The 144179-nt window shown below is 45.5% G+C and overlaps 1 protein-coding gene across 2 annotated transcripts; it reads right to left on the bottom strand.

Annotated features, from left to right (window-relative positions):
* Nucleotides 1–78628: 78628 nt before the first annotated feature.
* CERT1 (ceramide transporter 1) lies at nt 78629–143168 on the bottom strand. Of its 2 annotated transcripts, none has more exons than XM_077287405.1 (17): nt 142735–143168; nt 132108–132242; nt 115238–115354; nt 94784–94891; nt 94462–94600; nt 93795–93875; nt 93351–93508; nt 90881–90973; nt 90148–90231; nt 89382–89474; nt 86548–86643; nt 86340–86472; nt 86156–86226; nt 83344–83472; nt 82809–82935; nt 82470–82607; nt 78629–81153 (listed from the first exon to the last, which is right to left on the bottom strand). In XM_077287405.1, the coding sequence occupies exons 1-16, from the start codon at nt 142948–142950 to the stop codon at nt 82480–82482; spliced, it is 1908 nt and encodes a 635-aa protein (XP_077143520.1). In that variant the 5' UTR covers nt 142951–143168; the 3' UTR covers nt 78629–81153; nt 82470–82479. The 2 variants fall into 2 exon arrangements, with proteins under 2 accessions (XP_077143520.1, XP_077143528.1); XM_077287413.1 differs by having other exon boundaries at nt 93795–93872; nt 142735–143055.
* Nucleotides 143169–144179: the final 1011 nt, after the last annotated feature.

The raw sequence follows: 144179 nt of genomic DNA, 5'->3' as shown, positions 1-144179 counted from the left end.
TTTTGTTTTGTTTTTTTCCCTCAGATGGGAAGTTCCACAGTCAGGTAACCAAACCTATAAGGAACTCAACTCCCAAAACAGCGTGCCACATACTCAGTGCAACCGCTATTCCCATCATCATTGGAAAACACAAGAAACATTTTTTATTACCCACCAAAAAAACACCTCAAAATACTATTTTTAGAGATGATGTCCTTCACCCAAGTCTCAAAAAGCTGGAAGGGTCTTCAGGAGAGGGGGTAGTCGATCTAGGCTATCAGACGGTCACCTTTGTAGCTGTAGTGTCATCTTTCCTATGGTTACATTCAGGGGTGGACAGAGGCAGACATGTTATTGGTGGAATTGTGCAACTGTACATTGGCCAAGAAGTAAGGGGACCCATTTCCACCTTCAAAGCATATGAAATTGTGCTTTATGATGAGTTATTGGTCTGATCATTAGCATAAAGACAGAATATAACATTTCTCCACAACAAAACCATTAATATGAGGCATTCAGGTAGGACAAGCTTAACATTTCTATTACCTGTATGCCCATATTAATAGGTTATATATGTCTCGGGGGGTGAATGATTCCCAATGAGGCATAAACACACATATATTCATTCTTAGCTATCTAATAGGATGATGACAGCTGTCCACACCTGCATCCCACCACAAGAAACACTCCAGAGTAATCACGGGAGAATGCTAAAATCTTCAGTGATATAGTGAGGGGTTGCGCACCCTCTTCTTCTTTGAGGCTATTTACTCATCTAAGAGTGCTACTCTAACTGATGGGGTGCAGCTGTGGGACCCTATTTTCAGAGATGATGTCCTCCACCCAAGTCTCAAAAAGCTGGAAGGGTCTTCAGGAGAGGTGGGTAGTCGAGCTAGGCTATCAGACGGTCACCTTTGTAGCTGTAGTGTCATCTTTCCTATGGTTACATTCAGGGGCGGACAGAGGCAGACATGTTATTGGTGGAATTGTGCAACTGCACATTGGCCAAGAAGTAAGGGGACCCATTTCCACCTTCAAAGCATATGAAATTGTGCTTTATGATAAGTTATTGGTCTGGTCTTTAGCATAAAAACAGAATATAACATTTCTCCACAACGAAACCATTAATATGAGGCATACAGGTAGGACAAGCTTAACATTTCTATTACCTGTATGCCGATATTAATAGGTTATATATGTCTCGGGGGGTGACAGATTCCCAATGAGGCATAAACACACATATATTAATTGTTAGCTATCTAATAGGATGACGACGGCTGTCCAGACCTGCATCCCACCACAAGAAACACTCCAGAGTAATCACGGGAGAATGCTAAAATCCTCAGTGACATAGTGAGGGGTTGCGCACCCTCTTCTTCACTGAGGCTATTTACTCATCTACGAGTGCTACTCAAACTGATGGGGAGCAGCTGTGGGACCCTATTTTCAGAGATGATGTCCTCCCCCCAAGTCTCAAAAAGCTGGAAGGGTCTTCAGGAGAGGTGGGTAGTCGAGCTAGGCTAACAGACGGTCACCTTTGCAGCTGTAGTGTCATCTTTCCTATGGTTACATTCAGGGGTGGACAGAGGCAGACATGTTATTGGTGGAATTGTGCAACTGCACATTGGCCAAGAAGTAAGGGGACCCATTTCCACCTTCAAAGCATATGAAATTGTGCTTTATGATGAGTTATTGGTCTGATCATTAGCATAAAGACAGAATATAACATTTCTCCACAACAAAACCATTAATATGAGGCATTCAGGTAGGACAAGCTTAACATTTCTATTACCTGTATGCCCATATTAATAGGTTATATATGTCTCGGTGGGTGACAGATTCCCAATGAGGCATAAACACACATAAATTAATTCTTAGCTATGTAGTAGGATGACGACAGCTGTCCAGACCTGCATCCCACCACAAGAAACAGTCCGGAGTAATCACGGGAGAATGCTAAAATCCTCAGTGACATAGTGAGGGGTTGCGCACCCTCTTCTTCTCTGAGGCTATTTACTCATCTAAGAGTGCTACTCAAACTGATGGGGTGCAGCTGTGGGACCCTATTTTCTGAGATGATGTCCTCCACCCAAGTCTCAAAAAGCTGGAAGGTTCTTCAGGAGAGGTGGGTAGTCGAGCTAGGCTATCAGACGGTCACCTTTGTAGCTGTAGTGTCATCTTTCCTATGGTTACATTCAGGGGTGGACAGAGGCAGACATGTTATTGGTGGAATTGTGCAACTGCACATTGGCCAAGAAGTAAGGGGACCCATTTCCACCTTCAAAGCATATGAAATTGTGCTTTATGATGAGTTATTGGTCTGATCATTAGCATAAAGACAGAATATAACATTTCTCCACAACAAAACCATTAATATGAGGCATTCAGGTAGGACAAGCTTAACATTTCTATTACCTGTATGCCCATATTAATAGGTTATATATGTCTCGGGGGGTGAATGATTCCCAATGAGGCATAAACACACATATATTCATTCTTAGCTATCTAATAGGATGATGACAGCTGTCCACACCTGCATCCCACCACAAGAAACACTCCAGAGTAATCACGGGAGAATGCTAAAATCTTCAGTGATATAGTGAGGGGTTGCGCACCCTCTTCTTCTCTGAGGCTATTTACTCATCTAAGAGTGCTACTCTAACTGATGGGGTGCAGCTGTGGGACCCTATTTTCAGAGATGATGTCCTCCACCCAAGTCTCAAAAAGCTGGAAGGGTCTTCAGGAGAGGTGGGTAGTCGAGCTAGGCTAACAGACGGTCACCTTTGCAGCTGTAGTGTCATCTTTCCTATGGTTACATTCAGGGGTGGACAGAGGCAGACATGTTATTGGTGGAATTGTGCAACTGCACATTGGCCAAGAAGTAAGGGGACCCATTTCCACCTTCAAAGCATATGAAATTGTGCTTTATGATGAGTTATTGGTCTGATCATTAGCATAAAGACAGAATATAACATTTCTCCACAACAAAACCATTAATATGAGGCATTCAGGTAGGACAAGCTTAACATTTCTATTACCTGTATGCCCATATTAATAGGTTATATATGTCTCGGTGGGTGACAGATTCCCAATGAGGCATAAACACACATAAATTAATTCTAAGCTATGTAGTAGGATGACGACAGCTGTCCAGACCTGCATCCCACCACAAGAAACAGTCCGGAGTAATCACGGGAGAATGCTAAAATCCTCAGTGACATAGTGAGGGGTTGCGCACCCTCTTCTTCTCTGAGGCTATTTACTCATCTAAGAGTGCTACTCAAACTGATGGGGTGCAGCTGTGGGACCCTATTTTCTGAGATGATGTCCTCCACCCAAGTCTCAAAAAGCTGGAAGGGTCTTCAGGAGAGGTGGGTAGTCGAGCTAGGCTATCAGACGGTCACCTTTGTAGCTGTAGTGTCATCTTTCCTATGGTTACATTCAGGGGCGGACAGAGGCAGACATGTTATTATGTTATTGGTGGAATTGTGCAACTGCACATTGGCCAAGAAGTAAGGGCACCCATTTCCACCTTCAAAGCATATGAAATTGTGCTTTATGGTAAGTTATTGGTCTGGTCTTTAGCATAAAGACAGAATATAACATTTCTCCACAACGAAACCATTAATATGAGGCATACAGGTAGGACAAGCTTAACATTTCTATTACCTGTATGCCGATATTAATAGGTTATATATGTCTCGGGGGGGTGACAGATTCCCAATGAGGCATAAACACACATATATTAATTGTTAGCTATCTAATAGGATGACAACAGCTGTCCAGACCTGCATCCCACCACAAGAAACACTCCAGAGTAATCACGGGAGAATGCTAAAATCCTCAGTGACATAGTGAGGGGTTGCGCACCCTCTTCTTCACTGAGGCTATTTACTCATCTAAGAGAGCTACTCAAACTGATGGGGTGCAGCTGTGGGACCCTATTTTCAGAGATGATGTCCTCCCCCCAAGTCTCAAAAAGCTGGCTGGAAGGGTCTTCAGGAGAGGTGGGTAGTCGAGCTAGGCTATTAGACGGTCACCTTTGTAGCTGTAGTGTCATCTTTCCTATGGTTACATTCAGGGGTGGACAGAGGCAGACATGTTATTGGTGGAATTGTGCAACTGCACATTGGCCAAGAAGTAAGGGGACCCATTTCCACCTTCAAAGCATATGAAATTGTGCTTTATGATGAGTTATTGCTCTGATCATTAGCATAAACACAGAATATAACATTTCTCCACAACAAAACCATTAATATGAGGCATTCAGGTAGGACAAGCTTAACATTTCTAATACCTGTATGCCCATATTAATAGGTTATATGTGTGTCGGGGGGTGACAGATTCCCAAAGAGGCATAAACACACATACATTAATTCTTAGCTATCTAATAGGATGACGACAGCTGTCCAGACCTGCATCCCACCACAAGAAACAGTCCGGAGTAATCACGGGAGAATGCTAAAATCCTCAGTGACATAGTGAGGGGTTGCGCACCCTCTTCTTCTCTGAGGCTATTTACTCATCTAAGAGTGCTACTCAAACTGATGGGGTGCAGCTGTGGGACCCTATTTTCAGAGATGATGTCCTCCACCCAAGTCTCAAAAAGCTGGAAGGGTCTTCAGGAGAGGTGGGTAGTCGAGCTAGGCTATCAGACGGTCACCTTTGTAGCTGTAGTGTCATCTTTCCTATGGTTACATTCAACGGTGGACAGAGGCAGACATGTTATTGGTGGAATTGTGCAACTGCACATTGGCCAAGAAGTAAGGGGACCCATTTCTATCTTCAAAGCATTTATGATGAGTTATTGGTCTGATCATTAGCATAAAGACAGAATATAACATTTCTCCACAACAAAACCATTAATATGAGGCATACAGGTAGGACAAGTTTAACATTTCTATTACCTGTATGCCAATATTAATAGGTTATATATGTCTCAAGGGGTGACAGATTCCCAATGAGGCATAAACACACATATATTAATTTTTATCTATCTAATAGGATGACGACAGCTGTCCAGACCTGCATACCACCTGTTATGGTTCTCAATGGCAAGAGAACATAGCCCAGCAAACATGAGTACTAGCTCTTGGAAGGATGGAAACTAAACTGACCATGAACTAAACCTGCCGCACAACTAACAGTAGCCGGGTAGCGTTGCCTACGTTTTTATCCCTAGACGCCCAGCGCCGGCCGGAGGACTAACTAATCCTGGCAGAGGAAAATATAGTCCTGGCTCACCTCTAGAGAAATTTCCCCGATAGGCAGACAGAGGCCCCCACATATATTGGCGGTGATTTTAGATGAAATGACAAACGTAGTATGAAAATAGGTTTAGCAAAATTGAGGTCCGCTTACTAGATAGCAGGAAGACAGAAAGGGCACTTTCATGGTCAGCTGAAAACCCTATCAAAATACCATCCTGAAATTACTTTAGGACTCTAGTATTAACTCATAACATCAGAGTGGCAATTTCAGATCACAAGAGCTTTCCAGACACAGAAACGAAACTACAGCTGTGAACTGGAACAAAATGCAAAAACAAACGAGGACTAAAGTCCAACTTAGCTGGGAGTTGTCTAGAAGCAGGAACATGCACAGAAAGGCTTCTGATTACAATGTTGACCGGCATGGAAGTGACAGAGGAGCAAGGTTAAATAGCGACTCCCACATCCTGATGGAAACAGGTGAACAGAGGGGATGATGCACACCAGTTCAATTCCACCAGTGGCCACCGGGGGAGCCCAAAATCCAATTTCACAACACCACCACAATAAACACTCCGGAGTAATCACGGGAGATTGCTAAAATCCTCAGTGACATAGTGAGGGGTTGTGCACCCTCTTCTTCTCTGAGGCTATTTACTCATCTAGGAGTGCTACTCAAACTGATGGGGTGCAGCTGTGGGCCCCTATTTTCAGAGATGATGTTTTGTTTTGTTTTTTTCCCTCAGATGGGAAGTTCCACAGTCAGGTAACCAAAACTATAAGGAACTCAACTCCCAAAACAGCGTGCCACATACTCAGTGCAACCGCTATTCCCATCATCATTGGAAAACACAAGAAACATTTTTTATTACCCACCAAAAAAACACTTCAAGATACTATTTTTAGAGATGATGTCCTCCACCCAAGTCTCAAAAAGCTGGAAGGGTCTTCAGGAGAGGTGGGTAGTCGATCTAGGCTATCAGACGGTCACCTTTGTAGCTGTAGTGTCATTTTTCCTATGGTTACATTCAGGGGTGGACAGTGGCAGACATGTTATTGGTGGAATTGTGCAACTGCACATTGGCCAAGAAGTAAGGGGACCCATTTCCACCTTCAAAGCATATGAAATTGTGCTTTATGATGAGTTATTGGTCTGATCATTAGCATAAAGACAGAATATAACATTTCTCCACAACAAAACCATTAATATGAGGCATTCAGGTAGGAGAAGCTTAACATTTCTATTACCTGTATGCCCATATTAATAGGTTATATATGTCTCGGGGGATGACCGATTCCCAATGAGGCATAAACACACATATATTAATTGTTAGCTATCTAATAGGATGACGACAGCTGTCCAGACCTGCACCCCACCACAAGAAACACTCCAGAGTAATCACGGGAGAATGCTAAAATCCTCAGTGACATAGTGAGGGGTTGCGCACCCTCTTCTTCACTGAGGCTATTTACTCATCTAAGAGTGCTACTCAAACTGATGGGGTGCAGCTGTGGGACCCTATTTTCAGAGATGATGTCCTCCCCCCAAGTTTCAAAAAGCTGGAAGGGTCTTCAGGAGAGGTGGGTAGTCGAGCTATGCTAACAGACGGTCACCTTTGCAGCTGTAGTGTCATCTTTCCTATGGTTACATTCAGGGGTGGACAGAGGCAGACATGTTATTGGTGGAATTGTGCAACTGCACATTGGCCAAGAAGTAAGGGGACCCATTTCCACCTTCAAAGCATATGAAATTGTGCTTTATGATGAGTTATTGGTCTGATCATTAGCATAAAGACAGAATATAACATTTCTCCACAACAAAACCATTAATATGAGGCATTCAGGTAGGACAAGCTTATTACCTGTTACCTGTATGCCCATATTAATAGGTTATATATGTCTCGGGGGGTGACAGATTCCCAATGAGGCATAAACACACATAAATTAATTCTTAGCTATGTAATAGGATGACGACAGTTGTCCAGACCTGCATCCCACCACAAGAAACAGTCCGGAGTAATCACGGGAGAATGCTAAAATCCTCAGTGACATAGTGAGGGGTTGCGCACCCTCTTCTTCTCTGAGGCTATTTACTCATCTAAGAGTGCTACTCAAACTGATGGGGTGCAGCTATAGGACCCTATTTTCAGAGATGATGTCCTCCACCCAAGTCTCAAAAAGCTGGAAGGGTCTTCAGGAGAGGTGGGTAGTCGAGCTAGGCTATCAGACGGTCACCTTTGTAGCTGTAGTGTCATCTTTCCTATGGTTACATTTAGGGGTGGACAGAGGCAGACATGTTATTGGTGGAATTGTGCAACTGCACTTTGGCCAAGAAGTAAGGGGACCCATTTCCATCTTCAAAGCATTTATGATTAGTTATTGGTCTGATCATTAGCATAAAGACAGAATATAACATTTGTTTACAACAAAACCATTAATATGAGGCATACAAGTAGGACAAGTTTAACCATTCTATTACCTGTATGCCAATATTAATAGGTTATATATGTCTCGAGGGGTGACAGATTCCCAATGAGGCATAAACACACATATGTTAATTTTTATCTATCTAATAGGATGACGACAGCTGTCCAGACCTGCATCCCACCACAATAAGCACTCAGGAGTAATCTCCGGAGAAGGCTAAAATCCTCAGTGACATAGTGAGGGGTTGCGCACCATCTTCTTCACTGAGGATATTTACTCATCTAAGAGTGCTACTCAAACTGATGGGGTGCAGCTGTGGATCCCTATTTTCAGAAATGATGTCCTCCACCCAAGTCTCAAAAAGCAGGAAGGGTCTACAGGAGAGGTGGGTAGTAGAGCTAGGCTATCAGTCGGTCACCTTTGCAGCTGTAGTGTCATCTTTCCTATGGTTACATTCAGGGGTGGACAGAGGCAGATATGCTATTGGTGGAATTGTGCAACTGCACATCGGCCAAGAAGTAAGGGGACCCATTTCCACCTTCAAAGCATATGAAATTGTGCTTTATGATGAGTTATTGCTCTGATCATTAGCATAAAGACAGAATATAACATTTCTCCACAACAAAACCATTAATATGAGGCATTCAGGTAGGACAAGCTTAACATTTCTATTACCTGTATGCCCATATTAATAGGTTATATATGTCTCGGGGGGTGACAGATTCCCAATGAAGCATAAACACACATATATTAATTCTTTGCTATCTAATAGGATGACGACAGCTGTCCAGACCTGCATCCCACCACAAGAAACAGTCCGGAGTAATCACGGGAGAATGCTAAAATCCTCAGTGACATAGTGAGGAGTTGCGCACCCTCTTCTTCTCTGAGGCTATTTACTCATCTAAGAGTGCTACTCAAACTGATGGGGTGCAGCTGTGGGATCCTATTTTCAGAGATGATGTCCTCCACCCAAGTCTCAAAAGCTGGAAGGGTCTTCAGGAGAGGTGGGTAGTCGAGCTAGGCTATCAGACGGTCACCTTTGTAGCTGTAGTGTCATCTTTCCTATGGTTACATTCAGGGGTGGACAGAGGCAGACATGTTATTGATGGAATTGTGCAACTGCACATTGATCAAGAAGTAAGGGGATCCATTTCCACCTTCAAAGCATATGAAATTGTGCTTTATGATAAGTTATTGGTCTGATCATTAGCATAAAGACAGAATATAACATTTCTCTACAACAAAACCATTAATATGAGGCATACAGGTAGGACAAGCTTAACATTTCTATTACCTGTATGCCGATATTAATAGGTTATATATGTCTCGGGGGGTGACAGATTCCCAATGAGGCATAAACACACATATATTAATTCTTATCTATCTAATAGGATGACGACAGCTGTCCAGACCTGCATCCCACCACAAGAAACACTCCAGAGTAATCACGGGAGAATGCTAAAATCCTCAGTGACATAGTGAGGGGTTGCGCACCCTCTTCTTCACTGAGGCTATTTACTCATCTAAGAGTGCTACTCAAACTGATGGGGTGCAGCTGTGGGACCCTATTTTCAGAGATGATGTCCTCCACCCAAGTCTCAAAAAGCTGAAAGGGTCTTCAGGAGAGGTGGGTAGTCGAGCTAGGCTATCAGACGGTCACCTTTGCAGCTGTAGTGTCATCTTTCCTATGGTTACATTCAGGGGTGGACAGAGGCAGACATGTTATTGGTGGAATTGTGCAACTGCACATTGGCCAAGAAGTAAGGGGACCCATTTCCACCTTCAAAGCATATGAAATTGTGCTCTATGATGAGTTATTGGTCTGATCATTAGCATAAAGACAGAATATAACATTTCTCCACAACAAAACCATTAATATGAGGCATTCAGGTAGGACAAGCTTAACATTTCTATTACCTGTATGCCCATATTAATAGGTTATATATGTCTCGGGGGGGTGACAGATTCCCAATGAGGCATAAACACACATATTTTAATTCTTAGCTATCTACTAGGATGACGACAGCTGTCCAGACCTGCATCCCACCACAAGAAACAGTCCGGAGTAATCACGGGACAATGCTAAAATCCTCAGTGACATAGTGAGGGGTTGCGCACCCTCTTCTTCTCTGAGGCTATTTACTCATCTAAGAGTGCTACTCAAACTGATGGGGTGCAGCTGTGGGCCCCTATTTTCAGAGATGATGTTTTGTTGTGTTTTTTCCCTCAGATGGGGAGTTCCACAGTCAGGCAACCAAAACTATGAGGAACTCAACTCCCAAAACAGCGTGCCACATACTCAGTGCAACCGCTATTCCCATCATCATTGGAAAACACAAGAAAAATTTTTTATTACCCACCAAAAAACACCTCAAGATACTATTTTTAGAGATGATGTCCTCCACCCAAGTCTCAAAAAGCTGGAAGGGTCTTCAGGAGAGGTGGGTAGTGGAGCTAGGCTATCAGACGGTCACCTTTGTAGCTGTAGTGTCATCTTTCCTATGGTTACATTCAGGGGTGGACAGAGGCAGACATGTTATTGGTGGAATTGTGCAACTGCACATTGGCCAAGAAGTAAGGGGACCGATTTCCCCAATCAAAGCATATGAAATTGTGCTTTATGATAAGTTATTGGTCTGATCATTAGCATAAAGACAGAATATAACATTTCTCCACAACAAAACCATTAATATGAGGCATTCAGGTAGGACAAGCTTAACATTTCTAATACCTGTATGCCAATATTAATAGGTTATATATGTCTCGGGGGGTGACAGATTCCCAAAGAGGCATAAACACACGTAAATTAATTCTTAGCTATCTAATAGGATGACGACAGCTGTCCAGACCTGCATCCCACCACAAGAAACAGTCCGGAGTAATCACGGGAGAATGCTAAAATCCTCAGTGACATAGTGAGGGGTTGCGCACCCTCTTCTTCTCTGAGGCTATTTACTCATCTAAGAGTGCTACTCAAACTGATGGGGTGCAGCTGTGGGACCCTATATTCAGAGATGATGTCCTCCACCCAAGTCTCAAAAAGCTGGAAGGGTCTTCAGGAGAGGTGGGTAGTCGAGCTTGGCTATCAGACGGTCACCTTTGTAGCTGTAGTGTCATCTTTCCTATGGTTACATTCAGGGGTGGACAGAGGCAGACATGTTATTGGTGCAATTGTGCAAATGTGGTAGTCATGGATGTGGATAAATATAAAAATATGTGCTTGGCCCTGCTTAATGATCAGACCACATATACTCGAGTAATGCAGAATCCAACGGTATGTTTTGTTAGGAATCTGGAAGGGATATTGGCAAGGGCCAAAATGTACAATCTTATTAGTCAGGAGGAATACTTTTTCCTCCTCCCTCGGCACCCGGTCATGGCTACCTTCTACGCTCTGCCAAAAATTCACAAGGGCACAGTACCTCTGAAGGGGAGACCTATTGTCTCTGGGATAGGGAGCATTTGTCAAAATGTGGGAACCTACATTGATCAGATACTGAGACCCTTTGTCACCTCCCTCCCGTCATACATTAGAGATACTATGGACCTACTTCGGAGATTGGAAGGTATTTCCCTGGAATCAGGGACCTTTTTGGCGAGTATCGATGTAGAGTCATTATATTCCTCAATCCCGCACTCCTGTGGTATGCAAGGAGTGAGGCACTTTCTGGGAATGAGAGGTACACAGTTTGCCCCCCATAATGACTTTGTGTTAAATCTTCTTGATTTTGTTCTCAACAACAACTATTTCTGCTTTGACGGCAGGATCCTCCACCAGCTCAGGGGCACCGCTATGGGGAGTCCCTGTGCGCCAAGTTACGCAAATCTGTTCCTGGGCTGGTGGGAGGACAGTATGGTCTTCTCAGAGACCAATGAGGAATTCACCGTCTATATTGACCTATGGGTTTTTTATATAGACGACGTTTTTGTGTTGTGGAAGGGCACCAGAGAGACCTTTCAGAGGTTCATGTTGTCTCTAAATACTAACAACGTGAGCCTGAGGTTTACCTCAGAAATGGAAGAGAGGAGTTTACCATTCTTGGATATTACAATCTCAAAGTCGATTGGTAGTGACTTCCTTGAGACAACCATTTTTAGGAAACCTACCTCCACGAATTCCATGCTGAGATGGGATAGCCATCATCCCTACCCACTCAAAAAAGGTATCCCAAAAGGGCAGTATCTACGCCTGAGACGAAATTGTTCTAACGATACTGACTTCAAACTAAAAGCCAAAGATCTAAGGCATAGATTTCTTGCGAGGGGGTACCCTGACCGGGTGCTGAGGAAGGCATACCATTTTGCGAGGGGGAAGGTCAGAAATACCTTACTGACACCACGAGAAAGAGAGGGGGATGATTCAAGAACTATCAGAATGATCTGTGCTTTTGATAATGGAGCCCCGTCTGTTAGGGCTATACTCAAAAAATACTGGAGCATTCTGGCTATGGATGATGATCTCAGAGAGGCTGTAGGAGAACGGCCACAGATCACATACAGAAAATGCAAAACGCTAGGTGACCGACTAGTACATAGTCATCTGAGTACACCTGTAAGAGACACCTAGCTACCCAAAAGGCCAAAAGGATGCTATAGATGTAGTACCTGTGTGGCATGTGAATTTATACAGGTGGGCAAAGAATTCTGTAATACTCACACGCAGCGTACATACACTATAAGGGAATTTATTAATTGTAAATCAAAAGGAGTTATCTACAGAGCCAGTTGTATCTGTGGTATTACGTATATCGGCAAGACTATCAGAGAACTCAGGAGACGGGTGGGAGAACACCTGGGGGATATCAGAAATCAGAGAGATACCCCCATTGCCAGACATGTTAATGTCAATCATGGTGGCAATGTTAAAGTCATGAGTTTCATGGGAATTGACAAGGTTACTCCACCAGATAGGGGAGGAGATTTTGACAGGATCCTTTTGCAGAGAGAGACCAGATGGATCTTCTTGTTGGATACATGTCATCCCCATGGACTCAATGATCAACTGAGTTTTAGCTGCTTCCTATAAGCCTGTTTCCATGTTGAAAATAGGGGTTTCCTTTCTCCTCTTTCTTTCCCATATTTCATGGCTTTACTAGCCTTGGTTTGTTATTTTGTCTTGCCGCTGAGAATCAGCCAAATTAAACAAAACTTTATTGCTATTTTGGGTACGGGGTCAATATCCTGTCCCGTTACTCTCCTCTTCACTATATTTTCGGTTTCAGTAGGGCTAATATCACTGATGTATTTTCCGAAAATGAGGAGTGTGTTTTTATGTATGGACAAGGAGACTTGACCAGTCTTATATATATAGGGTCCCCTTTTCTATCTATCTGCTGTGATTTTGTCAGTTTCCACCATCATATGTCCCCCCCCCCTCTCAAATCCAGTCTCTAAATGTCTCTAACTCAGGATGATTTTGAATACACTGTCTATATGTGGTGTGGACATTTCCAGCCATAGGGGTATCATCTGTGGATCTTTGAGTTTATGTGGCATGGACACTTCCAGCCACAAGCAAGTTTTTCCCCTCCCCTTTCTATGTTGGGGATAATATTCGGTGAATGGGATCAGGGGCAGTAGTATATTCATCCCCTTTTGTTTGATTACGAGGTACGCTCTGTGCATGAGACGCTACTTATGTGCGCATCACTATAGCAGCACTTTGAACTGGCTAAGCGCGTCATCAGTGAGCGCGCCGCACTGAGGGTACCGACGCTCTGTTTGCGTTCCATTAGTGGAGCGCACTATAGTAATAACGGCGAACCGGAAGTGACGTTTTCAAGATGGCGCCGTTACTTCCGGTTTCGTAATCGCGGTTTGTCTGAAGGCTGGACATCCTTCGGCGTGCGTTCCAGTGGAGGAACGCAATATGGGACCTGCCTGAGGACTTTGGTATTGGCAGGTGAGCCGGGGCCGGCGGTGATTACATCACACGCCGGGAGGCGGGACCGGGTACTTATGTAGGTGGTGGGGACCCTATACGAATGACTCACATATTGTGACACATGCTCACAGAGGATCGCTTATCTCTGGAAGCACTTAGCCACTGCTGGTGCCCAACTTTTATGGACATTTGAGCCTATATCTGGGCCTGTTGGCCACTGAAAACTCCCCTGATGAATCTCCGGGATTGGAGAGGAAACGCGTAGGGAGGCGTTTTTGAGATATTTTGAAGCTGGGGGTGTCCATAGCTAGGCTTACTTGGGCCTGTCCTTGTAAGGACAGGAGCTATTGCTGGGGCACGACAGGGGTTTAGGAAAAAGGTCCCCACATCCCCTACCTCAGTCTGCTATCGTGGACCCTCCCTGGACCCTGCATAACTATTGTGGGGATCCTCCTGTCTGCAATTGGTGAGACCATACCAGTTTTTTATTAGAGCACAGTTTTCGTCATGAGCACTTATTTTGTTATGTGTATTTAGTTTGTCCATTTTAATCATATAAGTAAAGGTTATGTTTTAATATTGGGTTAAACTCTTCTGGCTGCCGTAAAATAAAATAAACTGCACATTGGCCAAGAAGTAAGGGGACCCATTTCCACCTTCAAAGCATATGAAATTGTGCTTTATGATGAGTTATTGGTCTGATCATTAGCATAAAGACAGAATATAACATTTCTCCACAACAAAACCATTAATATGAGGCATACAGGTAGGACAAGCTTAACATTTCTATTACCTGTATGCCCATATTAATAGGTTATATATGTCTCGGGGGGTGACCGATTCCCAATGAGGCATAAACACACATATATTAATTCTTAGCTATCTAATAGGATGACGACAGCTGTCCAGACCTGCATCCCACCACAAGAAACAGTCCGGAGTAATCACGGGAGAATGCTAAAATCCTCAGTGACATAGTGAGGGGATGCGCACCCTCTTCTTCTCTGAGGCTATTTACTCATCTAAGAGTGCTACTCAAACTGATAGGGGGCAGCTGTGAGACCCTATATTCAGAGATGATGTCCTCCACCCAAGTCTCAAAAAGCTGGAAGGGTCTTCAGGAGAGGTGGGTAGTCGAGCTTGGCTATCAGACGGTCACCTTTGTAGCTGTAGTGTCATCTTTCCTATGGTTACATTCAGGGGTGGACAGAGGCAGACATGTTATTGGTGGAATTGTGCAACTGCACATTGGCCAAGAAGTAAGGGGACCCATTTCCACCTTCAAAGCATATGAAATTGTGCATTATGATAAGTTCTTGGTCTGATCATTAGCATAAAGACAGAATATAACATTTCTCCACAACAAAACCATTAATATGAGGCATTCAGGTAGGACAAGCTTAACATTTCTATTACCTGTATGCCCATATTAAAAGGTTATATATGTCTCGGGGGGTGACAGATTCCCATTGAGGCATAAACACACATATTTTAATTCTTAGCTATCTAATATGATGATGACAGCTGTCCAGACCTGCATCCCACCACAAGAAATAGTCCGGAGTAATCACGGGACAATGCTAAAATCCTCAGTGACATAGTGAGGGGTTGCGCACCCTCTTCTTCTCTGAGGCTATTTACTCATCTAAGAGTGCTACTCAAACTGATGGGGTGCAGCTGTGGGACCCTATTTTCTGAGATGATGTCCTCCACCCAAGTCTCAAAAAGCTGGAAGGGTCTTCAGGAGAGGTGGGTAGTCGAGCTAGCCTATCAGACGGTCACCTTTGTAGCTGTAGTGTCATCTTTCCTATGGTTACATTCAGGGGCGGACAGAGCCAGACATGTTATCGGTGGAATTGTGCAACTGCACATTGGCCAAGAAGTAAGGGGACCCATTTCCACCTTCAAAGCATATGAAATTGTGCTTTATGATAAGTTCTTGGTCTGGTCTTTAGCATAAAGACAGAATATAACATTTCTCCACAACGAAACCATTAATATGAGGCATACAGGTAGGACAAGCTTAACATTTCTATTACCTGTATGCCGATTTTAATAGGTTATATATGTCTCGGGGGGTGACAGATTCCCAATGAGGCATAAACACACATATATTAATTGTTAGCTATCTAATAGGATGACGACAGCTGTCCAGACCTGCATCCCACCACAAGAAACACTCCAGAGTAATCACGGGAGAATGCTAAAATCCTCAGTGACATAGTGAGGGGTTGCGCACCCTCTTCTTCACTGAGGCTATTTACTCATCTACGAGTGCTACTCAAACTGATGGGGTGCAGCTTTGGGACCCTATTTTCAGAGATGATGTCCTCCCCCCAAGTCTCAAAAAGCTGGAAGGGTCTTCAGGAGAGGTGGGTAGTCGAGCTAGGCTAACAGACGGTCACCTTTGCAGCTGTAGTGTCATCTTTCCTATGGTTACATTCAGGGGTGGACAGAGGCAGACATGTTATTGGTGGAATTGTGCAACTGCACATTGGCCAAGAAGTAAGGGGACCCATTTCCACCTTCAAAGCATATGAAATTGTGCTTTATGATGAGTTATTGGTCTGATCATTAGCATAAAGACAGAATATAACATTTCTCCACAACAAAACCATTAATATGAGGCATTCAGGTAGGACAAGCTTAACATTTCTATTACCTGTATGCCCATATTAATAGGTTATATATGTCTCTGGGGGTGACAGATTCCCAATGAGGCATAAACACACATATTTTAATTCTTAGCTATCTACTAGGATGACGACAGCTGTCCAGACCTGCATCCCACCACAAGAAACAGTCCGGAGTAATCACGGGACAATGCTAAAATCCTCAGTGACATAGTGAGGGGTTGCGCACCCTCTTCTTCTCTGAGGCTATTTACTCATCTAAGAGTGCTACTCAAACTGATGGGGTGCAGCTGTGGGACCCTATTTTCTGAGATGATGTCCTCCACCCAAGTCTCAAAAAGCTGAAAGGGTCTTCAGGAGAGGTGGGTAGTCGAGCTAGGCTATCAGACGGTCACCTCTGCAGCTGTAGTGTCATCCATTCTATAGTTCCATTCAAGGGTGGACAGGGGCGTACATGTTATTGGTGCAACTTGTGTAACTGCACATTGGCCAAGAGGTAAGCTGGCCCATTTCCACCTTCAAAGCAGAAGAAATTGTGCGCTATGATGAGTTATTGGGCTGCAAAGGGTCCATATATTGTTCATGCACAGTGTCCCTCTTCTGCCTGTGTCTTCCAGTGGCTCCAATATATAATTAATTTCCTGCAATGAGAATCACATCACATTACTAATTTCCATGCAATCAAGCTCAATACAATCAATCCTATCACTACCACTAAGGGATTTTCAAAGTTGAGTGTAAATTGTTTAACCCAACTCTGATAGACCACATCCAGAAAAAGAGATTCCATCCTTCCTTGGATATATCTCTAGCCTTTTGCTGCAGCTCCTTTACTTTATCCATGTTTCTCTATTGAATCATGTGCATCTTCAATCTAGGAGCAGCATTTCTCTCCTATAACAGCACAAGTGCCCTTTCAATTGCTAACAGGCTGTCAAGAGCCATTCTCTTCTGAAGGGCTACCATCCTCATTCAGTGACATCACAAGTAGTAGCTTATGGGGGCAAAACTAACAACCAAAACATTCCGTGAAATGACAAATAAGAGCTAACACAAGTATTAGCTTATGGGGGCAAATCTAACAACCAAAACATTTTGTGAAATGACAAATAAGAGCTAATATGGGCAGAGCCAACAATCATAACATTCCATGACATCATATGACGCATCTTATGGGGGTGGAATCAACAATCCCATCACATTCCGTGACATCACAAGTAGCAGCTAATGGGTGCGATCCAACAACCTCTCTTCCATTGAAGTGCATTGCCCAATAATATATTAAAGATCAAACAATATGAATCCTACCAATGTGGGGAATATTTGAATAGTTTTACTACATATGGAGCTAATATGTATATACATTGATGTTGTACAAGGATTTCCCATTATTGGTTGGATTTATATTTTTGATCTGGACTGTATATTACTATATGTCTCAACAGCATCCGACAATTACATAGTTATCGAAGATGTTTTTCTATATGCCTGAATAAAGGAATTTCTAACTCCAGGATCGGTGAGTGCTGCCGCATTTGTTCTGTGACTTGTATGTGATTCAACTCTCTATATCATGCGAGCACCTCTGATTAGCCATCGGGTAACCAGCTGAAAATTAGAGTACACATTTAGTTCTCCCTGGACACTTGGGCTGTGCTGTTCTACAATTTGTCTATTACGGTTCAATTACATAGTTATCTACAGGTTGCATGTGTTCCCTTTACAGAATATAACTTTAATCTCCCAGATTTGGATGATTCTATAGCAATACATGGCCTAAAAATCGAGAAGTCGTCATGTTCCAGTTATGGCTGAGGGGTTTCTCTCAATTATAACTAATCTATGGACCTGATGAGCATGAAAGTCACAATCCAATAAAATGTGATGGATAATCAATAAATCATTGTCATTTCTGTACTTGAAGATAAATCCCGTCACATCCTATATATCTGTTTACTATTAGAAGAAATGCTGTAAAATTTGGACATGTCCTAATATGAGGGGTTCACTATTTATTTTGGTCCTGTTTATATTATATAGAATAAAGACTCCTTAATGAATAAAAAATAAATGAGAAAAAGATGATAGAAGAGAATGAAGGACACAGCAGGAGAGGACATAGAGCCGACTTACCTCTCTCTCCACCGTCTGCAACTGTCAAATGGAATGTTGGCTCTGCAGCTCCTTACACAATGTGTGTGATGTCATAATGCAAGGGGGCGGAGCCAGAAGCGACAACATTCCGTGACATCATCAGCAGGAGCAGCAGTTGTTATTTAAAGAGACCAGAGCAGGCCATACAACCAATTCATTACCCTACAAATGAAAAGTTGAAGGTAAATTGTTTAACCCAACTCTGATAGGCCCCATCCAGAAAAAGAGATTCCATCCCTCCTTGGATATATCTCTAGCTTTTTGCTGCAGCTCCTTTACTTTATCCATGTTTCTTTATTGAATCATGTGCATCTTCAATCTCGGAGCAGCACTCCTCACCTATAACAGCACAAGTGCCCCTTCATTTGCTAACAGGCAGTCAAGAGCCATTCTCTTCTGAAGGGCTACCATCCTCATTCAGTGACATCACAAGTAGAAGCTAATTGGGGTGAAACCAACAACCAAAACATTTGGTGACATCACAAGTAGTAGCTTATGGAGCAAACTAACAACCAAAACATTCTGTGAAATGACAAATAAGAGCTAATAAGGGCAGAGCCAACAATCATAACATTTCGTGACATCATATGAGGCATCTTATGGGGATGGAATCAACAATCCCATCACTCTAAGACATTATAAGGAACAGCTAAACAACCACCACATTCCGTGACATCACAAGTAGCAGCTAATGGGTGCGATCCAACAACCTCACTTCCATTGAAGTGCATTGCCCAATAATACGCTAGAGATCAAACAATAGGAATCCTACCAATGTGGGGAATATTTGAATAGTTTTACTACATATGGAGCTAATATGTATATACATCGGTGTTGTACAAGGATTTCCCAATATTGGTTGGATTTATATTTTTGATCAGGACTGTATATTACTATATGTCTCAACAGCATCCGACAATTACATAGTTATCTTCATGTTGCATGTGTTCCCTTTACAGGATATAACTTTAATACATGGCCTAAAAATCGAGAAGTCGTCATGTTCCAGTTATGGCAGAGGGGATTCTCTCAATTATAACTAATCTATGGACCTGATGAGTAAGAAAGTCAGAATCCAATAAAATGTGATGGTGGATAATCAGTAAATCATTGTCATTTCTGTACTTGAAGATAAATCCCGTCACATCCTATATATCTCTTTACTATTGGAAGACATGCTGTAAAATTTGGGCATCTCCTAATATGAGGGGTTCACTATTTGTTTTGGGCCTGCTTATATTATATAGAATAAAGACTCCTTAATGAATAAAAAATAAATGTGAAATAGATGATAGAAGAGAATGAAGGACACAACAAGAGACGACATAGAGCTGACTTACTTCTCTCTCCACCGTCTGCAACTGTCAAATGGAATCTTGGCTCTGCAGTTCCTTACACAATGTGTGTGATGTCATAATGCAAGGGGGCGGAGCCAGAAACGACAACATTCCGTGACATCATCAGCAGGAGCAGCAGTTGTTATTTAAAGAGACCAGAGCAGGCCATGCAACCAATTCATTACCATATAAATGAAATGGACTCTAGTTATCCACCTTGACCTCTTAAAACTTTTATCAAATGCCACAATGTCATTATTACCATACAATGTAATTAAGGAGTAGTTTCAACTAATTTGAACAGTGCTAAATCAACAGTAATAACCCATATATCCCAGTATTACAAAAGATTATATTATATGGACGGTTGGATGTGGAGGTGGACATGCTACTGTAGATTAAATGGCCAGTAAATAGGAGAGGACACTATAGACAATGTTACTATATTCCTAGGGTTGGGCCATTAATTTTCCCAAGGGGCCACATGAAGGAACGTCACATATTAAATACAATTATTATTTTATATTAATAATAATCGTATAACTTAATATTTAGCAGAATTAAGTATGTTGACAACCCCTACAAATCATATGAGCCCATATACAGCTCCCATCTATATCTCTATATACTGTAAGAGCTCACACCTAGCTTCCTATATACAGTATGAGTCCTCACATAACCCCTCTACCTACATTGTAAGAACCCACATAGCCTCTCTATATATAGTAAGAGCCCCTACATAGCCTCTCTATTTAATAGGAGCCCTCACATAGACTTGTGTATTTAGTATGAGACCACACATAGCCCCCTATATACAGTATGAGCCAGAGGCATATCTAGAAGTGATGAGCAAGCATGCTTGCCACTGATCGAAACTCTATCAAGCATCACAGTGCTTGGTTACACTCGTTACTCGATCGAGTATTGCGGGTGCGATTTTTTGCCAAATAAATTGGTCTCGTTTGTATCTGGGGACGCGCCCATTTCCAACGGAGCAACCACTAAAGGAACTTCAGGAATCTCAGCTTCAAGAAGTTGTCCCTCTCTTGGATTTACAGGAGAGAGATCAGGCAACTCTTCTTCATAAACCGCAACGGCCGGAGGGAACATTTCAGGAGCACTTTTCCCTTCTTCAATTTGGTCAGGTTCTTTTGACAAACAAGGACTTAGCATATTGCAGTGAACTACTCGAATGGGACCATTTTCTTCCCCTTCAGGTTGAATTTCAAAGAAGGACCCATCCTGACTGATCCTCCTGGGTTTTTTCCCACCAATACTCCAGTTTGTCCCTAGGACGCTTATCTCGGACCAACACTCGTTCCCCGGTTGTCCTTCACAGAGGAGCTGTCTCTGAATGCTCAAGTTCCCGAAACTTGGTCTGTACCAGGCGATTTAGTGTTTGCAGATGGTGACGATGTTCTCAGACCCAGGTGGACACCCCCGTCCATGGGTAGTCCTCCTCTGGATCCAACTCCAACTCGGTGATCTCCCTTCCTTGCCGGATAAACAGCAGGGTATATGGGGTGTAACTAGTGGTGCGATGTACTCATTTGTTATACACCAACACTAACTCAGCTACAAATTCAGGTCATCGGGCTTTTCAGTTTTCCTAATTGTCCTCAACATCTGGATTAGACTCCAATTGAACCGTTCACAGGCTCCATTTCCCTGAGGGTGATAAGGCGTCATCTGAGATTTTTCGATCTGATACTGGTGATGCAGTTCCTCCGTTACTCGCCCCATAAAACAGGCACCTTGATCAGAGTGGATTTTCTTCGGGCAGCATCAATAGTAAAAAGTTGGTCACACTTGTCAAGCACTATGCTTGAGAAGTGTGACCAAACTGTCAATTACTTTTCCAAGCAATGCTTCAAATCGCTTAGAAAAACGCAAGCATTCTGCAAGCTAAAAACCCTATTTGAAAGGGCTATTTGACCAAGAAGAAGAGTGATGGGGTGCTACGCCAGATGACCTGGCCTCCACAGTCACCAGACCTGAACCCAATCGAGATGGTTTGGGGTGAGCTGGACCGCAGAGTGAAGGCAAAAGGGCTAACAAGCTAAGCATCTCTGAGAACACCTTCAAAATTGTTGGAAGACCATTTCCGGTGACTACCTCTTGAAGCTCATCAAGAGAATGCCAAGAGTGTGCAAAGCAGTCATTTTTTATAATTAGGAACTGCCACAGATATCACCTAACCTGGTGTCTCCTCCTATCTCTTTCCTCAGGGAACATGCACTTCACTCTTCAGTTCCTACTAATATAATTCTCTGCTTTCTCTTATCTTGGACCAAGAAATGGCAGTGTTTGCTTGCAGACACTCGGGCATTAACTTGTGTAAGTCTTCTCACTTGTCCATCTCCTTACAATGGCACAAAAACAGTACTCTTCTTAGTATTCCAAAATCGTAATAACGCCTACCACTGTCTGCCTTACATCTTGCAACACCCCCTGTGTGCCCTTTTATATGGCAAAATTGCTCCCTAGAAAATATTAGTGTCCTAGAAAGTTATAATGCTGCGTGTGCCCCTTTGATGGTAACAATACCTATGAATGCTACCTTACTGTAATAATGCCTTTTGAAGTGCTCACCTAATATTTAATATTGTACCTTAAGTGTGCACCTTAAAAGCAATAATGCCCCCCCCCAGAGTATTCCATTAGTAATTCATAATGCCTCCCTAGTTACACCCATATTGTAATAATGCAATGGAACCTCTTCACATACAGCAATAATGACCCCTTAGACACCCCCCATATGCAGTAAAAATGGCCTAAGATCCCCATACATATAGTAATAATGGCTCCTGGGTTTCTCGGCAAAAATAGTCTGTTGGCACAGACAGCATCCCGCCGTGAGCAGGACGACACAGTGATGTAATTGCGTTACCTGTGCTGGGACTTTGAGTGCATGTCATTCTGCTACCTGCGGCTTACAGAAAGGAAAGCGATATATCATGAATACCATGGCTCCCTGCTCTAAAGCAGAGTTTGAGGGCCCTTTCACATTGCGTTCATCCCCATGTTCAGTGGTCCCATGGGGGTTTACGTCCAACGAAGCAGGATTTGGGCTGAAACTGCAGGTCTTTATGAATTGGGGCCTATATCTTCAGTAGCAAATTAATTGAATCACAATGGCTTTTACTTTAAGCAAATGCCCCTCAGCAACAAAGCCTAACCCTGCAGTTAACAAACCCCTAGCCAGTCTGGCTATTTGATACATTTTAGAACTAATGAACTAATGAAAGCCCTTGATTACAAGTGTCTTATCAATTACATTATCTTTCTGCCGTGTTGTGTATATATGTATGTGATTCTTCAGAATTTGTATTAGTCTGTGTCTGATGAAGAGACCTGAGCAGTCTCGAAAGCTTGCAATTTGTTACCATCTTTTCAGTTAGCCATCAAAAGGTATCAACCACTGAGGACTCTCAATTCTAAATATTTTTCTAGCCACTGGCTAACACGGTACCAAGATATATATCTTTCCTATACAAAAGAGGATTCACATGTAAAGAAGCCTCTAACCGGGAACTGTCTACTGGATCTGGGATGTGCAAATGAATCGTCCTTTATCACATGAATATTAAAGACAACCGAGACATGGGAAGGTACCGTGTCGCTTCACAACCAATCACTAAGCATCTTTCATTTAACCAGAGCTGATTAAAAGATGAAAGCTGAGCTGTGATTGGTTGCTATGAGCAACAGTTTTCCTTGTAGACAGTTGTGGTAACGGAGGCCTATTATTCTTATCATTTCTATGGTGTTATCGTCCTTCTGTAAAGCAGGAAATAACACAATTTATTACCGTGCCGACACAGACCACCCTCTGCCACAGACTGCAGGGGGAGCCCAGAATCAGGAACTCTCTTTGGCATGAAGCATCCTCATTAACTTAACCCCTTAACGACCGCCGATACGCCTTTTAACGGCGGCCACTAAGGGTACTTAATCCACAGCGCCGTTAATTAACGGCGCTGTGGAAAAAGTGAATAGCGCCCCCCAGAGTCGGATTTTCTCTGGGGTCTCGGTTGCCGAGGGTAGCCGAGACCCCAGAGAACATGATTCGGGGGGTTTTTACCGACCCCCGAGTTGCGATCGCCGGTAATTAACCGTTTACCGGCGGTCGCAACAAAAAAAAAAAAAACGCGATTTGCCGTTTAATTTCTCTGTCCTCCGATGTGATCGCACATCGGAGGACAGAGAAATGTGGTCCCCGATGGCCCCCAATAGCCCCCCAATACTTACCTACCTCCCCCGGTGCTCCTCGTGTCTCCCCATGGGCGCCGCCATCTTTTTTCCGGGAAAAAATGGCGGGCGCACGCGCAGTGCGCCCGCCGCCCGGCACCCGGATGTTCTTTGGGGTCTCGGCTGCCGGGGGTAGCCGAGACCCCAAAGAACATGATCGGGGTCGGTTTGCACCGACCCCTGCTTTGCGATCGCCGGTAATTAACAGTTTACCAGCGACCGCAAAAAAAAAAAAAAAAAAAAAGCGATCAGTTATTTCTCTGTCCTCTGATGTGATCGCACATCAGAGGACAGAGAAATAGGGGGATTCGGGGACCCTATCATACTCACCCGGGGTCCCTGGGTCCTCTTCTGTCTTCTCCTGCCAGCCGGCTTTTTCATCATGGCGGGCGCATGCGCAGTGCGCCCGCCATCTGCTGCCATCTGCCGGCCGGCAGGAGAAGACAAGTTGGGGCTAAAATTAGAGTTAGGGTTAGGGTTAGGGTTAGGGTTAGAGTTAGGGTTAGGGTTAGGGTTAGAGTTAGGGTTAGGGTTAGGGTTAGGGTTAGGGTTAGAGTTAGGGTTAGGGTTAGAGTTAGGGTTAGGGTTAGGGTTAGGGTTAGAGTTAGGGTTAGAGTTAGGGTTAGGGTTAGAGTTAGGGTTAGGGTTAGGGTTAGAGTTAGGGTTAGGGTTAGAGTTAGGGTTAGAGTTAGGGTTAGGGTTGGGGCTAAATTTAGGGTTAGGGTTAGGGCTAGGGTTAGGGTTAGGCTACTTTCACACTAGCGTTTTTTGGCTTCCGTCGCAATGCGTCGTTGGAGAAAGAACGCATCCTGCAAAAGTGCTTGCAGGATGCGTTTTTTCTCCATTGGCTTGCATTAGCGACGCATTGCGACGGATTGCCACATGTCGCATCCGTCGTGCGACGGATGCGTCGTGCTTCGGCGGACCGTCGACACAAAAAAAACTACATGTAACTTTTTTGTGCGACGTGTCCGCCATTTCCGACCGCGCATGCGTGGCCGGAACTCCGCCCCCGCCTCCCCGCACCTCACAATGGGGCAGCGGATGCGTTGAAAAAACAGCATCCGCTGCACCCGTTGTGCGGCGCTTACAACGGTAGCGTCGGTACGTCGGCCCGACACACTGCGATGGGCCGAGTACGACGCTAGTGTGAAAGTAGCCTTAGGCTTCTTTCACACTTGCGTCGGTACGCGGCGGTCGCAATGCGTCGGCCCGATGTACCGACGCACGTTGTGAAAATTGTGCACAACGTGGGCAGCGGATGCAGTTTTTCAACGCATCCGCTGCCCAGTCTATGTCCTGGGGAGGAGGGGGCAGAGTTACGGCCACGCATCCGCGGAAATGGCGGACGCGACGTACAAAAAAAAGGTTACATTGAACTTTTTTTGTGACGACGGGGGCTAAAGTTATGGTTAGGGTTGGGGCTAAAGTTAGGGTTGGGGCTAAAGTTAGGGTTAGAGTTGGGATTAGGGTTAGGGTTGGGATTAGGGTTAGGGGTGTGTTGGATTTAGGGTTTTGATTAGGGTTATGGTTAGGGTTGAGATTAGGGCTGTTTTGGGGTTAGGGTTGTGATTATCGTTAGGGTTGTGATTAGGATTATGGATCGGGTTGAGATTAGGGTTAGGGCTGTGTTGGGGTTAGGGTTGGAGTTAGAATTGGGGGGTTTCCACTGTTTAGGTACATCAGGGGGTCTCCAAACACGACAGCCAATTTTGCGCTAAAAAAGTCAAATGGTACTCCCTCCCTTCTGAGCTCTGCCGTGCGCCCAAACAGTGGTTTACCCCCACATATGGGGCATCAGCGTACTCGGGATAAATTGGACAACAACTTTTGGGGTCCAATTTCTCCTGTTACCCTTGTGAAAATAAAAACTTGGGGGCTAAAAAATCTTTTTTGTTGGAAAAAAATATATTTTTTTATTTTCACTACTCTGCATTATAAATTTCTGTGAAGCACTTGAGCTTTCAAAGTTCTCACCACATATCTAGATAAGTTCCTTAGGGGGTCTAGTTTCCAAAATTTGGTCACTTGTGGGGGTTTCTACTGTTTAGGTACATTAGGGGTCTGCAAACGCAACATAACACCCGCAGACAATTCTATCAAAGTCTGCATTCCAAAATGGCACTCCTTCCCTTCCGAGCTCTGCCGTGCGCCCAAACAGTGGTTTACCCCCACATATGGGGTACCAGCATACTCAGGACAAATTGGACAACAACTTTTGGGGTCCAATTTCTCTTGTTACCCTTGTGAAAATAAAAACTTGGGGGCTAAAAAATCTTTATTGTTAAAAAATATATATTTTTTATTTTCACGACTCTGCATTATAAACTTCTGTGATGCACTTGGGCATTCAAAGTTCTCACTACACATCTAGATAAGTTCCATGGGGGGTCTAGTTTCCAAAATGGGGTCACTTTTGGGGGGTTTCTGCTGTTTAGGCACATCAGGGGCTCTCCAAACGCGACATGGCGTCCGATCTCAATTCCAGTCAATTTTGCATTGAAAAGTCAAATGGCGCTCCTTTGCTTCCGAGCTCAGCCATGCGCCCAAACAGTGGTTTACCCCCACATATGGGGTGTCGGCGTACTCAAGACAAATTGTACAACAGCTTCTGGGGTCCATTTTCTCCTGTTACCCTTGGTAAAATAAAAATTTGGAGGCAAAAAGATCATTTTTGTAGAAAAAATGCGATTTTTTTATTTTCACGGCTCTACGTTATAAACTTCTGTGAAGCACCTGGGGGTTTAAAGTGCTCACCACACATCTAGATAAGTTCCTTAAGGGGTCTAGTTTCCAAAATGGTGTCATATGTGGGGGGGTCTCTACTGTTTAGGCACATCAGCGGCTCTCCAAACGTGACATGGCGTCCGATCTCAATTCCAGCCAATTCTACATTGAAAAAGTAAAACGACACTCCTTCTCTTCCAAGCTCTGCGGTGCGCCCAAACAGTGGTTTACCCCCATATATGGGGTATCGACGTACTCAGGAGAAATTGCACAACAACTTTTGTGGTCTAATTTCTCCTGTTACCCTTGTGAAAATAAAAATTTGGGGGCATAAAGATCATTTTTGTAGAAAAAATTAGATTTTTTATTTTCACGGCTCTACGTTATAAACTTCTGTGAAGCACTTGGGGGTTCAAAGTGCTCACCACACATCTAGATAAGTTCCTTAAGGGGTCTAGTTTCCAAAATGGTATCACTTGTGGGGGGTTTCCACTGTTTAGGCACATCAGGGACTCTTCAAACGCGACATGGCATCCGATCTCAATTCCAGCCAATTCTGCATTGAAAAAGTCAAACGGTGCTCCTTCACTTCCAAGCTCTGCGGTGCGCCCAAACAGTGGTTTACCTCCACATATGGGGTATCGACGTACTCAGGAGAAATTGCACAACAACTTTTGTGGTCTAATTTCTCCTGTTACCCTTGTGAAAATAAGAATTTGTGGGCGAAAAAATCATTTTTGTGAAAACAAATGCGATTTTTTATTTTCACGGCTCTACGTTATAAACTTCTGTGAAGCACTTGGGGGTTCAAAGTGCTCACCACACATCTAGATAAGTTCCTTGGGGGGTCTAGTTTCCAAAATGGTGTCACTTGTGGGGGGTTTCCACTGTTTAGGCACATTAGGGGCTCTCCAAACGCGACATGGCGTCCGATCTCAATTCCAGCCAATTCTGCATTGAAACAGTCAAACGGTGCTCCTTCACTTCCAAGCTCTGCGGTGCGCCCAAACAGTGGTTTACCTCCACATATGGGGTATCGGTGTACTCAGGAAAAATTGCACAACAAAATTTGTGGTTAAATTTCTGTTTTTACACTTGTGAAAATTAAAAAAAATGGTTCTGAAGTAAAATGTTTGCAAAAAAAAGTAAAATGTTCATTTTTTTCTTCCACATTGTTTTAGTTCCTGTGAAGTACGTAAAGGGTTAATAAACTTCTTGAATGTGGTTTTGAGCAGCTTGAGGGGTGCAGTTTTTAGAATGGTGTCACACTTGGTTATTTTCTATCATATAGACCCCTCAAAATCACTTCAAAGGTGATGTGGTCCCTAAAAAAAACATGGTGTTGTAAAAATGAGAAATTGCTGGTCAACTTTTAACCCTTATAACTCCCTAACAAAAAAAAAAATTGTTTCCAAAATTGTGCTGATGTAAAGTAGACATGTGAGAAATGTTATTTATTAACTATTTTTTGTGACATATCTCTCTGATTTAAGGGCATAAAAATACAAAGTTTGAAAATTGCAAAATTTTAAAAATTTTCGCCATATTTCCATTTTTTTCATAAATAATCGCAAGTAATATCGAAGAAATGTTACCACTAACTTGAAGTACAACATGTCACGAAAAAACAATCTCAGAATCAGCGGGATCCGATAAAGCTTTCCAGAGTTATAACCTCATAAAGTGACACTGGTCAGAATTGTAAAAATTGGCTCGGTCATTAAGTACCAAATTGGCTCTGTCACTAAGGGGTTAAAAAGTAAAACACAGATTAAAAAAATAAACACAAAATGGATTTCTCCAACCCAGGTATCATTTTAATCGGTGCAACAGTGCCAACCTGACAATGTTGGCTCTGATGGGATGATTTGGGATATTAGGGGTAGTAGTCCGGAGGCTCTGACGGGATGATGTGGGATATTAGGGATAGTAGTCCGGTGGCTCTGGCTGAAGGGATGAGGTGGGATATTAGGGGTAGTAGTCCGGTGGCTCTGGCTGAAGGGATTATGTGGGATATTAGGGGTAGTAGTCCGGTGGCTCTGGCTGAAGGGATGATGTGGGATATTAGGGGTAGTAGTCCGGTGGCTCTGGCTGAAGGGATGATGTGGGATATTAGGGCTCCTTTTCACGTGCGACTCTCGCATGTTAAAACCAAGCTCTGGGGCCAGCACTTGGAGCGGAGCGTGCAGCTCCATGTGTTGCTATGCAGCCGCACGCTTCGCTCTGGAGTGCCGGCGCCAGAGCTTGGTTTTAACATGCGAGACACGGACGTATTTCTCGCAAGTGAAAAGGAGCCCTTGGAGTGAGTTTTGCTATGCAGCGTGAGCAGGGCTATACACTCAGCTTTATATATATATATATATATATATATATATATATATATATATATACACTCACCGGCCACTTTATTAGGTACACCATGCTAGTAACGGGTTGGACCCCCTTTTGCCTTCAGAACTGCCTCAATTCTTCGTGGCATAGATTCAACAAGGTGCTGGAAGCATTCCTCAGAGATTTTGGTCCATATTGACATGATGGCATCACACAGTTGCCGCAGATTTGTCGGCTGCACATCCCAAAGATGCTCCATACAAGGCAGGATGGATCCATGCTTTCATGTTGTTTACGCCAAATTCTGACCCTACCATCCGAATGTCGCAGCAGAAATCGAGACTCATCAGACCAAGCAACGTTTTTCCAATCTTCTACTGTCCAATTTCGATGAGGTTGTACAAATTGTAGCCTCAGTTTCCTGTTCTTAGCTGAAAGGAGTGGTACCCGGTGTGGTCTTCTGCTGCTGTAGCCCATCTGCCTCAAAGTTCGACGCACTGTGCGTTCAGAGATGCTCTTAGGCCTACCTTGGTTGTAACGGGTGGCGATTTGAGTCACTGTTGCCTTTCTATCAGCTCGAACCAGTCTGCCCATTCTCCTCTGACCTCTGGCATCAACAAGGCATTTCCGCCCACAGAACTGCCGCTCACTGGATTTTTTTTCTTTTTCGGACCATTCTCTGTAAACCCTAGAGATGGTTGTGCGTGAAAATCCCAGTAGATCAGCAGTTTCTGAAATACTCAGACCAGCCCTTCTGGCACCAACAACCATGCCACGTTCAAAGGCACTCAAATCACCTTTCTTCCCCATACTGATGCTCGGTTTGAACTGCAGGAGATTGTCTTGACCATGTCTACATGCCTAAATGCACTGAGTTGCCGCCATGTGATTGGCTGATTAGAAATTAAGTGTTAACAAGAAGTTGGACAGGTGTACCTAATAAAGTGGCCGGTGAGTGTATATATATATATATATATATATATAATCATTATAATTTGTTATAACTAACCACAGTTAGTTACTATGCCCTGGCAATGCCGGGCTCTTCAGCTAGTAGGTATATAAAAGAGCACAACATTGTTCTCATGACGCAACTGGTGTCTTCTGGGGTAGAAATATGGAAGTCCAGTGTACATGTCTTACAGTGGCACTAATGTAAGTTTCCTGATCCTAGTATTATAGGCAGCAGCCGCTATCTTCAGCTATTCGAGCGTCACCATCGTGCATACCTCCCAACCGTCCCGATTTCAGCGTGACAGTCCCGCTTTGGCACCGGGGTCCCGCTGTCCCGCTTCGGGCATTTAAAATCCCGAATTTGCGGCCGCCGGTGAAGCCCCGCCCACTTCCGGGACGTAGAGAGAGCCCGATTAGTACCCGCTGTTCGTTCCGTTCCCTGGGACTGCGTTGTAGCCACGCCCCCTTGAGTTGCCTCACCGCCTGCCTCCGGCTTCCTCCTCAACTATAGACGTGGGCGGACTCTGAGGACAGAGCGGCAGCACCCGGACTGGTTTCTGGCACGGGGGCAGAGTTGTGAGACACTCCGTGTCTGTGTGACCGCGGGAGCAGCGAGCGGATCTCCAGACTGTAAGTGAATGTATGTGTCTCTCCCCCTCTCCATGCAGCGCTGCCCTGCTGCGGTTACAGCAGAGACTCTGACAGCATAGGAGGACTGACAAACTAAACTTTGTCTCCCCATGGTGCGCGCACCCCGCTCCCACTCTCCCCCTGGTACCCATCCATCGGATTCTCCACCAACCTGGTGCAGCACCCCTTACATTCTATGGGGGCTGCCACCTGCCTGCGTTACATTCTATGGGGGCTGCCACCTGCCTGCGTTACATTCTATGGGGGCTGCCACCTGCCTGCGTTACATTCTATGGGGGCTGCCACCTGCCTGCGTTACATTCTATGGGGGCTGTGCAGCATTATATTCTATGGGGCTGTGCTGTATTACATTCTATGGGGACTGAGCTGTAATGCTGGATACAGCAGTCAGCGGCGCAGCTGGATGACACCATTCAGCGCCGTGGGAGTGGAAGCTGCCGGCTGCTGCGAGGGAGCGCGGTGAAAGGTGTTTGTGTGTACTGATGGAGAAGGCAATGATGGGGGTGGGGTAACCATGTGTGGCCATTATACTGCACCCAGCATTGTGTGGGGCCATTATACTGTACCCAGCATTGTGTGGCCATTATACTATACCCAGCATCGTGTGGGGCCATTATACTGTACAAAGCATCATGTGGCGCCATTATACTGTATGGACCATCACGTGGGGCAAGTATACTGTACGCAGCATCATGTGGGGCCATTATACAGTATGGAGCATAATGTGGCCAATGGCCATTGTACAGTATGGAGCGTCGTGTGTGGCCATATTTTTTTGTTCATAATTATTGTTAACGAAACATTGTGATCAGAAGTGCTAAATGGGTGTGGTTGGGGCGTGGCTAGTTGTGAAATGGGTGTGGCCTAAAATTTGCCGCACCGCGCTACGCGCGCCGCTGACTTTGTCCCTCTTTCCCTTCCCCTAAAGTTGGGAGGTATGCCATCGTGTGACTGCAACTTCTGACTGACTGGAAGTCAGGTAACGGTCACAAGGTCTCATTTTAAGGGTTCATACTCACTTGCGCGAAACTTGGATGAGTCTTGCACGGCAATGCCTGGCACTGCACCTGGCACAGAGGAGCGGAGCGTGCGGCTGCACACTGCGATCTGAGTGCCAGCAGCAGCGCCGGGTATTGCTGTGTGAGACTCATCCAAGTTTCGCACAAGTGAGTATGAGCCCTAAGTCTAATGGATCTTTGTTCTGGCCTCATTCTGACTCTCATTGACTTACACGGAGTTGTGACTTCAATACGACCAACAAGCACTGGATCGATTTGGCAGGCCAAAACCTGCAGAAGACGACCGGAGCCGCGCTGATAACAGATGAAGACAAGATGGTAAGTAGGGTTCATTGAGAACTGAAATGCTCAAGTGCTCAGTACTCGAAACGAGCATGTCGGACACTAGTACATGCTCGACTAAGGCTACTTTCACACTAGCGTTAACTGCAATCCGCCACAATGCATCGTTTTGCCGAAAAAACGCATCCTGCAAAAGTGCTTGCAGGATGCGTTTTTTCCCCATAGACTAACATTAAGCGACGTATTGCGACGGATTGACACACGTCGCAACCGTCGTGCGACAGTTGCGCCGTGTTGTGGCGGACCGTCGGGACCAAAAAACGCTACATGTAACGTTTTTTGCTCCCGACAGTCCGCTTTTTCCGACCGCGCATGCGCGGCCGGAACTCCGCCCCCACCTACCCGCACTTCCCCGCACCTCACAATGGGGCAACGGATGCGCTGGAAAAATGCATCTGCTGCCCCCGTTGTGCGGCGGAGACAACGCTAGCGTCGGAAACCTCGCCCCAACGCACCGCGACGGGCGGAGCCCGACGCTAGTGTGAAAGTAGCCTAAAGTAGCGAGTATATTGGATGTGAATGTGAAACTCAGGCATTTCTCTGACAAACTCTCTCTCCCTCTCTCATGCTCTCGGAGGATACCGTGCTTCTGTGCGGTGGGTGGCTCAGATGATTCAAATGAGCTTCTTACGTGGACCCGAGTAATGATGTCCCACGCGATACTTGACACTGTTCGATACTTGATCAAGCACCCCGATGTACTAGAGATGGAGCTTAGAATAGTGGCACCACTTCATCGCTGCAAAAAAAAAAAAAAAAACAACCAGCAGAAGTGGTGCTTTAATTTAAGTAACAGCCTCACTTTTTCTTTGCTGTAGTTTTCATAAAGAGGCCTCTAAAGCAAACATTTGTGTATATGGTTGGGATAGCCATTAAGCATTCACAGGGTTAAACACCGCAGCTGTTTTAATTCTTTCACCCTTGAGCATTTTATCAGTATTTTGCTTTCATAGTTTCAGGACAAAATTAGAAGTGCATAAAAAATATGTAATTTTCCATTAGAAATTTTCTGTATTTAGGGCCTCGTCCAATTTTGGCTTTAAAAAACAATGCAAAATACTGACTAAATCTATTATTTTTCTGTCCATGTGAGGGCCTATTTTTTGTAGGACCAGATGTATTTATTGATTTTATTTTATTTTGGTATAGTTTTTTTTTTCAGTGTGTTTACCAATCGGGTTAATTATTTTTAGATTTTGATAGATCGGAATTTTCAGAACACAACAATGGCACATGTTTTTTTTTTTGTTTTTTTTTTAAATATCTTTACTTTTTTATGTGGCAAAAGGGGGGTGATTTGAACTTTTATGTTTTTTTATTTTTTTCTTAATTTGAGTTTTTTTACTTTTCACATAATTGGTTAGTGCCCTTAGGGGACTTGCAGCTTTGATAGTCTGATGGCTTGTGCTATGTAAAACGACGCCACAGCATCACTGCATATAGTAAAAATCACAATCTCCTTTGAAGCCCGACCAGAGGCAGCGTTTCAAAGGAGCTCCGTAATGATAAGCACGGGGGTCTTCAGCAGATTCCTGGCTGTCATAGCAACCCATTGGCGAGCTGCGATCATGTCAAGGGGCGCAGATGGGCACATGGAAGGAAGCTCCCCCAGGCTGGCATGTGTTCAATATCACTGTCAGAGTTTGACATCGGCATTTAACAGGTTAACAACCGCGGGTAGAGATCTGCCCTATCTTGATTGTTAGAGGAAAGTCCTGGCAGTAACACACAGCCAGGGCCATATTTGCCACTAGGCACTTGAGGGCACGTGCCTAGGGCGGGACAATGTGGGGGGCGGCACCTGAGCAAGGTTGTCTTTTTTTTAAATTTAAGTTGTGGGTCACCTCCCGACTGACCACCCCCCAGCCCCGCCCCCCTGGCCACCTGCCTGCCTGCCTCCCACCCACCTGCCTGCCTCCCACCCTCCTTGAAGACGATACTCACCCTGCTCCAGCGATGCCTGGTCTCAGCGTCTGCAGCTCATCCTGAGTGAGCTGTCACGTGGTACCGCTCATTAAGGTCATGAATATGCGCATATTCATGACCTTAATGAGCGGTATCACATGACCGCTCACGCAGGAAGAAGGTGCTGCGCTGGGAATCGGGACAGAGCAAGAGGGATGTCGGCGCGGCCGCGCGGTGTGGGAGAGGTGAGTATGAGGGACTGGGAGACAGGAGACAGGGGACGGGGGATGAAGGAGGACGGTAAATGGCGCCTTGCAAGATGGGAGTGGGGGGGTTGAGAGATGAGCCATGCATACGGGGGGGGAATATGAGCCATGCATACAGGGGGGAATATGAGCCATGCATACAGGGGGGAATATGAGCCATGCATACAGGGGGGAATATGAGCCATGCATACAGGGGGAATATGAGCCATGCATACAGGGGGGAATATGAGCCATGCATACAGGGGGGAATATGAGCCATGCATACAGGGGGGAATATGAGCCATGCATACAGGGGGGAATATGAGCCATGCATACAGGGGGGAATATGAGCCATGCATACAGGGGGGAATATGAGCCATGCATACAGGGGGGGGGGAATATGAGCCATGCATACAGGAGGGGGAATATGAGCCATGCATATGGGATGGGAGGGAGATGAGCCATGCATACAGGAGGGGGGGTAATTTTACAGTATGGAGCATCATGTGTGGGCATTATACAGTATTGAGCATCATGTGGGATCATTATACAGTATGGAGAACTGTGTGGCCATTATACAGTATGGAGCATCATGTTTAGCCATTATACAGTATTGAGCATCATGTGGGATCATTATACAGTATGGAGAACTGTGTGTGGCCATTATATAGTATTGAGCATCATGTGTGGCCGTTATACAGTATGGAGCATCATGTGTGGCTGTTATACAGTATGGAGCATGTGTGGCTATTATACAGTATTGAGCATCATGTGGGATCATTATACAGTATGAAGAACTTTGTGTGGCCATTATACATTATGGAGCATCATGTGTGGCCGTTATACAGTATGGAGCATCATGTGTTGCCGTTATACAGTATGGAGCACTGTGTGGCCATTATACAGTATGGAGCATCATGTGTGGCCATTATACAGTATGGAGAACTGTGTGTGGCCATTATACAGTATTGAGCATCATGTGTGGCCGTTATACAGTATTGAGCATCATGTGTGGCCATTATACAGTATTGAGCATCATGTGTGGCCATTATACAGTATGGAGCACTGTGTGGCCATTATACAGTATGGAGAATCATGTGTGGTCATTATACAGTATAGAGCATCATGTGGGATCATTATACAGTACGGAGAACTTTGTGTGGCCATTATACATTATGGAGCATCATGTGTGGCTGTTATACAGTATGGAGCACTGTGTGGCCATTATACAGTATGGAGCACTGTGTGGCCATTATACAGTATGGAGAACTGTGTGTGGCCATTATACAGTATTGAGCATCATGTGTGGCCATTATACAGTATTGAGCATCATGTGTGGCCATTATACAGTATGGAGCACTGTGTGGCCATTATACAGTATGGAGCATCATGTGTGGCCATTATACAGTATTGAGCATCATATGGGATCATTATACAGTGTGGAGAACTTTGTGTGGCCATTATACATTATTGAGCATCATGTGTGGCCGTTATACAGTATGGAGCACTGTGTGGCCATTATACAGTATGGAGCATCATGTGCGGTCATTATACGGTATGGAGCATCATGTGCGGTCATTATACGGTATGGAGCATCATGTGCAGTAATTATACGGTATGGAGCATCATGTGTGGCCATTATACAGTATGGAGAACTGTGTGTGGCCATTATACAGTATGGAGCATCATGTGTGGCCATTATACAGTATTGAGCATCATGTGTGGCCATTATACAGTATGGAGCACTGTGTGGCCATTATACAGTATGGAGCAACATGTGTGGCCATTATACAGTATGGAGCATCATGTGTGGCAATTATACAGTATGGAGCACTGTGTGGCCATATTTTTTTTGTTTATAATTGTATATGAAACAACGTGATCAGCAGTGCTAAATGGCTGTGGTTGGGACGTGGATATGAGTGTGACTAGTTGTGAAATGGGTGTGGTCAGAGGCGTGTCCTAAAATTTGCAAACCTTATACCTCCTTCCCTTCATCAAAAGTTGGGGGGTATGGTACCGCATTTGCCAGTTCACGGCAAGTGCCGCAAATCCCAAAGGGAATGAATGAGGCCGAACGCAGTGTTGCTGTAAGTGATCCGTTACGCAGCAGATGCAGTAAAACTGCCCGATCTGCTGCAAAAGGCTACCTTCATATCAGCGATTCTTGCCAAAGTCACTGTCGATAGTGTCATACTCACCAAAGGGGGAGGCAGCACTAAAAGTGCCTAGGGCAGCAGAAACTCTAAATACGGCCCTGTACACAGCCATGATCTGCTGAGTCCACCTGCTTCTGACTTGTGCCATACATGTATGGCAGTTGTCATGAGTGCATTTTTTTTTAACATACGTTGTTTGTTTGTTTGTTTGTTTGTTTTTTTTTATGCTGCAGTTTATGAGTCTTGTTGGTTTGTCATGCTTTTGCTTTAAATAAAGCTGCTTTGTTTTTGAAACTTCCTGGTATTTGGCTTTGACAAAACTTTATTGACATACTTAGGTGCGGATTACAGGCTTTTTCTATATGATTCTGCCTCGGAAACATACTAAAAACACGTGGGGTGTTTACCTGCAGAACTTCCGCAGCTAGTGTAAGTTCTGTGGGGAAAATCAGCACAGAAAACTCAGTGTACCCACAAGAGAAATTGATTTGCTGCGGATTGGAATAATGCACTACAGCTCAGTTTACGCTGCGTGGAAATGAGACTTCTATAAATCCCATCCAATTTGCAGGAACTATAAGGGAATGTGTCCACGTTCAGGAAACGCTGCGTGTTTGACGCAGCGTTGAGCCGCAGCGTCAAAAACGCAGCGTCCAGATGTTACAGAATAGGTTAGGGGATTTAATGAAATCCCGTCTCCACTGTGCATTAAAAAACGCATGCGTTTTTCCCGCAAAAATGCACATGCGGTGCGTTTTTTCAGAACGCAGCATGTTGCTACAATGAGCAAAACATGCAGGAACACCGCAGGTGACCTGCCAGTGACCTCAGGTGCATTTTTGGTCAGGATTTTACCTGCATAAAATCCTGACCAAAGCCTGAAGCAAACCAGAACGTGGACACATACCCTTAGGCTAGGGTCACATTGCGTTAGGGCAATCCGTTTAGCGCTAGCGGATTGCGCTAACGCAATGTCTTTTTCCGGGTCGCGTTAAACATCCCCGCTAGCGCAGATCCCCGATTTGCGAGAGCGGGGAACGGACCTCGGGCGCGCCGCGGACGCTGCAAGCAGCGTCCGAGGCACGCTACAAAGGACCGGCACATTGCTAGCGCGTGCCGAAAATGACACGCGCTAGCAATGCGCTTTAACATTACGGGCAATGGGAGCGCTAACGGATGTGTTGCGTGGCGTTAATTTCCCCGTGCAACGCTGTCCGTTAGCGCTCAGCCATAAACGCAATGTGACCCTAGCCTTAGACGATGCGTTTGACACAGCAAAGATACACATCATCAAAAACACATTGTGGAAACATAGTATGACAGGGTAACTGGCACAGTGTATGAGGGGAGATATGTGTCACTGCGCATGTTGACATCAGTGGTACGAAACCAGGATATTTTTCCCCCAGCACACAAAGTGTTGTGAGGGTTAAAGAAAGCTGCATACATGGGCTGGTTTTATGTAGCACTCAGAGTGGGAGAGTGCTCACGATATCTCTTGCTGCTGAGCCGACATCGGCATGTGTACTAGCAGGACCTGCAGTGACTTCACAATCATGTGATCATCACATGGTCCTGGTTAAATACCTGGACATGTGAGACAGTCTGGGTGGTGTCTTGGGAGAGGAGGTACTCCTACGGAGCTCCAAGGAGGAGCACAGGACATTGCCAGGTGTCTGCAGTTGAAACTTGCTGAGAAAAGGACTGTTATACTTTATTTGTTTTGTTTTCCGTTAAGCCAGGAAGGCTCTGCTTTTGGTTTCTGAACCTTGCCTTGGTGTATGCTGACTTCAATAAACCAGCAGGTGTTTTACCACCAAAGTGTTCCTGTGTCTAGATGAGGAAGCAGCTAAGCGTGGAAACCTCTCACAGTAGCCTAAGGCCGGAGTCACACTAGCGTAGGGGATCTGATGCAATATGCTATTGATAATATCATATAAATTCCCTACACAAATAACACTTTATTAATTAAAAGGACTGAGATAAGATTCACACCAAAAAGTGACAAAATAACAAACAGAAAAAGTGCTCAAAACCAATTAAAACCTCTTGAGGTAGACTAAAAGTCCCTAGGTGTACCACCTACGCTCACACCTACCTGGCTGCGGATGTTGGCACCCTAGGGGAGAAGAGTATTGGCGCCCCTGCTCCACGATTGCTGACCCTAGGGGCCCTGATCTACCCTGCAGCCACTAGGGAAACCCTATACCCAAATTCTGGAGGGGCCCCGACCAGTAGACATAGAAAGACCTATGCTAAGGAGACTCTAGACACCCAACCCTTAAAACTTAAAGCTGAACACATAAGGCAAGCAGTGGTATAGTGGTGAATAATCCCAATGATGGACAGGCCTTTTCCAGACCAACCTATTGTTGTTGATGGGGATCAGAACCACCACACCAATATCTCATATGATACGTTAACCATCACAATACTTTGAGTGTTGATACATAGAAGTGCAACAAAGTCAGATGAAATAAATGAAAAAATGCTCAATAGCATATGAGAAACAAAAAATGTCAATACTTATCTTGTTCTTATTCATTTTCACCCACCACCTGCCATGCAAATTTTAGCGCCTCAATGCGTTTCACCTCACTAGGCTCATCAGGAGGCTACCGATTCCTATTCCCAATCAATGTTGAATACAACTTCATAAATACTTTTCAGATACTTAGGAATATGTCCGTAAAAACTAATTATTTCACTACTCTCACCCATTTTGACATATCATGTGTTTTGTAGTCAATTTAACAATCCAGGGATTCCCGTCAGTTCTTCATTGAGCATAATATGGTAAGTATCAGGAGGAGTAGGATAAACTAGATCCCTCATAGTAATCTATGCCACTCCCCTCTCACAGGGTGATTGCCCAAACAGTGAGAAAGACCAGCCCCTACCCCCCGAAAAAAAAAGGTCTCATTACCTGACAGGGGTTTGGTTGCGGTAGGTTTAAATGGAGCATTGCATCAGTCGCCAGTCAGCTATTACAAGATATCGGGACACATGGTATCCAGTTATCAGGCCTCCTGATGAGCCTAGTGAGGCAAAACACGTTGGGTGAAAATAAATAAGAACAAGATGAGTTTTGACATTTTTTGTTTCTCATATGCTATTGAGCATTTTTTCATTTATTTCATCGGACTTTGTTGCACTTCTATGTATCAACACTCAAAGTATTGTGATGGTTAGCGTATCATATGAGATATTGGTGTGGTGGTTCTGAACCCGACCAACACCAATAGGTTGGTCTGGAAAAGGCCTGTCCATCATTGGGATTATTCACCACTATATCACTGTTTGCCTTATGTGTTCAGCTTTTTGTTTTAAGGGCTGGGTGTCTAGAGTCTCCTTAGCATAGGTCTTTCTATGTCTACTGGTAGGGGCCCCTCCAGAATTTGGGTAGAGGGTTTCCCTAGTGGCTGCAGGGTATATCAGGGCCCCTAGGGTCAGCCATCGTGGAGCAGGGGCACCAATACTCTTCTCCCCTAGGGTGCCAACCTCCGCAGCCAGGTAGGTGTGAGCTTAGGCGGTACACCTAGGGACTCTTAGTCTACCCCAACAGGTTTTAATTGGTTTTCAGCACTTTTTCTGTTTGTTATTTGGCCACTTTTTGGTGTGGATCTTATCTCGGTCCTATTAATTAATAAAGTATTATTTGTATGGGGAATTTATATGATATTATTTTGAAGCCCTTGACATATCTTTGTTTGAAAGCGATATGCTAATGACCCTCGGCTCCAGCTCTACTGCGAGCGTGCTCCGAGTGTCAGTGTTCTGTGTTCAGATCCTCTCTCATCAGAGAATCGCAGCACAGCCGTGGAGGTGACTGAGAAACTAGTTTATCCATCTCCTCTGCTGGCGGCATTAGCGGGAATCGCTCTGCACTGGGGTGACATCCGAGTGTAGTGCAATGTTTCACACGCACCCATAGACTTGTATGGGTGTGTGCAATCCGAACTTTGCATGCAATTGCAGCATGCTGCGTTTTTTCATAGGTCTGAATGCAATCCGATTTTTTATCGGATTGCATTCGTCCGATTTATTCGCTAGTGTGAGCACACCATAAGAGTCAGCAGATTGACAGTAGTGTTACGCCTCTCCACCATTTGTTTAGGGATGGCAGGTAATGGAAAGGTTCTAAGCATTATCTCGAAAGAGACGTTCTCTGCAAACGTTGCATCTTGTTTTACCAGTTGGCAAATATATTTACACTACAGACCTATTTTTTCTAAGCGGCTGTCACCAAAAGAAAAAAAAAATGCATCTGTTTATTATATAACAGGTTTCTTTTCTTGTCAGATACTATAAGATTGGACTGTGTAGCTGGTTACTACACTGCAGCCCGTTCTTGTGCACAGTACTGAGAGGGGCCTCTTCCTACAGTAACGGCTTCCTCATCAGACCGGAGCCAACCAATGACCGCTGCTGACATCACATCTCCCCAGCAAATGGCCTGATGCTGCCATTAACCCTCTGCATGCCAGGGATGGCTATCCTTGCTCGCAAACTATCTTTTCACAGAACTGCAGCAGCTTTAATTTATGGATTTGTAATTCTCAGATGCCGAGAATGTGTGAATTTTTTGGGGGAGTGAACACTGTGCTGGCTTAAAGGATATGGACACTTTTTTTTAACTTCTATGCATTTATATTGGTCTAAAATCATTTTTGCAGTAGAGTTTAAAAAAAAATTGCCCCATCTTGGCTTTTACAGGCTGTTTCCCTGCACATTAACGGCTGCAGAATGAGTTAATTGAGAATCCATCAGTCAACTTATTCAGACATAAAATTTATAAATCTTTTATGTCTTTTTCTGAGCTCCTACAGCTGATTTATTTTCAGCTTTATTATTTATTCATTTATTTTTCAACTTTGATGTGCTCTGTAGTTATAAATCAGCTAATAATTTATTCTGCAGCCAGCAAACAGACCTCACTACAGAAGGCAAACTGTGATACATTTTTAATGAAACACAATTTGAAAAATTAATTTAAGCTCAATATACGGTATATGTATTGATTTTAAAAAAAAAGACCTTTAAAGGTAAAATGTAAAATACTTGATCGAAGTGACCCTCTAAGAATATTAGGAATAATGTATAGATATATACCATGGTTGAAAACAGCGATTTGGCAATAAATCTAACGCCCTTCTGTTCAGAAGGAAGTTCTGCAGCAGCCAATGCCTTCATCACACAGTAAATGACAAACACAAAGTTCCTGTCTTCCATGTATTATTTAATACAATACCCATGATACTGCTGAATATCTTCGAAGAGAAAACTAGGAACTTCTTGAAAGTGGATCAGAAATGGATATAAAGTTCCATTTACTTTTCATCAAAGATGCTCTGTAACTATAAGCTTAATGAGGAGCACTAAGGGTCAAGATGATGGGAGAAGATGCATTGATTTTTTTTTTTTGACATCAGTTTCATGTGTTTTGCTGTCAGATTACCAGACAAATTCACCTGTGACTGCCACTGAACTGCTGCCCAATATTGGAAGCTATAAAGTAAGACCTCACATCCACTCCCTGGAATGTCTTCTCTAGTAGAGCTGGTGTGTATCGATTCAAAGGACCTGGTCCAATGGCCAAGTCAATAATCTGTGGCTGCTGGAGAGGAGTCCTGAGAACATCATCTTACCTGATGGCATCCCTGCCTCCTCAATTGACTAGGTAGGCCAGCTAATGAAAAAAAGAGTTGCGAATGTTGGGAGGTATGAGGTGGTTGTCAGGCTCCTATCCAGCAGTCACAGATTAGCGATATGACCACTGGACCAAGTCTTTCAAATGAATTTGCACCAACTCAATTCACAAGTATTTCATGACACTTTAGTGGAGTATATATTGTTCCATCTGGAACTGCCAAAGTTGGGTACCCTAGAAAACACTTCTCTTATTTGAGTTAGGACTTGAAAGCTCATCTGATATCATTAAGAAAAAAGTCCACAAAACATTGTGTTCTCAGAAGAATCTAGTTTAGAACCCAACTGTTGTGTGTTTGCACATCTGGGAAAAAAAGTGTATCCTCTACTTTTGCGAAAATAGTATTTTGATCATCTAGGCTCAATGATTCTTCTGTCTGACGTGGTCATAGGACATACAGTTGTGCTAAAAAGTTTACATACCCTGGCAAAATTTTTGCTTTCTTGGCCTTTTTTCAGAGAAAATGAATGATAACACCAAAACTTTTTTTCCACTCATGGTTAGTGTTTAGGTGAAACTATTTATTGTCAAACTACTGTGTTTTCTCTTTTTAAATCATAATGACAACCCAAAACATCCAAATGACCCTGATCAAGCGTTCACATACCCCATTTCTTAATACAGTGTATTGCCCCCTCTAACATCAATGATAGCTAGAAGTCTTTTGTGGTAGTTGTGGATGAGGTTCTTTATTTTCTCAGATGGTAAAGCTGCTCACTCTTTTACTTTTCCTGTAAATTCCTGGGCTGTCTAGCATGAACTGTGCGCTAGAGATCTCCCCAGAGTGGCTCAGTGATATTGAGGTCAGGAGACTGAGATGGCCACTCCAGAACCTTCACTTTGTTCTGCTGTAGCCAATGACTGGTTGACTTGGCCTTGTGTTTTGGACTGTTGTCATGTTGGAACGTCCAAGTACATCTCATGCGCAGCTTCTGGGCAGATGGTTGCAAATTTGCCTCCAGTATTTGCTGATAACGTGCTGCATTCATCTTTCCTTCAACTTTGACCAAGTTTCCTGTGCCTTTGTAGCTCACACATCCTCAAAACATCAGCGTGCTTTACAGTAGTAATGGTGTTCCTTTCATCATAGGCCTTGTTAACCTCTCTCCAAATGCAACGCTCATGGTTGTGGCCAAAAGGTTTTCGTCTCATCACTACAAATTATCTTGTTCCAGAAGTTTTGAGGCTTGTTTCTGTGCTGTTTTGCATATTGTAGGTCGAGATACTTTATGCAGTGGCGTAACTACAAAGTGAGGGGCCCTGATGCGAACTTTCAAATGGGGCCCCCCCCGCGCCAAAATATTTCCCACCAAAATTCACATTTTCCCTATTCATTTCACACACTATAGTTTTGTTGCTTTGTTGTATAGTCTGACCTAATACTGCCCTGTAATCGCTGAGAAAAATGATTTTATAACTAACAAGTCCCTATACTAATTATGGTGATGTCTTCAGAAGTGCAGACTCTGGGCGTTCATGTCCTTCCTCGCTCTAATTCCAAGCGCACTCCCGGCGTTTGAAATCTGTGTGCTGGTTCTTCCTGGTATGACGCTGCAGTGCATCATTTCCGGACCTGTGCAGTGTGGGGGTGTATTGGGTGTACTGGTCGGCTCCGGAGCATACGCACTGCACATTCTGACGCTGGCGAGTACACCTAATACTCCCCCACAGTGCACATGCTGGGCTCTGCCCACAGCCATGTACCATTCTTCCCGACTCGGAAATTTACAGCCCGTACACACGCAGCTTCGCTCCGTGAACCCCGTACACACACGGCTCTGCTCCGTACACCTTGTACACACGCGGCTCCGCTCCTTACACCCGCGGATCTGCTCCGTACACCTCATACACACACGGATCCACTCCGTACACCTCTCACACACAGCTCCGCTCCATACACACTCGGCTCCGCTCTGTACGCACGCGGCTCTGCTCCGTACACACGCGGCTCCGCTCCGTAAACTCCATACACACACAGCTCCGCTCCGTCCACCCAGTACACATGTGGCTCCGCACACCTCGTACACAAGCGGCTCCACTCCATACATCTCGTAAACACGCAGCACCACTCCATGCACCCCATACATACACGACTCCGCTCACCTCTTTCACACTCGGCTCAGCTTTGTACACCTCGTACACACCTGACTCCACTCCCTACACCTCGTACACATTGCTCCACTACACACATACACGGCTCCGCTCTGTACACCTTGTACACACACGGCTACATCCACACTATAAACCCCTCCTGACCCCACACAAACTTCCCCTCATTCAGCACCATGACAATCAGCACAGCAGAGTCCTGCATACAATTAATTGAGACATCAGTAGGTTAAGTGTTTTTGAATATCCATATTGAATCAGGAGCCCCATATAATCCTGCATAAAGGTTAATAATGGCCCCATAAGATGCTCCGTAGACACATTTGCCCAATATAGTGCTGCAGAAACGTTGATTATGGCCCCATAAGATGCTCCATAAAGATATTTGCCCCATATAGTGCTGCACAAATGTTGATTATGGCCCCATAAGATGCTCCATAGACACTTGCCCCATATAGTGCTGCAGAAACATTGATTATGGCCCCATAAGATGCTCCATAGAGACATTTGCCCCATATAGTGCTGCACAAACCTTATGGCCCCATAGATGTGGAGCGCCCCCACACCGCCGCAGGGCCTAGGGGTACCCGGAGCCGGGCCTCTGGGTCTCAGTCCTGGGGTTGTCACGGTGGCTGGACCCGGTCCGTGGCCCTGTCCGTCAGTGGGGGACGTCCGGTGCAATAAGTGATGATGATGGTGCAGTAACGGTGGTGTAGCGGTGCAGTTGTGGGGTGCAGGTCGCGGTAAATAACGAGGACACCAGGTTGCAGTCTCTTTACCTCTTTACTGGAGATCTCTCAGTCCGCAGTCCAGAATACGGTTCCCCAGGCTGCGCAAGTCCGGTCGGTCCGATGGCACTTCCAGAGTTCTCCTCACAGGTGGAAATCAGTGCCCTCCTTCTTAGCGCTATGTGTTGTAGTCCTTCCCTGCTGTGCTCACGGAAAGTACCCCACAACTGTCGTGTCTGTTTCTTAAGTTCCCTCACAACTCGATTCACTGATGTTCTTCTCGTATTCCATCCCTCCCTGTTATTCAGGTTGGAACGGCACCCGTTTGTCAGGTAGGCCTGGAGTTCTTCCGGGACCCTAGAGACGCCCCTCTCCCGCAATTGCCCCCCAAGACTTCATAGGTGATATGTGGTAGACAGCCTGCCTTAAACTGACTGTCCTGCCGCTGTTTGGAGTATGGCTTGAAGCTGTATGCTATTCCACTCCCTCGGCGTTCCGGCCACCGGTAATGCGCCTCAGCAGGATGTTGCTCCGGTCCTACAGCATGACCCCTACTGGTATTCTCCTTTTTGCTTGATCTCGTTTCTCACTCAGCACAATCTATCTTGCTTCTAGTCCTTTCTTGGGCACCGCCGCTATGCTGAGCAGGCACGGTCCCGTTACGTTCTTTTCAATGCCAAGCCTCTGTCAGGATCCCACCCCTGACAGAGACCCTACTGTCTCTTCCTCCACAACACCCTCCGCCACAAGGTGTTGCTTCGTTCAATCCAGTCAGCTTTCTCTTCTAACTTCCTGCCTGACCCCCAGTTTACCCACTATGGTGGGGAGTGGCCTAATGAATAGCACCCTTAGCTCCCCCCGGAGGCCCTGCTGTGAAACATATTGGTGTCTGTGATACCTGGTCAGATGAACTCCTTCAGTGCCATCGAACGCACCATGGCTCCCCATAGTGGCGGATCCACAGTACTGCAACGACCAGAACTCTGGGGCGCTGCACTCCCCCCTGGTTAAACACAGTACTCCGGGACTGGGAAGAAAACAACAATACAGGTTAGCAAAAAGACATACAATTTTGTTGAGTGCAAAACAATAAGCATACTTGAACAAGCTTCCCTTTATGGGAGGTGAGGACACTTTAACGTTACAAACATAATTAAATATCATAGCAACAGGCTACAATTAACTCTCATTACCCAACCGGGTATTCTACTAGGTGCAAACATTATTGACCAATAATTTAACTTTGCCTTTAAGGATATACACTCTTAATCCGCTAAAGGCCTTCCTATAATCACATTATAAGGTATTTTAACTTTGCATTCTCCTACTTTGAACCTGCAGGACCGCCTGTCCTAACGGCACCAGACCTACTGCCTCTCCTTTCTATTACAGGACCGCCCCGTTCAGCCAGGGCCTACTGCCTTTCGCTACTATACATGGTATAGACATAACATTCCTTTCAATTAGAGAACATTGAGCCAGCTCTATTTGGCTCCTATTAGGACTCACTTTCTAACCCCTACGGGTTCACTCTCTGTCCTTAGTAACGAACGAACTTTCTATGGGGACTCAGGGTTTACCTTCTATCCTCACCTTCATTACTACTTCCTTTACTTTCAACTAAGCAGAACTCTAAATCTACCCCTACGGGCTTTCTGCATCTTTCCTTTTAAAGAACATTATCTAGGTTTCACACTTTAAACAAATTAAACACACATAACTTTTCTTCATGCAAAACAGTTACATTTCTTTCCAGAGCATCATCATCAGTATTTCTTCACATTTAACTAGTTAAAACACATACAACTTTTCTCGTTCAAACATTATCATTGCATTACTGTTCTAAAACAGTATCTTCTCATAAGTACGCTGTTGGACATCCCCTTTAAAAGAGAATCAAGTCTTTCTGAGGTAGCTCGTCTTCTCAGCCTACCAGTCTTTGCTCGGCAAAGGTTCCAGAACGGTATCTTCGCAAAGAGTCTTTATATAAAACCAGTAGGAAGCGCCTTTAATAAGGTGCAAACTATTTACAAGAAAGTTTGGATCATGCACTGTTCATGATTTCTCAGTTTGTAAAACTTGTGCAAAACTGTAGAAAGACAAACAATAAGGATCCCGGGTCAACTAAGGGATCCATAAAGAGTTAACCCTGGACGGGTTTAGCAGCAAACAGTACTCAAACAGTTAACTAGAAAACTATTTACATTCTTGAAGCATTCAATTTCAGAATCCCCCACGAGGCGCCACCTGGCGGGTGAACCCCTGCAATACAGGCAGTTCAGGCTCCAGGTTCACTCCCGCGGCCAGGTACACCCCATGGGTGCGGGTCTGTTGCACAACCAGATCGTGTGCGGTGATGAGGGTCTGCGTTCCCACTTCTTTCTGCGCTGGTACATCAGGAACATCGGTTACTTGAGAAGGCACCTCCTTGGCCACTACGGTGGTTGCGGTGGTCAGGCGGCAGATCGCAGGTTCTGTGATCAGACGGGTGGGGGCGACCAGGGTGGTTACAGATCGGTCACACGGTGACACCTTGGCTACAGGGGCTGGTTTCTCTTTCTTGTAGACGTTCAGAGCGAACCACCCCTTTTCCCCAAAATGCCGGGTGTAAGTAACGCTGTCCCCCGGGTAGAGGTCCCGATCGGGGTGGCCCTCCCTAAGGTGCGACTCGACATCCCGTCGGTTAACAAAGACCTCCGCATATAGCCCCGGTTCTTTAATGAAGCCCCAGCCTCCTCGGAGTTTAAAGGTGGTGACGATGCCCTGCCTACGCGGGGCCTGGTGAGTGGTGGGGTCCTTACGGGCCCGGTCCTTGACCGCCAAATCCTTTTGATGGTGGGCCTCCCGCCCAGCCTGATGTATTTTCTCCTCCTCTCGCCACCGTTGTTCTAGCTGGATTCGGTACTCCTCCCAACTTAGAGCCTGTACCATCTCCCCCTTCTGGGTCTCCACCCCGGGGAACCCCATAAGATCGGATCCGGGGTTCACCCAGCGGCACACCGTACGCTCCGCGTGGACCTCACACAGCAAGGGAGTAGGGGTGATTGGGGCTCGCATACGGTGTTCCATGCCCGTGGCGTCCTCCCATGGTAGCAGGCGCTGGAGTTTATGGGTTCCCGGGAGAGGTGGTGCCGCTACGGGACCCACTAACACACCCTCGGCTGGCGGGGCAGGATCGGCGGACTCACCAACTGGTACGAGTTCACTTCCCACAACAGGTCCCGCTGGTTCTTCCGGTGAGAACTCCGATGTCCGGGAACCCTCTGCCGGCACTACCGGGTGCGGAGCCTGGACTCCCACATTCAGTTGGAGGAGCTGGTTATATAAGTCCTCCATCTCGGCTCTCAGGAATCTGGTGTTATCCACGGAGGACGGGTGGCTGGGCTCATCCGGGTAGTCGGGGGAGACTTCCACTTCAACCCCACTGTCGGGTCCGGAGTTGCTGGCCATAGCGTCCTCCACGTGGGTCACTTCCTGGTCTTTTTCCCGCTCTCTCCTTCATGAGCGGTTTTGTTTCCTCTGCCTCCGCCCCCCATTAAGGATTAGGAGGCGGATCTCTGCTGCTGACGGACACGTCCTCACCGTGCAGAAATACTTAGACTGGGCGGCCATTGTGGTTCGCGCTCTCCAGCTTGTCTACGCCCACCTCACGCCCCTCTTCTTCTCCTGCGCTCTCCTCAGCGCTGCAATGGCGGCGGATTTTGGCGGCAACTGGCGCAGCACACAGTCTTTGCAATAAAGTACAGTTCAAGCACAACAAATCACAGTTCCAAGGCACACATGACCTGATTCTTCAGGCTTAAGTAGATCCTGTTCGTGACGCCAAGTTGGAGCGCCCCCACACCGCCGCAGGGCCTAGGGGTACCCGGAGCCGGGCCTCTGGGTCTCAGTCCTGGGGTTGTCACGGTGGCTGGACCCGGTCCGTGGCCCTGTCCGTCAGTGGGGGACGTCCGGTGCAATAAGTGATGATGATGGTGCAGTAACGGTGGTGTAGCGGTGCAGTTGTGGGGTGCAGGTCGTGGTAAATAACGAGGACACCAGGTTGCAGTCTCTTTACCTCTTTACTGGAGATCTCTCAGTCCGCAGTCCAGAATACGGTTCCCCAGGCTGCGCAACTCCGGTCGGTCCGATGGCACTTCCAGAGTTCTCCTCACAGGTGGAAATCAGTGCCCTCCTTCTTAGCGCTATGTGTTGTAGTCCTTCCCTGCTGTGCTCACGGAAAGTACCCCACAACTGTCGTGTCTGTTTCTTAAGTTCCCTCACAACTCGATTCACTGATGTTCTTCTCGTATTCCATCCCTCCCTGTTATTCAGGTTGGAACGGCACCCGTTTGTCAGGTAGGCCTGGAGTTCTTCCGGGACCCTAGAGACGCCCCTCTCCCGCAATTGCCCCCCAAGACTTCATAGGTGATATGTGGTAGACAGCCTGCCTTAAACTGACTGTCCTGCCGCTGTTTGGAGTATGGCTTGAAGCTGTATGCTATTCCACTCCCTCGGCGTTCCGGCCACCGGTAATGCGCCTCAGTAGGATGTTGCTCCGGTCCTACAGCATGACCCCTACTGGTATTCTCCTTTTTGCTTGATCTCGTTTCTCACTCAGCACAATCTATCTCGCTTCTAGTCCTTTCTTGGGCACCGCCGCTATGCTGAGCAGGCACGGTCCCGTTACGTTCTTTCCAATGCCAAGCCTCTGTCAGGATCCCACCCCTGACAGAGACCCTACTGTCTCTTCCTCCACAACACCCTCCGCCACAAGGTGTTGCTTCGTTCAATCCAGTCAGCTTTCTCTTCTAACTTCCTGCCTGACCCCCAGTTTACCCACTATGGTGGGGAGTGGCCTAATGAATAGCACCCTTAGCTCCCCCCGGAGGCCCTGCTGTGAAACATATTGGTGTCTGTGATACCTGGTCAGATGAACTCCTTCAGTGCCATCAAACGCACCATGGCTCCCCATAGTGGCAGATCCACAGTACTGCAACGACCAGAACTCTGGGGCGCTGCAGATGTTCCATACAGGCACTTGCCCCATCATAGTGCTGCACAAATGTTATGGCCCCATAGATGCTCTATACAGACACTTGCCCCATTATAGTGCTGCACAAACGTTATGGCCCCATAGATTTGGAGCGCCCCCACAGTCGCAGGGCCGAGGGGTACCCGGTACCGGGCCTCTCTGTCTCGGTTCTGGAATTGTCACGGTGGCTAGACCCGGTCCGTGACCCTGCTAAGGGGCATCCAGTAGAAGTTGAGAGTGATGATGTGTAGTGCAGGGTGCGATGAATAATGAGGACACAGGGTTGCAGTCTCTTTACCTTTTTACTGAAGGTTTCAAGATACTCAATCCAGAGCACTGTTAACAGGGCTGGCTGAGACCGGCCGGTCCAAAGGCACATCCGGAGTTCCCGTAGCAGGTGGGAATCAGTGTCTTACCTTCTAGCGCTTGTGTGTTGTAGTCCTTCCCTGCTGAGCACCACGGGATAGTCCTCCCAACTGATTCTGTCTGTCTCTGATGTTCGTTCTCTCCGTCCCCCAGATGATATAGTCAGGACGCACCCATATGACGGGGTAGGCCTGGAGTTCTTCCGGGACTCTAGAGTCGCCCCTCTCCCACAGCTGCCTCCGTTGTCTGCTTAGGTGTTTAAGTGAGACAGCCAACCTATAATTGGCTGTCCTGCCGTGGTTTGAAGTAATGCTTAAAGTCTCTTACTTTCTCGGCGTTCCGGCCACCGACTTTGCGCTTCAGAAGGATGTTGCCTCGATCTTACAGCACGACTCCTTCTGGTCCTATCACCTCTGCGCTGTATTCCTGTTTCTCGCTCCTTCACAATACCCCTCACTTCTTGTCCTTTCCTAGGAGACTGCCGCTGAAAGCACAGGCACAACTCCGTAGCATTCTTTCTTGTTCACTAGGGCTCTGCCAGGATCCCACCTCTGACAGGTCCTCTCTCGAGCTCTTCCCAGCTCCTTTCTCCCTGACTTCCTGTCCAACCCCCAGTTTTACCCAAGTGTGAAGAGTGGTCTAATAGATAGAACCACCACCCCTGGTGGCCGGAGTGTGAGGTGTAGTGTGTGTCTGCGATACCTGGTCAGGTGAACTCCTTTAGTGCAATCAGACGTACCATCACTCCCCTTAGTGGCGGAGCAACAGTACTGCAACGACCAGGACTCTGGGGCACTGCAGATGCTCCATACAGACACTTGCCCCATTATAGTGCTGCACAAACGTTAGGGCCCCATAGATGCTCCATACAGGCACTTGCCCCATATAATGCTGCACAAATGTTATGGCCCCATAAGATGCTCCACACAGATATTTGCGCCAATTGCTGTTGCTGCGATAAAAAAAAAACACATACTCACCTCTCCGTCACTCAGGCCCCGACACTTTCAATATTCACCTGCTCCTCGTTCCAGCCGCCGCTCCATCTTCCGCCTCCTCCGCACTGACATTCAGGCAGAGGCGCGCACTAACTACGTCACCGCGCCCTCTGACCTCAGCGTCACTGCAGAAGAAAAAAGGCCAAGAAAGCAAAAATTCTGCCGGGGTATGTATTTAATTTACTCTCTCTTATATAGCGCCATTAATTCCACAGCACTTTACAGACATTATCATCACTGTCCCCATTGGGGCTCACAATCTAGATTCCCTATCAGAATGTCTTTGGCATGTGGGAGGAAACCAGAGTACCTGGAGGAAACACGGGGAGAACATACAAACTCCTAGCAGATGTTGTGTTTTCTTTTATCAAAATACTTGCAAATCCTTTAATCTTGTGAACCAATCAACTGGATTATGCAGATAAAAGCAAAAAAAAGTTTGAAGGATGTATCACTGCCTGAAGACCTTAATCATATCCTTAAATTCTAATGGGAAATAAAGTCCAGCAGGGACCTTCATGAGAACCATGAAGACAAGGAGTTCATTTCATGTCTGGTTCCATTTGTCTTTGTCATAATCAGAAAACTTTAGTAAATAAAATGGACTTTGTAACACAAAGTGCTTGTCAATTTTTCATCCCCAACTTTATTTAAAAGGCAGATTATTTTCTTATTTTTCTGTCAAAGTAGATATTTAAGTGCCGTACTTGATTTTTTGGGGGGTGACACACGTGTATATTTTAATAGCACTATTTTGGTATATACAGTGAGGTCTTATATAGACAAGTGTGTGCCTTTCCAAATCAAGTCCTACAAATTCCAAACACAGCTGGACTCCAATGAAGGAGTAGAACCATCTCAAGGAGGATCACAAGGATATGGACAGCATGTGACTTAAATAGGAGTGTCTGAGCAAAGGGTCTGAATACTTATGACCATGGTTTTTGTTTTTAATAAATTTGCAAACATTTCTACATTTGTTTTTTTTTTTCAGTCAAGATGGGATGCAGAGTGTACGTCAACCCCTTAGTGACGGAGCCAAATTTTTGAATCTGACCAGTGTCACTTTATGTGGTAATAAATCTGGAACGCTTCAACATATCCCAGTGATTTTGAGATTGTTTTTTTCGTGACACATTATACTTTATGATAATGGTAAATTTAGGCCGATATGTTTTGTGTTTATTTATAAAAATTATCATAAATTTGAAAAAAATGTTAAAAAATTTTCAAACTTTGAATGATTATCCCTTTAATCCAGATAGTTATATCATAGCAAAACATTAATAAATAACATTTCCCATTTTATTTTGTTAGCATTTTAGGAGGTTTAACAATACACCAAAGAAAAAGCACTAAGCAAAAAAGTAATAAAATATATAAATTTTATTATAACACCAATAAAATCAATCAAGTAAATATCATATATAACCAAGGGGAACCAAAAAATACAGAAAAACCACAAGGTATGGCTGGAAAAAGTGGTAACAGTCAATATGGAGTAACCTTCACAATATCAGCATCATCATAATGACAGCAAAATAATCACATGTTCAAAGGACTTATATATAAAACATTAATAATACACCTGATACCACAGCCGTCAATGACAATGAACCCAAAGCCAGTGCATATATATGATAAAATAATAGTTTATATAAAGATAAAGTGCAAAGTACCAGCTAGGAATAAATATAAGTATCAACAAATGGTAACGTTTTTAAGGGTTCAGAATCATTGTAAGCCGATGCATCAGAGGATATAATAACAGCATTAGAAAAAAGCAAGTAAAGGGAACATATTTACCCAGTATAGACCACCAGCCAGGGACCCACGACACCCGACGCACGTTTCGCTCAGGAAAGCTTCGTCCAGGGGTTTAACAATGTAGCAGTAATTTTTAATTTTTTCAAGGAAATGTACAAAATTTATTTTTTTTAGGGACCTACCCAGGTTTGAAGTGCCTTTAGGGGTCCCATATATTGGGAAACCCCCAAAAGTGACACCATTTTAAAAACAGCACCCCCTGACATATTTAAAACTGCAGTCAGGTAGTTTATTAACCCTTCAGGTGATTTTCAGGAATTAATGCAAAGTGGCATGACAGAAATGAAAACGTCTATTTTTACCACCTAAATGTCGCTAACACCTGAACAGGTTACAACAGCCGTCATGTTATAGTGTAAGATCGCTGATCTGACACTTGACACTTTGCTCTGCACTGTGTCAGATCAGCGATCTGACATGCAGGGCTGCAGGCTTACCTGCGCTTGCTCTGAGCAGGTGCTGGTAAGCCACCTCCCTGCAGGACCCGGATGCAGCCCCGCGGCCATTTTGGATCTGGGGCCTGCAGGGAGGAGACGCTCGGTACGACGCGAGCACATCGCGTTGTACCGAGGGTCTCAGGGAAGCCCGCAGGGAGCCCCCTCCCTGCGCGATGCTTCCCTATGTTCCGGAACACTGCAATCATGTTTGATTGCAGTGTTTCGGGGGTTAATGTGCCAGGGGCGGTCCGTGACCACTCCTGGCACATAGTGCCGGATGTCAGCTGCGATAGTCAGCTGACACCCGGCCGCGATCTCCCCGTGAGTGCGGCCGATCGCTATGACGTACTATCCCGTCGGTGGGCATACGGGCCCACCCCACCTCGACGGGATAGTACATCACATGCCGGAAAGGGGTTAAGGGGTTAATATGAAAAAATGAACTTTTTTGAATTTACCAAATGACTGCAATGAAACAGAGTGTGAAAAATGTAAAGGGGTCTGATTACTTTCTGTACCCACTGTATTTAGAGGGAAATTCATATACCAGCCTTGATCAAAATTCTACAAATTCTACATTTATTTACATATTTAGATAATAAATTTGGCACATCTTAGGGTTGTCCACATGCCAGAACCTGAAATTTATAGCAGTTAATGTAGGTTGCCACTAGAATTTAAGCTAATGTATGGCTTTGTATGCTATTAGGAAGAATGGCATAATATCTGGAAAAAGCAGCAACTTAATTGGAAAACTGATTTGTGCAAAAATGTGTAATTTTTTTTAAACCAGAAAACTATTATTTTATACTATTTGGTATAAATTGCATGTTCATGTTATTCTGAGTTATAACAATAATGGCAATACTGTATGTATAATTTCATTATGTAAGTTCACACAGGGCGTTTTCGCTGCTTTTTTTCTGCAGCAAAACCTGATCTTCTTGGCAGGAAAGAAGCTGCACAGAAAACGTAAATATTGCACGCACCACTTTTCAGTGTTTGGATTTCCACAAAAATTTTAAATAACCAATAAATTTCATTCAACTTCACAATTGTGTTCCACTTGTTGATTCTTCACCAAAAATTTACATTTGGTATCTTTATGGTTAAAGCATGATATGTGGGAAAAGGTTGAAAAGTTTCAGGGGGCCGAATACTTTCGTAAGGCAATGCAAGTTGTTAGGATATTAATTTTCTAATTGCTTATTGGATTATTCACTTTATAAAACTACCAACCTTTAAACATAATATAATTTATCAGATTATGACTGTATTTTTAGAAATTAACTAATAATGCAATATATGTTTAAATGGATGGAAAAACCAAGGTTTTATTGTTTTGTATTGCACAAGTCTGAGCTGTCTGCACAGGGGACACTGTGTGCATGCAGAATATTACGGAAGGATTCTCCCTTTGAAGAAATGTTTATAGGAGACAATTATTCTGTAATGCAGCAGCTGACAAAACATGCCGCCATTTTACCTGCTGGATTAACATGGAAATCAACAATTTTATATATTTCCGTATGAAATTGGACAGTTATGGTAGGGCCATAGACCTTCGTAGGTGCCGAAAATAAGGCAATGTGTATAAGCTCTAAATAGTCTTCCCCACCCACATAGGGGTGTGTGTATATATTTATATATAAATATATACAGTATATATATACTGCTCAAAAAAATAAAGGGAGCACATAAACAACAGAATATAACTCCAAGTAAATCAAACTTCTGTGAAATCAAACTGTCCACTTAGGAAGTAACACTGTTTGACAATCAATTTCACATGCTGTTGTGCAAATGGAATGGACAACAGATAGAAATTATTGGCAATTATCAAGACACACTCAGTAAAGTAGTAGTTCTGCAGGTGGGGACCACATCTCAGTACCAATGCTTTGTCTGTCAGCATAGTGTCCAGAGGCTGGAGGAGCTACCAGGAGACAGGCCAGTACACCAGGAGATGTGGAGGGGGCCGTAGGAGGGCAACATCCCAGCAGTAGGACCGCTACCTCAGCCTTTGTGCAAGAAGGTACACTGCCAGAGCCCTGCAAAATGACCTCCAGCATGTGTCTGCACAAATGGCTAGAAACTAACTCCATGAGGATGGTCTGAGTGCTCGACGTCCACAGATGGGGGTTGTGGTCACAGCCTAACACCGTGCAGGACGCTTGGCATTTGCCACAGAACACCAGGATTGGCAAATTCGCCACTGGCGCCCTGTGCTCTTCACAGATCAAAGCAGGTTCACACTGAGCACATGTGGCAGACGTGACAGAGTCTGGAGACGCCATGGAGAGCGATCTGCTGCCTGCAACATCCTTCAGCATGACTGGCTTGGCAGTGGGTCAGTAATGGTGTGGGGTTGCAATTCTTTGGAAGGCCACACAGCCCTCCTTGTGCTCGCCAGAGGTAGCCTGACTCGGTACCATTAGGTACTGAGATGAGATCCTCAGACCCCTTGTGAGACCATATGCTGGTGCGGTTGGCCCTGGGTTCCTCCTAATGCAGGACAATGCCAGACCTCATGTGGCTGGAGTGTGTCAGCAGTTCCTGCAAGATGAAGGCATTGAATCTATGGACTGGCCCGCCGGTTCCCCAGACCTGAATCAGATTGAACACATCTGGGACATGTCTTGCACCATCTGCCAATGTCACGTTGCACCACAGACTGTCCAGGAGTCGGCAGATGCTTTAGTCCAGGCCTGGGAGATCCCTCAGGAGACCATCCACTGCCTCATCAGGAGCATGCCCAGGCATTGTAGAGAGGTCATGCAGGCATATGGAGATCACACACACTACTGAGCATCATTTTCTTGTCTTGAGGCATTTCCACTGAAGTTGGATCAGCCTGTAACTTCATTTTCCACTTTGATTTTGAGCATCATTCCAACGCCAGACCTCCGTGGGATATTAGTTGTGATTTACGTTGATAATTTTTAGATTTTATTGTTCTCAACACATTCCACTATGTAATGAATAAAGATTTACAACTGGAATATTTCATTCAGTGATATCTAGGATGTGGGATTTTAGTGTTCCCTTTATTTTTTTTTGGGCAGTGTGGCCCCCAAAGGATGGTATAAATATCCAAATGGCCCTAGGCAGAAAAAAAAAGTTCCCTACAGACTGATTTATAAGGATTTATGTTAATTGTATTCCCAAAAATATTACATCCTTTTAAATTCTGAGATGCACAGTGCTAAACATATAGTACACATACTGTACATCTACAACAAATGTTGTACAACAAATCTAGTACAAAGGTAAAAGTTAGATATAGCAAAGGATTACCAGTAAGCGGCTTATACTGAAGATCGTGTTCTCTTGCCATCAGCAATACTTTTCTTAACACCCAGAGGAAAAAAATAGATCATCTACACAACCATATAAAGACTGTATGAAACCGGTACCGGAAAATACAGTAACTGTGTCAGTGTTTTGGATCAGTGTGTCATCCGTGTTTTCCCAGCGTAAGGTGCCAGGGCCATAGTCATGGGCGAGGGGCTGCTGTGTTCCCACACCCTGGCACCCCCCACAAGTGAACAGTGTCACATTTCCCTTGAGCTGTGGGTGTAAGTTATAACACACACAGTTTGGCCAGAAGCCTCTGCTAACTCCACGATCCCAGATCCAGGAACAGCCGCACATTGAAGAGGAGCCACTTGATTCTTTTCAAACAGTTTAACTTTACTGAACAGTCCAAACTCCATTTTAGTCACAGTACAATGTTACATTCACATTTTTTTTTCTGCCTGAGTTATTCCTTTCCCTGGCCCCTGGAATACTCTGTCCGGCTCCATAGGTCTGATGGGTCACAACCCAGCTTTCTGAAATGGTTCTCTATTCGACTTTTCCTCACAGGAAAGTGATACAGGCACGCTCCTCTGTACCTAATATGGGCCGTAGGTCTTAGACGTCCTGGAAATGCTCGTTAAAGTTAGTAACAGCCAACCGCAAGCTGTTCAAAAGTTTGCACTCTCTTGTGCTTTTTAGTCCTCTGGCCTTGGACTTTACTTCTCACTATTTAATCTTCTCATCTAAAGTAGTAAGTGTTCTTTTTTTTTTTTTTACTAAACTTACCCCTAACTACTTCCTGGTTCTATTGTGCCCTCCACTGCACTTTCCATTCCTTGACTATATCTATCGCTTTATCTTATTCCTATACTTATGTCCTAATTTCTTAGCCTAATACTTTCCCTATGTTTAATACATTACCACATTATGAGTTCACTTTACTAGTATTTAAAACATTCTGTGAAATTGTTCTCATTATATCATTCACAATACCAGTATAAATCTGTTCACATTAGTGCCCGTAAAATTTTATGCACTTAACCCCTTCATGACCTTGGGATTTTCCGCTTTTCCGCGTTCCTTTTTCGCTCCCCCCCTTCCCAGAGCCATAACTTTTTTATTTTTCCGTCAATATGGCCATGTGAGGGCTTATTTTTTGCGAAACAAGTTGTACTTTTGAACGACATCATTGGTTTTAGCATGTCGTGTACTAGAAAACGGGAAAAAAATTCCAAATGCGGTGAAATTGCAAAGAAAAGTGCAATCCCACACTTGTTTTTTGTTTGGCTTTTTTGCTAGGTTCACTAAATGCTAAAACTGACCTGCCATTATGATTCTCCAGGTCAGTACGAGTTCATAGGCACCTAACACGACTAGGTTATTTTTTTATCTAACGTCCGAGGTCAGAAAGAGGTTAAAATACATTTTTAATACACAAAATCACCCGTTTTTATTAGAGAGGAAAAAGAGCATGATCGTCCCTGATGGTCTTAAGAAAGAAATTACAAAGCTTTAGGCATCCCTGGTCCAAATTTCTGTTATTGTGAACAGTTAATTTTATTTTCATCTTGCTTATCTCTTAAAGACCTAAAGTTAAAGTTGACACATTTCCTTTGTCTTTTATATTTTAAAAATTACAAAAAGGAAAATGGACAAATGGAATTGGAGCGAGGGAGGACATGAACGCCTAGAGAGTGTCTACACTTCTGAAGACATCACCCTAATTAGCATAGGGACATGTAAGTTATAAAACAGGGATTTTTGTGTACTCACCATAAAATCCTTTTCTCTGAGCCAATCATTGGGGGACACAGGACCATGTGTGTTATGCTGCTGCCACTAGGACATTAAGTAACACAGAAAGAATAGCTCCTCCCCTGCAGTATACACCCTCCTGCTGGCTCCAAGTGAACCAGTTCGGTAACAAAGCAGTAGGAGCTTAACATTTAACCAGGATGAACCATGTCAAAACCAAGACAGACCAGATGCTCTGCATTGCTTGTGTGAACAATGCCACATACAGACTATTATCGCTTATCCTTTTGTGCACTAATGCCAAACAACCAATACTGGATTGAAAGTGGTTGTTTCATCGGTATTTTTTGCACCTGTGTTTTTGCCATCGTTAATCGGGTCCGATGCGCCCTGCTGGTGCATTTGTTTGGAGGCTTCAGCAGGTAACCATCTCTGCTTTTTTCTCTGTGATTTTTTGTCAATTTTCTGGAGGATTTTTAAGTCCTCTTTGTGCGTCTGTGAGCTTTTACTCAATGTTTAGCGTTCGGACCGGCAAAAATGTAAGGACCCTTGACGTGGGTTGCCGGCTTACGTATTGAGGCCCCAATATAAACTAATACCTTACATACATTGGTATGTGTTTTTTTTTGCACTATTATCTTGCAGGGCGCAGTCGGACCAAGATGGCTCTGTAAACTGTAGGCCTCTATTCACACAGCATGCATTTTGTAGCACTGGGCAGCCCGCCTGTATGTGCATTAGTAATAGGCTGTAGACCAGATGCTCTGCATTGCTTGTGTGAACAATGCCACATACAGACTATTATCGCTTATCCTTTTGTGCACTAATGCCAAACAACCAATACTGGATTGAAAGTGGTTGGTTCATCGGTATTTTTTGCACCTGTGTTTTTGCCATCGTTAATCGGGTCCGATGCGCCCTGCTGGTGCATTTGTTTGGAGGCTTCAGCAGGTAACCATCTCTGCTTTTTTCTCTGTGATTTTCTATGTCAAAACCAAGCCAACACAGAAAACCAGCCTCATTGGGGGACACAGGACCATGGGACATCCTAAAGCAGTCCCTGGGTGGAGAACAATCAACTGTAATTGCTACTTGTACCCACAGGTAAAGGCCCCGTCACACATAGCGAGATCGCTAGCGAGATCGCTGCTGAGTCACAAGTTTTGTGACGCAACAGCGACCTCAGTAGCGATCTCGCTATGTGTGACACGTACCAGCGACCCGGCCCCTGCTGCGAGATCGCTGGTCGTGTCGGAATGGCCTGGACCTTTTTTTGGTCGTTGAGGTCCCGCTGACATCGCTGAATCGGTGTGTGTGACACCGATCCAGCGATGTCTTCACTGGTAACCAGGGTAAACATCGGGTTACTAAGCGCAGGGCCGCGCTTAGTAACCCGATGTTTACCCTGGTTACCAGCGTAAATGTAAAAAAAAACAAACAGTACATACTCACCATCTGATGTCCGTCAGGTCCCTTGCCGTCTGCTTCCTGCTCTGACTGAGTGCCGCCGTACAGTGAGAGCAGATCACAGCAGTGACGTCACCGCTGCGCTCTGCTCTCACTGTACGGCGGCACTCAGTCAGAGCAGGAAGCAGACGGCAAGGGACCTGACGGACATCAGATGGTGAGTATGTACTGTTTGTTTTTTTTGGTAACCAGGGTAAATATCGGGTTACTAAGCGCGGCCCTGCACTTAGTAACCCGATGTTTACCCTGGTTACCCGGGTGCTGCAGGGGGACTTCGGCATCGTTGAAGACAGTTTTAACGATGCCGAAGTCGTTCCCCTGATCGTTGGTCACTGGAGAGAGCTGTCTGTGTGACAGCTCCCCAGCGACCACACAGCGACTTACCAACGATCACGGCCAGGTCGTATCGCTGGTCGTGATCGTTGGTAAATCGCTATGTGTGACGGGGCCTTAACAGATGCGGCACAGCTGCCTGCAAAATTCGTCTGCCGATGGTCGCATCTGCCGAGGCCAGAGAATGAATATGGTAATGTTTTGTAAACGTGTGCAAACTGGACCAGGTCACAGCTCTGCAAACTTGTGCTGCCGAAGCTTGGTGCCGGATGGCCCAAGACGCACCCTCTGACCGAGTGGAATGAGCCTTAATCTCTGCTGGGACAGAATGACCTCTGACTCGGTAGGACTCCTGAATAGCTGAACGAATCCATCTTGCTATTGTCGCCTTGGAAGCGGGAAACCCCTTCCTTGGCCCTTCCGGGAGCACAAACAGGGCATCCGACCTGCGGAATGACGCCGTCCGCAAGATGTATCTCTTGAGAGCTCTCACTAAATCCAGTGTGTGGAGGGCCTTCTCGATGCGACGTACTGGTGCCGGACAGAGACGGTAAGACAATCTCCTGATTGAGATGAAAGGATGAGACAACTTTTGGCAAAAAGGATGGGGATGTTCTCAAAACCAACTTATCCTGATGAAAATTCAGGAACGGAACTTGACAAGACAGAGCCGCCAGCTCTGAGACTCGTCTAATGAATGTGACCGCAACCAGGAAGGCAACCTTCCATGAAAGAAAGGACAGGGAAACCCCCTGTAGAGGTTCGAAAGGAGCTTCTTGCAAGACTCAGAGGACCAGATTAACCCCTTAAGCCCCAAGGGTGGTTTGCACGTTAATGACCGGGCCAATTTTTTCAATTCTGACCACTGTCCCTTTATGAGGTTATAACTCTGGAACGCTTCAACGGATCTTGGCGATTCTGATATGGTTTTCTCGTGAGATATTGTAATTCATGACAATGGTAAAATTTATTTGATATAACTTGCGTGTATTTGTGAAAAAAACGGAAATTTGGCGAAAATTTAGAAAATTTCGCAATTTTCCATCTTTGAATTTTTATGCCCTTAAATCACAGAGATATGTCACGTAAAATACTTAATAAGTAACATTTCCCACATGTCTACTTTACATCAGCACAATTTTGGAACCAAAATTTTTTTTTGTTAGAGTTATAAGGGTTAAAAGTTGACCAGAAATTTCTCATTTTTACACCATTTTTTGTAGGGACCACATCTCATTTGAAGTCATTTTGAGGGGTCTATATGAGAAAATACCCAAGTGTGACACCATTCTAAAAACTGCACCCCTCAAGGTGCTCAAAACCACATTCAAGAAGTTTATTAACCCTTCAGGTGCTTCACAGGAATTTTTGGAATATTTAAATAAAAATGAACATTTAACTTTTTCACACAAAATTTATTTCAGCTCCAATTTGTTTTATTTTACCAAGGGTAACAGGAGAAAATGGACCCCAAAAATTGTTGTACAATTTGTCCTGAGTACGCCGATACCCCATATGTGGGGGTAAACCACTGTTTGGGCGCATGGCAGAGCTAGGAAGGAAAGGAGCGCCATTTGACTTTTCAATGCAAAATTGACTGGAATTGAGATGGGACGCCATGTTGCGTTTGGAGAGCCCCTGATGTGCTTAAACATTGAAACCCCCCACAAGTGACACCATTTTGGAAAGTAGACCCCCTAAGGAACTTATCTAGATGTGTGGTGAGCACTTTGACCCACCAAGTGCTTCACAGAAGTTTATAATGCAGAGTCGTAAAAATAAAAAATCATATTTTTTCACAAAAATGATATTTTCGCCCCCAATTTTTTATTTTCCCAAGGGTAAGAGAAGAAATTAGACCACAAAAGTTGTTGTGCAATTTGACCCGAGTACGATGATACCCCATATGTGGGGGTAAACCACTGTTTGGGCGCATAGCAGAGCTCGGAAGGGAATGAGCGCCATTTTACTTTTCAATGTAAAATTGACTGGAATTGAGATGGGACGCCATGTTGCGTTTGGAGAGCCCCTGATGTGCCTAAACATTGAAACCCCCCACAAGTGACACCATTTTGGAAAGTAGACCCCCTAAGGAACTTATCTAGATGTGTTTTGAGAGCTTTGAACCCCCAAGTGTTTCACTACAGTTTATAACGCAGAGCCGTGAAAATAAAAATTCTTTTTTTTTTTTCTTCACAAAAATGATTTTTAGCCCCCAGTTTTGTATTTTCACAAGGGTAACAGGATAAATTGGACCCCAATAGTTGTTGTCCAATTTGTCCTGAGTACGCTGATACCCCATATGTGCCACCATTTGGGCGCATGGCAGAGCTCGGAAGGGAAGGAGTGCCATTTGGAATGCAGACTTAGATGGATTGGTTTGCAGGCGTCACGTTGCATTTGCAGAGCCCCTGATGTACCCAAACAGTACAAACCCCCCACAAGTGACCCCATATTGGAAACTAGACCTCCCAAGGAACTTATCTAGATGTGTTGTGAGAACTTTGAACCCCCAAGTGTTTCACTACAGTTTACAACGCAGAGCCGTGAAAATAAAAAATCCTTTTTTTCCCCCACAAAAATGATTTTTAGCCCCCCAAATTTTTATTTTTCCAAGCATAACAAGAGAACTTGGACCCCAAAAGTTGTTGTCCAATTGGTCCCGAGTACGCTGATACCCCATATGTTGGGGTAAACCCGTTTGGGCGCACGGGAGAGCTCGGAAGGGAAGGAGCATTGTTTTACTTTTTCAACGCAGAATTGGCTGGAATTGAGAACGGACGCCATGTCGCGTTTGGAGAGCCCCTGATGTGCCTGAACAGTGGAAACTCCCCAATTCTACCTGAAACCCTAATCCAAACACACCCCTAACCCTAATCCCAATGGTAACCCTAACCACACCCCTAACCCTGACACACCCCTAACTCTAATCCCAACCCTAATACCAACCGTAAATGTAATCCAAACCCTAACGTTAGCCCCAACCCTAACCCTAACTTAAGCCCCAACCCTAACCCTAACTTTAGCCCCAACCCTAACTTTAGCTCCAACCCTAGCCCCAACCCTAACCCTAGCCCTAACCCTAATGGGAAAATGGAAATAAATAATTTTTTATTTTATTATTTTTCCCTAACTAAGGGGGTGATGAAGGGGGGTTTGATTTACTTTTATAGCGTTTTTATATCGGATTTTTATGATTGGCAGCCGTCACACACTAAAAGACGCTTTTTATAGCAAAAAAGTTTTTGCGTCTCCACATTTTGAGACCTATAATTTTTCCATATTTTGGTCCACAGAGTCATGTGAGGTCTTGTTTTTTGCGGGACGAGTTGACGTTTATATTGGTAACATTTTCGGACATGTGAGAGTTTTTGATCGCTTTTTAATTCGATTTTTGTGAGGCAGAATGACCAAAAACCAGCTATTCATGAATTTCTTTTGGGGGAGGCGTTTATACCGTTCCACGTTTGGTAAAATTGATAAAGCAGTTTTATTCTTCGGGTTAGTACGATTACAGCGATATCTCATTTATATCATTTTTTTATGTTTTGGCGCTTTTATACGATAAAAGCTATTTTATAGAAAAAATAATTATTTTGGCATCGCTTTATTCTGAGGACTATAACTTTTTTATTTTTTTGCTTATGATGCTGTATGGTGGCTCGTTTTTTGTGGGACAAGATGACGTTTTCAGCGGTACCATGGTTATTTATATCTGTCTTTTTGATCGTGTTATTCCACTTTTTGTTCGGTGGTATGATAATAAAGCGTGTTTTTTTGGCTCTTTTTTTCTTACGGTGTTCACTGAAGGGGTTAACTAGTGGGACAGTTTTATAGGTTGGGTCGCTACGGACGCGGCGATACTAAATATGCGTACTTTTATTGTTTTGTTTTTTTTATTTAGATAAATAAATGTATTTATGGGAATAATATATTTTATTTAGGATTTTTTTTTTTTTACATGTGGAATTTTTTTTTTTTTTTTTTTACTTTGTCCCAGGGGAAAACATCACAGACCGCTGATCTGACAGTTTGCACAGCACTCTGTCAGATCAGCGATCTGACTTACATCGCTGCAGGCTTACCAGCGCCTGCTCTGGACCCGGAAGTAGTCCCTGCAGGACCCGGATGCAGCCCCGCGGCCATTTTGGATCCGGGGCCTGCAGGGAGGAGACGCTTGGTACAAGGTGAGTACATCGCCTTGTACCGATCGTCTTAGGGAAGCCCGCAGGGAGCCCCCTCCCTGCGCGATGCTTCCCTATACCGCCGGAACATTGCGATCATGTTTGATCGCAGTGTGCCGGGGGTTAATGTGCCGGGGGCGGTCCGTGACCGCTCCTGGCACATAGTGCCGGATGTCAGCTGACACCTGGCCGCGCTTCCCCCGTGAGCGCGGCCGATCGCATATGACGTACTATCCCGTCACTGGGAATTAAGTCCCAGGTCACCTCGACGGGATAGTACGTCATATGGGATTAAGGTCTCATGGTTCCAACGGCATCTATAGGGCGGCACCATATGGCAGACTCCCTGAATGAACGTCTTCACTTGTAATCTGTTGGCAATCCTGCGTTGGAACAGAACGGACAGAGCTGAAATCTGCCCCTTGAGAGAACTAAGGGCGAGACCTAAGTCCAAACCCATTTGAAAAAATTCGAGGATGGAAGGAATGTAAAATTCAAGAGAACGTCCCCGGTCGTTGCACCAGGAAAAGAAGGTTTTCCAAGTGCGATGATAAATGCGCATAGACGTGGGCTTTCTAGCACTGATCATGGTAGAGATGACTTCCAGAGAGAAATCTGCCTTGGTAAGAACCCAGGACTTATCGGCCATGCCGTCAAACACAGGGCCTCAAAGTTCTGGTGGTAAATGGGGCCCTGTGATAGGAGGTCTGCGCGATTCGATAATCGCCAGGGAACATCGGCGACTAGTTGAACTAGTTCTGCGTACCACGGCCGGCGCGGCCAATCTGGCGCAATCAGGATTACCAGTACTCCCTCCGCTCTGATCTTCTTGATGACTCTCGGCAGTAAGGGTAGCGGGGGAAATATGTACGGAAGCCGAATATGATGCCACGGGAGTACGAGTGCATCTGCCCCGATTGCTGCTGGATCGTGGGACCGAGCTATGAAGTCGGGAACCTTGGAATTTAGCCGTGAGGCCATCAGATCCACGTCCAGGGTTCCCCCACGACAGCAGATCTGGTGGAAGATCTCCGGATGGAGAGACCACTCCCTGGAGTCAAGGCCTTGACGACTGAGGAAATCTGCCTGGTCGAATTGTCCACTGCCGGGATGTGAAAAAGCAGAAATCATTGAGTGGTTTTCTTCGGCCCAACGGGGAATGTAGCCTACCTCGTTCATGGCTGCCATGCTGCGGGTTCCCCCTTGTCGGTTGATGTATGCCACTGCAGTGGCATTGTCGGACTGAATCCTAATGGGACGACCCGCCAGGAAGGGATGGAATTGGAGGAGAGCTAACCTGATTGCCCGAATTTCTAAGATGTTGATCGGAAGGGGTGATTCCTGAAGTGACCAGCGGCCCTGAGCAGTGTGATGTAAGAACACCGCTCCCCAGCCTAGAAGACTGGCATCTGTTGTCACAACTAGCCAATGTACTGGAAGAAAAGACTTCCCTTGATTCAGGGAGGACTTTAATGCCCACCACCTGAGAAACTGTCTGACTCGCTGGGGAAGGAAAAACCGACGGTCGAGGGAGAACGGGTTCCTGTCCCAAACAGCCAGGAGGGCATGCTGTAAGGGATGGAGGTGTAATTGGGTGAATGGAACCGCCTCCAAGGCTGCTACCATCCTGCCGAGGACTCATATTGAAGCGCAGAGAGTGAGTGCGAGGTTGAGAGAGCTTGAGCTTCCCGCTGTAAGGCTGAGATCTTTTCCAGGGGAAGAAGCACCAACCCTTGGGACGAGTCCAGTATCATTCCTAGAAAGGAAATTCGCTGAGCTGGTACTGGGGAAGATTTTTTGAAGTTTATCTTCCAACCCAGGCGAGAAAGAGAATCTATTATGATGTTCACAGCCTCCTTGCAGACGCGGAAAGAGGGGCCTTTGATGAGGATATCGTCTAGATACAGTAGCACCACCACCTCTCGGGTGTGGAGTATGGCCACGACAGCCGCCATGACCTTGGTGAATACCCTGGGGGCGATGGCGAGGCCGAAGGGCAGAGCAGCGAATTAGAAACCTTTAGTGAGAAGGTAAAATAGGAATGTGGTGGTACGCGTCCTGGATCTCTATAGACGCCAGGAACTCGCCTTTTCCCATAGAAGCGATGACAGAACGAAGCGATTCCATCTGGAACCGTCGCACCCTGACGAACTTGTTCAGCAGTTTTAGGTCCAGTACTGTACCGTTCTTCTTTGGAATAATGAAGAGGTTTGAATAAAAACCTTGAAACCTTTCGCTTTGAGGGACCGGAATAATAACCCAGTCTTTTCTCAGAGAGTTAATAGCTTGGAAGAGCTCTGATGCTTTTGCTCTATCTTGTATCCGGAGAACACTAAGTCGCGGACCCACTCGTCGTGAACGACCGAGAGCCACGTGGCACTGAAGGAAAGCAGGCGGCCGCCTACTTTGAGGGTGTCCCCCGGATACCACAGGGAGACATTTTGTGGAAGATCTGCCCGTTCTGGAGCCTCTGGATCCCGACTGCCTAGGCCTGCCTCTCCATCAAAGGGAAGGTTTATAAGAGGCCTGGGAACCTCTGTCTCCACGTTGTGCCCGGCCGGAACCGGGAGATGTGGAAGTAGATGTGGAAGAAATTTACTCTTCCCTCCAGTGGCATCGGAAATTAATTGGTCGAGCTTTTCGCCAAAAAAGGCGACCGCTCTGATATGGTAGAGAAGTCAATGACTTTTTTCTTTTTTTTTAAACAAAATCCGTACGCCAGTGCCTGAGCCATAAGGACCTGCGGATGGTGATGGCATTTGCTGCTGCTTGAAAAGCGCAGTTAGCGGCATCCAGGGACACGGTCACTGCAAAATCTCCAGCTCTGGCTGAGTAGCTAGCTCTGCTATCTCGGGGGGAAGATTGGTATCCAGCACCGCTGAAGCCAAGACCTCAGCCCAGTGGGTCATAGCCTTAGCCACCCACGTAGCGGCAAAAGATGGGAAGAGTGCGGCTGCTGAGGCTTCAAAGGCTGAACGCGTCATATTGTCAATCTGACGATCAGGTTGGGTTTTTAATAGAGGTGCCCTCCGAAGAGGATAAACAGATTTAGTAGCCAGGCGCGCTCGGGGGAGACTGCGACCAATCTTTTCTTGGATCCTGATATTTCGACACCATGGGCTTCTGCCCTGTGAATCGTCTATCTGGACGGATCTTGTGAGATTCAACGAATTCCTTAAATTCAGGATGAGTGGCGAACACTCTGTGAGCTCGCTTGGTCCTCATAAAGCACACGGCATGATCCATTTTAGATAAGTTTCTCTTCAAGCTTCAAAGCCTTATTCACTGACTCAGAGTCGAGAGTCTCTTGATCGTGATGAAATTCCTGATCTAGGGACGTATCAGAATCGTCCTCTGAAACAGGATCTCTACTAGCCCCAATGGAAGGGGAGCGAGAAATGGAGCTCTCAGAACTGGAATCCCGGTGATGGTCTGAGGATATGGCATGAGTCCTGTTCCTGGAAGAGCGAGAGCTCCTTGGCAAGGTACGACCCCTGGAGTACAAGGGGTTCTGATCATCGGAAGCGTCGTCCGAAATAGTGCCCCGGTTAGAGGAAGGGTCTCGGAATGAGTCTAACGCTTTGGCCAGGGATGCCATAGACCAGGTAAGGGAGGTAGCCCACTCAGGGGGACTAGGCTCACTGGGTTCGGTATCAGTAACAGGTGGTTCCTGAGCAGTCACCGATTCACAAGCTGTGCATAATGCAGTATTGTGACCCCGGGGTAATGACACCTCACAAGCGGTACATGCCGCAAAGAACATAGTGTGGGTTTTCCCAGACTTTTGTGAGGCTTTGAGGCATAGCATAGCCTTGAGAGCGCTTACTAACAGGGGAAGGGTTAAGCTATGTTTCTGCAGCTTACCCAGGTCCTGTGTCGAGTCCCCAGGGGAGGTCCACAGTGTATGCTCAGAAATCGCTAGTCCTGAAGACTGTGATTCAAAAGGCTGGAGCAGCGCTACAGCATCAGCCCTGTGGGTGTGCCAAGATAGCCACCGAGATGAGGAAGTGAGAGCGCTTCTCAGGGAACGAGAAGCGCCAGAAAGAGTGGGCGGCTGTAACTGCCGGTGGGCATGGCCAAAACTCCGGCCTGTATGAAGGGGAAAAGCCGGGGGGCTAAATTTTTAAAACCTGCGGTTGCGGCCTGCAGCGCCGCTACCGCTATTCGCGCCATTCTTAAGCCACACTCCATCACTGAATTGCCGCACTGCGGACCACCCACGGGCCCAGCTTTAAGGTGCGGACCTCCCATACCCCGGGGACCAGGACCCACCAGCGCCTCGGGCCCCGCAGTGTACTCGCGGTAGATGCGGCGGGCCGGTGCTCAATCCACCGTCGCCATAGTCAGGGAGGGGGTGGAGAGCTTCTGCCGCCTCGTGTCATCCGCTATATCAGTGGCGATGCAGTGGGGGGGGGGGGGCTGCACAGACGCCATACATATTATGTCCGGCTATGCACCTGGCTCCAGGAGGGGTAGATGGAGGGCTACTCCATGTGGTCGCCTGATATGGAGGGGGGAGATCGGAACATGGAGGAACCGTCGCCCGTAAGGTGAGCTCAGGGCTGGCATCCAATGTTGCAGGAAAGGATACGGGAGGAACGCTCCACATACTTGCATGTTGATGATTCGGGGGAGATCGGAACCTAGAAAGGAACCGTCGCCCCCATTCGCTCCGTTAAGGGAAAAAATAGAATAAAAAGTAAACCCAAGTGCCTCCTACAGACACTAAGCAAGAACTGGAGCCAGCAGGAGGGTGTATACTGCAGGGGAGGAGCTATTCTTTCTGTATTACTTAGTGTCCTCCTAGTGGCACCAGCATAACACCCATGGTCCTGTGTCCCCCAATGAGGCATAGGAGAAATCATTTCTCTCAGTGATTACAGGGCAGTATCAGGTCAGACTATACAACATTGCAACAAAACTATAGTGTGGGAAATGAATAGGGAAAATGTGAATTTGGGTGGAAAATATTTTGGCATGGAGGGGAGGACCCTACTTGAGAGTTCGCACTGGGGCCCATAACGTAGTTACACCACTGCCTATACCTATTGTCCTTCTCTTATACCCTATGCCGTTACTAAGCCACTTACTATATGAACAGTACTATACTATCTCAGGTCTTACTGCACTACTCACATTCTACATTAACACTTTACATTCTTATATGCTGTATGCTGTACATTACCATCGTACAACATGAAAGATGCACAATACTTCATAGTGCATATGAAACCGCGTAACACTGTACACATAGCACAATTTTTGTCTTCAGGGGTAGAAACACAACAGAACATTCTATCATTATTACAGGTACATTAACCTTGTAGGTCTTAAATGCCATGAACATAAAGGGGGTAGTCTGATACCTACAATATATTTTATAAAGATCTACCTTTAAGCCCTACCCACTTTTGTAATTTACTTTAATCATAAAATTCCCTACCATTCTCCTTGAGGGGAGTCTTAAATGTCACAGGAGGATGGTCCTGCAGCTTCTATCATCTCCCCTGAAATAGCACATCATCAGGAGGCACTTACCACAGCTTAGTTTTGCCATCCCTTGATTATGTCCTTTATAAGATAGGGTGATGAAGAAGGGAGCGTACCTTGTGGGATGGCACTTGTGTCACTCACCCTGCTTCCATCACCGCTCCCTGATGACATTATATTTCAGGAAAGAGACGATGGGGTCATAAACAGGACTTGGGGTGGTGGACATTGAAAATGCGGACGTCGGTAAAAGAAGTTTTGGTCACTTCTCCATCACCCCCCCCCCCCCCCCCAGAAGCCAGGCATGATCAGGAGACGGCAGCTACAAAACTGTGGTAAGTGACTGAAGTACGGCCTCCGTTTCAGGGCGAGGAATGACAGAATCTGAGGAGAAGGCACTGCACTGCCATCCTCCTTTGACATCACATTTCAGACTCCTCTGAAATGAAACATAACAGATAGTAAAGAGAAAAATCCCAGATATAGTGACTAGATCTATAGGTAGAATGGTAGGGATCTTTCTAACAAAGCAAATTACAGTGCTCAAATATAGATGTTTACACACCGCAATATGGGTATTGGACAACCCCTTTAATCATCAATAAACATACTCCATAGTAGATGGTACGGGTTTGCTGGAGGCCTACACTGGTGCAATTGCAGCAACTGAAAGGGACCCACTGTTCTTTATTACAGGCTGAAAACATTTTTGTAGTGTACTCTGGCGCCCTCTAGTAGTGGAGTGTGGTATCTGAATGATACAACATCTAGTATAAGTAAAAAGGACTACTGATATAAGGACTAGTGATGAGCGAATATACTCGTTACTCGAGCATGCTCGGGGATCCTCCGAGTATTTTTTAGTGCTCCGAGATTTCGTTTTCTTCGCCGCAGATGAATGATTTACATTGGTTAGCCAACATAAGTACACGTGGGGGTCGCCTGGTTGCTAGCGAATCCCCACTTGTACTTATGCTGGCTAACAAGTGTAAATCATTCAGCTGAGGTGAGGAAAACGAAATCTCCGATAACAATAAAAAATACTCGGAGGACCCCTGAGCATGCTCGAGAAATCTTGAGGAACGAGTATATTCGCTTATCACTAATAAGGACCCATATAGCTCTACAGGAACTGGTGAAAAGAGGAATATTAAATTCATACGTGCAAAAGTTGCATATAATCGCCATGGCCAGACCTAACACCTAGTGAAAAAAAAATTGGCTTTGTAAATTTTCATGGGTAAATGAGAAATTGTTTATAAAATTTTAATCCTTTTAACTTCCTAACAAAAAAGTGTTTAAAAATGATGCTGATGTAAAGTAAACATGTAAGAAATGTTATTAACCATTTTGTGTGGTTATAACTATCTGGTTTAAGGGCATAAAAACACCAAGGTTACTTACTGGTAGCAGTTTTTTCCGGAACCCATGATGGCACACCTGAGAGAGGGGATCCGCCCAGCCAGGACAGGAAACCCTACTGAAAATAAAAGGGCGGTACCTCTCTGTCGCTTCAGTTGGTTTTCAGAGCATGAGAGGCCCCCCTGGTTAGTACACATGGCAATCCAACACCACATCATATTAACTAAAAGCACCCAAAACAATAGTGCACACCGAAAGGGTGATAAAGGGGGGGAATATACGGGTGCCATCATGGGTTCCAGAAAAACCGGCTACCAGTAAGTAACCTTGGTGTTTTCCCTTCCCCCATGACGGCACACCTGAGAGACTTTTGTAGAAAGAAAAAACCTTAGGGAGGGACCACCGCTTGGAGTACCCTTCTACCAAAGGTTAGGTCAGCAGAGGAGGAAAGGTCTATCCGGTAGTGTTTGAAAAAAGTTGAGGGTGAGGACCAGGTAGCGGTCTTGCAAATTTGGTCAATTGATACCTCAGCCTTCTCTGCCCAGGAGGTAGCCACAGCTCTGGTGGAGTGAGCCTTGATGCAGTCAGGAACCGGAGTGCCACTTGCAGAATAGGACAGACTAATGGCCTCCCTGATCCATCTAGCAATGGTACTTTTAGCTACCCCACGCCCCTTTTTACTACCCTGAAAGGCTACAAATAGGGTTTGATCTTTCCTCCACTGAGTAGTCATGGTCATGTATTATAACATGGATCTCCTTACATCCAACATATGGAACTTTTGTTCCCCCGGATTTTTAGGATTATTACAAAATGATGGTAAGGTAACGTAATCTCCTGACTCCTATGAAATTTTTGGACTACTTTGGGGAGATACACTGGATCTGGTCTTAGGATTATCCTGTCATCAAGAACCTGACTGTAAGGAGGGCATATTGATGGAGCTTGTAAATCACCTACCCTACGGGCCGATGTTAGGGCTACTAGTAGGACTGTTTTCAGGGTGAGTAATTTAGGTGATAACTCCTGCAAAGGCTCAAAAGGATCTTTGGTTAAAGCCTCCAAGACTAGATTTAGATCCCAAGGAGAAATTTTGGGGATAATAACCGGTCTAGACCTGCCACAGGATTTTATGAATCGTGAAACCCACCTATTAGATGCTAGGTTGCAATTATATAGGGCCCCTAAGGCTGAAACCTGAACCTTAAGGGTGCTAGTTGCTAATCCTAGTTGCAAGCCTGCTTGTAGAAATTCTAGGATGGGACCCACTGGAGCTACATCCCCTAACGGTTTACCCAAGAAGTCTAGAAACTTCTTCCAGGTCCTACCATAGATTCTAGATGTTATAGGCTTTCTGCTTTTTAACAGGGTGGAGACCAACCCCGGTGAGAATCCTTGGCGACTCAGTAGAATCCTCTCAAATACCAGGCTGCCAGAGGGAAGCCCTTCACCTGAGAGTGGGTCACTGGTCCCTGGGTTAACAGGTCCAGCACATCTGGCAGAATCCATGGGTCTGTTAATGACATCTGCCTTAGAAGGGAGAACCATGGCCTTTTCTTGGCCAGAATGGAGCTATGAGTATTATTTTTGCTCGGTCTTCTCTGATCTTCCGGACTACTGTTGGAATCATCACTATCGGGGAAAATGCGTAAGCCAGAGAGAATTTCCATGGTATTAGTAGGGCATCTACTGCGAAAGGATGTTCCTTTGGGTTCAGTGAGCAAAATCTTTTCACTTTTTTGTTGTGTGAGGTGGCAAACAAGTCTCTCTGGTGTACCCCAGGCCTGTATTATTCGTTGGAACACCTCTGGATTCAGGGACCATTCCTTCTGTCTCAGAATTCTGCGACTCAAAGTCTGCCTGTGAGTTTTCTACACCTCTTATGTGTAGTGCTGTTAGGGAAGACAGGTGTTGTTCTGCCCAATGAAATAGTAAGTTTGACACCTCCATGAGGTTCCAAGACCTCGTCCCCCCCTGGTGATTGATATAGGCCACCACTGCTCGATTGTCAGTCATGATTCGAGCATGGCGGCCCTGGAGCAGGGGAAGAAAATGTTTCAAGGACTTTTCTACTGCCCATAGTTCTTTTACGTTCGAGCCATAGCTCCTTTCTTGGGAGGACCAAGTTCCTTGAACTGAATGGGATCTTAAGTGAGCTCCCCAACCTAAGCCGCTTGCGTCGGTCGTGATGATGTCCTCGACCGGTTTCTGCCACTGGACTCCCATAGTGAGATGTTCCTCTATGGTCCACCAAATTAAGGCATTTCTTACATCCTGATGAAGACATAGATTTCCTTCCCAATGCCCTTTTAACAGTCTTTGAGCTGACAGAACTTCCCACAGCAGTTGTCTCAGGTGGAATTGTGCCCATCCTACGTCCGGAATGCAGGATGTTAATGAGCCTAGTAGGGACATCGCTTTTCTTAGGGTCATCGCTGGTTCATGTATTGCTGCAGTGGTCAAGTTGATTATTTTGGCTACTTTGTTCTCCGGGAGGAGGCAGAGCTGCCGTTTTGAATCTAGTATCAAACCCAGGAAGGACTGCACCTTTACTGGAACTAACTTTGATTTGGGGACATTTATTATCCAACCCAGCTCTATTAGAGTTGATGTCACTACCGTTATCTGATGGGAGCAATCGGCCTCTGTCTTCCCTATCACAAGAAAATCGTCCAAGTATGGGACAATCACGACATTCCGGGAACGGAGGTATGACATTACCTCTGCCATCACCTTGGTGAAGACCCTGGGAGCTGTAAATAGGCCGAATGGAAGGGCTGTATATTGGAAATGTTTCACTTGGTTTTGTATGTAGAGTGCCACTCAAGTATCTCCAGTATTCGCGATGTATTGGAATATGGTAATATGCCTCTTTTAAGTCATGCCATGAAGCAGTGAGGAAACAGAAGTTTTGTGGTTGTATTGATGGACTCCATCTTGAAGGAGTAGTTGTCTATTGAATGCTTGAGTTTTCTTAGGTTGATTATGGTCCTCCAAGAGCCATCGGGTTTTTGTATTAGAAAGAGGGGGGAGTAAAAACCCCCTTCCTACCTCCTGAACCGGGACTTCTTGCAAGACATTTTTTTTAATCAGTCCGAGGACTTCTGTTTCTAGAGCTAATTGTTCCTGCCGGGCTTTTCTCCGGGGAGTTATTACAAAATTGTGCCTGGGTGGACGTATAAATTTTATTTTTAGGCCGTCTTTTATAATATTTAAAACCCAGATGCTCGGGGAGATGTTTATCCAGGCTGGATAGAAGAGGGAGAGTCTTCCTCCAACCTCTGATGTAATGTCATTGGGGGGACTTTCGCTGTTGTAGAGGGCCCTTTGAACATCTAGCCCAATCTCCTTTTATCTTTGAAGTCCCAATTTCTCCTATCTCCTGGAGGTCGGCCTCTGTTAAATGTTCTCCGAAAAAAAGTTTTTTTAGGATCTTTAGGGAAGGTTGGAAAGGCTGTCTTTGTCTCCTGCCTGTTCCAAGATCTCTTCTAACTTTTTCCCAAAGAGGAGTTGACCGTCGCATGGGATGGTGCATAGCTTATGTTTGGATGGCAAATCTCCCAGACAACCTTTAAGCCATAGGGCTCTCCTGGCCGCATTGGACAGGCCCGCTGCTCTAGCTGTTAAACTTGCAGAGTCCACGGAGGAATCTGCCAAAAAAGCTGCTGCCCCTTGAACTAGGGATATGTTTGCAAGAATGTCATTCCTCGGAACTTTATCCCTTAGGTGGTCTTCTATCTGCTGTAACCAGACCATAAAAGCGCGAGCTGTACATGTCCCAGCTATAGCTGGTTTCAAGCCCCCTGCAGCGGCTTCCTAGATGTGTTTTAAAAACCCATCTGCTTTTTTTGTCCAGTGGATCTTTTATGACACCTGAATCTTCTAATGGAAGGGACGATTTTTTCAAAGATTTGGCTACCGCACCGTCAATTTTAGGGATTTTCTCCCAGGATTTGGAGTCTTTCTTCAAAAGGATATCTTCTTTTTGATGAAGAAGGTAATGTACCCATTCTTTCAGTTTTTTTCCATTCTTTTTCGATCAATGCTTTGATTTTTGCATTGACCGGAAATGTTCGTTTTCTTTTTTCCTCTAAACCGCCAAACATGACATCCTCAAGTGACTTAGGTGTCTTTTCCTCTTTAAGACCCATTGCAGTTCTGACCGCTTTGACTAATTTTTCTACATCCTCAGTTGGGAAACATGGATGACCCCCTGTATCACTATCTGAGGAGGAATCTGAGGACTGGATAGAGGCGGAGGAGGTAGAGGGAGACCGGGATGATTTTTGACTCTCCTGTTTCTGAGAGCCCTCCGAATCCGTAGACACCTTACGGCTTTTCCTCCCTGCTTTTTTAAGGGCCAGTTTTAAGGAGTCTTTTATCTCTGCCTGTATTATGGCTTTAAGGCTAGTGGCGAAATTAGGGGTCTCATCCTGTATGGTTTTATAAATGCAGTCAGAGCAGAGGGTCCTTCTGCCACTGAACTGCAAGTGGGGCTTTACAAAGGGCACATTCACTGTTCTTTGTTTTGCCGCTAGATTTCCTCAACCCTTAGTGATCAAACAGAAAAAATGGACCCTGTTACCATAAGGGTGACATTCACGTTGATCACTCACCCCCGCCGACAGTCAAGGGCAGGGGTGTCAAACTGCATTCCTCAAGGGCTGCAAACAGGTCATGTTTTCAGGATTTCCTTGTATTGCACAGGTGATCATTTAATCACCTGCACAGAATGATTCCAGCACCTTGTGCAATGAGAAGGAAATCTTGAAAACACGCATGGTTTGAGGCCCTCGAGGAATGCAGTTTGACACCCCTGGTCAAGGGTATCGGTTTTGGAGGCTGGACAGATGCACATGCAGTGTCCTTTCTGGACGCTGAAGAGTCTTGCCGCACAGGACAGCTGCTGCTACCACTTGAGCGGCTGCTCCTGTGCTGGTCGCTCGGCAAGGCATCTGGCGAGAGCTCCTGACGCTGCTGCTGTGATGGCGGTGGCTGCTACTCCTGTTGTCCCACTTCCATGCTGAAGCTTTTGGACATGAGCGCATCTTCTGTGGTCAAGCACCCTTTTATGGGGGGACCACTGCACTCCCTGCCTCCTCCGGTGCCCAATAGTAGCCCCTCCCCTCCTCTGGAGTCCCTTTCCACCGGCCGGCGTTTCTTCATCTTGGATCCGGCGCCCGCCCCCGACGTCATGCGGGCATGCCCATTCCCAGTGTGCCTTGTGCGTGACGTCAGACGGGCGACCTGGAAGTGGCCGCCGCACCTGGATGCCGGCAGAGGGAGGAGGGCGGCGTGGCAGCCACGGAAGGAGCTGGAATATCTGTCCGTGCTGCAACAACGCCCGCTCAGACGCAGAGACCCGGAGGACCTGCAGACGGTGCTTCCAGACACCGACGCACAGGAGCTGCCTGTTCTTCCACACCGGGACAGGACCTGGGTAAATGGAAACTTCTGCCGTGTTCAGCACGAGGGTCCCTGTCAGGGCAGGAAACCCAACTGAAGCGACAGAGGTACCGCCCTTTTATTTTCAGTAGGGTTTCCTGTCCTGGCTGGGCGGATCCCCTCTCAGGTGTGCCGTCATTGGGGAAGGGAAAAATAAAATTTGACAATTGCAAAATGTTCGATATTTTCACAAATAAACCAAAGTCATATCGACCAAAATTAACCACTATCACAAAATACCATATGTCACAAAAAAAGCCTTAGAATCACTCAAAGTGACACTGGTCAGAAATGAAAAAATTGGCCTGGTCAGGAAGGTGAAAACTGGCTGGAGGCTGGTGGGCAGGTGAAGGGGTTAAGTTAAAGTCCCCATGATGAGAGGGATGTCACAGGCTAAAATGTGTGGAAGCCAGAAGGCAAGGTGATCAAGGAACTGACTGGAGGGGTCCGGAGGGCGATATACAACTGCCACTTGCAGGGAGAAGCAAGGCTGTGGAGTCAGAGTCGTGGAGTCTGAGCCCATTTTGGTGGAGTCAGAGACATGGAAATTGAGGAGTCCGAGGTTTAGCTTACCGACTCCACAGCCCTGGGGACAAGGGCCAGAAAAGTCTGTCTATGTGAACCTCAAAAGAAGGAAATCCAAGTGAGTACTGAGGAGATAACATGAAAAGTACATTTTGTTAAAAGCAGCGGACAAACGTCTCCCACATTGTCTGTTCTCAGGTCTGGAGTTGTGAAAAATGTAGGCCATCTGAGTGCAGTCCGATTACAGCGAACACAGTAAATGGAGAAGATGGAGAAATTACGTTCTCCTATTTCTCCACACCTGTGACACTAGACTCTCATACGAGAGAATCAGATCACAGTAAGAAGACACTTGGCTCAAATGCTGATAGAGTATGATCTGAGTAACATTAGCATAACCGGCCCGATTCTCTCGCATGACCCCAACCTCAGAGAGATGATACCACTTTCTTGACCTTGGATTGAGACACCTTATAATTCTCACTCGCTTACATGAGTCAATCCTAAGAGAACAAATGCATCTCACTTAAGGTACCTTCACACGAAGCGACGCTGCAGCGATAGCGACAACGATGCCGATCGCTGCAGCGTCGCTGTTTGATCGCTGGAGAGCTGTCACACAGACCGCTCTCCAGCGACCAACGATCCCGAGGTCCCCGGGTAACCAGGGTAAACATCGGGTTGCTAAGCGCAGGGCCGCGCTTAGTAACCCGATGTTTACCCTGGTTACCAGCGTAAAATGTAAAAAAAAAAAAACAGTACATACTCACATTCACGTCCCTCGCCGTCCGCTTCCTGTACTGACTGAGCGCCGGCCCTAACAGCACAGCGGTGATGTCACTGTGTTGTGCTTTCACTCTCACTTTGCGGTGCTCAGTCAGTGTGGGAAGCGGACGCCGGGGGACGCATGTATGTACTGTTTGTTTTTTTTACATTTTACGCTGGTAACCAGGGTAAACATCGGGTTACTAAGCGCGGCCCTGCGCTTAGTAACCCGATGTTTACCCTGGTTACCAGTGTAAAACATCGCTGGTATCGTTGCTTTTGGTGTCAAACACAACGATACACGCCAGTCTGACGACCAAATAAAGTTCTTAACTTTGTTCAACGACCAGCGATATCACAGCAGGATCCTGATCGCTGCTGCGTGTCAAACTAAACGATATCGCTAGCCAGGACGCTGCAACGTCACGGATCGCTAGCGATATCGTTACAAAGTCGTTTCGTGTGAAGGTACCTGTATGTTCATGAGATTACACTTTCCTTGTCTAATCTGGTGGTGTGCAAACCTAGGATTCATTTCCCATACAAACACACCATACAGATTTATGTACATTCACTATGTATACAAACAGGATGCCTAGAACTTAGTGTAATACATTTATTTACAGAATAGCAAAAGTACATCACATTTAGTGCAAATGCAACTAATGATATTAAGATTTATATATTATTTTGTAAACGTCCCATAAGCCTTTTTGGAAAATAAAGCTTTCAAATTCAGCTCTTGGACAGGTCTGCGATGTATTATGGCTGAACGCACTGCAGGCTTTCCCATCACTGAAAGTGCCAAAGTCCACGATATTAACCAGATATAACCGAGCATGTTCAACATTCATTAACTAGATTTGGAAGGTTTTTTTTTTTTTTTTTTTACATACCAGGATAAGTGGCCTTTCAAAAAAAAAAAATTTAATACAAAAATCACAAGACTCATTTAAAATATTTGTGTAGACTTCCGGTCATCTGCTCATTACCACGTAGGCACTTCTACTTCTGGATCATTTCTTGAACAGAGCTTTTTAGTGGTAAGGCAATATAGAGAGATATATATATATGTATATTTTGTTATGTGCGTTGTATACAATTAAAAGCAAGTAAACCATCCCGCGAAAAGCTTCAGGGGACAGAGACCCCCAAAGCACAAAAAGTCTACGGGCAGTGGTTTATAAAGTTTTTACACAATACTCCAATTATATACATCTGTTTCCATATACTCATTGTAACCTAGCTTATGAAGAGGTTAATCATTCGATAAGGGACACCAATATATACCGTAAATCTATTTCGACAGATGCACAAGACTGATATGAATCAATGGAGCGGAGGAGTCCGCTGGGATTCCCAACCACACTCACAATAACCGGGATGGTAAACGTATGACGGACGTGACCGTGATTAAAACAAAAGGATTTTACATTGCAGGCTGGAACGATCGCTTGTAATGATTTCCAAATTAACACACTTTTGATTGGAAAACGTTTGGAATCTTTTTGAGACGAGGATCTAGACTGTGCACCCGCTAGGCGGATTTTGAAGACTGTCGGCTGCAAGGCTCAGGAAGCAGCTCACTTTGTGACACGTGGACAAAACTTTTTGGATAACCTTTTCGAATAAGTATGTGTCCCCTCCCCCCGCCACATACCTATATAATCAAGCCCCTTCCCAAATCCCACTAAAACAAGATTGTCACCGAACAGGGATTTACAAACAAACCTAACAATAAGCCATCTTGTGCAAAATTCACAGTTCTCCCCTTTTATCGTACAGCGAACCTAGAAGACGTAGGGTTGTGGATATTGCACTCATACAGAAGGGTAAGAACTGTGCCGATGGATCAATTGACAAAAAATGGTCATAAAAATATAATAAAATTCGCCACATGATTTGAGAAGCAGGAACAGTATTAAAACAATATTGTAATACAGAAAAAAAAAAAAAGGTTAAGGGCATTAAAAGGCTCGCCAGTGATGGTTTGATTGTTGGGATTACGGACCCCCGGCCTAAAGGTTGCAGCATTTAATAATGTACCTATTGCCTATACACGGATGGAGGCAAGCACATTGTGATGAGCCGAGCCATTCACTGGGATCCATTGACTGAAGAACGAGGCACTAATGTTTCCCTCCACCAATATGGCGGCCTCCATTGTGTTTAGATGACGGATACATTCACAGCTGTACTTCCGCTAGAGGTATGAAGTAAGACAGTTCAAGTCACACCAGAGATTGAAGCTGCAGCAAAAACACCATCATAAAAAAAATTAAAAAAAAAGTGACGGTCTGCACACTCTGAACGAGATAAAACGTCTGGAGAGAACCCAATTTCTGCTAAATAGATTCCCATCTGGTCAAGGAGTGATTGTGAAATTTCTGGATCAAGTTACAGAACACACTTACATTTTTGCTCCAAGTTATTAATGCAACTAAAAATACAAATAGAAATATATAGATTTATGAAAAAAAATAAAGCTTTCTTAGAATTTTTTTTTTTTTTTCATGAAACTCCATCAGACTTAAGTCTTCATTGGCGTTCCACAAGGAAAGGCAAAGCCATAGCTTAGAACAGCCCTCAGTTATCACCATCACGGCAGCTAGCCACCGGCTAGCACAGAAAGAAGAAAAAAAACAAAAAAAACAACCCAAAACAAAACCACCCCAAAAGCCTTCCAACCAAAAACTGCCTTAAAAAAAAAAAAAAAACCCTTGAAAACGCCACGTGTTTCTGCGTATATCCCTCACCTTGCCCAGAAACACAAGACCGTTATGGCTTTATTATTTTTACAGGCCTATGGTAGGTAAGCAGTTTCCGGTTGTAGAAAATTAAAGCCTCCATCCTTATAGTTACTCATTTTATGTGATGCTTCAAAGCAAGCAAGCAAAATCAAAAAGGATCGTAAGAAAACGCAATCATGGTATTTAGTAGGTTTAGAATTTTTACAAGAGTCCAGAAAGGTGCAGAAGTCCAATAGTGTTTGATGTTCAGTCTCCTCAGGAAGATACCTCCATGTGTATATTAATTACAAACGCCATCTTGAAGGTGAAAATTCAAGGCTTGATCCATCGTGGAATGTTCATACCGCCTCTTCATTTCACTGCAGGACGAGACCGGTCTGTTAGGAAGGAGAGGACATCAATGAATGGAGTAAGCAGCAGATACTTATCTCTGGAGGAGGATTATATGATGGGATCTAGTAGGGGCAGGACAACGCATCTCGGCCTATGGTGCTCCCTGCCTAAGAGACTGTATAGTATCACTGCGCCAATGCAAGCAGCCACTGAAGAATACCATGGAGTCTTAGTTACAAGTCAGCTGTATCATGTTATCCCGGCTATGTAATGCGACTCGTAACCGATCCCTGCTTTCATGCTACATGTTGTCAATGTGTAGCCCCAAGATGATAAATATTTGCTACAATTATAATCATTTCATTATTCATTTAATTCACTAGGATTAGCCTAATCGTTTATCACCTACCCACAGGACAGTGATAAATGTCAGACCTGTAGGAAGATGGCAAAAACGAGCAGTCACATGCCAGCCCCACGCCATCATCACTCAAGGGTCAAAACAAATTCAGAAGAAAAAAAAACTGTAAAAACATTAAAATCTCAAAAGGGTGTCACAAAAAGCTGGCCAAGTTACTCATAGCGATCAGAGTTAGACTTTAACAACCCCTTCACGACATCCGCCGTACATGTACTGTGCAAGTTGGAAGTGGGTGTATGGAGTGGGCTCACGGGGCGAAAGGAACTGCCGCTAAAACTGTGCTCCACCTGCGATTGTTAACCTGTTACATTTAAGACACCCCGGCATGGGTGTGCGTCATTCTCTGAGCCCATTGGCGCACCTGTGATGTGATCATGGGTTGCTTGCTATGACAGCTGGGGGTCTACTGAAGACCCCCATGCTGGTCACTACAGGAGCTCCATTGAAACTCTGCATGTGGCCAGGATTGAAAGGAGACAGTGATTTCTGTTATATGCAGCAATGTTGTGATCTGACAGTTCAAAAGTACAACTCGTCCCACAATAAAGCAAGCTCTCATATGGATCTATTGACAGAAAAATAAAAAGTTATGGCTCTAGGAAGACAGGGAGGTAAAAACGGAAATTGACCCAGTCATGAAGGAGTAAAGAAAATAAAAATACACACACACACCTTCAAGTAGAGGGGTAACAGTATTATAGTGATCATTCATGCTGGGAAAACAAGCAGGGTAACTAATGGGAACTATCTGACCAAAAGGTTATATTTAATACTACATATAAACTCCATAAATGTTGCCACCATGCTTTGCTTTCATACCTGAAGGCTACCACCATCTATCAACCTACAATAGGTAGCTAAACCCCTATAGAATTTCACTGCTGTTGGCCCTAAAATCCTCAGAACACCAAAGACCAATAATCCAGTAACACGTCTTACCTGGCAATTGCTAGAAAAGTATAGATTTGCCTGAGGTCTTCTCCTGCACATATGTAGTAAACCTTTTAAGAAATTTGGGGTATTCCCGTTTGGCCACTGCCCGTAGTACAGAGGCAGGAGCCCACCCTCCCGGGTTCACTAAAGGAAAGAAAGAACAAATCAAAACCCAGTGCCTGGATAGATTACTTAGCAGTTACCATGTAGACAAACCAAAATTAAAAAAAGAACCAAATAAACGTAAAGATTGTAAGATGCGGGAATAGGACTAATGCCACAGCAGAACGGCCGATGCAGGGGGCTGGCAATGTATAGTCATCAAACTAAGCACGGGAGTCTCACCATTAGCAACGTATGTAATTCTGCACTGAATGTTGTCTCTGCTGATCTCCTTGTTACCCTCTGGTGGACTAACCAGAGTCTGACAGATCAGGGCGATGTTGATTCTGGCACGTACACACCGGTTAAGCTTAAAAAGCAAAAAAAAAACAAAAACATATGCACAAGTTAAAATTCTGAGCATTCAGTAAAGCATTTTTCAGGTGCTCAATACTGTGATAAAGCCAATTTCACCACCTCCTGGGTTCTCCGATGTGACCATGTGGTGCCTTCAGGCCAAAAAGAAATTGCATTTCCCCCTCTGAAGCCCAATACTAGATTACTATATATGCCTGGTATTAGTTGGCCCTGGCTGGTTGGTTATTCCAAACACATCATGACTCTTGTTGTAAAAAAAAAAAAATAAAATAAATAAATAAGTGGTAACCTGCTGAATCCTGGCAGTTTAATAGATGGGGATTTATAATCCACCATCGCTTTCTTACAGATTAAGCTGTAATCCCAGTATAGCCTGCACCCAGAGCCGCCATATACTCACAGGAGCGTTGTCATGGTCCACGGAGAAGTTGCACACGATCCAAGTGTCCGTCTCATTCTCACTGGCAGCTGGTATCACCCGGATGGCGGATAAATACAACACGTCTCGCTGAGAAGCCGGCCATACTCGCTGGGAATCACAACATAGGCCATTTTCATTAACACTCACATATTACAGGTTAAACACCATTAGTCGGCCTTTGGATTGAATCTAACATGTTCTTAAAAGGGACTTTTTTTTTTTTTTTTTAAGTAATTCAAAAATTATGATAGTTACCGTATATACTCGAGTTTAAGCCGAGAATTTCAGCCCATTTTTTTAGGCTGAAAATGCCCCATCTCGGCTTATACTCTAGTCAATCCCCGCGGTCGGCAGGGGAGGGGGAGCGGCAGATGTCTAATAATACTCGCCTGCTCCTGGTGCGGTCCCTGCACGCCCCTGGTTCTCTGGGCGCCGGCAGCTTTTTCCAGCGTTGAGCAGTCACAGGGTGGAGCCGCATATTCATTACTGTAATGAGCGGTACCATGTGACCGCTCAATACAGGAAGAAGCTGCCGGCGCCCGGAGAACCAGGGTCGTGCAGGGACCGCTCCAGGAGCAGGCGAGTATAACGGGGGCATTGCACGATATTCACCTCACCTGGTTCCATCGCCGGGCTCAGTTTTCCCCGTCCTCTGCAGTGACGCTCAGGTCAGAGGGCGCGATGACACGGTGGTGGAACGGGGAAAGGTGACTATAGCAAGTGCCGAAGACTTGAGCGACGAGAGGTAAGTGATTTTTTTGGTTTTTTTTTGTTTCAATCGCAGCAACAGCATATGGGGCAAATGTGTCTATGGAGCAATCATCAACATTTGCGCAGCATTATATAGGGCATATTTTAATATGGAGCATCTTATGGGGCCCATCATGAACTGTATGGAGCATTATATAGGGCTCCTGATTCAATATGGATATTCAAAACACTTAACCTACTGAGGTCTCAAATAAATTTACTTTTATTGGTATCTATTTTTATTTTTGACATTTACCGATAGCTGCTGCATTTTCCACCCTAGGCTTATACTCGAGTCATTAAGTTTTCCCAGTTTTTTGTGGCAAAATTAGGGGACTCGGCTTATACTCGGGTCGGCTTATACTCGAGTATATACGGTATCTATTGGTGCCAGGAACAGCCATTTTAGCCTTGGGAGAAGTAGACAAAAATGTTCCTTAATTGGATTAGTGACAGGATGTCCCAAACCCAATCCTAGAACTACTACTCCATACTGGATACCTGGTTCTAAAAACGCACATTTATATAGTGACATGGAGAGAAGTATAGCAGCTCTTTGCTTCACGTGTTATTCCCACCTTCAGATGGTTCCCATAAAACATCTATAGGCATCCCTACATACAATTACCAATACCAAGCATTGGTAAATGTGGACCGTCCTGCAACTATTACCCCATCAGATTACTCTACAGTCGCCTTTGGAAGTGTCCTCCTGTAGTCTGAACGGTAATGATGAAGTACATGCACTTCTATGGTTCTTTACTCCATAGACTGCCAGTGTATCATGTGCCCTTCTGCAGGTCCGGCTGAACACACGAGGTGAGCAGGGACGTTTATAGACAGGCACTCCCTAACTCAGCCGGCGTCGTCCGCCCTACACACTGCGTCTTACTGTGTGACATGTCTGCACTTCTGTGTGCGCGCACTATGGGGTAACAGAACTGTGGGAATGTGTGCACTTTGGCTACAGCAGATCTGAGTGTGTATTCTACAACTTTAGTGGACGTGTTGTACAATGGCTGTAGCGGGTGTGTTTGTACGTACACTATGGTTGTAGATGTACTGTGCGAGTGTTTGTATAATATAGCTGTCGCAGAGCCGTATGTGTAACCAATGTACCAGGCGTTTAGCCATAAGCCAGACAGGATTACTTTTCTTGTATAGACATTGGTGAGCAAATTCAGTGGCCATTAAGAACCTGAATATACAGATATTTCAGACTATCTTCTTTGATCCTGCTGACTTTTTTGGAGGGGTAGGTGGGGATAGTGTACCTAAATATAATTTTAAACTATTACAACAACTATATTACATACATGTATTAGCGTCGTATCTAATATGGACAAAAATGTTGCTCTGTCCCACTTCGAGTGTGGCAACTCTGTAAGCAGAGGAAAACAGAGGGAGCAGCCTGCAGCACTTAGGAGAAGCAGGGGGGCTGCTGGGAAATGCTTTAGCTTTAAAAGGAAAACATATTTATAGATTTTCTAATGAAAAATAATCCCAACACAAAACAGACTATGTTCACAATCATATAGGGGACTTGGAGGCCCCCCATTCTTAAGTGCCCTATTCCCCCTCACCCAAAGAAAAAACACTCAGCTCTTGCATCGGGTTTCCCGGGGCTCGTGACATTATTATACCTTTACCTAGGGAAGTGAGCACTGTCAATCCAGATACAACAAGGGGCAGTGTGATGCTAGTTCAGGGGTAGAACAGTGCCAAGGGCCATGCTAAGCATTCACCGAACATCATACTTTGCATATTGATTAAACCGTGTTTATTTGGACACGGAAGAGATTAATACACTAAATGTATGATTCTTATAGGGGCCAAGTCCCTGATATGACTATAAACTCAATTTGATTTGCGTTTAGATGGGGTGACCAACTCCCTTTAATCCTCCTTTGCCGCCCATTACGGTTATTAGGCTAGGATATCCCAGACTCCCCAGATCTGCCTTTATCTGTAGCAGTTTTCTGAAGCTGTGGTGAGGATCTGCAGAAAAACAATGTTACAGAAGTGGAATAGATTGACATACCTTGTGCGTCTGGTACACGATTATCGAATTTGGAGATAGTTTTTCAACAACATGAAAATTTTCAATGGTTGCTGTCGGGACATAAACAACAAACACCAAATGAATAAAATGCAAAAAAAAAAAAGAAAAAGAAAGAAACAAACAAACACAATACTAGTATATTTGGCTGTAGAAATGGTCTTACTCTCCCAGTCGTTGCGTACATCAACATTCCAGAAGTACTGGCACACTTCGTGCCCTGTGACTCCTTTCACAGAATGCGTGGCCTTCAGGGGGTCAAGAACGATGCCATTTTCTTCTACTTCCCTTCTATAAACCTGCAAAGATCAGATTCATCAGTCAGTGGCAGGAAAAAGTCGTCCTTTTATTTGGCGACTTAAATGATAAATTACCTTCATTTCTCCTTCTTCTACAACAAGTTGCCAGTTTGCGTCTCCGCCGACATCTTGTAGTGAGTAAGTCATGTGGTTCTGTACCATCTCATCGACCTGCATCAAACAAGTACGTTATTCGGAAGTATAATGATCAGATTGTAGAACAATCCTTTCCCAAGCAACGATTAACATGGCGCATTTAAGGGGGTATTCAGAAAACCCCACTAGACAGACAAACTGTGCTTTACTCACACTACTCAGGTGCAGCCCTGAGTCTCCACCACTGCCCCCGACGTCTGATACTGTCTGCAGCGCTGACGCCACATCGAAAGCACTGCAGCCAATCAATAAAATGGAGTTTACTATCCGTGACATTATCAGACATCGGGAACAGCAGTATAGACTTATTGACCCAGGGAGCATAAAGCAGTTTGTCATTTCTGTTTCTGAAGACAGAAAACGCTTTTTAACCCCTTCACCCCGAAGTCTATTTTCACCTTCCTGACCAGGCCAATTTTTACAATTCTGACCACTGTCACTTTGTGTGGTAATAACTCTGGAACGCTTCAACGGATCCCACTGATTCTGAGCCTGTTTTGTACTCCACGATAGTGGCAAAATTTCTTACATAGGACTTGCATTTATTTGTGAAAAAAATGGGAAATTTGGCCAAAATTTAGCCATTTTCAAACTTAATTTGTATGCCCTTAAATCAGAGAGTATGTCTCACAAAACAGTTAGTAAATAACATTTCCCACATGTCTAATTTACATCAGCACAATTTTTTAAATACTTTTTTTCCAGAAAGTTAATAAGGTGAAAAGTTGACCAGCGATTTCTCATTTTTCCAATAAAATTTACAAAACTTTTTTTTTTTTTTTAGGGACCACATCACATTTGAAGTAACTGAGGGGCCTATATGACAGAAAATATCCCCAAAAAAGTTTAACAACCCTTTAGGTGCTTTACAGGAACTGAATAAATGTGGAAGGAAAAAAACAAACAAACATTTAACTTTTTTCACAAATGTTTTTACTTGTGTGTCGCACATTTTATTTTTTATTGTGTTTAGGTGTGTGTTTGGTATAAAGAAAGATAATATAATAAAAACGTAAAAAGTTGGAAAATGAAAAAAAACTTATTAAAACGGACATCAGTAAAAAAAAAAAAAAAAAAAAAAAAGATTATTGAGCGCCCGCAACTGACGCAGACACTTACTATATTCAGTAAAAAAAAATTAATACTGTAGATGAAGATTACTACAGTATATTTTTACTGTCCCTAATTTAGTCCTGTCAACTAACCTAAATAATTTTTAAAAAACATTTGTGTGAAAAAAGAAAAACAACCACCGGATACTGATCAGTGATGGATACTGATCAGTGATGTTTACTGATCAGTGATGTGTGTCGCTGATCAACGTGCGATGGCTGTAGGCTCATGAATGTGATTGGTTTTTTTTACCCGCTTTGCTATCGGATACTAACCCTGACTAAAAAAAAAATTCAGTGAGAAATACTGTAGTAGAAGCTGATTATTAAGGCATATTTTTACTGTCCCCAATCTAGTCCTAGCAACTAAAAAGAAAACAACCGGATGCCAACCAGTGATGTGTGTCACTGACCTCTGCTCAACGGCTGTAGGACATAGGCACTGATGTGGTGCAAAAAGGTGATTAAGGGGGAAAAAAAAAAAAAAAAAAAAAGAGTCCTGGCCAAAAGCGAGAACAAACGCTGATCAGTGATGTGCGTCTGATCAGTGCTCGGCAGCTGCAGGACGCATGGAGAAAAAAACCTGCCAAACAAAAGTGCTCAAGCACTGACCAGTGTTCAGCGGTAAAAGGGCAGAGTGTGAGGCGTTAGGGAGAGGTGAGGGGGCGGAGAGGAGTGGATTGGAGCGGATCAAGGACTTTTTTGAGGAATTGCAGAAACGCCAGCAGCAATGGTGGCACAGGCTTGAAAAAGTCTGTGGCACCACAGAGCCCAGTACAGCACGACAGAACACCACAATGACCGCTCTGCAACGTCCCCAAGCCAGAATTAGGAAGTGCAGAGTGGTCATTATGGGGTCAGATTGCATCTCTGCATTATGATTAGTGCAATCGATGTCACTGTCCGATCGCACCAATCAGTGCTGGGCTGGTGACGCTGGCATTGCTAGGTTCCAGCCTGAAAAACTGAAATTGCTGTTATTGGCTGTTCAGAATTGAACAGCCAATCACAGCAATGGTAGTTGCTGGGGAGGGGCGACGAAACCCCCCCCATGACGATGAGCCAAGGTGCCCTGCTGTAAGATTCAGCAGGCACCTTAAGGGTATGTGTCCACGGTCAGTAAACGCTGCTTGTTTGACGCTGCGCAGAGCTGCAGCGTCAAACAAGCAGCGTCCAGATGTTCCAGCATAGTGGAGGGGATTTTATGAAATCCCGTGTCCACTATGCGTGGAAACACGCATCCGACTTCCCTGCGACTCCGGACATGCTGCGCTTCTTTTCAGATCGCAGCATGTCCGTGCTACCTGCGGCGACGCTGCGTCGCCGCAAGTAATATCACAGGGCGCTATGCGAGGGTGCAATGATCCCGGATGTGTACAGTTAACACATCCGGCATCATTGCGTCCCAGAAAGGGGGCGGGGCTTAGCGCCGAGCGGCTTCGCTGCTCCGGCGATACCGCCGGCCATCCTGACCGTGGACACGTACCCTAACACGGTGCCACAAAATAGCCATGACGTCCAAATTGGGAAGTCATTCCCTTCCATGATGTACTGGGCATGTCCAAAATTGGGAAGCGGATAATGGCTGGAGTCCATTCAGACATGAGATTTTACAAATCAGACCGTTTTCATTAAACTTACCGCTCGGACAAATCGATGACTTTCCAAACCAATGAAAGCATCACTAGCTGGTAACGATGAAGACAAGTGTGATCTGGTCTTTTCTGACTGACACTACAAGAAAATAACAAAAAAAAGTCAATTAAATACATTTAGTACATCCCCCTGTGTGTAGAAGAGCACTTGTCTTTGGAGTGGGCCCTTCAGCAATGAAGAAGACGTATGTGTGTCCTGTATGTATGCGTTCTAGGATCATACATGAGGGAGCATGCATGACCAACGGCTGCTTAAAGAGGACATGTTACCAGCTCCAGAGTGGCCTTTATTTCCACTACTCCGATGAGTAATTTTTTTTTGTTAAATTCTCCATACTATTCCAGAGATCTGGGTTTTAGTTGTTACTACTTTCTATGGTGTTTACAAGGGGGCATTGCACAGAATAATAAACCTTGCCACTTTGTAAAGACCCTAAAAATAGTATTAAATGAAAAGGCCCCGATATCTGGAACCGTATTGAGGATTTAAAAAAAAAAACAAAAACAAAAAACTGAACACTCAGGGGGAGCAGCGGGAATAACAGAAGAGAAAAGCTGATACTTTTGACCTGGGGAAAGGTGGTCTTCACCATCCAGTCTCCACTCTAGTAGCATCTACTCGTACAGACCTCTCCTGGTGGAAAGGGGCAGATTACTCCCGGTTATGGAGCATAACGTGTCGGGTACAGATATGTAAGGTTTCCCAATCCGCTTCCCATAAAACTGCCGGCGACACATCGCATCACAACTACCTGCTCGATCTTGTCCTGTCGGTCCAAGGCAGCTTCAACGGCATCAAAGAATTCTTCTTCATTAATTAAACTGTTCGGTCCCTCCTGCCATAACGTAAAAGATGATTATTCCCTGAGCAGAGTGAATCCGCTGTCTCCACGTCCCACGGATTGGACAGTACCACGGTGTCACAATAATCAGCTTCATTCCGGGCCAAGCTGCATAGGCCCATAGGGATGGAATTTAAAAAATATTGACTTTTTACTCCTCTAAAGGATGAGCGTCACTTCTTTGCTCACAGTTGAGTCCCTTGCTATCAGACTGGTGGCGATATAGAAATCCGGGCTATAGGATAGCTGCAGCCAATCAGTGGCCTGAGCCTTCTCATTCGAGACAATACCCATTTTGGATGGATTAAAGGGTTGCAGCCGATCAGATTGACGATTGGCTGCAGCCATCAAGGGACACCCCTGCTGGATGTCAATGCCAGCAGTCTGGCGGGAGGCACGGCTGCAAGAGCAGAGGAGTGATGCCTGTCTGGGAGAGGAGTGCAGTTTGGGCTGTGAATCGTCATTCCCAATATATAGGAAAACCAATATAATGCAGTAATGTGTATTCTGCAAGCTGGCGGCAACATGATAAACATGTCAGAAACAGGAAGGATCCCCAACACGTGTGATGTGCTCTGCCCCTGCCATCCATCTACCGTACCAGTATGTCCCAATGAGTTACCCTAGCAGACTGTACACCTACTTCATAGTCTGGTCCACCAAAGTGCGATTTCTTCTTCAGTTCGGTCATGGCATTCTTGTAGGCTTCTTCCACTCTTCTTCTCTTTTCAACCTCCTAAAATAAGTAGAATTAGTGTTATATATTAGAAAAAGAATGGCGGCACAGCTTGGTTTTATGATCAGCCATGGGGCAGTCAGATTCTATGCACAAAATGAAGAAAGGGTGGGGAAAAAAATAGTAAGGCTGGTCACCAGGGTTAGTAGTCCAGTGCGCGACTCGCTGATCCACACGGTAGAAAGTGCTACCCACAGCACAGAGCCGCTCGCTGGACAGACGGTGGGATCTGGATGACCGCCGGCTCCGTTTGCCGTTGCTTACTTGCAGCCGCTGCCATATTTCACACAGTGTCTTTACATTTACCAATTACGTTAATGGGATCTCATCCGCGCACAGACACATTAGTCAGAAGCTTTTTACTGAAGATGTGAACTACCCTGCAGGAAATCCTCACATATTAGCATGGGTTTTGCGGTTCTCAATATCCATATGTTGGCGTCACGGAAATACTAACTACAAGGAGAAATCCATTATAGGAGATTTAGTTTAAAAGGATATTCCAGTCTTAAAAAATTCACATTTAAGGTTCATTTTTAATTCATTTCGGATTTTAATTCACTTCCAACTAGATGTGTGCGGCCAGCACAGCACGAGTGAAATGAGTGAATCCATGCATGTCTAGTCACAGTGGCCGGAGGGACTGCAAACTTTTGGGATCAGCCTGGACAACCCATCTAAGTACAGAAATTGTAAAAGTAATCTCTCTCCACAAAATTACCACTGGAACCAAGTACAGGCGCTTGGTGCCACCAAACCGTTCAGTGCACCTTCCCACCTACTAGTTTTCTCCGCCCCTCTGCCCTGAGTGACAGCTCGGCATTATAGTGGCAGAGATAGATGGAGAATAAAGTAGTGGGTCGGAAGGTGCCCCGATCTGTTCGGCCACGCCAAACGGGCGGTAATGATGGTGCCTGGTCTCCATAGCCATTTTGTGCTGAGATACCTTTAACACATTAAAAGACATGGCAATTTTTCAATTTTGCATTTTCGTTTTCTTCTTGGCTTCTTGCAAGAGCCGTAACTTATATTTCTCCAATGACGTAGTTGAATACGGGCTTGTGTTTTTGTGGAACAAGTAGATTGTAAAAAATGTAAAAAAAGAAATCATTGTACCATATAAAGCAGTGAAACGCGTGGAAAAAAAAAAATCCAACTGTGGGGAAATTGCAGAGAAATAAAATGCAATTCCTCAATTGTTATTTTGGGTTTTGTTCATTGTGCGGGTAAACGACGTGACAACAAGACTCCAGGTCAGTACAATTACAATAATACCATGCTTGCATACCTTTTTGTAAGTGGTGAAAAAAATCCAGAAGTTTATAAAAATAAAATAAAAAACGTGGGTTTTATATTTCCATTGATCAAGCCGTATGAGGATTTTTTTCTTCTTTTTTGCATCTAAAGCCAACTGTTTTATGGATACAGATTTGAGGCACATAAGATGTTTTGATCCCCTTATTGCATTTTTGTAGGGAGGCTGGTGTCACAAAAACGAATATTTTTATTATCTTATTATGTTAATTATTATCTTATTCTATGCTTATTTTTATATTATGATAACCTTGTCCGTAAAAGTTTGGTCTATGTCAAATAGTTTTTTTTTTTAAATGGAGGAATAGGGGGGGGGGGGGGGGGTTCAATTTTTATATCTTGTTCGATCTATGTAACAATACCACAGATTTGCAGTCTGTAATGAAAGTTGAGGCCTGCAGCTGAGCTTCACAGGAGTGCCAAGATGGCGGTGATGGGGGTCTTCAGGAGACCCCAGGCTGCCATGGTACCCCATCTTCATGGGAGTAGATGAGTGTGAGCAATGCTAATGAGGTCATTTAAATGCCACTGTCAGAGACTGACGGCAGCATTTATATGATTAACAAGCAGCAACCAGAGCTCAGCTCCGGCCGCTGCGGTTAGACACACATGTGAGCGATATAACGTAGCCAGCATCAACCGCGTGCTGTACATGGAGCGCAGCTCCTGAGTCGGCTCCACACACAGTCAGACCAGTGCTGATGTACATTTATGGGATTACTCACTAAGGAGTTAAATACATTTTCCCAGAATCAAAACCATCACCTGGCTCCGTGATCTGTCAGTCCCATAGACTGTGCATGGACAGGTAGAATGCATGCTTGTCTGCCAACCTGGATAATGTTCAGGGGCCTCACTTTCACGATAAGTAAGGGTCCTATCATTGGGGCTCTAGCAGTTTACTAACAAGATAAGCGTAAAAATGTTGTATATGGCAAATTTTGATTATGGAAAAACTTTTAAGGATCTATTCATTAAGAGAAAATTTCGGATTTTTCCACCTTTGTTTTTGACAATTGGACCATCATGCCTCAATAGACCACAATGCAAAAATCGCCATTACCTTGTCCAGCCGTTTTTGCCAGCTGTCCTCCCGCTTAACCATAAGGTCAATGCAATGCGATAGAGTGGCCAATATCCCAGCTGTAGTGGCCTTAAAGGTAATTGCTTCGCCTTTAAAATCAATTCCGTTTATGCACTTAGGCGTCACATGTGGGAAGACTGAAATGCAAGGAAATCATGGGGAGACATTGTCAGTTAATACACACCGTCACACAAGGATACAGGGCAGAAGGGCTGGAAAAGCGGCAGCAGATATTGGAATACACTGCCTAAAGAAACCGCACCCTGTTCTGAGGATTGCCAATATTCAATGGGGGCAGTGTGTGTTATAGAGAGGAAAGCAGGAATAAAGGCAGTGAAGATAGGAAGGGGCTCATCATTGGAAGACGCGAGATGGCAGTCAGCACCACCCAGGTTACAGTGGTCATATAAGGAAGTGGCTTACGTTTTTCCCTGTTCCCATTACTGTTGTGAATATACTCTCCAGTGTGGTTTTGTAGGAAGTCTTCTTCGTCATCTTCAACTACTAAAGCAAAAAAACAAAACAAAACAAAAAAACACACGAAAGAATACACATCATGTAAATCTGTACATTCAGATGACAATGTAGAAAAGAGTAGTACAAATACAAACAATGGAAAATGAAAAACCCCAACATCTCCATTTAGACCCATAAATATTTTTGCTGTGTTTTTTTTTTTTTAATAGGATTACGGGCTTGGGTTACGCAGCGACTTTGCTGTCACAAATCGTGTGTCCGAAGACATCGCTAAATCACAGAATAATGCAAAAAAAAAAATGTGTTCACACTGCAACCTGCAAGGTACTGCCGAAAGAAAGTTGTAAAGAATCCAAGCGATTCCAACTTTGAGATTTATTACGGCACCTTGCTGGGCGTGACATGACCCCATTCATGATCTTTGGTTGCAGAACCTTTGTTGCCATATAGCCCCAGCCTTACAGTTTGGGTGTATAGAACATCCCATTGGAAGCATCTGTATAAGCTCTGCTATACTTTGTCCAAAGTAGGATGGATAAAGTACAACGACAAGCAGGGGGTTCTGACTTCTGAGACCCCCAGGGATCCCGAGAACAGGGATAATATACCGTACCTTTATCACGCTCCAGCTCATCTTTACACACCGCATCAGCACAAGCGTCAAAATACTTTTGCAGTGTGTCAACCTGTCTGCACAGAATGTCACGGAAAGTCTCCATCTCAGCAAGTTTCTCCCGTAAACTGTGTCCTTTCTATAAAAAAATAAGGTTGAATATGAATGTAAGATTATGTAAATGGTAGGAGTCAGTAAAAAAACAACACTACTTAAAAAGTTCAGATCACATTACCCATCATTTACCCTAAGAATGTCCAATAAGATATTAGATAATACTACGACTACTACGAACAGCTGATAATGACAATATATAGATTACCTTAAATGAGGACGTGGAAGTAGCAGAATAACCGCTTGCTCCAGAAACCAAGGACACCATGGAGCCATGCCTCCGTAAGCTCGACTCGGATCCATAGCCAGACTCAGACTGAAAGAAAGAAAAAACACAGATGGCTCCAAGTGTGAACTGGACCAGTCCTGCCACCATGCGATCAGACGCCACAAATCAGGAACAGCTTTTCTTCAATCCATTATTGCCGTTAGGATGCAATTGAGGATAAGTTGTGTTCATTTTCGCCTTATGGCCGACGAGAACTATCACAGCTATGCCAGAAAGGGTTAACAGACCACATGGACTTCTAATGGGTCTGTTACTTTCTGAACAGACTTATTGCTATCAAAACTAGAATATGAAGAGACACCCAAGAACACAAGTGTGAACAGAGTTTGATACATACAGTGGACTGGAAAAGAAAAAACCTACAACAATGTGACCTCATAAAAGACTGGTAGTTTATCTTGTACCTCATCAAAGGAGGCAGTTCAACAAAAATAGTGCTGCACCCATCTTTTAGGCATTTTTGACAGATTATGCTATGGAGCCTCCAATGCAGATGTGACTACGACAGAACAGTTATGAAGACATAAGGGTAATTAAGATGAAGGTCTAGTGAAGAAGTCAATGGCACTAAACCGATGCTGAGGAAAGCACGAGCCACCGCCGGCTGGCCCCTTACTCGGCACAGAATATCATGGGACGTGTGGCTGATGTCACTTTTATTATAGGAAGCTGATGTGCTGTGGAGGTCGTCACTGCAGCCACCACATCCAGCATTACAGTACTGGCAGCATGTCAACCACAGAGGTCATCACTGCAGCCACCACATCCAGCATTACAATCCTGGCAGCATGTCAACCACTGCTCACAGAGGTCATCACTGCAGCCACCACATCCAGCATTACAGTACTGGCAGCATGTCAACCACCATTCACAGAGGTCATCACTGCAGCCACCACATCCAGCATTACAATCCTGGCAGCATGTCAACCACTGCTCACAGAGGTCATCACTGCAGCCACCACATCCAGCATTACAATCCTGGCAACATGTCAACCACCACTCACAGAGGTCATCACTGCAGCCACCACATCCAGCATTACGGTCCTGACAGCATGTCAACCACCGCTCAGAGGTCATCACTGCAGCCACCACATCCAGCATTACGGTACTGGCAGCATGTCAACCACCGCTCACAGAGGTCATCGCTGCAGCCACCACGACCAGCATTACGGTACTGGCAGCATGTCAACCACCGCTCACAGAGGTCATCACTGCAGCCACCACATCCAGCATTACAGAACTGGCAGCATGTCAACCACCGCTCACAGAGGTCATCACTGCAGCAACCACATCCAGCATTACGGTACTGGCAGCATGTCAACCACCGCTCACAGAGGTCATCACTGCAGCCACCACATCCAGCATTACAGAACTGGCAGCATGTCAACCACCGCTCACAGAGGTCATCACTGCAGCAACCACATCCAGCATTACGGTACTGGCAGCATGTCAACCACCGCTCACAGAGGTCATCACTGCAGCCACCACATCCAGCATTACGGTACTGGCAGCATGTCAACCACCGCTCACAGAGGTCATCACTGCAGCCACCACAACCAGCATTACGGTACTGGCAGCATGTCAACCACCGCTCACAGAGGTCAGCGCTGCAGCCACCACATCCAGCATTACGGTACTGGCAGCATGTCAACCACCGCTCACAGAGGTCAGCGCTGCAGCCACCACATCCAGCATTACGGTACTGGCAGCATGTCAACCACCGCTCACAGAGGTCAGCGCTGCAGCCACCACATCCAGCATTACGGTACTGGCAGCATGTCAACCACCGCTCACAGAGGTCATCACTGCAGCCACCACAACCAGCATTACGGTAAAGGCAGCATGTCAACCACCGCTCACAGAGGTCAGCGCTGCAGCCACCACATCCAGCATTACGGTACTGGCAGCATGTCAACCACCGCTCACAGGTTATTGCTGCAGCCACCACGACCAGCATTACGGTACAGTCAGCATGTCAATCACCACTCGTGTTGAGAACTAACATTGCATCCTTTACAATCCTGCAAAATTTAACCCAGAGTCACAAAATGTCTCATGGGGTGAAGGCGCTAGGGGCCATCAGTATCTAGTGACCAGTAGTGATGGAGTGGATGCCTGGGTTCCACATTAGACCCACTGCGGAGAGATGTGACACTTGCCGCAATCTTTCTATAACCACTTTTCCTGCATTAGGTACAGTATTGACTTAGTAATACATTGACTACAATTAGCCAGTATGTGCGATTTGTGTCAGTGTCTAATAAAAAGTAACATTGCTAAGAAACAACCAACAAGAAATCACCTCCAGCAAAGAGGACCACCAACCCTCAACCTTCAGTCCATCCAGAAATTGCCATATGTGACACTTAGGCCCCCGGAAGACATAACACAATCGGATACAAGACAGCACAATAGCTGAATGACATTAACGAGTAAAAAGCAAAAATCACATGTACGACAGCACAGAGCCTGGTAAGCCGAGCTCCGTTATTCTCAGGAGAAAAAAACTCGATAGAAAATGCCAACATGCAGAGCAATGCCGGTCTAAGGTGCCTACCACCGTAACCCTGTCAGTGCCAAGAGGCAACTAGAGGGCACAACTATTGCTTGAGCGTCCCCAGCAGTCACCAACGTTCAGAACAGCGGCAGCGTGCAGAAAGTCAGTCCTGCAATTCTGGTTACCGGTCTAAACCCTGCTGCACTGCGTCACCTTCTCCAGCACTTTGGGCGTCCGAGCAGGTTCCATGTTATGGCTTCCTTTTCCCAGTAGTGCTCCCAGATAGAAGAGGAGATGAAGCACGTAAGCCCCACCCAACCCCTGCTGATGCTCGCCAAGGCAGGCGGTCCGGGATCACCAGTATGCAGCCTGAGGACACCAGGGAAGCATGCAGGCAGAAAGGGTTAATCACACTAATGACTGAAGAGGCTCATGGGAAATCCTCTTGAACTGTAACTGCATTTTCTCCGGCTGCATCCTGGGGACGTCAATCCATCGATGATTCTATTTATGGATGCGACTGATGACAAGCCCCATACATCGCCGCAGAATAAGTTAGCGCCGTGTCAGCAATGGGAACAGCATTTCAAATCGTAATCTCTAAGGCGAGCGCAAAGAAAATAAAATACATACACAAAGTAAAACTTCTCCAGAAGACCACTTTTTGGAAAAGACCACCCATTAAGACCCACTAGCAAATGAATTTTGGGTGGAAGTCTCAAAGCTGTTTCACTAGATAAAAGCAGTTTGGATATTCAATAGAAGGGAGCGATTCAGGTGGTCCTGCTCCGGTGCTAGTCCGGACTGGTCCTCCGGGGCAGCCGGCCTTAACTCCTGCACCAGACATCTCCAGAGCTTACCAGACCCCGAGAGGTCATGGCATCATGTGAGGTCTGGTGACAAGGCCTCCTGTTACACTATTGGGTCTAGGAAGCACAAGAGGTGTGGAGGACACCGGGCGGCTACGACGTATCACACTGGACGCCAGACTAGGGCAGTGCGAATAGATCTACTCATCTCTTCATTTAAGGTATATCCCTAGAATATGCAAAAATGCAGCCTCCTCTCCAGTCCCACTGCAAAGCGCCATTAGTTGGGCCATGCCGATAAGCAGGATCGGGCTGCAATGTTACTTTAATACACAGGTTTCCTGAAGTTTTAAAGGGAATCTGTCAGCAGGTTTTTGACATCCCATCTGAAAGCAGCCAGATGTAGGCCAAGAGACCCTTAATCCAATGATGTATCATTTAGTTTACTGGGTGCAGCCGAGACACAATCAAGAGTTTTCAGCTTTAACATGAAGCAGAGCTGAGAAAGCTGCCCCCGCCCACATCTGTATGTAGTTTTAAGCAAATCCACAGAGCACAGTGGTGTTCATTAACATATACAATAAATATAATAAAGATCTATATCAACCATATGTTTTATCATAAAGATCACCAGTGCGCTGTGGAAAATTAGTGGAATACCCACTAGTTACCGAGTACATGCAACCACAACCCACATACGGGTAAAAGCAAGGTGAGACAACAGACAGGAGATATATAAAAAAACGCCTTTATTGATTACAATTGGCAAAAAAACGTATATTAAAATACATATATATATAAAAAAAGTACACAGATGGACCGAAATAATATTTCCTTATACAAAAAATATATAAAAGATATATGGAAAATTATGGCTGACCTCACCCGTAATGCCTGTAAGATAGAAGGTGTGACTCCCACCCACTAAAAAAGCCTTATGCGTATATATAAAACCGATGTAAAAGAAGGGTTAACACAACATAAAAAAAGAGATGTATATAAGCACCACTATTTTAATAGTGCTTCTTAGTGAATAATAAGCCACATGGACCAAAATTGTAAAGTACGAGGCAAAATACCTAAAATCAATATATCGTGCACATACTAGTGTATATTCAATATTACAAACTCACGTGCAATATATAAAAAATATATATTCAAAGTATAAAATCCATGTGCAAAGCAACCAAGAAAAGGTGAAGAAATAAACAAAAAAATATCCTCATGCAAAAAGTGCAACAGTGCAATATTGCCACTGAGTGAGAACAAGTTGCACGGTGTATTGCTCAACTGCTTATATTATGTGATAAAGTGTATTAAGAACTATTATTGACCCAATGTTGGGCCAAAAGCAATACCAAGAGGTCACTATGGATCGCATAAAGCAAAAACCATGCCGCCGCGGTCCATACACTCAGTGATAGCAGGAGGGGGAGCTCACTATACCTCAAATACTGGCTCAAATCAGCGAGGTCAGCCCGGTCCTCATGTGAACGCGCCCCGACGCGCATTTCGGATAGTGATCCTTCTGACGAAGGATCACTATCCGAAACGCGCGTCGGGGCGCGTTCACATGAGGACCGGGCTGACCTCGCTGATTTGAGCCAGTATTTGAGGTATAGTGAGCTCCCCCTCCTGCTATCACTGAGTGTATGGACCGCGGCAGCATGGTTTTTGCTTTATGCGATCCATAGTGACCTCTTGGTATTGCTTTTGGCCCAACATTGGGTCAATAATAGTTCTTAATACACTTTATCACATAATATAAGCAGTTGAGCAATACACCGTGCAACTTGTTCTCACTCAGTGGCAATATTGCACTGTTGCACTTTTTGCATGAGGATATTTTTTTGTTTATTTCTTCACCTTTTCTTGGTTGCTTTGCACATGGATTTTATACTTTGAATATATATTTTTTATATATTGCACGTGAGTTTGTAATATTGAATATACACTAGTATGTGCACGATATATTGATTTTAGGTATTTTGCCTCGTACTTTACAATTTTGGTCCATGTGGCTTATTATTCACTAAGAAGCACTATTAAAATAGTGGTGCTTATATACATCTCTTTTTTTATGTTGTGTTAACCCTTCTTTTACATCGGTTTTATATATACGCATAAGGCTTTTTTAGTGGGTGGGAGTCACACCTTCTATCTTACAGGCATTACGGGTGAGGTCAGCCATAATTTTCCATATATCTTTTATATATTTTTTGTATAAGGAAATATTATTTCGGTCCATCTGTGTACTTTTTTTATATATATATGTATTTTAATATACGTTTTTTTGCCAATTGTAATCAATAAAGGCGTTTTTTTATATATCTCCTGTCTGTTGTCTCACCTTGCTTTTACCCGTATGTGGGTTGTGGTTGCATGTACATCTGTATGTAGACAGTGAGCTGCCTATCACAGGAGGAGGCGTATCAGACTAGCATGCTGCTGTGTCACAAATCAAGGAGCTTGATGAGAGAGGCATTGCCAAAATCTGTGTTTTAACCCCAACCTCATGCGGTCTTCAGATAACTTAGCAAAAACCTGCTGACAGATTCCCTTTAATTCTTAGGCATATACCTTCAATATCAGATTGAAGGGGTCCATCTCACAGCACCCCACTGGCGGCTGCATCCCCTTCATTACTTTGTAACAGATGTAAGGAAGCAAATTGATACTCAGCTATCACCTCACCATGTACAATTCAAAAATCTATTTGTTTTCATGGTTCGGAGAATTTTCTAAAAAAAATGTAACATATTAAAAAAAAATTCAAGCAGGAAACAAACAAAACCCTAAAAAATAAGGATTAAAAAAGACTGACAGCTACAAAAGGCACATGGCAATCCAGGATCTCACATAGTTGCTATATGGGCAAAAGAGCAAAAGCAGCAAAATCTGAGGTGCAAGCAAATTACACCACCATGGTCATCAACCTCTCCCCGTCAGACCCACATTCAGCTCTAAAAAGGTGGTCGGGAGCCTCATTGTAGAGGAACAAATCATACAAGCCATATAACCAACCAATAAAAAAAAGAGAAGACATTGGGCCATAGGGACCAGACTAGTTCTTCAGATGCCACTGTTGTACCAGGGTGAAGCTGCTGGGAGCGGCTCAGTATGCCGACTGTGTAAAACAGCCAGAAGCCGCTGCATGGAGAGCACACGGCGTCAGAGTGTTCTCCACACACAAGTCTGCAACCAGCCACGGATGTGTCACCCATTGATAAAGGGCTGAGAGAAGGGCGGTTAGAGCGATTCCAGCTCGGCTACATTGGCACTGCTCGCCTCCTAATAACCAATGTCTACAGATACCTGCCAGGACGGGGGAGATTACCAGGAATCGGGCTCCCTTTCTAAGGTCCAAATGGAGAAAAATGTATACAATTAGATTAATGCTTACAGGATTATTCCAGCTCCGCTCAGTTCTGTATTAGAAGACTACCTGCCACCGTGATGCCATATGTGCAGATATGTGCCTGGGACAGGTGGACGATATCTGCCAATCACACGCGTCCCAACCGGTATCTACAGACATGATGGCCTCTGTGCCGTTCACCTCCTGATGTGAAAGTGAGCAGAACTGGAATGAAACAATGATGGAAAATGGCCGTTCTTCTCACCTGTCTTCTGTCACTTAAGCGCATATTGGAGGAAAGCAAGGAAGAGGGAGCAATGGGACCTGCACGCAGGCAGAGGCCAGACGAGAGCATGAAAAATCGGCAGTTTCATCAATGGGCTATTTTCATCCATTTTATCATCTGTGTGTCAGATTTCTACGTCTGCGTCACATCCATTATTATACATCAACATGGGCAGCACGGTGGCTCAGTGGTTAGTATTGCAGCGCTGGGGTCCTGGGTTCAAATGTCACTAAGGACAACATCTGCAAGGAGTTTGTATGTTCTCCCCGTGTTTGCGTGGGTTTCCTCCGGGTTCTCCGGTTTCCTCCCACACTCCAAAGACATACTGACAGGGAATTTAGATTGTAAGCCACAATGGGGACAGCGATGATAATATATGTGCAAACTGTAAAGCGCTGCGGAATATGTTAGCGCTATATAAAAATAAAGATTATTATTTATCAACATTAAAAAATAAAGGTACAAGATCAAATACAGTTTCTTAGGTTAATAATGTATCCAGAAAAATCAGATGCTACACAGATGAGTATGGGATCCGATTTGTCATAGACTAGGAAATTCTCGGAATAGATGTGTCTTTCTTTTTCATACGGACGGCTGCCTGCTGTGCCCAGCACTAATGTGCCAGGCTAGGAGATAGCAACAAGACAAGGGTAGGGGACCCCCATAACATCAAATAAAAGGTCATTCTGTTGTAAAATGTATTCTGATACATTTCATTGATCTGACCTCTAATCCCTGTAGTTCTTGTATATTATGGAATGGCTATTTATGCGCTTGTCCACCATAGTTTTATTAAGGGGCTGTATGTCACGCAGAAGTAGCAGAGGACATTATTTCTCCTAGACATCGGCTGTCTAATGTATGCATTTATGGCTGGAGATGCCCCGGCACAGTCGGCGACATACGGCATGCTACTGTAAGCAATATGCTCCGGCATCTGTGCTGTTCTTGGCAGTCGGCGACTAGCGCACACCCAGGAATAACAGATGTGGAGGAGCAGCCTGGTCAGCAAGGGAGCGGGCCCAGACCACACATTCCCATGTCCGTCTACACCCATAGCCGTACCCTGTTCACATGGAATTTGTAAGGACACATGGAAGATCTATTACACTGGTTTCATGTAACACACATATATATATATACAGCCTAGGCAAACACGGGTTAAAATTCCAACCATAGGTGGAGGAAGAGACTGTCATTTTTTGATAGATTATACAATGTATTGTGTATGGGGGCTGCAGAAAATCCAGTGAGAAGTGCTAAAAATGCAAAGAGACCACCAAACGCAAATATCCTAATGAATAGGACCGCAAAATTTTTTTTTCAATAAATGATGAACCACCCCACAAGAACCATGAGGATGCGGCTCCGGTCTATGTTTTGACAGCTGGGATGACCAGTAGAGCAGGCAGGATGGTTTATATGGAGCAGCATGGAGAATCAATTACCGTCACATTATTAATGTATGACTCCCAAGATAAAAAAAATAAAACGAGCCGCAGTGCACACAGTCCAACACTAGATGGCGCTGGTGATAAAGCCAGCAGAGCTACAGTGGAGGTTACTATCGGTCAAAGCCCAAAGGTAACACATCAGACAATACCAGCGCCGCATTAATATAATGAGCGGATAATAGACATACACACACTTCACCTAGAACACAACGGGCCCTTCTTGTTTCCATCTCACCCAAAAAGAAAATGGAAGCGGAGCCTTAAAAGCATTTACTACAAACAAGTAAGAGAAAGGCTTGGGCTTGTTGTGGCCGCCAGGTCATCACAGATCGGAACATTTCCATGATCACTGCACGCAAGCTGCACAAAAAGACATCACATAGCAATGACATGCTACCACGAGAAAAATCACCGACACGTCCAAAGACAGGACTTCGAGCTCAGCAGCGATCAGATCCAATGACGTCCTCCCCCAAAGACGACGCTGCACATTCACATGAGAAGCAGCACTAGGCCCATTATATGGCAGGTAGCCTACATTTTCACCAGTTTTCTAATCTGCTGGCTCTATCTGACCTGGTCTCACCCAGAGGGTGTCATCTAGCTGCTATGGTGGCAAGGGCCGGCCTGATACATAGATTTTCTTTGCATTAGAGGTCATGGTTGCCCCCTCTGGGCCGAGCACCCTGATCCACACATCTTACCTAGACTGGTAGGTAGGTAGGTGTGTGTATAATGTCTTCTATACACTGCACATACAGACAAAAGGGATCCTGCTCTCTGTCTGTAGCAGCATGGAAGACATTATACATCAGTACTGCGCTGTGTAACTGTGAATCCCACTCTGGAGTGAGTCAAATCTGTTGCATGAAGCTGCAGCAGGACCTGCCCTGTCTCCCACTCCACTGACGGAACCTTACTTCTCCCTTCCCCTCTCCATGCAGTTCAATAGGCTGTGTAACTTGACAGATTTAAGACAGTTTTTTAGAGAGTGGATAGTGAGTTTAGGAGGCAGGAGAAGTAGTGGCTCATAAGTGGAGAAAGAAGCGGATTTCTCTGATAAGATGCATTACAAAGTTTCATATATTTCCTTGTACTTTGATTTGGGCAAAGTTTGATAAAATGACAGCGACCATATAAATCAAAGGGGAAAACCTTTAGCAAATATGTGATCAGCACAACACAGACCCCTGCGGGTTACTTATCGCACTTTCTATGTTGGTTTGACAGATTTACCACCAATCATTACTATAAAAGTTAAAAAGACACGTAACGCAAGAGGATGAAGGTCCCAATTAGGATCTTTATTGTTGGGGACTTCAGAGAAATATATGGACACGGCAAGCAGAAATGGAGGGAATCTCGGATGTATCATGGGCACAGCACACTGACAAGGCCAGGCTGTACGTTACGGTTTTCACTTTACTTTGGGTGTTTAGGAGTAAAATAGATTTCATTTTGTTTTGTTTCCTACTCCAGTCCTGTTATCCATCCCGAAATATCTACCATGTATACAAAAAATGACAACATACTACGTAGGATATTAAAATCAGACTGACCGTACAATATTACAAAACAATCTGGAGAAAATGTCTGATGGGCAATGCACCTAGCACAGAGTAATCCTACAGCTACATATACATTAAATGGGACCATACTTGGGACTACAGGACAGGAGAAGGACTTGGCTATTCTGGTTACAAGTAAGCTGAGCAGCAGCCGCAAAAGCAAACAAGATTTTAGGGTGTATAGAAAGAGATAAAATCCAGCGATCCCAGCACAATTTTACACACTTATATAGCGCCACGAATTCCATAGCGCTTTAGAGACATTATAAATCCCTGGTGAGGCCACATCTAGAATATGGGATCCCCTCTGTAAAAAGGATTTTCAGAAGATAAGAGTCAGATCAAAGGCGACAACTGGATTATTACAAGGGATGGAAGGTCTCATGAGGAAAGGTTGGAAAGGTTGAGCTTATGTAGCATAGAAAAAAAGATGCCTTAGAGGGGATCTCATTTACATGTATAAATATATGTGTGGTCAGTACAAAGGACTAGTCCATGCCTAAGGTACCATCACACTCAGCGACGCTGCAGCGATATAGACAACGAGCCGATCGCTGCAGCGTCGCTGTTTAGGTCGCTGGGGAGCTGTCACACAGACCTCTCTCTCCAGCGACCAACGATCAGGGGAACGACTTCGGCATCGTTGAAACTGTCTTCAACGATGCCAAGTCCCCCTGCAGCACCCGGGTAACCAGGGTAAACATCGGGTTACTAAGTGCAGGGCCGCGCTTAGTAACCCGATATTTACCCTGGTCACCATTGTAAAAGTAAAAAAAAAAAACACTACATACTCACCTTCTGATGTCTGTCACGTCCCCCGCCGGCGGCTTGCCTGCACTGAATGTGTCACCGCTGTGCTGCTTTACGGCCGGCACTGGCAGTCAGTGCAGGAAGCCCTTGGCCAGAGCGCGTGCATTTAGCAGCGCTCCTGCCGAAAGCAGTTTAACCCTGTGGACGCGACAGACATCAGAAGGCGAGTATGTACGGTTTTTTTTTTACTTTTACAATGGTAACCAGGGTAAATATCGGGTTACTAAGCGCGGCCCTGCGCTTAGTAACCCGATGTTTACCCTGGTTACCATTGTAAAACATTGCTGGCATCGTTGCTTCTGCTGTCAAACAACGATACGCACCGATCTGACGACCAAATAAAGTTCTGGACTTCTAGCTCCGACCAACGATCTCACGGCAGGATCCAGATCGCTGCTGCGTGTCAAACACAACGAGATCGCTATCCAGGACGCTGCAACGTCACGGATCGCTGTCGTTCTCGTTGTAAAGTCGCTCAGTGTGAAGGTACCTTTATTCCTTCCAAGGACCATACTAAGGACCAGGGGGGCACTCATTAAGGGTGGAAGAAAGGCGACTCCGGCAGCTAAATAGGAAAGGATTCTTTACAGTTAGAGCAGTCAGACACTGCAATGCCGACCATTGCAAAGGGCTGGACCATTTCCTCAGTACACAACATTGTGGGTCATTTAGTGACAAAATGTATAATTTAGTTGAACTTTATGGACCTGGGTATATTTCAAACTATGTAACAAATGCTGAATGCATTTTTATTTTATTTTCTAGAGCAGTATTATATAGAAGAGCTGTGTAATCATTATCAGTATCACTGAAGGTAAGTTATAGCCTCCATTGTAATCAATGAATACACCAGCACAACTCTGCCACACAGGGGTGGGTAGGTCGTGAAGGGAAGACCCCCACAGTGACATCCATATTAGCTCATACAGACTCATACAGGGTCACCGTTATCTTAAATGGACTGGAAATTCTAAAACATACACAAATGTGTTGCCTGCCCTAAAAAAAAAAAAAAATCCCATTTTGTAAAGCGACATTTGGCTGCTATATTACACTACAAAAGCAGTGGACAGCATGAATGGAAGTTGTGAAGTTGCATAGTGTACAGCTAGGTCAGGGGGCACCATGAAGGATTAATGCGGCATTTCTCTTACACAGTGATCCCTTTAAAGGGAACCTGTCAGCAGGATTTTACATATGGCACTGCTTAATAAGTGCTTGTCCCCAAATAAAAAGTATTCCGTGAATCTGCTAAAGACCATTGCACGGGATCGGTACAAATCGAGGACTAGTTTCTGTTCCCGGGTGAATACAAGAGACGCAGCTATACACTATTTTCTCGTTAAAAAAATCACAATCTCAACACATGATTCACAATTGTGAAAACTGAACCATTTCTGCCTTTTGCTTTGCAATACAGATAAGGAAAAAAAATTAATCTAAATATAAAATCCTAATTCCTTCATGATGTACGGTATTACTTTAAAACAGCTGATTGACGGGAGTGAGGAGCGGACAGATTAATAGGAATGGCCAATCAAGAGGATCAGCTATAATTTTTTAAGAACCAGGATAACCCCCTTATTAAGCATTTCCAGTATCTGGGTGTGCAGCCGTCACACAGCCCTGTATATGGTAACAAGTGGGGGAATTTCTGGATTATCCTGTGACATATGTACTATACGCCACGGCTCCTCTGCTCGCAGGCTGGTCTTAGCACTTGAGTATTATAGTGTCTGTCTTGGAGATGGAAGTCAGTCAGGATCAGACATTCAGGACGAAAGCCGATTAAGCAGCGCAGTCAGATGGGAGGATGACGCACGAGCTGGAGACGGCTAATAAGTGTCGTCCGGATACTAATGCCAGAGGGTCCTCACAGGAACAAGCGGCTCAGAAAACCAGAGGCTCCTAATGTCTGTACCCGACTCCTCGCTCCTGGGATCTCGCACGCCGTGCTTTACATAGACAGCTCAGAGGCGCGAAGCTCAGCATTTGATGGTCTAACAGTGGGCCACATACATGGGTGGTTGGAGATGGTACCTGTGCTTTAGGACCCGATCACATCACATTCAGGATATGGATACAGATATAGATATATACACACACACACACACACACACACACACACTGTATATAGCTCCTGATGTATACTTCAAAGGAGCAGGCGGGCATCTTGTGCCATGTATCTACCTGTGCGGGCACCGTCATCGCCAGGACCCGTTATGGCCCCAGTAAGTGCCCTATGACCGGACCCTATGCTAAGCATGTGTCATTTCTACAGACGCAGCAGCACGTGTCCTCCGAGACTCAGAGGCACATGGTCCGTGAGTCATAGGACGGTAAACCCTGGATCTGCAGGAAATCATGGCCTTGCCCGGCTGCGGGGAGCAAACTCTTCACTTTCCACCCTTTCCAGATTACACACACACTGCATTAGTCAGAGCCGGAATAGAATCCAACAACAATGGACGGAGGAAAGATCTGACTAGTAAAACAGGAATGTTGTCAACTCATCGCAAGGGGAAATCCTACAGCTACAACATGGAGAAGGAAAATAAAGGCCAGGACTCCCCCTGAACACCATTGTGGCCGGTTCATGGACATAGTGGAGCGGGTGCCAGGATCACACACCTACAGATTGGTGCTCACCCAAAACTACGCAGCAGCATTAGTGCCAGCTGTAGGGGACGTCACATCCAGCGCTCGGACGTGGGTTATGTGCACAGCAAAGGCACGGTCTACCACGCTTCATCCACTGCCCGAACAGAGGCCAGACAGACTCCTGATAAAGCCTCGACGTGGGGTAAAACACAAGGTGAACATAGCCTTATTCTGCGGTCACATAATCCTGGAGTAGCTGAACTCCAAAAGCCCAAAACTTAAAAGGGTTCTGTAATTTAATAAGAGCCCTACAGAGCTGATATCGCCCACTTTTCACGCCACAATGCAGACAACAATATAAACTACCTATGGGGAAAAATGGCCACACAGTGCCAGGAGGAAGGCGAGAGGAATGATAACATGCTCCAGAATGGCTATATTATGGGACACACAGATACTGGGTATAACAGACGTGTCACAAGTAGATACAGGAGAAGCAGTCTAGGGTACAATGCACAGATCTCCTTCTGGGTCTCGGACGTTACAAATTGGGGTCATCCTGGTAAATGTGTATACCTGTAACAGGCAAGCGGCTGGCAGGGATTACGCTTAGTTTCTGTAGCAGATTACACAGATTAGGAAGGCTAGAGTAATGTTACATCAATACTCAGGGCACAATCCAGAAGTGTCCCTGCAATCTTCTGGTTCCCGCTGCAGCCTCCTTGGGTCGGAGACATGACCCTGCCGTGCGCGCTGCCTCTGCCCCGCACATATTATTCCAGGTTCATCCATGTTTGATCGCCCACTGGGATTTATAGCTGTATGAAATAATACATGGCTGTATGAAAAGCAGCCAACAAGTCTCCATGTGATCAGGGGAAACGGGTGTAACGTGAGGCCCTGATCTCCCAGCGCTGGTGTAACAGGTGCCCAATTCATTACAAAGGCACGAGCCTCTATTTCTTCTTTCATTTTTGAAAAGTAATTTATTCATAAAAATCTTTTTTTTTTCTATGAAATGTAATTGTTTGCCATCTGACATGATAAAATAACATTGTTTTCATAAATTTTCCCCCAAAATTATTGTCTACAAAATACTTCCCGGACATGTCCAGATTTCTACAATGGCACCCGGGAATTATGGGAAAAGCAGGAATGGGACCACAATCACATACAATTAACTACATCGCTACATCAATTAACTGCCTTCGATCACATTTTAAAGGGACAGTCCAGCATAATTTTTTTTTATTAAGACAAACTAATAAAGTAACAAACAGAAATAGTCGCCTCTTGTCACACCCATGGATCCAGCGCTGGCCACCCCGGTGGATGATGCAGGCTCCAGAAGAAAATTGTGAGGTCTAGATGTCACATGACCGCTGAGGCCTGCGATTGGCTGAAGTGGTCAGGTGACTTATGATGCCCTATTGTAGTCATCTAACTGCTGCCGTGGTCCGGTGACATCCAGGCAGCACTGTCATGGCTTGTGGAGTGCAGCACCGAAGCAGAATTCACTGAAACCCTGGTGGGGAGAGGAGGAGAGTGTCTCCAATCGTTGTTTTATCATAGTCCTTGCCTTTTGAAATAAAAAAAAAATGCAATAATGGATAATCCCTTTAAGACTTAATTCAGATTGTCTAAAAATTAGACAGTAAATCTGTTCCATCGTGTAATAGTGGTATCTGACATACGAAGGTCAATGTGCATCCAAACAAGGACTTTGTCCATCGGGAAAGGAAACGTCTCCCATGGAACGACGTGGTGATGTCCTGCAAGACTTCAGCCTCCTCTGTGTACCCCACCCGCTGACACGGCAGGAGACCACAGCGGTGCTGTGTAACACTAGAGTGTGTGTGTATAGCTGGCGACTCGGGGCCGTCACAAGCTGCAGATCTGTAGGGTATCGATTGCTGACATTTTAGAAAGCATTTACTCCATTACTGATGTCTCCGCTGTGTATGGTGCAGGATGACATCGGAGATTACAGATCAATAATTCTCATGTGTTTGTTTAGAAAAGAGACCAAGTAAGGACATGGCGAGACATAATGACTTACTGCCACAGAGAGGAGCCGAGCAGCAGGGAGAGGACACAGTGCTGGGCCTAAGGCACGCCGCCCGTTCTGCACCGCGTCTATGGCGTCTCTGCAGTGCGCTCCTCTCCCGTCTGCAGCTTTAGGCCTCATGCACATAGCTCTGCTCCATAACAGATCCACTGACGGGGAAAAAAAATGTTCGTTTTTTGGTAGAAAAATAAATTTAACGCCCCTGAAAGAATTAAAAATGAAATGTAAAAATAGTTGTTGAATTGCACAGACCTGACAAAACCATGTTTCCAGATCAAACCGGTAGTGTAAGATTATACGACGTCTTTTTCAGGCAGATCCCACCTGAAACCTGCCTGAAAATGTACTAAAAAAAATAACCCATCAAAAACAACAAACACATGCAGAACAACGTCAAAACGGCTTGCCGTGCGTATGCTTCGTATTTTACAATTTCTTTCAACCACTTCAGGCTTTAAAAGATGCAAAACGGCTAATGGAAGTGGCTGGTCCGTTCTTCTGCTTGGAAGACCAAACTAGCTTTGGCGTTTTCCTATAGGAAAAATGAGGCTGTGAGCACATACCCTTAAGAAAAAAAAAATAAAATAAATAATAAATCTAAAAAAAATAAAAAACTATGGTGGAAATGTGCATTTTTAATCATTTCACCACACCTGGAATTTCTGGCCGTTGTTCAGTAGATTGCATGGTTAAGTGCATGGTGTCCTTCAAAACTACAAGCCTTTGTAAGACTAGGCTGGGGTCTAAGGGGTAACGTTTCTCCTTATGGAGAGTGACATACCAGCTCTGGCTTGTCAAGGTAAGGAGGCTTATTAGCCGTGCAATGCTCCTCTGGGAAATATAATATGCAAATTGCCTCTTCAGAGACGAAGAGGACTTAAACTGTATAGTGCCACCTGTTGGAAGTAGCGATCCTACAAGTCACAATCAACCCTTTAACGAGTCGTGCAATATGACTTAGGATGAAAGCCAAATCAGTATCTCAATTCGCAGACACGGTGTTTCGGGCTGTTGGCCCTCGTCAGTGCGAAGCATGAGAACTGATTTGGCTAGAGGAGAGGCTATAGACTGGAGTCTAAGGGGTAAGGTTTCTCCTTGTGGAGAGTGACATACCAGCTGGCTTGTCAAGGTAAGGAGGCTTATTCGCCGTGCAAGGGTTGATTGTGACTTGTAGGATCGCTACTTCCAACACGTGGCGCTATACAGTTTAAGTCCTCTTCGTCTCTGAAGAGGCAATTTGCATATAAGACTAGGCTGAAAGACTAAGTGTCAAAATATAATTTGGCCTTGGTGGGTAGGGGTGAAAGACGAGGTCTCGGAAGAGAATTTGCCATTGTCCTGGTAGTGGCCGCTGTGGGGTAAATGCATTATAGGGCGGATATTAAATAGGCATTTATATAATACATGAAGGGCGTAGTGATTGTTAGCAGCTCTCCAGTATAGTGAGGGGGTCCCACACTGCCTCGTTTATATGGCCTGATGGGAAAGCCACTACAGCTTATCAGAACGGCCCCTTGAGGAAGCCCACGCGAAACGTGCGTTGGGGCTGTCTGTCTAGTGTCCTACTTAGACCTACATCGGTTAGAATCAATCCTTCATGGTTTAGATTGTTATATTGTCACTTTTTAGGTCCAACTCCGTTTTTGACTATATATTTATGGCCACACTTTGACACTTGTCATGGTATAGTAGTTTTGTGACCTGTTATTGACAACTGACCACATTCGCAATTTGGGATACAAATGTTATTGCTTTCAGGAACATGATTCCCCCGATTTATATACTATTAAAGTAGTGACCCTAGACATTTTTTTTTACCAGAGTCCTTTATGGCCCATCAGAAATATATCAAGTAGCATAGGTTGAAAAAAGACTGAGGTCCATCAAGTTCAACCTTTCTCCACCAATTGAACATTTTGTCACTACCAATAGTTCAGAACAAGCAGTGAATAAAAGGAGTTGTGTAGGATCTGGAATGTGGAAAACTGAACAGGCCATTTTGTAAAATACTCGCCAGTCCTCAAAGCGGCAAGGTCTGAACGTCCTGCACTACAGGCCAACAAGCCAAGGACATCAAAGCTTAAAGGGGTTGCCCCTTTAAAAAAACCTTCTGCTATACATAAATAAAGTAAAAATAATAAATATAATCATCATAAATAAAATCTTTATTTTAAATGTAATGAAAAAAAGCCCACTAAACCATAAACATTACTTACCCTCCCTGGGACCAATGCAGTGTCTCCACCGCTGCCTCAGTCTCTGCTGTTTTGTCTGCAGCCAATCGGTGACCTCAGTGGCTCATGTGGTCTACACAGGCAGAGGCACGCAGAGCTCAATGACTGGCTGCAGCGCTGTTGATGTGATGTCAGTGTTGCAGAGACTGGCAGTAGCAGAGTCTCAGAGCTGGACCTGGGGACGGTGAGTAGTACTTTGCTTTTTTTAATACCCACAGCTTATAGAAGAAAGCTTTCTCAACCCCATTAAATATAACAAGACAAATCTGCAATGCCTGGATGGTAATAAAACTCAGAAATCCATCTTTTCTCCGCACTGTCCTTGTCACAGTGGGTAACAAGGACGCTGTCTGGGACGGTTCGCCCACAAGGCCGCCTGCTGCTATGGATCGGCGGTGTCCCGGACTCCTGGTAACGCAGGCTTCTCCTATCTAATCCCCACCAGACTATCCTGCTCATCCAGTCTGCAGAGCCTTGGGACGGGAGCCAAGACTGCTCTTTTTAGACACAAGTTTACACGAAGCTCATGAATAGAAATCAGTCTGAAAGCAAAGTCCACAAGGATCTCATGTTGTTTCCAAGAGGGCGGAAGAGAAAAAAAAATAAAAAATCAGGGATTGTTGTGTCCAACATCTTGTATCACTACGTGACCATTCACTGCGGAGGCAGAAACCCGCGGCGCCTCCTTTCATCCATCATTAACACATTAAATCCTATGTATCTTCTGAAGTGTTAATACGCCATCGAGTACAATACTTGACAAAAACATTATCCCAGTCCTATAGGCCGCAGGTCAAGCCTTCCACCGCCTCATGCCTTCACAGCCATTGTACCGATAAGCCTAGAAAACACAGAACAATGGGCCCGGTATAGCGGAGCCGTCACCCAGCTCTGCCCTATGGGATCTACACCACACCGGGGGTTACATGGTAAATTACTTTATGGAGTCCCGTCATCAGACAACACATGAGAACTATACTAGTGGCCATTTACAGCCGCTTCTCCTGATTACTGACTATTACAAAGAGTTTGCACATTCTCTCAGTCCCTTAGAAGTGAATGGATTGAGGATAGTCATGTGTTTTCACCACCTTTCAGGTATACAGGGCAGACATAGATCGCCACTATGTCAGTCCCATAGAAGTGAATGGATTGAGGGTAGTCGTGTGTCCAGCTCCTTTCAGGTATACAGGGCAGACAGATTGCTCTTCTGTCAGTCCCATAGAAGTGAATGGAACAGTGGTCCAGCATACACGCCAGCGCTCCACTCACACAGGCGAGTTTGGTACCTCCATTCTTAGGTCAGTGGTGTCTTCCCAGCTATCAAACATTTAAACACCGATGAAAAAGCACGGTTGTTTTCTATCTGACACCATGCCACTTTGTTCAAGGTCCACCTTCAGTATTGAAGCTCAGCAGCACCATTCAATGGAGCGTGACAGCGCTGCAATACCACACACGCCCACGAACAAGTGTGGCGCCGTATCTTGAACAAAGCAGCGATATAACATATTTAACAATCATTGACCAACTCAACCTGTTGGAACTTTAATCCGCCGTGCTCATAACATGTAGCTCTGTTAAATGCTATGGCAAGAATCCCTTTACCCCCTTCTGGATCAGATATTTTGCTTTTTTCGTGGCAGCACTGGACAACCTTACGGCGGTCAGCCCCCTCACTGCTCATGCCAATGGCCAGCTTTACTCAGCTTCTGCTGTGCAACTTCTCAAATGAGTCAAAATTTATCAAAAAAAGTCCTAATTTCTACAAAAAACCACAAGACTGAGAATGCCACTAATTCAGCACATTGGGATCTGGCTTTCATCAATTACACAATTCATGTTTAGAGTGTTCAGATAATATTGCAGCTTAGTTTAGAACAACCATAAGATTGCAGGTCCCCCCTCGAGCCCGAGAGAAGCCAATAGTAATCTGTATAAATGGTGGCTCGTCTTTCAGTTTGGAGACTGGTTCGAGTTGAGGCAAATCGATTTACAGGCCCTGGTCCATGGGCTTCGTGATCTGTGGTTGCTGGACCGGAGCCTTGAGGACCACCTCCTATCTCCAGGAATCCATGGCTCCTCTTTTGATCTGCCAGCCTGATGTAACCGCATCAATATAGAAAGATGCACGTGTCACCAGGCCAGCTAATACAAAGAAGAGCTGCAGCTGCCGGGTGGCAGGAGGTGGTTCTCAGGGCTCCCGTCCAGCGCCCACAGATCTCTAAAGTGACTGATGGACCGGGCCCGGTGAATCAAACTGCATTAATTCTTGCGCTGACCGATTCCAAAAGCAGAAGAAATAAAATCCTTTTATCATCTATTAGTTAGAAATAATAATGAGTGAATGTGCTAGGATACGGTGCTCTGCTCGGGTGATAACCGGGTGTCCCCGCAGCTGTTTGACGGCTGCAACACATGCAGGGACTGCCTAACAAACAGGTAATCCATACATGTGCTGCAGCTGTCAAACAGCCATGAGACGTGCAGACACGGGGACGTATTCTCCGAGCACGCCGAAGGACACAGCGTTAGCACCCGAGCATGACACCTTATCCCAGCACATTCGCTCATCACTAGATAGAAACAAATCAAACTATTGATCCTGTGATCTGCACCCACCGGCCACTCCGGCAGACGGGAAGGAGACCTCCAGCTTGTAACATGTATTATGTGCAGGCTTACCTTGTGCTGCTCAATGGCATCGATCCAGCTCTGCCGGTGCTCCGGGTCCTGGGCGCGCAGGTACCACACGCTGTCATTAACACTGATGTCAAAACGGCATTCATCAAATTCATGGGGCTGAAAAAACAAAATATGAAGAAATAAGGCACCAATCCCACCATTAATCAGCTCTACTGCTAAACAGATCCATCCTCCTGCAGACGAGCGTTAGGGCTGATGTCTACGCACAATAGAAATCTTTCCGGTAGGGTTCATTAAAAAACCACTGGACAGAAATGTGCGACTGTGGCCACGTAAGTAACACCCGAACTACACGTGTAATTATGTGTGCTATAATTCACACACAAGTATGTCACCATGTCCGGAGGCTACCAGCACAGGAGGTACGGGAGGCAGAACAGTGATCATAGGGACGGATTTTTGGGTTTTTGTGTTTGTTTTTTTTAATTCTCAAAAAAAAAAATCAAGCTGTTATCCGCAATCCACAAGGTGGGGATTAACTTGCTGGCGTTTGGCCCTGTCTTGAATGAAGTGGAGGTGCACATGATCAACCTCTGCTCCATTCATTGTCTATGGGACTGCGTGCGACAGCAGAGACATATACTTGGCCATTTACAGAAGTCTCAAACAATTTCTGGCTCGGATACAGTGCATGGCTGCTTCAACGTCATTCAAGACAGTCTCAGCTTTCTGATCGCTGGGGAAAGTAAAATCCACCTCCTAGCCAATGGATAAGGGCTAGCTGTTTTCTCAGGAATAACTCTTTAAGGCTCTCCTACAACTTGGATAACTGTAAACCGAACACTTATTCAGCTGACAGCTGTCTCCCAAGTCCCTGAGGGAATGCTCGGCCAATTCTTCAGGTGTTCTCGATGGGGAGAGCGCAGTAAGTCACGGATATAAGGATCAGAAAACAAAAATTAAACAGTCATCTGTGGGGAAGAATCAGGAGGCCCCCCACATACACATTAGATGGCCAGTCAATACTGATGAAAAGGAATGATAATCTGACCGAGAACAAGGTAGCCAACAGTTACACAGCGAAGGGGAAAGTTCTTTAATAAACCCACAGAGGGGAAAAAAAAGAAAAAAAAACAAAAAAGACACAAACCCCTTCTCAATTCCCATGTTCCCCCTTGTAAAATACACACCTATACTCCCCTCTGATGCCATTCCAGCAGTATCAGCACTGACTCCCCCAGTGATCACATGACACTGGCCTCAGGGATTGCGTGACATAATCAGTGCTGGCTTCACTCTCACTGCCTTAGGATGAATCACATACATGAGAACAGCTGTTTCACTTCCTCCAGATGGATGCAATTCGTCTGAAGCCGGGGAGAGTGAAGGCAGCACTGATTAGCGGCAGAGGTTGCGTGATCCCTGGGATAGCCGCCATTGGGAACGGTGACAGCATCAGAGGCGAATAAAAATGTTATAGGAGGGGAAACATGCATTGAAAAGGGGATGTCAGAGCAGTGGACAACCCCTTCAATATCTGCAAGTTTGCAACCTTCATTATTTCTATACAGTAAAGAAAAAGGTATACCGATCAATACAGTTCAAAGACACCTGAATAGGGGGCTATGAATAAAAAGTCCTCAATGACCACAGGTAGCACTCGTCAGCTGCCAAGCCACAAAAATTACACATTACAGGTAGTGATGAGCGATCGGGCTTGTATAAGGTGTTACCTGAGCATCTTGGGCGTGCTCGAATATGTTAGCGTCCCCGCAGCTGCATGATTCGAGGCTGTTAGACAGCCGCAACACAAGCAGGGACTGCCGAACAGTCACAAAACATGCAGCTGCGGGGACACAGACATATTCAAGCATTTCCCAAGATGCTTGGAGAACACCTTATCGGAGCATGATCGCTAATTACAGCTCAAAACACACTGACCAGAGCAGGGCAATATCGGCCAAGACGATGCAGCACCTGCTGGGGCCGGGATGTGCGGCTGTTAGCAGCTGTATCTGAGGTCAGACCTCGCTCCTCAGACTGATGGTCTACAGCAGGGATACAGTAAACTGCTCAGTACGACCGGCCCATAAGTGGCTGAGGTGGCCATGACCACTAGTCCTAGGTTGTAGAGGAAAGGATACTTGCAGAGACTTGTTTTTAGCTGGACCCAGATTGTATTAAAATTCAAGTCCGTTCTGCGCAGAAGGGTCCAGCTGACAAGGGAGATGAATGCCAGTGCTGTGCTGTTGGCAGAGCTGGCGAGGAGCCTTTCTTTGAAGTCCCCACCAGGGCATGATGTCAGGCTTTTGGCGGCTTGGCATCGGTAGCGGCACTACATACAGAAGAACGCCACAACATCCAAACTGCTAACACAAACATTACCAGTAGCAACACAGGGACATTAAGAACACCGTTCCATCATACACTAAATAGCTGAGGTTATAGAAAAGGAAAGCAAGTGAGGCTGACACTGCAGGGAGCGAGGGAATGTGTGAGGAGATCCAGCTCCTCGTCCTCCAGCACAGAACGGCCCTGGATTAGGCTGGGGCGATGGCTGACACTTTCTTCTGGATTAGGCTGGGGCAATGGCTGACACTTTCTTCTGGATTAGGCTGGGGCAATGGCTGACACTTTCTTCTGGATTAGGCTGGGGCGATGGGTGACACTTTCTCTTCTGGATTAGGCTGGGGCGATGGGTGACACTTTCTTCTGGATTAGGCTGGGGCGATGGGTGACACTTTCTCTTCTGGATTAGGCTGGGGCGATGGGTGACACTTTCTCTTCTGGATTAGGCTGGGGCGATGGGTGACACTTTCTTCTGGATTAGGCTGGGGCGATGGGTGACACTTTCTTCTGGATTAGGCTGGGGCGATGGGTGACACTTTCTTCTGGATTAGGCTGGGGCGATGGGTGACACTTTCTCTTCTGGATTAGGCTGGGGCGATGGGTGACACTTTCTTCTGGATTAGGCTGGGGCGATGGGTGACACTTTCTTCTGGATTAGGCTGGGGCGATGGGTGACACTTTCTTCTGGATTAGGCTGGGGCGATGGGTGACACTTTCTCTTCTGGATTAGGCTGGGGCGATGGGTGACACTTTCTTCTGGATTAGGCTGGGGCGATGGGTGACACTTTCTCTTCTGGATTAGGCTGGGGCGATGGGTGACACTCTCTTCTGGATTAGGCTGGGGCGATGGGTGACACTTTCTTCTGGATTAGGCTGGGGCGATGGGTGACACTTTCTTCTGGATTAGGCTGGGGCGATGGGTGACACTTTCTTCTGGATTAGGCTGGGGCGATGGGTGACACTTTCTTCTGGATTAGGCTGGGGGCGATGGGTGAGACTTTCTCCTTCATTATCCATCGTTCCGCTCAACAGAACTACAGATCAATACTAGGAAATATGTGGAACGGCTCAGGGTAGGGGGACTGGAGCGGCTCTAACCTCCGCTTCTACAGCCAAAAGACCCCCTCTGCCTATACACCCTGTAAGAGGTCAGAATTACACTGACTGCCAATGACACCCCCCTATTTTTGTTGCCTAAAGTTGATGAAAGGATGATTTCAACCATAACGACCATACATTGGTGAGATGGTGGGGCAGACGCTGATCAGCGACCTATGCTGGTTACTCGGCAGCTAGACGAAACGTACGATACCCCAATTCCCAGTGAAATAGGAGGATAACCCCAATAACGGCAGTGTATGGTCCCCAGTAACAAGACATTTCAGAAGGCCAGCTGCTTTTTTCTTTTTTCTTTTTTTTTAACTGGAAAGTCTAGAAAATGAACTGGTGACTTTTAGTATCATGCTCCCAGAACGTCCAGCATATCAGTCTATCATTGACAAGTTGCCATTTGTACAGCCTGGTGTACCGTTATAGGAGGAGAGTACAGACCGGCCCACCTAATGCAAAAACACACCAAAACTACACCATAAAGCCGTGACCAGCACCAAGCACCACACACAGGCCCCTATTTAATATTCAGCTCCGTCTCGGCCTCGGACACGTAGTACATGGAATTTTTCCACGTTGCCATGTCAGCAGCAAGGTCTTTTTCCTTTTGGGATGACAGATGTAACATTTATCCATTGCTGACAGATCAGCTACAGAAACAAAGAGCAGGAGGAGACCTACTCTTAAAGGGAATCTGTCAGCAGGCTTTTGTTATGTAATCCGAGAGCAGTATAATGTAGAGGCCGAGACCCTGATTACTGCAATGTATGAATTACAGCATGCAGCCCAGAAAGTGACAACTGTTTTCTTTGCTGCAGATCTAGCAGTGCTCAGAATGCTGAGCCCTGCACAGCCACACCCTCATGACTGATTGGCAGCTTTGTGTGTACACTGTGCATAGGCAGACAGCTGCTAATCAGTGGTGGGGGTGGGGTAAAGCAGGTGACTAGGAGGCACAAGACACCTAGTCGTGCAGCGATAATCTGATTTTATTAAAAGAGCAACACAGCCTAGTAAGTGACACATCCCTGGAATTAGGGTCTCTACATCATGCTTCTTTCAGATTACATAGAAAACACCTGCTGGCACATTCCCTTTAATAGTTCTTGGGGCTGGGGTGGCCAGAGGGGTGAGCATAAGTGCCCCTTAAGTATTTGAAAAAAAAAAAAAAAAAAAAAAAAATGGATCTAAAAATCGGCTTGTGCCCTAGTAATAACAGCCATCGCCCCGCCCTGTAATGGATCGCTCAGGAAGTCACTTACAACTGTGGCTGTATATCAACGCTGATCACACTTCTACCCGCCAAAAAAAAAAGAAAAAAGAAGCAGACATCACAAAGAGCATAAAGGCAGTAAGGCGCAGAGCCGCAGTGAATGGCGCCCGACAAATTGGAGAGGAACGATGATATCAAATGCAAATTGTTCCTACATAAAATTTCAGCTAATCTCTTCCCCTCCACTTTAGTGAGCGGCAGAAATGAGCCTGCAGATGATAATAGCGCATTTTCCACGCTCGTCTCCTTCCCTTAGGTCTTTTCTTCAGGATATTTTAATACCTAATTTCAGATCTGTGTCCTAAAATGCGAATTTAACACTAAATCGGCTGTGATGTCCAGCATTATCGTATTATGAGCCCACAGCGGCGTGACGACTTCATTCTAAGGTTCTCACTGGGTGAGAAGCACAATGCTGTGGCGGACAACAATGCACTTCTTCAAGGGGCATGGCTTAGAAATAGTAAAAAAAACACATCTAAAAGACTAGTTAAAAGGACGGACAATGGTTTCTTACCTCCAATAGGTGGCGCTAAAGAGAAATAAGTGACATTGTTTTCCCCTTGACAATACAAAGGAGACTCCATAACCATCTGGTGGTCTTAAGGAGAGAAGGGCCATTAGAGCACGCGCTGTACCGCCCCCCAAGAGTGTAGAGCAGGGGGCTCGCTCAGTCATCAAAAAAAGGAAATGAAGACCCCCCCCTCAGTCAGCAGCAGTCCCCCTCCAAGTCATGATGCGACCAGAATGTGGCACAGCCGATTTCATCAGGGAAAATTACCATCAATGAATTTCCATAAAGAAAAGTTGTTTTGGGGATAAATGTGAGAACTCATGAATCACAAAATCTATACACACATCACTCAGGTAAAGGGGTTATTAATTGAAAATGAAAATGCTGCCTTTTTCATACGTCTGCCGCTCTGCACCGTTCACTTCAATAGACCTGAGCCGCAATCCCAGACACAACCTTTAATACAGGGGCAGTGCGGTATTTGGAAGAAAGCACGATGCAGGGGACAGAGACCCTAATTCCAGTGATGTATAACTTGCTGCCATTTTGATACAATCACCTTTCTCTGGTGCAAATCTAGAAGATTAGATATAGATATAGATATAGATATAGATATAGATATAGATATAGATATAGAGAGAGAGAGAGAGAGAGAGATATATATATATATACACATACATACACACACACATACATACACACACACACTAGATGGTGGCCCGATTCTAACGCATCGGGTATTCTAGAATATGTATGTCCACGTAGTATATTGCCCAGCCACATAGTATATTGCCCAGCCACGTATGGAACAGGTTAAAAAAATAAAAAATAAGCATATACTTACCTTCCGCAGGCGCGTTGTAGTTCTGTCGCCTGTGTGAGGTGCAGGCGGCAGCTTCCGGTCCCAGGGTGTGATGACGTTGCAGTCATGTGACCGTGACGTCATGGCAGGTCCTTCTGGCGCAGGCCATGTGATGACGTCGCGGTCACATGACCGTGACGTCATGGCAGGTCCTTCTCCCAGACCATCCCTGCCACCGGAACGTGCCGCTTGCATGGACCGGCCAGAGCATCGCGAGGAGCGGGAAAGGCGGCGGAAGGCGAGTATATAATGATTTTTTATTTTTGTTATTATTTTTAACATTAAATGTTTTTACTATTGACGCTGCATAGGCTGCGTCAATAGTAAAAACTTGGTCACACAGGGTTAATAGCGGCGGTAACGGAGTGCGTTACCTGTGGCATAACGCGGTCCGTTACCGCCGGCATTAACCCTGTGTGAGCGATGACCGGAGGGGTGTATGCGGGCGCCGGGCACTGAGTGCGGGGAGTAGGGAGTGGCCATTTTCTTCCGGACTGTGCGCGTCGCTGATTGGTCGTGGCAAAACGCCCACGACCAATCAGCGACTTGGATTCCATGACAGACAGAGGCCGCGACCAATGAATATCCGTGACAGAAAGAAAGGCAGACAGAAGGACAGACAGACGGAAGTGACCCATAGACAATCATATAGTAGATAGAGATAGATATATATACATATATACACATATACACACACACTTTTTTTTTTTACGTATTTTACAGTATCACAAACTATACCGCCAAAGGTTCCTGTTCATTACACTCACCCATGAAGGCTCCAAATAATTAGTGATGACTCATTTCACCTCCGCCAAAAAATGCACGGTGGTGCCAACGTACCGCACTGAAATGTTAAGCTGCGTACAAGCCTCCGAACCTTCACTGGTGTCAGACTAGTGCCTGTCAATCATCATTAGGGCGTATTCAGAAAGCGCAGAAGGACAGTGACAGATAGGCAGCGATTTCACTAATCTGTGGTTGTCCCACTCTGAACCTTCATATGGAAAACATGACGAAATGGATGTGTGCTAATTTCGAGTCCCCAACACATGACAATAATTATGCAACTGAATGTTTCCTGAAATGGAACAGACGGAGATGTGGACAAGGCTGAGTAATGGAGCTGCAGGACGCAATGAATATGGCACAATGGGCCTCATGTAACAATGTGTCCAAACTAATACACAACCATCCTGACACAGACATCGGGGCATAAAAGGTCAGAGCCCTTCCTGGAGCAGCCGGCACTGTCTATATATTACCGTATTTTGCGGACTATAAGACGCTCCGGACTCACCCAGGTTTTAGAGGTGGAAAATAGGGAAAAAAATATTTGAAGCAAAAAAGGTGGTAAAATGTTTAATAACAAACATACTATTATATGTGTTGTTATTATATATAATAGTATGTTATTATGTTGGAAGCTGCGGGTAGAAGATGGCGCTGCGGGACCAGTGTGGTGTCTGTAAAGTACTATATGAAGACGCTGGAGGGTGAGTATAAGAATGGGGGCACAGGGCTTATATTTAAAGCACCACTCCAGCCCTGAAAAATAACACTGGAGTGCTGCTTTGAGATCCCATTGGGAGAACTATAACTCCCAGCATGTCCTGCAGATCCTATGGCATGCTGGGAGTTATAGTTCACCACAGAAGTGGCAGAGTGCTTTATTGTGTGTTGTAGTAACTAACCTTTTAATTGTGGCAGCCAGCCAGCTGTGGTGAGGTAAAATGCTGGAGCATCCCATCCCATGACACCACAGAGCGCTCCCTCTTGTTGCCTCTCCACAGCACAGGAGTAAGCTTGCAGATTGTAGTGTGGTGTCTGCAGGACCTGTGATGACATCAGAAGAGGGAGGGCTCTCTGCTGCCATGTGATGCTCCAGCCCGCCCTCTTCATGACATCACACAGGTCCTTGTGCTGGAGCACTCAGCATCCAGCACAGCCCCGGCAGGCAGGTATGCAGCGATCTTGTCCCCTCTGGCCCCTGCTGCTGCAGGGGCCGGACACACAGATCTCCCCAGCTGCTGCAGGAATCCAGCGCTGGGGAAACCATGTGTGTCCCTGTGAAGGAGTATTCATTTGCTGCTCAACGCTCAGCTGACAGGTGGGCGGGAAGCAACTAATGAATATTCACTGCACTTTAATGATCGGGATCATGTGGTTTCCCCAGAGCTGATTCCTGAAGCCGGGCAGGGACATTTTTCTGCCTCCCAGTGCAATCCCACTCGCTGCTGCCACCTCCCCACGTTACATTCATACCATAAGACGCACCCACACTTTCCTCCCAAATTTGGAGGGAAAAAGGTGCGTCTTATGGTCAGAAAAATATGGTAACTGGCCGACCATACATGTGAATAATCACCATATATACCAGGGATGTGAGGTCGGCAAGCCAAACCTCCGATTGCACCATTTCCCTCACTCCAACCCCACAGCCCTGGTCACTACTGAGCACGTGCAAAAAGTGCGGCACAGATTCATCTCACCTCCGACCCCACAGCACTGGTCACTACTGAGCATGTGCATAAAGTGCGGCACAGATTCATCTCAACTAAAAGCAGAGATCCTTAGATCAGGAACAGAACATTTCATACCTCTCCCAATTTTTTATGAAAAAGTTTTCATCACATCCTGCATTGTACTACTGTACTCAATTCCTTATATATTTTAGGAGTCAGTCTGTTCATTTTATACTGACTCTACCAAAATGGACTCCGAATCCACTGCCCTGATGAATACCATCACTACATTGCATCTTCTAGGTTTCCGAGGTCTAAAGTGACGATCTGATCACCAGACAGCATCAACCTAAACTGGGGCTGTCGTGATGATTGCACTATATAAAAGCAGTGTTAACGTTTTCATTATTTTTATAAATTATAGCTTTTTTTTTTTAAATAAAAATGTATGTATCTGGGGCTAAAAATTATATTTGTAATTGGATTTCATAAAAAAAAAAAAAAAATTGCAGTAGCTTTTTCAGGCTCTATTACTCTGCACATTTTTTTATATTGTTTGTGGTCAAAGATAAGTTGAGAGGGGATCAAAAAGACGGATAAAAGACAAAAAAATATGTCAAGACTTTAGCACAAGCTCACTGGCACATTCTCAGTTAATGCATTCTATATCCAGCAACATAAAGTGTAAGACACAAGCTGTAGTCATAGATTGGAAAGAAATGTAAAAAAAATATTTTTAGCCTCGACTACAATAATAAAGTAAAATTAATAGTCCCTAAAAGGTGGACAATCCCTTTAAAGTACATGCTAAGCAGCGGTCTCTAATCCAGGTCTGTGTAACTACAACTGGGACATATGCGGATAGCCACATGCAGTAAGTGTTTTTTCAGGCTGTAATCACTATGTGCCTGCAGATCGTATTGTTACAGTGTGCAAAGTGCAAACTGTCATGATTTCCAGCTGATGTCACCCAGGCCCGGTGAGCCATCACATTGGCACAAGTCATAGAACATAGAGAGAAGCGACAGACTGTGGTCGGCACGTAACTGCAACTATGTAAATCGTACACTTGATCGGGGAATACAGTGGAATCATGACAGTGCGCATCACACACTGTCACCATTCAGCAATCTGCAGTTTCAGAGTGACAGCCAAAAGCTTAGAAACCCCCTTTAAAGCCCCCGGGAGATTGTTGTCCAGCAGCTGAGACCCAGTCTTAAGGTACCTTCACATTAAGCGACGCTGCAGCGATAGCGACAACGATGCCGATCGCTGCAGCGTCGCTGTTTGGTCGCTGGAGAGCTGTCACACAGACCGCTCTCCAGCGACCAACGATGCCGAGATCCCCGGGTAACCAGGGTAAACATCGGGTTGCTAAGCGCAGGGCCGTGCTTAGTAACCCGATGTTTACCCTGGTTACCATCCTAAAAGTAAAAAAAACAAACAGTACATACTCACCTGCGCGTCCCCCGGCGTCCGCTTCCCTGCACTGTGTAAGCGCCGGCCCTAACAGCAGAGCGGTGACGTCACCACTGTGCTTTTACTTTCACTTTAGGGCCGGCGCTCAGTCAGAGCAGGAAGCGGACGGCAGGGGATGCGCAGGTGAGTATGTACTGTTTGTTTTTTTTACTTTTACGCTGGTAACCAGGGTAAACATCGGGTTACTAAGCGCGGCCCTGCGCTTAGTAACCCGATATTTACCCTGGTTACCAGCGAAAAACATCACTGGTATCGTTGCTTTTGGTGTCAAACCTGACGATAAACGCCGATCTGACGACCAAATAAAGTTCTGAACTTTATTCAATGACCAGCGATATCACAGCAGGATCCTGATCGCTGCTGCGTGTCAAACTAAACGATATCGCTAGCCAGGACGCTGCAACGTCACGGATCGCTAGCGATATCATTTAGTGTGAAGGTACCTTTAGAGCCAATTCAGACATCCACGGGAAGCTGCATTACAACATCAGAATCACAATGGCCCGCCCAAGCTCCAGCATTATAGGAGACCGCGAGGCTGCAAGTTTGGGTCTTCTGACATGTGGTCAGACAGGGAAGTGACAATACTCACCCACAAATGTAGTCACATTGCATGTGGTCATCTGAATTAGATCTTAGGGTGAATTATCACATGGTGAAACAAATTCAGATGAAAAGGACGGTAACAAAATTACGTAACATATCGGTCATGTATAACTTCAGCCTTAGAAAGGGAAAGACGATTCTTGGTGCCGTAAAAACGGGCAGAATGATTAAATGACTGGTATCTATAGCATCTGCAGCAGCGTTTCATACTAGAATATATATGGCGGCAATAACGGAGGCGGCCTTAGGCGCACACCGCTACTGTGCTTAGCACAGCAGGAATCAGCGGTCAGATTCCCTTTAAAGCTGGATGGCCCGTGTCCGGTATGGTGCTTATTTTTAGGCACATGGCACACAGGCGGATAATCGGTGCAGAATCTGCATCATTATTCACAGGCCGCACAACACTACAAGAGCTCCATTGTGTCACGGCTCAGTTATCGGCCCCAAGATTAACACAGGGCAGAGCACAAACATTGCACTATCCGAGAAATGCCAGGAATTTCACCAGCAAATGAAAAAGCCTTATGGTTCTTATCGTCATTATGCAAGAGGAAATCCAGTTGTGATCAAAGTCAGCTGCTCCTCATGTGACCGGCGCTCCACAATGATTAGTTCAGCATGCTCTCCAGTGTATGTGGACATTCCTCTGTGCACCGCCCTAGCACAATCCACAACCCAATGTATCCTCCATCAGCAGATATTATACACATCAGGCCATCTAATCATGCACATCCGGGTTACCCAATAAAGTTGGGCATTTTGGATTTTGATATGCCAGATTCTTGGTTCTCAAGGGAAATAGGATGCTGCCCACAGTATTTGACAGCGGCTTATTCCCCACTCCCCATTAACACTCAGCCAATAGAGGATTAGTGTGCAGGTGATGTCGGACATGACAGCCTTTTGCTGACAGCTATTAAAAGATCCTCATGGAGCAAAAGACAGTTGAGCAAGAAGGTTACCCGGACCAGAGCCCAGAGGACCTCCTACTACCCGCGACAACCCTGCACAACTGCTCATCAGTAGTACTTTGTTGTACACCCCACACAAAGTTGTGGAAGCCCAATAACCAGAAGAGGTTCTGGAAAAATTCCAGGTAGTAGAACGTTCGCAGGACAACGGTCCAGTGGCCACAAGTTTCTGACATGGCAGCAGGAGTAAGGTGCTGCAAAACTTTTGGCTCAACTCCATAGCCAGGGGAGCAGGAACTTCCATAGACATTAATGGAATGTACTTTAATCTGACAAGAAAAAAAACCCAAAGTAACAATAAATAAACTTCAAACAGATAAATAGACTTAAATACCAACCAAAAACTACTTGAAACAAGTAGTCAAAGAATCATATCAAATTCAAGATATTTTATTTGACACCCAAAAAATAAAAAAATAAAAAAAAAACAATACACAAGTTAAAAAACAAGAGTTTAGCACTCATAGCATTGTAGAAAAAAAAAATATATATATATATATATATATATATATATATATATATATATATATATATATATATATATATATATATATATCAGTAAAAAGATATCAATTCCACAGTGTGGAGTACTGGTAGCACAAAACAGCAATACCACAATTAATCAATATCCGCAATGGGACAAAAGTGAGGAAAGATGTGCATAAATATATTTGCTGAAATAAGTAAATGGCATCTTATGTACTACAAATATCCTCCACAGAAGCAGTTTCAAAGAAAGGAAAGTGCATAGTAAATACTAACTAGTACTCATGGTAAACGTGCCGACACTGCCTCCTCACAGTTACCATGAGTACTGGTTAGTATTTACTATGCACTTTCCTTTCTTTGAAACTGCTTCTGTGGAGGATATTTGTAGTACATAAGATGCCATTTACTTATTTCAGCAAATATATTTATGCACATCTTTCCTCACTTTTGTCCCATTGCGGATATTGATTAATTGTGGTATTGCAGTTAAAAATCTGTTTTGTGCTACCAGTACTCCACACTGTGGAATTGATATCTTTTTACTGATATATGTATATTTTTCTACAATGCTATGAGTGCTAAACTGCCCCTCTTGTTTAACTTTTGTGTATTGTTTTTTTTTGTGTCAAATAAAATAACTTGAATTTTATATGATTCTTTGATTACTTGTTTCAAGTAGTTTTTGGTTGGTATTAATGGAATGTATCCTCACTGTACCTGGTGGTTTAAAGGGGGTTGTCCGGCCTTGGAGTGACTGTAGATTTGTGAAGGACTTGTGGACGATTACGTGATTGCAGTTTTGCGATTTGCATACTTTTGGTCACATTCCGACTAGAAGTGTCCGGCCTCACAATTCACTTGGTTTGAGAGAGGCCCCATCTAGTCGGCAGGTAACTACATGAATACAAATCACATGGCTGCCGTCACACAACCTCCGCTCTCGGCACAGGCACGCGCTGTCAGGATTCACAAGTCTGCAGTCACGCTAAGGCTGGACTACCCTTTTAACTCCACTACAGTACCAAACCTATACATTGGCTATTGGTGCCTCTTACATGGGCTGATGGATAAACAATATAGCAAGTCAAAAGGTATACACTTAAATCTAAAGGGCACCAGTCAACTGCAAAACTTCTATTTACCTCAAAATATAGTTATATCCTCCCCGAGCCACTGACCAAGTCATTGGGGCAGTGCACGGGGCTGTAACACTCATCCCGCAAAATTCACTGTATTTATGTTGCGAAAACAGACACAAGCTTGCAAGGATTATGGTAAAAATACAGAATCTGGCTTTAATTTACCAATTATGTCTTATGACATTAGTTATCTCTAAGACGTTATTACCAATGGGATCCAAATAGTTAAAGGGGTTTTCCAGCAGGGCTGTGGAGTCAGTAAGCCAAACCTCAGACTCCTCAATTTCCCAGACCCTGACCCCCCCCAACAGCACTGGTCACTACTGAGCATGTGCATAAACTGCAGCACAGATCCATCACGACTGAAAGCAGAGATCCTCAGATCAGGAACAGGATCAGACATTTATAGGACTGACATGCATGTCCATCTCTGCGGGTGATCCGCGGGTATCTGGACGCATAGTGGGCATGGGATTTCTTGAAATCCCATCCACTATGCTGTAACAGTTGGCTGCTGCGGGTTTGACATCACATAAGTAAGCAGCATCAAACCAGCAGCGATTACTGATAGTGTGGACATACCCTTAGGGTTATGACTTCTTCACTATCACCATTAGTAAAGGCCAGGTGATGCAAATTTACCAGATTTATAAAAACCCAGCCTCTTCTAACCTTGTGCCAAAAAACAGCAGCCATGGGTTCTAAAGTAGCTGCCTAGTACTGTGAAAATGGTGGAGGTCTACAGAGCAGTATAAGGCCATAAGAAAATAGCAAAGCATTTTCAAGTTGCTCTTTCCTCAGTTTGAAATGTAATTAAATGGCAGTTAACAGGAACAGTGGAGGTCAAGATAATGTCTGGAAGACCAAGCTAAGTTTCAGTGAGATCTGCTCATAGGTTTGCTAGAGTCCCCACCACACACACACACTTGACTGGAAAAGACCTTCAGAAAGACTTAGGAGGCTCTGGAGATGTACATTGTTCAACTGTTCAGAGACACGTGCACAAACATGGCCTTCATGGAAGAGAGTCATCAGAGAAAACCTCTCCTGCATCTTTACCATAAAATTCTGAATCAGAAGTATGCAAAAGAACATCTAAACAAGCCTAATACATTTCGGAAACAAGTCTTGTGGAGAGATCATGTTAAAATAGAACTCTTTGGCCACAATGATCAAAGGTATTTGTGAAGAAAAAAGGCCACAGAATTTCAGGGAAAGAACATCTAGCCAACCATTAAGCATGGGGGTGGATCAATCATGCTTTGGGGTGGTGTTGCAGCCAATTGCACGGGGAACATTTCACAGGTAGAGGGAAGAATGGATTAAATTTTAACAAATTCTTGATGCAAACATAACACCATCTGTAAAAAAGCTGAAGTTGAAAAGAGGATGGCTTCTACAAATGGATAATGATTAGTGATGAGCGAAGGTGCTCTGGTAAGGTGTTATCTGAGCACGCTCGGGTGCTAACCAAGTGTATTCAGAGTGTTCGAAAAATATGTTAAGAGTCCTCGCGGACTCGAACATATTATTCGAGCACGCCGAAGTCACTCTGTATACAACTTGAAAAATGATAGAGGATGCATCGTGATTTACCAAGCTATATGCGTTTTTTTTGGTTGGCACCTGTTCACCAAAAATACATAATGCACACTACCTGAAAAAGGCGCAAGCTGAAGGTATTGCAATGGCCCTCACAGTCCCCTGATCTGAACATCATTGAAAATCTGTGGCTCGACCTCAAAATAGAGCATGCAAGACGACCCAGGACTCACAGGAAGAATTTTCCAAGAAAGAATGGATGAAAATGCAACAAACAAGAATTGAAAGACTCTTGGCTGGCTACAGAAAGGTTCTAACCATGCGGGTTCCCCAACTTTTGTGTCTGCCTATTTTCCTTTTTGTAATTTTTAAAACGTAAAAGATGAAAATATACCTTTTAGAGATCATTTCATCTTCAACTTGCTTAGCTGTTCACAATAAGGGTAGGCGCACACGGTCAGAAAAACGCTACGGGTTGGACGCTGCATACTTCCGCAGCGTCCAAGCCACAGAGTCCAGATGTTACAGCATATTGGAAGTGGATTGGATTTCAAGAAATCTCATGTCCACTATGCGTGCAACGACGCCCGCGGATCAAGACCACAGCATGTCAATTTATCTTGCGGAGACTCGAGTCTCCGCAAGATGAATTTCACCCATACAATCCACCTGCCTTTAAAAGACGTTAGTGCTTTGGACAGAGCGGACATGTGTTGCGTACAAAGCGCTGCCAGTTACTGACCCTGTGCACATACCCTCAAAGTAATTTTAACCAGGGGTGCACAAACTTTTACATGCCACTGTATGTTTCAATGCCTCCACAGGAAATATAGGGGGATTGTGACAGTGTGTGCGCATTTCGCACTGCTACTATATGGCAGTCTGGTCACAGTGTGGCCGCAGACTATTTCTCAGCTCGGAAAACTAACTTTCTAGACTTCTTTCGTAGTGACTTATTAGATCTGACAAATCTAATAAGATAAAATGAGAAGATGGAAAGGCACCATTTCTGCATTTTTGCCGTAATCATGGCAAACTTGTGTCTTTTTTTTTGCAAAATTAATACAGATCTGCAAAAGCACAGCCTATTTCCTTTAGTTTTGCATAACCATCATTTTGGACATGGCATCAGTGCTCAGATCCTTTAATAGTGGCAGTTCTGGGTGACACTAGAATGAATGGAGATTTGGGTGCGCACAGGGTCGCTGCAAACACAAGCAGATCACAGGCAGTAAGTGTTGTCATGAGAGCACAGGACTTGGGGGTATGTAGTTACTGTAGGAGACCATTTCAGATCCAGTAAGGGGGTCTACCCTTCTCATAGCTCGGCCTTAAGTGGGCTACATAAAAAGCATAGAACTCAGTGATAATTCGGGACATGGAGGCACGGCGAGACAGGATGTATGGAAACAGCCGTTGTCTAGCCATTGCTAATGAAAACAGTGAATACAATAGTGAGAGCTTAGGAATGGTGGAGACGACTTATTAAAATGGGAAGGACGGTATTTGCTTTACGGAAATGATCATATAAAGGAACAGAGCTTAGAAACCAAGACAAAGCCTGTAATAGCTGCTTTCCAAACAAACCACTTCATTAACTTCTTATAAAAGGCAGCTACCGGGGAGGTGGAGATTTACATGTAATGCGTTGCTGATGAAACATCACCCGGGAAGGCAGCTATTCAGGTGTCAGACTAATCCCAGAAAGCTTACTGCCCCGTGACCCCTGTGTGAACAGGATAATCAGCTGGAGCCATGTATATAGTCACACATTGTGACACATCAGGTTACGGGTATCGTGGTGAAAATGTGCCCGTTTCCCTGCAGAAACTGACCAGAAACCCAGAAACCACTACTCCAGTCCCAGCTAAGAAACTTAGGAATTGATAAACCAAAAGCCCTTAGGCAGCAATATTTTTTTTATTTATTTATTTATTTTTTTCCTTAATCGGACCCTATGGGCGACATATGCCACCATCAGTACAGAGCGGGCTATGCTGCAGCCAATGGGAGGCATACATAAGGAGGTCCACCTAAGAGGAGCCATACTGGTGAAACTCAGCAGAGGAAACAAATCCATTGTACACCGACTGGTGCAAGTAACACTTACCGTAATAACGGCCTTGCTGAGGCATATGGAGCCTCTGCATCCATATTCAGTCTCATCCTCAGATTTGTAGTAGCTTAAGGTATTGCTTTTTAGGATTACCCATCGATCCTGCCAGCCATGTATGTAGTTGGTCCACTAGAAATGTAAAAATACATAAAATTAATATTTCAGAAACAAGAAAGTACGTTTTCTACATATAGAGACATCAAGGCGACTATCATTAACGGGATCTGTGACATGACAACCGTCTGGAAATATAGAGGCATAAATTGGAGAACATCTGCAGATTCAAAGCGTGAGTAACTATTTTATAAACATTCCCTACCATAGGGATAATACTGTAATATCCCCTGTACAATGGATGTCTCATGTGTAATCTTCAGGTGCACACCTGCCCTATGCTTCCTGTTTGCCACGCTCCCGATGCTTGCCAGGCGGCGCCGCGCTCCCGATGCTGCTGTATGAGGCAGCTGTGTCTATAGCATCCAACATGAAATGACTGATTCAGAGCTACGCTTGCAAGCTCCATAGTACAGAGATTGTAAGCGCTGTGCCCCTTGTACAGGAGACTGGCCACTTCTGATAGAGTTGGCCGGTAACCAGAGAAATGAGCAGTAAACTAAATGAAAGAGGTAAATTGCTAAATATATTTTTCTGACTAGTTTAAAAAGTTCAAATAAAAGTTTCATTTTTTTTTTTTATTTGAACTTTTTTATAATTTTATCTAGCATGAAAAGTTATGAAATTTTGCAAATCACTTATGGGATTTGTCTTCATTCTTGTAAAATAAAAAAATAAAAAAGCATCTAAGCAACTTCCATATCCTACTTACTCATTTGGAGCACTGATGATGGCAGTGATGGGTCAGCGCCTGTCTCCTACTCTGATTGCAGTCTATCACAACAATCTCCTGAGGCTGATCATCCCCAGAGTAAAGCCCCCGTCACACTAAGCGAGGTCGCTAGCGAGATCGCTGCCGAGTCACAAGTTTTGTGACGCAACAGCGACCTCAGTAGCGATCTCGCTATGTTTGACACGTAGCAGCGACCAGGCCCCTGCTGTGAGATCGCTGGTCGTGTCGGAATGGCCTGGACCTTTTTTTGATCGTTGAGGTCCCGCTGGGTAGCACACATCGCTGTGTTTGACACCTTACCAACGACCTCGTTGACTACAACGTCACACAGGACGTCCCTCATCGAGGTCTGAATCGTCATAATAGCTGCCATGTGGCAGGGTCACAACGACATCGTTGTACAGGTCGCTACAGGTCGCCGCATCGCTGCTGCGTCGTTGGGAAGATCTCACTGTTTGACATCTCACCAGCGACCACATAGCGACGCAGCAACGATCCCTGACAGGTCGTATCGTTGTCGGGATCACTTTAGCGTCGCTAAGTGTGACGGGGCCTTAAGGCTATGTGCACACGTCAGGATTTCTTGCAGAAAATTCCTGAGAAAAACCTGAAATTTTCTGCAAGAAATCTGCATGCGTTTTTGCGACGGTTTTGCCGCGTTGTCCGTTTTTTTCCGGACATTTCCCAATGCATTTTATAGTGGGAAAAAAAACGCAAAATTAATGAACATGCTGCGTTTTTTACCGCGATGCGTTTTTTTCACGGAAAAAAACACATCATGTGCACAAAAATTGCGGAATTCATTCTAAATGATGGGATGCATATTGTATGTTTTTTTGTGGTTTTATAGCGTTTTTATCAGGAAAAACCGCGAAAAAACTGCGAAAAATCAGCAATGTGTGCACACAGCCTAAGGGTATGTGAACACGTAGATGGAACCTCTGCGGATTTTTCCACACCTGTTTTTAGAAATCTGCAGCTAAAAAGCACTGCATTTTACCTGCGGATTTTATGCGGTTTTTGTGCGGATTCCACCTGCGGATTCCTATTATAGAGCCGGTGTAAACCGCTGCGGAATCCCAATAATTGACATGTTGCGGAATACACAACGCTACGTTTCCGCGCGTTTTTTTCCCGCAGCATGTGCACTGTGGATTTTGTTTTCCATAGGTTTACATGGTACTGTAAAAGCATGGAAAACTGCTGTGAATCTGCAGCGGCCAATCCGCTGCCGATCCGCAGCAAAATCGGCAACGAGTGCACATACCCTCAGGGAGACAGGCGCTGAGCTGACTCTTTCACTGCTATCATCTATACTCCAAAGGAGTACATTCTGATATCAAGGGAGCTGAGGACAGGCAAATATACTGGAGAAAAGCAGAAGTTTGGAAGCCACATAGTCTTTTTTGTCCTGACAGGAATGAAGAAAAATCCTATAATAAATTTGCAGAATTCAGAACTTCCTATACTGGTTAAATGGAATCTGTCACCTCCCGGGATGTATATGACCTATTAATATGGGCATACAGGTAATAGAAATGTAACACTAGTCCTACCTGACTGCCTCATATTAATGGTCTTGTAGCTGAGAAATGTTAAATTCTCTCTTTATGTTAATGATTTCTTACAGACTCCGGGGCGTGCGGTGCCTGGAAGAAATCCCTGCCCCCTCTCTTCGTTGTAATAATACCCCTCTCCCATCAGTTGTGGCCGACGCTGATGAGGGAGAGGGTAGTATTACAATGAAGACAGGGGGCGGGGATTTCTTTCAGGCACCGCGCGCCCCGGAGCCTGGAAGAAATCATTATCAAAGAGAGAATATAACATTTCTCAACAACAAGACCATTAATATGAGGCAGTCAGGTAGGACTAGTGTAACATTTCTATTACCTGTATGCCCATATTAATAGATCATATACGTCTCGGGGGGGGAGGCAAATTCCCTTTCAAATAGTCAAAATAATAATGATAAAAGTTTAGTTGCTTTTTAAGATGAGACAGCCCCTTTAAGTCATTCTACTTTTCCTATTGTTGTACATTGCAGCCAGTATCACGCATGTCTTTAAAGGCAGAAATAATGTAAATTTCAGATTCATTTTTTCATCAGTTTTTCATACCAGTTGTGACATGTGCACAATTTAGTATAAAACCTGGCAGACAGGTCAGAGAGGGACACACCAGAGGGGGATGTGATCTGGTAATACTTGTATCCCAGGCTGTTCAGCAACTTTCCTTTCCAACCTAGCAGTCAGCCACGTAACATAATGAGGCAATACACCACACGGAGGCCAATATCTAGTCAGGTACTTCTGGGATACAAATGGTAAAAATACTTCAAGTCTATAAAAGCACAGTGACCGCTCACTATGGGTAATATGAGTGGGGGTGCAATACAACCACCATTACTGCTGCTGCAGCACAGATTTTTGGAAACTTATTTACGGTCAATCGTAGAAACGACTTATCAGCTCTTCAGACGCTGGACACTTGTTTGGAACATTTCTTATCTTTGACATCAAGTTTGCAATTCTTTTTATACATTTCCAGAAAAAAAAAGGTAACAGAGTAAGACTAAGACGGATAGCTGACAAAAGCGGTTTGAGAATTTGTATTTTATGGGGAACAAAAGCAATTACAAAGGGGACACCTGCTGATGATTTTCTGAGCATTCATACCAACATTCATTCCCAGATATTGCCTTTTGCAATCATATCAGACAAAACAAACGCGTTTCATGGGATAAATTATCGCTGCTCAGCAGAACATTGCCCCATATGAACAGCTATATAGGACCTGCAATAATGGAACTGTATGGGGACAGAGCGATGACCGATGCCTGGAAATGGAAGAAAACAACGATCGGTGCTCAGTACAGCGGGTGGTCACACCCGTAATAGTGGGACTTTAAACAGACAGGTCCTGAGATCAGGACAAACGACCACATGATCGGCTCTTCTGACCAAGTAGATTCAACGGTCATTTCTATGGAGGGAGAAGTAAGCGGCTGCCGCACATCTGACGTCAATTATTTCATGGAAATCGGACTTTAACCCAACCAGTCTTATGGCCGTCTCTCCAGCCTGTTCCTTGTCATCTGCCATATCAGTCATCAGCAAGGTCTACTTACTACAGCAACGACTGGATCCTCCATCAGATCACTGCAGTAATCCCTCATTTACACACACATTTATATAAACAGATCATTTAGTCTTCCTAATCTGTGGCAATTGTAAATTAATACCTTCCCCCGCTCCGTGGGGCTCATTAACATCATATTGCAAGTGAAACAGACAGCGGATTCGTGGCCGTTTAATAACCTAATGATCTCACAGAACAATCAGTAACAGATCGTTCTGTGCACAAATAATGTCATTGTTCTTTGAAGCACCTCGTGTTTACAGAAGACAACGTGCTGCCAAGAACAACGATCTTTAAAGGGAATTTGTCAGGACTCCTCCTACAAACTAATTATAAGCACATGTAGCTCTTTCAAAGAAAAGTCCAGTCCATTGCTCTGGCACTGCTGGTACTGAGAAATCAGTGATTGAATGGATCTGTAAATAAGGTGGAAGAACAATCTGGGCTCCTCACAAGCCTCCGTCACTCCAGCTGTATTTCCCACGCAGCGCCGTCGTCTCCTGACTGCTTCTTGGCGTGAAGTCGCACCAGAGAGGCGGTCAGTAAAGCAAAAGGGAGTAGTGCTGGGTATGGAATAGAGCTTGAGTGACAGAGGCTTTAGATCTACAAATAGATAGTCAGCCTAATGCATATCAAAGCAGAAGCCAATTTTTTTTTAGCGATGGAAGAACGGATGAAGTAAAGGTATCACTGGACTTGTCTCTGAAAAGCTACATGCACATCTAGATACTTAGGGGTGTGAAATCCTGCAGATAAGTTTCCCTTTAAGCTATGTGCACACGTTCAGGATTTTTCACATTTTTTCGCATAAAAACGCTAAAAAAAGCTTACATTAAGCATCCTATTAGAATGCAATCCGCAATTTTTGTGCACATGTTGCATTTTTTTCCTGCAAAAAAAACGCATCGCGGAAAAAAACGCAGCGTGTTCATTAATTTTGCGGAAAATCTCCGGATTTGCCACTATATAATATAGTAGTGGAAAGCTCTGGAAAAATCCGCGGAAAAAACGCGAGCCGAGTTCTTGCAGAAAAAGTCTGGTTTTGTTCAGGAAATTTCTGGAAAGAATCCTGACGTGTGCACATAGCCTAAAAAAATATTTCACCATATGAGAGCGATTTGCTTGTTTGTTAGGTGACTGGCAGCCCTGTTGATACTGGACGATTGGGAAACAACAAGTCCTAGGAACGCTCATCATGTTCTCACAGTCCGTCTATAGTGACCCTGCTCAGACGAGGACTCTAGGCCCGACCGGCGGGTGTTTCCTCCAGAGCCAAATCCCTCATATACTCCTTCTGAGAACCATCGGTCGGGAGACTCTGTGGTGTTAGGTATTCCGATACGAGAACGGTCAGGAAACACGGCCATGTTATACCAAGCTTATAACAGCTGTCTTTCAGATATCTGTTAACTCGTCACAATCAATTTGCTTGGTTTTTACATGGGTTTTCTGAAAGTGGTGTTTGTCACCAAGCCAGGGTTTGGTTAAATTTAAAAAAAAAAAAAAAAAAAGAGAAGGAATTTGCCCTCCCAGGATCCAGCACTGCCTCCCTGTTTACAGGCTGCAGCGGTGTCATCATTGCCCAGTGATTGGCTGCAGCGGTGGTGTACACAGTGTTTGTGACGTCCCCACTGATGTCTGTAACCAATCACCGGAGCTGCGGTGGAATGGGCGAGTATTAGCTCTTATTATTTTAACCAAGCGCTGCCCAATGGGGTGAAAAATTGCTTTTCCTGGAAAACCATTTTAAGAATTGGATGAAGTTTCTGGTGGCAAAAAAAAATGCAGATTTTATCAGATCAATTGGCCAATCACACAAACCAATTTTGGTCTGACTGGACAGATATCTGTATAAAGATACCCATGGGCCATGTTCTAAATAAAGACTAAGAATGAACATCTACTTCTTAATGTAAAGCTGACTTGATGTTCAGACGTTCTGGGGTCTTTTAACCACTTCAGGTTTCTAAAGACGCAAAGCGGTTAAAAGAACGGTCATGGTCTTCCTTCAGGAGTCCTCTGCTTAGAAGCTGCTTACTAGTTTATACATTACAAATAAAGAAAAAAAAAAAAAGTTGGTGGCTAAAGACAATGCAAAAAGCGCTCAGGAAATGACCCCCCCCCCCCCCCCCCCAAAGAAAAGGGACTTAAGGCAATTGATGTCCTGAAGAGTCTTCCTCCTAAAATACTCGCTTGCGTATCTAGAAGACATTGTGTGCACATACAACACAATCCTATGTGTAAGCGTGAATTGGTCGGGTAGTTGGCAACAGCCAGGAAGGAAGTGACCACATCCTGGTGGTCCTCACATCACTGCCTGGATATCACCCACTGACAGCAAACTCTCGCATGATCCGCAGGAGAAATAACGCAATCAATTATTTATTGCCAACCAACTGTGCAAAGGTCACAGAAGCAGGCTGGCATAATCCGGGCAGTGCCAGGGCCGCCTCCATTCACAAACACTAGCCCAGCTCTGTATAGTAAGCAGCTGCGGATACAGACACGAAGGGCCTGCTGCTACAGCGACTCCTGACATCTCACGCTTCTTCTACAGCAGACACACCCAAGTGGGCTTGAGAAATTCCAAACCCTTTTATTAGGACATCTGATGACTTCCAAGTGTAGAGGGGAGGGCGGCCAACAGCATCCTCACACATCTGCACAACACACCAGCGTGGAGGCTGCACCCTGACTGTAGAGGAGTACACAGAGCCTTCTTCTGGACGGACTGACCGGCCTCTGAGCTGCACTGGACGGTGTGGGGGCCACACCACACAATATGGCTAGAAGCGGGGGCTTTCCTAGGAGAATATTTCCACACTTCAGAACTCAGAGCAAAAAAACGATCATTAGGGCTCATTCATGTGCCTGTAAATTGGTCTGTGCCCGGACTTGGCTGGGGGTCTCCCGGCCAGCATCATACATTTCTATAGGGCTGCCATGCTCTGGGTGGAGAGCCACGACCAGTCCGGGCACAGACCAATTGGCACAAACGTCTGAATGAGCCTTTAAAGGAATCCCGGATTCCATTCAATAGTAACCCATCAGCTACTAATACACCCCCTACATCGATCCATCGGCACCTGCGGAGTAGATAAAGGGGTGAAGCAAAGAGCCACACTATTCCTGAGCCATCACGGCCAGAGGAAGGAACGCTAAGTGCTTGTTCACACTGGATTTTTTTTCCATGCGGTTTCTTTTTTTCCCCCTTGCAGATTTGCAGAAGTTTCATATCTGTACCGTGTCAATTCTTACAGTATTTTTCACAGATTGCAGTGAAAAAAAAAAAAAAAAAGACCCCGAGAGTAAAAGTGCATCAAAAAAGTGTGTATTTTACGCCGCGTTTTTCCTGCCAACACACTGAGTTTTGGTGAAGTAAAGTCTGCTGCAAATACTCAACATGCGCACATCCCCCCGACAAAGCCTGGACCCTCATCAGACGTGATCGGAGGAAGGGTCATATAACACGCGGCACAGCGAGCACAGGAATATGTAAAAACACACAAAAAGGGAAGGACGGTCAGGGGCCACATCATCATTGACCATGAATATTCACAACCCCGGGACAAACCAGTCAGTGCCAAATCTAATAAGTGCAAAGATGACGACGGCAACAACACAAATCAATACTAGTGAATCATGAGAACGATGGGTGGAGGAGTTATTAATAGAGAGGAAGGACGGGTCTGCAGGCCCAGCTAGATGAGGTGACAGTCCGGAGCAGACGCTGGGTAACTCGCCCGCTCCACGCTTAGACCCCAATGTAAATGTGCCGACAATCACATGACGAGAGAAAAGTGGGTGATTGGACGGATCAAGAGGGGAAAAAAAATCAGCGCTCTCGGCAGCACTTTGTCCTGTGTATAGGGAATATGGTGAAAATAACGAGCGATCTGTACGACCAGCCACATATACACAGACCAGTGGTAGAGAGGTGGCCACCAGAGGAGAGAGGCGCCCAGAGTGCCGCGGCCACCAGAGGAGAGAGGCGCCCAGAGTGCCGCGGCCACCAGAGGAGAGAGGCGCCCAGAGTGCCGCGGCCACCAGAGCAGAGAGGCGCCCAGAGTGCCGCGGCCACCAGAGCAGAGAGGCGCCCAGTGTGCCGCGGCCACCAGAGCAGAGAGGCGCCCAGAGTGCCGCGGCCACCAGAGCAGAGAGGCGCCCAGAGTGCCGCGGCCACCAGAGCAGAGAGGCGCCCAGAGTGCCGCGGCCACCAGAGCAGAGAGGCGCCCAGAGTGCCGCGGCCACCAGAGCAGAGAGGCGCCCAGAGTGCCGCGGCCACCAGAGCAGAGAGGCGCCCAGAGTGCCGCGGCCACCAGAGCAGAGAGGCGCCCAGAGTGCCGCGGCCACCAGAGCAGAGAGGCGCCCAGAGTGCCGCGGCCACCAGAGCAGAGAGGCGCCCAGAGTGCCGCGGCCACCAGAGCAGAGAGGCGCCCAGAGTGCCGCGGCCACCAGAGCAGAGAGGCGCCCAGAGTGCCGCGGCCACCAGAGCAGAGAGGCGCCCAGAGTGCCGCGGCCACCAGAGCAGAGAGGCGCCCAGAGTGCCGCGGCCACCAGAGCAGAGAGGCGCCCAGAGTGCCGCGGCCACCAGAGCAGAGAGGCGCCCAGAGTGCCGCGGCCACCAGAGCAGAGAGGCGCCCAGAGTGCCGCGGCCACCAGAGCAGAGAGGCGCCCAGAGTGCCGCGGCCACCAGAGCAGAGAGGCGCCCAGAGTGCCGCGGCCACCAGAGCAGAGAGGCGCCCAGAGTGCCGCGGCCACCAGAGCAGAGAGGCGCCCAGAGTACCGCGGCCACCAGAGCAGAGAGGCGCCCAGAGTACCGCGGCCACCAGAGCAGAGAGGCGCCCAGAGTGCCGCAGTCACCAGAGAGGCGCCCAGAGTACCGCAGCCACCAGAGCAGAGAGGCGCCCAGAGTGCCGCGGCCACCAGAGCAGAGAGGCGCCCAGAGTGCCGCGGCCACCAGAGCAGAGAGGCGCCCAGAGTGCCGCGGCCACCAGAGCAGAGAGGCGCCCAGAGTGCCGCGGCCACCAGAGCAGAGAGGCGCCCAGAGTGCCGCGGCCACCAGAGCAGAGAGGCGCCCAGAGTGCCGCGGCCACCAGAGCAGAGAGGCGCCCAGAGTGCCGCGGCCACCAGAGCAGAGAGGCGCCCAGAGTGCCGCGGCCACCAGAGCAGAGAGGCGCCCAGAGTGCCGCGGCCACCAGAGCAGAGAGGCGCCCAGAGTGCCGCGGCCACCAGAGCAGAGAGGCGCCCAGAGTGCCGCGGCCACCAGAGCAGAGAGGCGCCCAGAGTGCCGCGGCCACCAGAGCAGAGAGGCGCCCAGAGTGCCGCGGCCACCAGAGCAGAGAGGCGCCCAGAGTGCCGCGGCCACCAGAGCAGAGAGGCGCCCAGAGTGCCGCGGCCACCAGAGCAGAGAGGCGCCCAGAGTGCCGCGGCCACCAGAGCAGAGAGGCGCCCAGAGTACCGCGGCCACCAGAGCAGAGAGGCGCCCAGAGTGCCGCGGCCACCAGAGCAGAGAGGCGCCCAGAGTGCCGCAGTCACCAGAGAGGCGCCCAGAGTACCGCAGCCACCAGAGCAGAGAGGCGCCCAGAGTGCCGCGGCCACCAGAGCAGAGAGGCGCCCAGAGTGCCGCGGCCACCAGAGCAGAGAGGCGCCCAGAGTGCCGCGGCCACCAGAGCAGAGAGGCGCCCAGAGTGCCGCGGCCACCAGAGCAGAGAGGCGCCCAGAGTGCCGCGGCCACCAGAGCAGAGAGGCGCCCAGAGTGCCGCGGCCACCAGAGCAGAGAGGCGCCCAGAGTGCCGCGGCCACCAGAGCAGAGAGGCGCCCAGAGTGCCGCGGCCACCAGAGCAGAGAGGCGCCCAGAGTGCCGCGGCCACCAGAGCAGAGAGGCGCCCAGAGTGCCGCGGCCACCAGAGCAGAGAGGCGCCCAGAGTGCCGCGGCCACCAGAGCAGAGAGGCGCCCAGAGTGCCGCGGCCACCAGAGCAGAGAGGCGCCCAGAGTGCCGCGGCCACCAGAGCAGAGAGGCGCCCAGAGTGCCGCGGCCACCAGAGCAGAGAGGCGCCCAGAGTGCCGCGGCCACAAGAGCAGAGAGGCGCCCAGAGTGCCGCGGCCACAAGAGCAGAGAGGCGCCCAGAGTGCCGCGGCCACAAGAGTACTGCGGCTCTGTTCATGTGTGATGTAGGTTTCGCACCTCCGGCTTCCTCTGGGGTCTATACCCACGGGGGTCCTCAGACTTATCTGCACTGTGCCCAAAGCATCTAGTGACAAATAAAGTGTCTATAATAACGTGATACTCGTATTTCGGGTCGGAGCCCCCGGGAGTCACCATATACGTCCTGCACATGTGGTTTCATCTCCTGACACACAGCAGTCTGCCCCACACCAGGGTCTCTGTAGCGGTCAGTCTGGTTACTAGGGAGACACTGCCTGGCAACCAAAGTATCATCACTAGCAAGCAGTGAGTGTCGGGTGCTGGGAGCTCGCTCTCTGCCGGTATGTATGGCTGCAGCCAGTCTCCCCACAGTGCGGAGCAGGCGCAGTGCCCACTCATCTGCGACCATGGTCGGACCGATCCGATCCAGCGGACAGAGCTCTGCACACGGGGCGGCCGCGGCTCGGTGCCGGCAGGGGGCACTCACCTTAGACAGGAGCCCGCACAGCTCCACAGGCGGCCCGGGCTCGGTCTCCAGGTCTTCCTCTGACCCCGAGGAGTTCCAGCTCTGGTTATCCGACATGAGCGGCTGCTCGGAGCGCTGCACGGCCCCGGGAACCACGTGACAGGGAGCCTCCACGTAGTCCTGCCCCTGCCGCCCGCCGCTCCGTGCGCCTCGTACAGACCTCAGGTGAACAAACATGCGACAGAATCGGGCAACAAACTAGCGAGAACCCAACGCCGCCATGTTCTCCCCCAGACGTCACGGCCCTGTGGGAAGGCGGAGCCAGGGGACGCACAGCTTTAGAGACAGCCACGCCCTTTTTTTCTATCCCACCCCCTCTACACAACCAACCATGGGCTGAAGTGACAGCCTAACCTGTCCGTCAAAGGCTCCGCCTCATACGTGCTCATGAAGACGTTCTACTGTAGCTCCACGTCTGCCCCGGTGACGTCACTGCCGCTCCTGGTTCTGCCCAATCACAACAGAGCAATGGACAGGAGTCTTAACCCTTTATTGACAGCCAATTTGCTTTAATGACCAGGCCAATTGACGTATTGTACTTAGTGGTAACATTTCTTTCATATGACTTGGTTGCATTTATTTATGAAAAAAACATTTGACAAAAATTTTTACAATTTCGCAATTTTCAAACTTGTAATTTTTATGCCCTTAAATGACAGAGATATGTCACATAAAATAGTTAATAAATAACATTTCCCGCATGTCTACATCAGCACAATTATGGCACCATCATTTTTTTTGTTAGGAAGTTATAAGGGTTGAAAGTTGCCCACCTCACATTTGAAGTCACTTTGAGGGGTCTATATGACAGGACATACCCCAAAGTGACACCATTCTAAAGACTGCGCCCCTCAAGGCGCCCAAAACCACATTCAAGAAGTTTGTTAACCCTTCAGATGCTTCACGAGAACTAAAGCAATGTGGAAGGAAAAAATCAACATTTTACTTTTTTGACAAAAGTTTTACTTTGGAACCAATTTTTTTATTTTACCAAGGGTAACAGGAGAAATTGGATCCCAAAAGTTGTGCAATTTCTCCTGAGTACGCCGATACCCCATATGTGGGGGAAAGCCACTGTTTGGGCGCACGGCAGGGCTCAGAAGGGAGGGAGCACCGTTTGACTTTTTGAATGCAAAATTGACTGGAATCAATGGCGGTGCCATGCCGCGTTTGGAGACCCCCATGATGTACCTCAACAGTGGAAACCCCCAATTCTAACTCCAGCACTAACACAGCCCTAATCCCAACCCGAACCCCAACACACCCCCAACCCTAATCCAGGGCCGGTTTTTTTTTTCGGCGAAGTGGGGCCCTAGGGAAAAGTTTAAAATGGGGCCCCAAATGCTAACAGATTGCACATCACACAGAAGCATTTCGGTTGTATTTACATGCGCTGAGTTCAGGCC

Source organism: Ranitomeya variabilis, chromosome 1, assembly GCF_051348905.1.
Source record: "Ranitomeya variabilis isolate aRanVar5 chromosome 1, aRanVar5.hap1, whole genome shotgun sequence".
NCBI lineage: Eukaryota > Metazoa > Chordata > Amphibia > Anura > Dendrobatidae > Ranitomeya > Ranitomeya variabilis.
Note: the sequence above shows the minus strand (reverse complement) of the source record. Positions and strands in the feature narration are given on the sequence as shown.

What these genes read in the sequence shown, in the direction of transcription:
- CERT1 (XM_077287405.1), bottom strand. Translation starts at nt 142,950, where the DNA reads ATGTTTGTTCACCTGAGGTCTGTACGAGGCGCACGGAGCGGCGGGCGG. An exon ending in TCAGCAAGGCCGTTATTACG is followed by an intron (nt 115,355 to 132,107) that starts GTAAGTGTTACT and finishes TTGTTTTTTCAG; the next exon opens with CCCCATGAATTTGATGAATG. An exon ending in TGTACGCAACGACTGGGAGA is followed by an intron (nt 86,227 to 86,339) that starts GTAAGACCATTT and finishes ATGTCCCGACAG; the next exon opens with CAACCATTGAAAATTTTCAT.